This window comes from Arvicola amphibius, chromosome 3, assembly GCF_903992535.2.
Source record: "Arvicola amphibius chromosome 3, mArvAmp1.2, whole genome shotgun sequence".
Taxonomy (NCBI): domain Eukaryota; kingdom Metazoa; phylum Chordata; class Mammalia; order Rodentia; family Cricetidae; genus Arvicola; species Arvicola amphibius.
In genome coordinates this window covers 107,860,069-108,004,247 of record NC_052049.1, presented here as the reverse complement: position 1 = coordinate 108,004,247, position 144,179 = coordinate 107,860,069, and the positions used below count along the sequence as shown (strand labels likewise).

At 38.0% G+C, this 144,179-nt stretch overlaps 9 protein-coding genes and 3 pseudogenes across 9 annotated transcripts; 6 read left to right on the top strand and 6 right to left on the bottom strand.

The window, feature by feature from the left end:
- Positions 1 to 1,720: 1,720 nt before the first annotated feature.
- On the bottom strand, positions 1,721 to 10,363 carry LOC119809359 (olfactory receptor 10S1). Its single transcript, XM_038322194.1, has 2 exons — positions 9,441 to 10,363; positions 1,721 to 1,766 (listed from the first exon to the last, which is right to left on the bottom strand). Exons 1-2 carry the CDS (start codon positions 10,361 to 10,363, stop codon positions 1,721 to 1,723), a joined length of 969 nt encoding a protein of 322 aa, XP_038178122.1.
- A 6,738-nt stretch (positions 10,364 to 17,101) lies between these two features.
- On the bottom strand, positions 17,102 to 18,058 carry LOC119810444 (olfactory receptor 10G6). The gene has a single exon (XM_038323911.1). It carries the CDS (start codon positions 18,035 to 18,037, stop codon positions 17,102 to 17,104), a length of 936 nt encoding a protein of 311 aa, XP_038179839.1. The 5' UTR covers positions 18,038 to 18,058.
- A 10,547-nt stretch (positions 18,059 to 28,605) lies between these two features.
- LOC119810488 lies at positions 28,606 to 29,541 on the top strand (annotated as a pseudogene).
- A 5,914-nt stretch (positions 29,542 to 35,455) lies between these two features.
- LOC119810351 (olfactory receptor 10G9) lies at positions 35,456 to 36,391 on the top strand. The gene has a single exon (XM_038323792.1). The coding sequence runs from the start codon at positions 35,456 to 35,458 to the stop codon at positions 36,389 to 36,391; it is 936 nt and encodes a 311-aa protein (XP_038179720.1).
- An 11,635-nt stretch (positions 36,392 to 48,026) lies between these two features.
- LOC119810485 (olfactory receptor 10G7) lies at positions 48,027 to 48,962 on the bottom strand. Its single transcript, XM_038323990.1, has one exon. It carries the CDS (start codon positions 48,960 to 48,962, stop codon positions 48,027 to 48,029), a length of 936 nt encoding a protein of 311 aa, XP_038179918.1.
- A 17,676-nt stretch (positions 48,963 to 66,638) lies between these two features.
- On the top strand, positions 66,639 to 67,607 carry LOC119810420 (putative olfactory receptor 10D4). The gene has a single exon (XM_038323877.1). The coding sequence runs from the start codon at positions 66,663 to 66,665 to the stop codon at positions 67,605 to 67,607; it is 945 nt and encodes a 314-aa protein (XP_038179805.1). The 5' UTR covers positions 66,639 to 66,662.
- An 8,177-nt stretch (positions 67,608 to 75,784) lies between these two features.
- LOC119810628 lies at positions 75,785 to 76,865 on the top strand (annotated as a pseudogene).
- A 9,380-nt stretch (positions 76,866 to 86,245) lies between these two features.
- LOC119810355 (putative olfactory receptor 10D4) lies at positions 86,246 to 87,214 on the top strand. Its single transcript, XM_038323796.1, has one exon. The coding sequence runs from the start codon at positions 86,270 to 86,272 to the stop codon at positions 87,212 to 87,214; it is 945 nt and encodes a 314-aa protein (XP_038179724.1). The 5' UTR covers positions 86,246 to 86,269.
- Positions 87,215 to 100,120: 12,906 nt separating this feature from the next.
- On the bottom strand, positions 100,121 to 101,056 carry LOC119809358 (olfactory receptor 8D2-like). Its single transcript, XM_038322193.1, has one exon. The coding sequence runs from the start codon at positions 101,054 to 101,056 to the stop codon at positions 100,121 to 100,123; it is 936 nt and encodes a 311-aa protein (XP_038178121.1).
- A 20,680-nt stretch (positions 101,057 to 121,736) lies between these two features.
- On the bottom strand, positions 121,737 to 122,672 carry LOC119809794. The gene has a single exon (XM_038322929.1). The coding sequence runs from the start codon at positions 122,667 to 122,669 to the stop codon at positions 121,737 to 121,739; it is 933 nt and encodes a 310-aa protein (XP_038178857.1). The 5' UTR covers positions 122,670 to 122,672.
- Positions 122,673 to 134,139: 11,467 nt separating this feature from the next.
- LOC119808715 lies at positions 134,140 to 135,049 on the top strand (annotated as a pseudogene).
- Positions 135,050 to 138,057: 3,008 nt separating this feature from the next.
- Positions 138,058 to 138,993, bottom strand: LOC119809357 (olfactory receptor 8D2-like). Its single transcript, XM_038322192.1, has one exon. The coding sequence runs from the start codon at positions 138,991 to 138,993 to the stop codon at positions 138,058 to 138,060; it is 936 nt and encodes a 311-aa protein (XP_038178120.1).
- Positions 138,994 to 144,179: the final 5,186 nt, after the last annotated feature.

Below are 144,179 nucleotides of genomic sequence, written 5' to 3'. Positions count from 1 at the left end.
GTTCAGTGTAACTGGATTTATGTTAAGGTCTTTGGTCTACTTGGACTTGAATTTTGTGCATGGTGATAGATATAGATCTATTTGCAATCTTCTACATGCTGCTACACTGTGATGCCAGCACCACTTGTTGATATCCTTTCTTTTTTCATTGTAAAATTTTGACTTCTTTGTCAAAAATCAGGTGTTCATAGATGTGTGTATTTTTGTCAGTGTCTTCAGTTCAGTTTTATTGGTCCACATGTCTATTCCTATGCCAATACCAAATTGTTTTTATTACTATAACTCTATAGTGGAGTTTGAAGTAGAGATGGTGATGCCTCCAGAAGTTCCTTTATTGTATAGAATTGTTTTAGTTTAGTTATACTGAATTTCTTGTTTTTCTACATGAAGTTGAGTATTAGTCTTTTGAGGTCTGAAGAATTGTCTTGGAATATTGATGAGGATTGCATTGAATCTGTGGATTGCTTTTGGTAAGACTGTGATTTTTATTATGTTAAGTCTACCTATCCAAGAGTGTGAGGGATCTTTCTATTTTCTGATATAATCTTCAATATCTCTCTTCAAAGACTAAAAATTCTTTTCATACAGCTCTTTCACTTGATTGGTTAGAGTACACCAAAATATTTTATATTTGTGGCTATTGTAAAGGATGATCTTTCTCTGATCTCTAATCAGCTGGTTTATCATCTGTATATAGGAGGGCTACTGATTTTTTGAGTCAATCTTGAGTCCTACTACATTACTGAAGGTATTTATCAGCTGTAGAATTCTGTGGTAGAATTTTTGGGGTCAGTTATGTATACTACCATGTCATCTGCAAATAAAAGTTGGACTTCTTTCTTTCCAATTTGTATCTCCTTGATATCCTTGTTGTCTTATTAATCTAACTATAACTTCAAGTACTATAGTGAACAGATATGGAGAGAGTGGACAGCCTTGTATTATTCCTGATTTTAGTGGAATTGTTTGAGTTTCTCTTCACTTAATTCGATGCTGGATGTTGGCTCTCTGTATATTGCCTTTATTATGTTTAGGCATGTTCCTTATATCCTTGAGTTCTCCAAGACTTTTTATCATGAATGGATTCTTTTCAAATACTTTTTCAGCATCTAGTGAGATGATTATGTGGTGTTTTTTAGTTTGTTTATGTGGTGGATTACACTGACATGTTTTTGTTTAGCCAGCTCTGCATCTCTGGGATGAAGGGTACTTGATCACGGTGAATGATGTTTTTTGATGTGTTCTTGGATTCGATTTGACAGTATTTTATTGAGTTTTTTGCATCAATGTTCATGAGGGAGATTGGCCTCTAGTTCTCTTTTTCTGTTGTTGTATCTTTGTGTGGTTTGGGTATCAGGGCAACTGTAGCCTCATAACAGGTGTTTGGCAATGTTCCTTATGTTTCTATTATGTGAAACAATTTGAGAAGTATTAGTATTAGTTTTTCTTTGAAATTTTCATAGTATTCTGTGTGGGAACAATCTGGTCCTGGACTTTTTTCTTTTTCTTTTTCTTTTCTTTCTTTCTTTTTTGGGTTGGAAGACTTTTAACGACTGTTTCTATTTCCTTAGGAATTATATGTCTGTTTAAATTGTTTATCTGGTCTTGATTTACTTTTGGTATGTGTACCTATTTTTTTTTTTTTTGAGGTTTCCAATTTTGTAGAGTACAGGCTTTCGATGATATGACCCGATGATTCACTGGATTTCCACAGGTTCTGTCATTTTGTCCCCATTTTTATTTCTGATTTTGTTAATTTGGATATTCTTTCTTTGCTTTTTGGATAGTTTGGATCAGGATTTGTCTAGCTTGTTGATTTTCTCAAAAAACCACTCTTTGTTTCAGTGATTCTTTGCATAGTTCTATTTGTTTTATTTTATCGATTTCAGGCTTCAATTTGATTATTTTCTTGCATCTATTCCTCCTAGGTGAGTTTGCTTCTTTTTGTTCTATAGCTTTCAAGTATGCTATTAAGTCATTAGCGTGAGATTTCCCAAACCTCTTTATGTAGACATTTAGTACTATGAACTTTCCTCTTAACACTGCTTTCATAGTGTCTTGTAAGTTGGGATATTTGTACATTCATTTCATTGAATTCTAGGAAGTCTTTAATTTCTTCATTTCTTCCTTGACCCAGTAGTGATTCATTTTCCATGAGTTTGTAGGTTTTCTGTAATTTGTGTTGTTAAATTCTAACTTTAAGCTATGGAGATCTGATAAGATACAGAGATTTATTCCATTTTTTTATGTCTGTTGAGATTTGCTTTGTGACTGAGTATGTGGTCAATTTTAGAGAAGGTTCCATGAGATGCTGAGAAGAAGGTATTTTCTTTTGTGTTTGACATATAGAAATAGATGCCTGTTAAGTTCATTTGAGTCATGACATCTGCTAGTTCCCTTATTTTCTGTTAAGTTTCTGTCTGGCAGACCTGCTCATTGGTAAGAGTGGGGTGTTGAAGTCTTCCACTATTAGTGTGTGGAGTTTGATGTACAATTTAAACTTTAGTAATGTTACTTTTACACACCACATACTTAAAGAATTGGGACTTCATCTTGATAGACTTTGTGTGATGAATACAAAATATCTTTCTCCATCTCTTTTGATTACTTTTAGTTTACAGTCTTATTTTGTTAGATATTAAGATAGATGGTAACACAAGCTTGCTTCTTAGGGCAGTTTGATTGAAAAGTCTTTTTACTTTTACTCTGAGGTAATGTCTGTCATTGAATTTGAGGTATGTTTCTTGTAAAGAAAAGGACATGGTCAGCAAGACAAAAATGACAGCCTGCAGAATAGGAAGAGATCTTCACTAACCCCACATCAGACAGAGGTTCCTCTACAAAATATATAAAGAACTCAAGAAATTTGTCATCAAAAGAATAATCTAATAAAAATGGAGTACAGACCTAAACAGAGAACTCACAACAGAGCAATCTAAAATGGCTGAAAGATGCTTAAGGAAATGTTCAACATCCTTAGTCATCAGAGAAATGCAAATCAAAACAACTCTGAAATTCCATCTTACACCTGTAAGAATGGCCAAGATCAAAAACACTGATGACAACTTATGCTGGAGAGGTTGTGGGGAAAAGGGAACACTCCTGTATTGCTGGTGAAAACGCAAGGTGGTACAGCCCCTTTGGATGTCAGTGTGGTGATTTCTCAGAAAATTAGGAAACAACCTTCCTCAAGACCCAGTAATACCACTTTTGGGTATATATACAAAGAATGCTCAATCGTGCCACAAGGACAGGTGCTCCACTATGTCCATAGTAGTATTGTTTGTCATAGCCAGAAACTGGAAACAACCTAAATACCCTTTGACCAAAGAATGGATAAGGAAAATGTGGTACATTTACACAATGGAGTACTACACAGCAGAAAAAAATAATGACGTCTTGAATTTTGCTGGAAAATGGATGGAACTTGAAAACATTATTTTGAGTGAGGAAACCCAGACACAGAAAGACAATTATCACTTGTACTCACTCATAGATGATTTTAAAACATAAAGCAAAGAAAACCAGCCTACAAATCACAATCCCAGAGAACTTAGACAACAATGAGGATACTAAGAGAGACTTACATAGATCTAATCTACATGGGAAGTAGAAAAAGACAAGATATCCTGAGTAAATTGGGAACATGGGGACCTTGGTGGAGGATTGAAGTAGGAGAGGAGAGTCAGGGAGGGAAGCAGAGAAAAATGTAGAGCTCAATAATATATACTTAGAAACTACCATTTGTTGTCAGTTTTATGTATCAAGTATATGGTAGTAAATATGACATATTGTAAAAGCCAAAACAGAGAACCAAACCGAACCAAACAATAATACATATTGATGAATGTGGACACAGGACTTGTAGGGTAGAAGGGTGTGTTATAGATGGGTAAAGAGATTAGAGAAAGAGGTTGTAATAAGTACAGGACAGGAACAACATCAATTTAATAAATAAACATACATGATGACTGAAATGGTGGAGAAGTCTCAGGGACATTGCCTGTTGGATAGAGGTGTTTACCATTCCAGGTGGTCACCACTAAGAATATAGAATTTGAGGAGCCTGGGACTTTGATCCTGCCTCTATTATTTATGTTTTTATTAACTGCCCTGTGAACCTGAGACTTCTCATGTGTAAAATATCAATTGATGATGTTATTTGTGTGTATGATGGCCATAAAACTTGTTCAAAATAGTGAAAATATTTAGTTGATATGGTTTAAATATAAATTAAATAATGTTTCTTTCATTGGTTTTCTTTTTAAAATAATACTTTAAAACTGTATTTTTTTATGAATTGCATATTTAATCTCCTCTTTTGAACTAATGCTTAATGACATTAGATAACTAAGTATCTGTTAAATTAAATGAATTTATTTATGTAAGTTAAGCTTAATAGCAACTGTGTTTTCTTGGTTGAGGTATGCTAACGTCAAATGAAATGAATGAGGTTAAAGTTTCAACATTAATAAATTGTGACTTATAGTCTTGCAAAACTGCAACTGTATTAAAGATGATCAGTGTAGCAACTGACCTTAACCTATGTCTAACATTTGTTTTTAAATTCTACTTTATTCTATTTCTAGAAAAAATAGCAAAAATTTATACACTTACAATTAAAAAAAATTAAAAAGTATTGAATAGTCTTAGAAGACACTGGCTGTAACACAATAAATAGATGGAGAATTCGAAGGCAAATCAAGGACAATATGGTAGGAAAATGAAAAACAAGAAAACAAACAAACACATCTATTAACCAAATGTAAATGGCGACTTGAGACGAGGAGCTCTGCTGAACATCCCTGTGTTTGGTATTGCCAAAAGCAAAGATATGATTGCAAGAACGAAAGCAAATTTTAAAGCTTTCATGTATTAAAAGTTTTCAAATTTGAGTCTTCATTCAGCAATGTATGGAAACATATGCAGAGACCCACAGCCAAGGTAAACTTTGGGAGCTCCTGCAGAAGATGGGGAGAAAGGATTCTAAGAGTCAGAAGGATAAAGGACAACACAAAAAAATCCACAGAATCAGCTAACCTGGGCTCATAGGAGCTCAGAGAGACTGAACCAGCAATTAGGAATCTTGCATGGGACTGACCTAAACCCTCTGAATATATATGGCAGTTGTGTAGCTTGGTCTTCTTATGCGACTCCTAACAGTGGGAGCAGGTGCTCTCTCTGACTCCTTTGCCTGCTTTTGGGACCTTTATTATCATATTGGGTGCCTTTGTCCAGCCTTCATCTTGATATGCCATGTTTGGTTGATATCCGTAGAAGGCCTGACCTCCTCTAAATAGAAACTGAAAGGAGTGGTGGTTGGTTGGTTGTAGGGCAAAATGGAGATTGGGGACACTGAGAGGAAAGGAAAGAGAGGCAATAGCAGCCGGGTTGTAAAAATAAATAAATAAAAATATATTTAAAAATAAATAAATAAAAACATATTTAAAAATAAAGAATTCTTAAAGTTGAGAGATATAAGCTCAATAGCTAACAAAATTAATTACATATCAGCAGATGAATGGATTATGAAAATCTGGAACATAAATAAAATGGAATATTATTCAATTTTAAAGAATAATGGAATAACAACACTGATTTATTTCTTCCAAACACAGTCTTCTTTCATTAAAGACTGATACAAAAATCTTGCTTTTAACTCTACCATTATACACCTCAGTAATATTCTGTTAAAAGTCTACCTCATCATAGCTTCTTTACAGCCTCTATTTCTTTTTATAATCTTTTGGGTTTACTTTATTTACATGGAAAATATTAGAAATGAATATCTGAGTTAGAACTGATATGAATGCAGACTAAATGCAAAGTTATAACAGAATTTTATTTAACAGAATATTTTTCAAAGAAATGGTATTTTATTTAGTCACAATGCTGCCAGTTATGAAAAGGAACACAGTTTTTTTTCTTTTTTCTTTTTAGATCTTCATGTTACTTAAAGAATAAACTGGAAACCATGACCACTGGCATGTTAATTCCTGGGAGAAATTGCTGCCACTCAGTTGCTAGCTTCTGAATTTCCTGCACATGCTCTGTCTTCCAGAGTATTGTGAAATTCTGAATATGAGCTGTTTGCTATAAGGCAGGATATAAATTAATCCTACTTTCCAGCAATTTTGTTTAACTTCTTTCTTGTCTTGGGACTACTCATGTCAAGATTCTTCAGTCACGTTTACAGGAAAACCTTCCTTGCAAATTGTCCTAGACAATAGTTTATTTTTGTTCTAGTTCCAGTTCATTTGATAGATGTTCATCATATAGAAGCATAGTCGCTTACTATGTTGTAGGGAGACAGAGGAAATAATTGTCTTAAACAGTTATCTTCATTTTGTCTAGTGTTTTTTCATTTTTATTAATATAAATTAATTCTCAAGTCATCCTTTACATTCAAAATTTAATTGTAGTTACAATAGTAAATTAGTTATATCACACTTGCCAAATCTTATAATAAAATACAAAAATTTGAGAAGAAAAGCCTGGATTAATGTTTTTCATTTCCCGAAGCAATTAGAAAATCAGTATTGATATTTGGCATCTTTGCTATGAAGAATGTATTTGTGCCTTGTTTTTTCTTGTACAAGGCAAACACATGAAGGAACACATATTTTACTAACTTAAATATTTTGTTTAGTAGTTTTGTTTGGAGCACTTAATGGTATAAAGCCTCTGACATGTCTTACAATTGTGATATGTACACAAAATATTTAATAAATAAAAATAAGGTATCTATCAGCACAGTTATATAGACTTATAATTAGCTGAGGTCATGAATTGCCAAGAGGAAGAGAAGAACTCAAGAGATTCAAAGATTTTTACTGGGCAGACAGATATATAAATGTTAAGGCAAAAGGCTCAAGGAAAAAATCAAAACAATTTTAAGATACCATCTTACACCTGTCAGAATGGCTAAAATCAAAAACACCAATGATACCCTATGCTGGAGAGGATGTGGAGTAAGGGGAACACTTATCCATTACTGGTGGGAATGCAAACTTGTGTAACTGCTTTGAAAATAAGTGTGGAGGTTTCTCAGAAAATTGGGAGTCGACTTACCTTAGGATCCAGCAATAGCACTCTTAAGAATATACCCAAAAGTTGCCCAATCATACTACAAAAGCATTTGTTCTACTATGTTCATAGCAGCACTATTTGTAATAGCCAGAGCCTGGATTGCAGAACCACGCCTTGATTTTCCAGGAGGCAGTTGTTTAACAAGACGGAGAAAAGTGCAGGATGGAACCAGGGTCTTGTCTTGCCACTGTCCTCACTCTGTGTTGGGGTTTGCTCTGATGGGCATGACGAGCTTCCTAAGTTACTTTCTTCCTTCCTACAGCTGTATCAGTAACTGTCAGATGCTGGAACAAGGGAGAATAAGCCTGAGTTCTGCGTGGATGCTGAGCTTAACTGCATATCTTAGTCTGTTGTCATGTTCCCTATATGCTATCCATTTCCCAGAGTTTTTTAATTAAGATCCTACATTTGTAAAATACTAGGCACGATTAAAAGACTAGGGAATCTTGATCACAAAATCCAAAGTGGTTCCTGAATGTTGAGCAGGTGAATTTTGATTACCTTTAAGGTACTGTCACATTGCAAAAATTGAGATCTTTGAATTCATATATATTAGAGCTGACATTGTAGCTTTAGCTCTTAAATTTAGCTCTTAAATTTGTGGTCTTGAGAAAGTTTGTTTTTGCAGGTCATGGGTACCCCATCTGCAGGTAGAGAGAAAAATAAAAATGTTCCTTGAAATAAACTCCTGATGAGCAGTAATCTAGATAACACACCCAGAAAACTACCTCTAGAAAATGGAATTGAGAGCAGATTATAGTTATGGTATGAGTCAGGGTTCTCTAGAAGATGAAAGCAGATAGAATGAATTAATTTTAAAATAGGTCTTATTAGGTTGGCTTACATGGTACATTTTCTGTAGTTCAACAATGCCAGATTCACAATAGAAGGGTGAAGAATTCTATAGATGCTCAGTCCATGAAGCTGGAGGTTCCAGCTGTTCCAGTCTGGCTCTGTAGGCCTGGACAGTTATTAACAAGCTGCTGGTCTTCAGTCTGCACCGGAAGCCTGAAGAATCTAGTTCTAGCATCAGTGAGGATATTTAGCTTTTGGAGCAAGAGAGTAAACAAGCTTGCTAGCAAGAGTGAAGGCAAGCAGGCAAAAATCAATAATTCTATTCTTGTCTTGGTGTCTTTTCATATGGACTGCCATCAGAAGTTATTGTACACATTAACTGTGGATCTTTCTATCTCAAATAGTGTGATCAAAAAAATCCTTCAAAGGTGTACTTGTCAGTTGTCCCTTTAGTGGACACTAGATCCAGTCAAGTTGGAGACCAATAGTATCCATCAAGACTACTATTCTCATATTATGCATTCAATTATTCTTCTTCATAAATAAACATATGATGGCATCTTTGAATTTACAAGACCTTATCCATGTTAACAAATTTAACCCATTTGATATTTATTGTATTGTAATAGTATATTAACTGGCCATTCTACAACTTATTTTCTTTTGCTATAAAACATAGCAAAGAGAGTGGCTTGTTTAGCTGAGACTATTTCTACAGAACAGTACAACTAAAGAGATAAAGTGCCGTGTGCATAAAGTGTTTAGCTTAACAGTCAAGGTACATTTATCTAAAGATTATATCAGTCACTCATCTTGGAAGCCATCACAATTCCTCTCACCGTATGGCAAATTATAGTAAGCAGAATCTTGATGTATTTGTCACCTTATTATCTAAAAAAATTCTGTTCTTGTGGTTGTTCTAAAAGTAAAGTACTTAACCAATGGATATAGCAAAACCTTGCCAATTATCTCATTCAGACTTCATAAAATCCCATAAGGAAATTATTTTTAATTTTCTTCTTAAACTAAAGATACAGGTATAGAAGATTTGTACAAAATGTTCTATCTATTGAGTAGTGAATTCTGGGATCTGGATGGGTTCAAAGGCCTCCAAATCCTGTGTTTGTTTTTTCACCTTATGAGTCTGGTCCTAGGTATCACTACCTGGAATGGGAACAGATAAGATAATGACTTTCTGAGGGATGTTGGGCAAGCCACAATTCTCCTTGGAGTTTAATTTAATCATGATAAAATATACAGTCAATGCAATTACTTTACAGGAACACTAAAACAAGCAAGACTTTGAACAACATTTGCATACCCCTGAGCTTAGGTGTCAGAAATACTTGAAAATGTCACCTCTCTAATTTGATTTTATTAATGAAGAGTTTGTTAAGGTGATGCTGAGGCAGATCAGAGAGAGGACATGTGGCCCAGTTGATACTCAGCAGTTTCCTCTTTTGCCATTGTTGTTTTCCTGACAGGCAAGGGCCACAGCCATGGGTTCAGGTTGGGGACCTGGGCTGCCAGCTGGCGACTCTCAGGAGCCTCTACACACCAACCTTTTCAAAGCCTGCTTGACCTCCTTGTTCCTCAGTGTGTAAATGAAAGGATTGAGCATTGGCGTGATTATTGTGTAGAAGACAGCAGGGGCTCCTGCCCCTGCGCCGGTGGAGCTTGGCTGCAGGTAGATGCAGACAGGGGGCATGTAGTATAGGAGCACCACTGTGAGATGCGCCGTGCAAGTGGAGAAGGCTCGCTGCCTTCCCTCTGCTGTGCGGATGCGCAGCACCGCAGCCACGATGAAGACATAGGAGATGATGATGAGGATGAGGCAGCCCGCAGCTACCACGCCAATGTTTGCCAGCATGACAAGCTCATTAATGGTGGTGTCTGTGCAGGCCAGCTTCAATACTGGAGGGATGTCACAGAAGAAGTAGGCGATATGGTGCGGTCCACAATACAGCAGGTGGAAGGTGAGGGAAGTGTGAATTGCAGAGTGCACAGCACCTGTGGCCCACGTGCTCCCAGCCAGCCCTGCACACACCCGCCTGTTCATGGCCACTGGATAGTGCAGGGGTTGACAGATAGCCAGGTAACGGTCATAGGCCATGACAGTGTATAGAAAGCACTCAGTGCTGGCCAGGAAGTGGAAACAATAAAGTTGTATAGCACAGCCGTGGAAGGAGATCACTTTCCCATCCAAAGTCACCAGGCCTGCCATGACCTTGGGAACTGTCACTGTAGACAGACATGCATCCAGGAAGGAGAGGTGGCCCAGGAAGTGGTACATGGGGGAGCGGAGATGAGGGTCAGAGCCCACAGTAAGGAGAATGAGGAGATTACCAGTCAGAGTGATGCTGTAGATGAGGAGGAAGAGGAGGAAGAAGAGGCCAGGGTGCTCAGCTGTGTACGTCAGACCCTGTAGGAAGAAGTGACTTACCATAGTCTGGTTGAGGTACCCTGTCTTCACAGCCATCTTCTCATTCCCCGTTCAATAAAACCGGCTGTAAAGGAGTAAATATCTTCTCTTTTTCCTCAAATGTCAGTATTGTTTAGTGCATCCCAGTTTTCCTTGTCTCACAAGGTAAAAATATTAACAGGCTAAATTCAGCTTTGTCTGTACTTAACTTTTTACATCACATGTTCTTGCAAAAATGAAGTTTGGAAGGCATGACCTATATTCTTGTGGGGTACATAATGTATTATAAGGATTGTTTGTAGAAATACAGTCCGTAAATTAATTATGCAAACACAGAGTACAAATCCTGCTGCCATTGAGTTAGTGATTTTGGCATGTTCTCCAGAACGGTGATGCTCCTGCCTCTTAATTTCCTCTGCTGTGGTTTACACGCATCCAGCCTCATAATTAATTGCTGTTTGTCATCTGGGAATAGCATCCATCTCTGGACTTGTCTAGATTCAAAGGACTGTTACATCAGCCAGGACCCGATCCTCCCACCCATTTTCTCACTCAGAGGGAGCTCTTTGGAATGTTAGCTACCCACAACCCTCAAGAGTATGACAATGAGGCCCGTGAGAACAAACTATATAATTATGCAAACCAATTGTTTAGTATAGTTCATGCTTTCCTTATAACACTTTTTTCTTTCCATTGTGATTAACAACATTATTGTGGGTGTCTGAGTGTCTTCTTTTCATGGGAACTAGTGAAGAAAATAGGGTGTGAGAAGCTCATGAAGTAAAAAGTTGCCTGCATACTTTGTGCCTTTCTTTCCTTTCTCCTTTTCCAAGAGGTTTTATATTTCTAAATTAAAAGAATTTTAAAATACACATTTTCTCACAACAAAAAAAAGAGGGAGTTATATTCTGAAATTCTGTCATCCAGGTGTGTTAGTTGATATATATTCATCTCTGTTATAATTTCTCTCCAATATAGAATAAATAAAACTTTTGTCTCTGCAAATATTTGCAAGAAAAAGTTCATGGTAGTTAATTGAAACAATCAAACCCTAGAAACAATTTTACTGCACATCAAATAAATAGTAATGAATAAACTCAGTGAGTATAATAACTATATATCAACAGTACATAAAATTATTGGAGTACATAAAATGCCACCAGAAATAAATACTACATGCCATGATTACATGTTTATAAAATATGCTAAAACAATCAATTTGTTACATGAGAAAACAGAGTAGTAGATTCCTGAAAGGGAGAGGCAAGGGTAAGAAGTTAGTAAAAGTGGCCACAAATGTCTTTCTTAAGTGGTAGAAATATTCTAAGATTAAATGTGGCAATAGCTAGACAATGGGTTAATTTACTAGCAATCATTGAATTGTATCTTATAAGTGAGAATTTTATTAGATATTCACAATGATCTAGAAACTCTTTAGAAGGTGATAGTGAAATCTAGAAAAGTCTGCTTAGTGGCATAACACAGATCTCAGACAAATGAGGAAAATTAATTGCTCAAGATGATAATAATAAAACACTTAATACTTTCTACTTTAAAACATTTTAAATTTAAAATATCAAGCTAATTAAACCAAAAACTAGAAAAGAATTAACATTTATATTGACTCAACTTCCTTAAATGTTGATGAGCTCCAAGTAGATTTTGTGATGAGCACCTAAAGTCTATGCAGTCTTGCTCAATATTGCTCCAGAAGCGACACACCCTTTTTAAGAGCCCATGTCATATATGATGACAGTATATCTAGTTTCTAGTCATGCTCCATGTCTTGAAAAGACATGTTTTGACATTAATCTTCTCAAAGATTCTATACCACTGTTTAGTTTCTGTAAAGAACTATCTACTAATTGCTGCTTATTTGTTCAATTTTTCATTTATATCAGTAGTTCTAGTAATGGCATGAAATGCTGTAATGTGTATCAAATACATTACTTAATGAGTGGGGATTATTTTATTACTCAAGTTTTCCAAGCCTTTGTCAGTTTGTCACATGCAACTATTGACATTTCCAAGTTTCTCCATTCTTGGTTGTGTCCTGGTACAATGTTACTTGGTTATGTCGTAGGCACCTTTTATATTATCACTGCCACCACACCAGTCTTAATTACATTTCAAAAGTTCTTTTAATGGGAAACATCACACAAACAAAAGGTCAAAATGGACACAGTGGATAGACTATGAAGAACACCCTTTTCCCACAATAGTTCCTAACAACAACATGAGCTCAGGAAAGACGACTGAAATATTTTTGTTTGTGTACTGTTTGAGGAAACACCTAAGCAAATGTAAGAAAAGAGAAATAATGAGAAGAAAAGACTGGTAAAATAACACTTTTGTATACTTAAGGGTATTTTAAAATTCTATTTAAGGAAGCCTGATGCTAGAAAACCTATAGTAATAAAACCTGGATATAAATGCATATCCATATTTTGATACATGTGTTGGAATAATGAAACTGAAGGGTTGAAAGAGGCCAGAACAAACTAATGAAATTCTAATAGCACTTAAGTACGTCACTCGATTTGTAGTGCTAGAATAGCTGCACAGGCTAACACTACTTTTACCCTTCTGCTTATTTTTTTCTCATTTTTAAGGGTAGATAAGTTCAAACTAGACTTTAAATCAGGATCCTCTCAAAAGGTGGAAGTTTGATGTCAATTTATGCTGGAAAGGTTGTGGAGTAAAGGGAACACTTCTGCATTGCTGGTGGGAATACAAGCTGGTACAGCCCTTTTGGATGTCAGTGTGTCACTTTCTTAGAAAATCAGGAAATAACCTTCTTCAAGACCCAGTAATACCACTTTTGGGTACATATCCAAAGGATACTCAATTGTGCCACAAGGACATGTGCTCAACTATGTTCATAGCAGCATTTTTTGTCATAGCCAGAACCTGGAAACAACCTAAATGCCCCTCAACAGAAGAATGGATAAGGAAAATGTGGTACATTTATACATTTACACAATGGAGTACTACACAGCAGAAAAAAATAATGACATCTTGAATTTTCAGGAGAATGGATGGAGCTAGAAAACATTATTTTGAGTGAGGTAACCCAGACACAGAAAGACAATTATCACATGTACTCACTCATAAGTATTCTTTTAAACATAAAGCAAAGAAAGCCAGCCTACAAATCACAACCCCAGAGAACCTACACAACAATGAGGACCCTGAGAGAGACATACTGAAAGATCTCTGGATCCAGGAGACTCTCACTCAAGTCTCGGGATAACATGACCCCCCAGGACCTCATGAGAGACCATCCTTGCTGCAATCACATGAGGTTTATTGACAGGGCAGGATCCAGTGCACTGTGGCTGAAACTCATTTCCCATGCAGGGGTGAAGAGTTTGAGCCCAAGTAGCTGGGAGAAGGGGTATTTAAGGGAAGAAACCATCCAAAGTGGGTAGGGAGGGCGTCATTGGAAAATTCCGAAAATACCAATGATCATTGAAAAATTCCAAAAATACCAGTGATAATCACAAGGGGGTAACTCCCTGTTTCTCAAGATTATAATCTAACTTTATCTTCAGCTAGTTCCTGAAACAGAGTCACTGGTTAATCTAGAATTTTGATTCTTGTCTCCCTGCTTAGATTTTTGGCTCTATTTTTGTCTGCTAGAGGGGTCTGGATTTATCTAAGTCTTTCAATACATAGATCTAATCTACATGGGAAGTGGAAAAAGACAAGATATCCTGAGTAAATTGGGAGCATGGGGACCTTGGGAGAGGGTTGAAGGGGAGGGGAGAGGCAGGGAGATTAGCAGAGAAAAACATAGAGCTCAATAAAAATCATCATCATCATCATCATCATCATCATCAACAACAACAACAACAAAACCTCATTGCTGGAGATCTATAGCCAAATGCCAGGCTGAGCTCCCGGTGTCCATTCAGAGAGGGTGGAGGGATTATATGAGTAACGATGGGGGAGCTCAAGATTATGATGGGGAAACCCACAGAGACATCTGGCCTGAGCTGGTGGGAGCTCACTGAATCTAGACCGATAGCTGGGGAGCCTGAAGGGCACTGAACTAGACTCTCTGAATGTGGGCAACAGTTGTATAGCTCGGTCTGTTTGTGGAACCCCTGGCAATGGGACTGGAATCTATCCCTGGTGCATGAGTTGGCTTTTTGGAGCCCATTTCCTATGGTGGATGCCTTGCTCAGCCTTGATACAGGGGGGAGGGGCTTGGTCATTTCTCAATTTGATGTGCCAGGCTTTGCTAACTCCCCACGGGAGGCCTTACCCTTTCTGAGGAGTGGATGGGGAGTGGGTTAGTTAGGGGTGAGGTTGGGAAATGGGAGGAGAGGAGATAGGGGTAACTATGGTTGCTATGTAAAATGACTGAAAAAAATTTAAAAAATCACATTGTTAGGTAGTTCGTCCTGGTGAATAGTGTAGATAAGATGTTTCTTGAAATTTTGTGTGATACTTTTCTTTACAAAATGATGAGTTTGCATAGAATATTTCTTTATTAGATGTAAAATGACTATAGTTTGTTCAGAATGTTGTGGGGTGTGTTTATAGTCGGCTTTGATGGAAGGCGGTGATTTTGTGTTTCTAGTAGGGTTGATTTAGTCCATGGGCATTATTGCCTATGCTCTGCCTCCATTTACACTTCAGAGAGTGATGGTTGCCTCTGGAGTTGTGGTTGTGTTTATTAGTCTAAAAGAGTATGTTACTATCTTGGGCTGTTGTGAGGGCTCACAAATGTGAGCCTGTTCCGCATTGACTGGAGGTCTGAGAGAAATTGAGCTTATTTTTGCTCTTTTAAAGTTGTTGAGAACAGGTGTGGCTACAAACAAGAGATCCTGACCTAGGGTGTGGTTACTTGGTGTTTTGGACACTAACCTGGCCCACAGAGGTGGATCTGTTTCACCTTGACCAAAGGTCAGATAATTCAAGCCAATTCCTGATCCTTCATTTTAAAGCAGGAGGTTTGACAAAGAGAGTGGTTACCTACAGGCTAGGGTGTATTCACTGCATATCTTGCCTAAAGCATCAAATACTTTACTTAGGAAATAACGGCTTGATGTCTCCATTACTGAAGCAAATAACTGTTCTGGTTGTCCTTTGTGTCATGGTAAAGCAATCTTTTGCCTTTCCCAATTTTGTTTTGGGGTATAAAAGCATGAGAAAATTAAATGTGGGCAAATTCAGTATCTAGTATTTACTGAGTTATCCTCCTGGTACTATCCCATTTCTCTGTGTTTCTATCATATCTATTTCTTCTACCTAACATTTCTAATCCACATACTCCTATCCTGGACATAGGAACCTGCCGTGGCTGGACTGTGACAGATCACCCCAAAGTGTGGCTTGCGACAGGCTATTCTTCCTCAGAGAGTTGATGAATTTTTCTAGAGCATTTTTACTCTTATTACCTATAGGGCATTCTTCTCATTATATGCAAAACTTCTGTACTTCTTCAGTTAACTAGGTCTTACATTACTTTCAAACTACAGTACCATATTTTTTCAGGAAATCATTTTTACATGATCTTTCTTTTCTTTCCCATCAGTTCTTAAGCAATATCTAGTATATGATGAATTGCACCAACCATTTCTTAATCATTTTGGTCATACATTTTATTGTTTTGTCTTATAAATAAATGCATTTCTAGTCTGAAGAATAGAAAGTCATTTAGAATTACAATAATGCCATTGATTTAGAGATATATTGAACAAATTAGTGCTGCATTGAATCACATTGCTCATTCATGCAGATTTTGGAGTTTAACTTTGGAAGGGAACTCCAGAAGAATATACATTTCTTATTAGAATAATAATCTTCCCTCATACATCATCCCAAGCTTTAAAAAAGATCACAGTTGAACTGAGTCTGGGAAATACAGAGATCTTCTTGGAGTCTGTGACTGTGTTCTTTCTGAAAACCAGTGAAGGTATATCTAGTACTCAGGGAGGTCTATCAACGAAGGACCTCCCCTTAGATACTGGTCACATTTGTATATGAAAAGACACTAAAAAGAGCTTTGGGTCATTGAATATTATCTGACAATAAGTTATATGCCCCCAATAATTCTATCCTATGAGGCTATTCTACATCTCTGTAATGAGTGTACCAGCACATACAACCTGCTTCTTTCATATCTGTGGAAGATGAGAATGATCCATTTTATGCTAATGGCAAGGAAACTTCTTTTCGAAACACCTACCTAAATGTTACTCCTGTGAAATTTCAGAAGCTGTATCTACTCAGGTCATCCGGCAGACAACATGTGATAGGCCCTTCATCCTGAGGTGAAGTTGCCCCTTTATGTTCATGTACACCTGCAGTTTCTTTATCAAAGTAAAATACAGAGAGAAGAGAGTTGGGAAAGTCAGCTGGCTCCTTTGAATTTCAGTACCTCCATAGTTGGATGATATTGACAATAACACTGAACTTACACAAGATTTGTCTGTCAAGGTTAAATCTGGTAGATTACAAGTGGGTTATTTGTGTCAACACAGGACTTAGAAATTAAAATGTACACATAGATGATGCCACAGAGAAGCAGCCTTTATGGGGCCATTGCATTCAACTTTCCTGCTAGAAACTACCCTTGTCCAGTGGATTTTGATTGATTGTCCATAGAGCTGAAGGCTGACAGGGAAGAGCATGAGTATCAAGGGGTTACAGTATGGAACTTTCCAGGCTCCTGCTTTTCCTAACAAGGAATCCTTTCCTTCACACACTAATTTTCTTTTCTTTTTCTGCTTTAACGCTCCCTGTTAGGCACGAGTGTGGACAGTGGGCCTGAGCTAGGTGAAGTCAGTGAGCCTGTACCTCCTTGTGACCTCCCAGCCTCCACAGCGCTGCTTTCATCTCTTTGTTTCGGAGCGTGTAGATGATGGGGTTAAGCAGGGGAGTAATGACTGTGTAGAAGACAGCCACCACCCCATCCAGAGGTTCCTGTGAGCCAGGCCGTAGGTAAATGAAGGTGCAGGGCACATAGTAAACGATGACCACTGTGAGGTGGGCAGCACAGGTAGAGAAGGCATTGCGACGCCCATCTGCAGAGCGGATTCTCAGGATAGCAGCCACGATGTAGCCATAGGAAGTGAGAATGAGCATAAAGCACGTGAGGGCCAAGAAGCCAATGTCTACAAAGGTGACCAACTCATTGATGGTGGTGTCTGCACAGACTAGGCGGAGAATGGCTGGGATGTCACAGAAGAAGTAGTCAACTCTGTTTGGGCCACAGAAAGGAAGCCTGAATAAAAAACTTGTTTGAAAAAGTGAGTGGATGGTCCCTCCAACCCAGGTGCCCAAAGCTAGGCAGTTACAGACGCCGCGAGTCATGATGGTAGCATAGTGTAAAGGCTTACAGATGGCCAAGAATCGGTCATAAGCCATAAGAGTATAAAGAAAACATTCCGTGCAACCCAAGAAATGGAAGCTAAACAGTTGAATCACACAGCCCCCGAAGGAGATCATTCTACTATCCAGGAGAAAGCCAGCTAGCATCTTTGGGACAATAGCAGAAGAAATGGTCATGTCTAAGAAGGAGAGGTGACATAGGAACCAGTACATGGGCCGGTGGAGCCGGATGTCCACCAAGACAGTGAGGATGATGAGCCCATTGCCCGAGACAGTGAGGAGGTATATGAGAAGGAATGCTAGGAAGAGTGGGACCCCTAGATCAGGTGGGTGGTGCAGGCCCACCAAAATGAAGTGAGACACAGAAGTCTGGTTGCTGCTTTGCATGTCCTTGGTAGTCACATCTGATAATAGACCACAAAAAGGGAAAAGCTTAATGCTCTTGTGAAGTCTCAAGATGTAGCACATATATTCTGCATTATTGTCAGACAGGCATAGAAGAGATTTTCTCCCTTCCCTCTTCCCCTGGCTCCATGCCTCCCTCCTCCCCTCCATCATCCTCTCCCTCTCTCTCTTCCTGTCTCTATTTTCCTCCTCTCTCTTCTGTATTGCCTGTTGTTTCACATTTTTCTCTCTCTCCCCCTCTGACCGAGATCTTGTTTGCTTACAAAGACCATATCAGTGCTAAAGCTAATGAACCAGTCTACTTATCCATATTTTTACTTTCCAAAGTTTCAGTTATAGTCACCAATGGACTAAAAATATTGCATATCTTACTTTTTCAAAAGAATAAGAACACAGAACATTCACCGCAGTATAGTACTAGTTTTTATTTAATGGTTGTTGCAACCCTTACCCTTTCAACTTTCTGGACTGCCACAGACCTTGCTGCTCTTAGTGACAAATTTGCACAGTGCATTATCAGTATCCAGCATTCTAGTCTCTGCAGTGTTCAGGAAAGCTTGTGATCGAGGACTCCAGGGCCCATGCTTCAACATCATGCTGGGAACCCTACATATCTTGATCTAGCTTAAGGTAAACACTGAAGATCATTTGGATCAGAAAACTCCAAGACAAGACTGACCATTGCTAAATGATACTCAAAGACTCTCCTGTCATGCACAATGCGTTAGGTCTCAGCTGTCGTCTCAGTTCCAACACCTGCCGCATTTAATATGGTCATATCTTAGAAGGGTCCTTGTTACCATACCTCCCCCTCACCTGCTCTCCCTAGAGCCTGTTGATGAGCTCTGCCTAGTTGAGAAACTGCAGTAAGGCCACTGCCAGCTTTCCCTCAGCTTCTTTTGGCATATTGCTGCTCCATAAGGAGGCCCATTTCTGCAGTTTTATGGGCCGTGACCCCTCTTCCTTGTGAGGTTGTGCTCTCTCTGCTTCCTTCCTTATAGCCTCCGTGATGCTATTGACAGTGGGGTTGCTTAGGTTTGACCTCTGGGGTCTGGTTTTCTGCTGTGTAAGTTCTTCCTGCTGATCAGGTCCTTCCTACAGTCTCAACAGGGGAGGTCTCAATGGAGTAGGAGTTAAGGGGGTGTTGAAATTACTTCTGTCTTTTCCACTGGGGGCAATTAATCTAGTAGGTGTAAATAAATTTCACTGGGCTTTGTTAACAGTAGACCCTTTGGAAGTTTGCTGAGTAAATAGTAGTGTTTCTGTAGCATCCTGATGAGAGCAGGTGCTTGGAAACCCATGTAACCTCCCCTTCCTCTTGTCTGTGTTTTAGTTTTCTCTCCCTGAAACTTTAGATAACTTTGAACTTATTCCATGAAGATCTGGGTGGAATAGGAAAGAACTTTAAAGCTTAGGGTATTAAACAAATGCTATTTATTAATTACTTTAAGTGGGCCATTCAAATTTACTTGGAGTAAATTACTAGGGTGTTGTATTAGAGTATGCCACACTTGATCTGGGGCAGAGTGGTGTTGGATCATCAGGATGAAAACAAATGGATTCTGAGGGCCTTTGGATAAGTGAATCAGAGCGCACACCATGTTGTACTTGAAGAAATAGAGTTATGGGAAGTAAGGTTGTCTCCAAAAGTTAATGTCCTACAACTGGGTGTATCTTATTCAAGTCTATGCAGACAAATGACATGAATTCATTCTGCTCTAGGCATAGAGAAACTTGTAGTTTTGAACCAGAGTTGGCAAGCTACAGATAGCAAATATTTGCTAAAATATATTTTGTCTAGTGTTTAACACAGTTTTATTATTATTATTATTTTTTTCAAGACAAAGTTTCTCTGCAGCTTTGGAACTTGTTTGGAACTAGTTCTTGAAGACCAGGTTGGCCTCAAACTCACAGAGATCTGCCTGCCTCTGCTTCCTGAGTGCTGGGATTAAAGGCGTGCGCCACCACCATCTAGCTCAGTTTAATTATTATTATTGTTTTTCTTCGAAGCTGAGGACTGAACCCAGGGCCTTGTACTTGCTAGTCAAGCACTCTACCACTGAGCTAAATTCCCCAACCCCTAGTTTAATTATTAAAGAAATTGTTACTCCACATTTTAAGGAACATATTTGTGAAATAACACATTGCACTGGGTTTACTCTTGAATAAATTACTATGTAACTAAGGAATCACACCAAGCATATCGATTTGTGATATCAATTTATTTTCCTATGGCGTGGGTATTATTTTCTTTACTTTTTTTTGGTTTTTTTTTTTGAGTTTCTCTGTGGCTTTGGAGCCTGTCCTGTAACTAGCTCTTGTAGACCAGGCTGTTTCTTTACTTCTTGATGGTGGGAATCAGTTTTATCTTTGCTAATAGATAATTCTACATAGAGAAAGTAAGACAGAAGGGACTTAGGACTCTAGCTATATCATCTTTCCATTACAGGAAGAAATCCTAGACTAATATTCCAGGCGAGAGTATACATTTAAGAAGAATAATGTGAGGAAAGGGAACACTTGGTTGTACAGGAGGCTTTGACTTCAAATTCTGGTGTGGATCTTTAGTCTTTGGAAGTTAAGACAGATGTTTATCTATTGGAAAACTAAATGACTGCTGTTAGTTTGTTAACTCTAGACCTCTGGTAACATGATTTTCTGCACAGGTGGGTATTTGGAAGGAAGAAAGGGAAATTTCTTCCAAAGAGGCATTACCTTATTGTCCTCCACTTTCAAATAGAAGAAGAAAAAAACCAGGGCAGAAGAAAATTTATTTTAAGAAGATAAGAAAGGAAGGAGAGAATGAATGAGGGGAAAGGACATCTGGGACTTTGAAGGTGGATAAGAGCTTTCGAACTGGAAGTAGAGTGATTGAGATACCAGTGAGTAGGACCGTAGGTTGCTTAGATTGCTCATTGTTTAAAGGTATTTGATATCCAAGTCTGACAATCTGAGTTTGATTTCCAAGAACCCATTTGAAGGTGACTGGAAAGAACCAAATTCACCTCATTGTATCAAGGCAGGCAAATGCCACATTCTGCCACTTATCTACAAACACGCTGATAATTGCTATAATATTAAAAATTAAAGAAAGAATAAGTGGGATTTTCTGAAAGAAACAAGAAAATTTATGGTGACTAACCACAGATTTAAAGGAGGTTATATATTCATGTTAGGCTTTATGTATTTTTTATTTTATTTTTTTGGTTTTTCAAGACAAGATTTCTCTGTGGCTTTGGATATATGAGGTTGGCCTCGAACTCACAGAGATCCACCTGCCTCTGCTTCCCTAGTGCTGGGATAAAAGGCGTGTACCATCACTGCCTGGCAGGCCTTATGTATTTTATTTTATTTTTTATTTATTTATTTTTTTTGGTTTTTCGAGACAGGGTTTCTCTGCAGCTTTTTTTTTAGAGCCTGTCCTGGAACTAGCTCTTGTAGACCAGGCTGGCCTCGAACTACAGAGATCCGCCTGCCTCTGCCTCCCGAGTGCTGGGATTAAAGGCGTGCGCCACCACTGCCCGGCTGGCTTTATGTATTTTAAATGGTCTGTAAGTAAGACTGCTTCCTGCTATGAATTTAGAAATGCAGACACAGAGATCTAGTAGCTCCATTCCAGGAATATATTGTTGGTAGAAGCATCAGTACATAAGTTTACTCACTCAAGTATTTGTGCTGATACATGGTTTATAATGGCAAAACAGTAAACAAAAATCAAGTAAATGTTTGAATAAGTGAAAGTATTACACCACCATGAAATATTAAATAGCATCAGAGAAAACTGAGCTATAACCACATTAGTCAATATTGAATGTCTTTCTGAGATAGCTTTAGTTGGTGGAGAAAGCAAGAGCAGAGGTATGGTTAACCTTGTATTTTTCTAAAGCAAAAAAGACAATTCATTATTTTGTGAATATAGAGGAAGGAGCAAAAGAGCATAAAGCAGATTATTAGTATAAAGTTAGGTGGGTGATGGTGGTGGTTTAGAAAAAATAACAGTCACACCTCACCTAAAAATAAAAGTAACACTGTAGCAAGTGTGATATAATCTAATACTGTAGAAAAGTGACTTTGTCTTTCTTCCTTATGGATATACATGTGGTATATGTTTGCTTGTGTATGTTTTATTGTTTATATGTGTATGTGATTGATCATGCATATACAAAGTAAATGTGTACTGAAAAAGAAAAGTGTAATCTGTAATTATTCGACAAATGAAATTTCGTAATAGTATCTATATCTACATCAGTATCTAAAAACATGTATTCTTGAAGTTTGTTGCAACATGATTTGAGTAGTGAAAAAGTGGACACAAAAACTGCTGGATTTGTTGGAAAATCAATTGATATACAAATGCGGAAATCTTCTGCTATCTATTGTCGTGTGTGCATTTGTGTTCTGCAAGTGTAGTGATGAGCTGCGGGCTGCATTCCCGCTGCCCGGCTTTCGGCCTCCTGGCTAGCTTATGCCCCAAAATAACAACACACAAACTGTATTCTTTTAAACACTGCCTCCATTATTTCTAGCCTCTTATTGTCTAATTCTCACATCTCTTGCTTTAACCCATATCTAATAATCTGTGTAACACCACGAATGGTGTCTTACCGGGGAAGATTCAGCATGTCTGACCTGGTGGCTGGCTTCATCGCATCTCTCTCCCTGAGGAGAGGCATGGCAGTGTGTCCCAAAGAGGAGAGGCGGGGCAATTGCCTGAGCCATCTACCTCACTTCCTTCTTCCTGTTCTGTCTACTCCACCTATCTAAATCCTGCCCTATCAAAAAGCCAAGGCAGTTTGTTTTTTGGCCAATGAGAATCCTCCATCATGCAAGCATAGTTCTCATGTGTTACATTCATCTATATTTGTCAAGGCTCCATATAAAATATAATGTATCTATTAAGCACATGGATCAATGACTCTGGGCTCAGCTTTGCATCACTCAGATCATTTGGTAACATGGAGATGTTAAATTACATGAGCATTATCAGCATTTTGAGCAAGTTTGATGATGACCAGGACATTAGTATAAGGAAAGATGGCTAACACTATGAAAATGGAATTAGCAAAATACTTTTGAGATTAATATAAAAGTTTCTGATGAAAGAGTGTTATGGTGTATTCATAGATGGGGAGATTTAACATTTTAAAGATCCCAGTTTTACCAAAGTTGTTGTATAGATTTGAAATATAACAAAACTTCTGTTCTTCTGTACACAAGGGGATGTGGACCTTAAAGTTCATACCATATAGAAATGAAACAGATAACATGAATGATCAAGAAAGTCCTAGAGAAATTAAAAGCAAAAAGGAGAAGAGTCCTAAACCTACATGAAAAAATCCACGTAGGAGCTAGCATTTGAACGAGGGTGGACAAACAGTGGAACATGCAGAGGAGCAATTATACAGAATGATATATACAGCAAGTTGGTGCCTGGCATGGCATAGGGAAAGGCAGTCTTCTTCAAATCATAATTTTGGGCTATCTGGAACTTCAAGTGAGAAAAGTCTCAACCCTGGTTCTCAAAATATACATCAGAAAGTCATTACATGTCAAAGTTAGCATTAGTCATCCCAGACTTTATGATACTTTGGTAAATACATTTTAGGGGAACCAGGCAGAAAAGGATAAACATACAAAATTATATACTGTACTTTCACCTTTTCACTGCAAAAGAAAGCTTTTGCAGTCTACTTTTTAACAGAACAAATGAAACACATCCAGTGTTACAGAAAGCACACCACAACTGGAAACCTAAATTTCTAAAAGAGCACATCAGCTAATGAGCTAATGCCAAGCACAGTCCCAAATAATGCAGGAAATAAACCCCCTTTACATGAAATTTAAAGTAAAATGAAACCCAAAGAAGTAAATGAGAAGAGTCATTTAAAGTTCCATTAAATATTAAAATACTAAGAAATTATTCTGTAATAGAAAACTGTTAAACATTTTGCACAAATAAACTTTGGCAAAACAAAATACCCACTTTGTACCTGTATTGGAATCCTTGGACAAAATTTCCTAGAATAGTTAAAAAAAAGAAGCAAAAATACTTAAATGATGACAATATAAATATTTTTCTTTTGTAGAAAGTGCTCATATAAACCAATAAAAAATACAAGTATTCTAAAGAAAGGAATAAAGGAAGTCCCTTATGAGATAATTTACAAAGAAGCTAGCATAAGTAGTTTTTAGATTTGTAAGAACAATGATACAGTATAAGTAACATATGATTATGACATACAGTTGGGAAGTCATTATGATCTGAAGGCATTCTTTTGGGAATAGTGATTCTAAAATCCTAAGTAACAACAACAAAATTTGGAAATTTTAAATGTTTTATCTGGGTATAAAGATGGCAAAAGAAACAATGATACTGAACTGGTGTGTGCAGAAATCTATGACCATCCAGGTTCTGAACAGTGTTCAGTGGAAAACAAGTAAGTTTTCTCACAGGAGAGAGAAAAGGATAACAGTTCAGCTTCTTTTTTTCTTAGGCAGAAGGAGGGAGATAGCAGCTGTCCCAGGAGGAGTCAAGAAAGAACTGCTCAGGGAAATGGGGCTATACCCATTCCTTGGTGACTTCCTGTTTATGTGTGTGAATATGGAAAGCCAATTTCTTCCTCTGGGACAGTGAATGATGTCTACCAAGTTAAATGCCTGCTCATTTAGTCATGCTGGTTTCCAGCCTCCACATTTCACCTACTTAGTTTTAGATTTAAAAAATGGACCAGTTTTTTTATTAGTCTGTTGTATCGATTCTCTGAGTGACAGTTTACAGACTAGTACCTGTCTACAACATGTAGAAGGTAAATCATTTGGGGAAAAAAATTCAGATAAATTTTCTCTTGCAAGAAACCATATCCTGTAAGGTGAGTTTTAGGCAAGTTGAATAAATTTTCTCCTGCTTTCATTTCTCTCCACTTTAATTTTATATATAGCAATGTTAATTGACTGACCGCCATCTAATTTTAGTTAGCTAGTATCCCTATTAGATGATTTACAGGTAGGTAGATAGAGAAGATGGACAGGTAAGAAAGGAGATGACAGAGAGACAGACAGCTAAGTTGGTTACAAATAGTGGCCATGTTGTTAAAGCATTACAGCAAGTATCATATCAACCTCTCTGATGGGGATTCCAACCATTGACAAAAACTGATGAAATGTTTAACCTATACAACATTTTTTCAACAAACCTAAAGCTGAATTTCTCTTTGTGTTTTCTTTCTGTTAATATGATATAAATTTTAGGCTTATATTTTCTCCATTTAATGAGTCTTGAATTAAAATGAATGATTATAACTATCCTGTCTCTACTAGTTCATATTTGAAAAAAAACCGAAGCTTTAATTTTCCTAAAAATATGTAATGTGGAGCTAAAATCATTATTTTTGTGTAAAGTCTCTTAGTTTCAGATCCTAATTTCTCTTAAGTAGTAGGCATCTTTCACCATGTCTGTCCACAGAATAATGAACTATCATTATTTGAATATCAATGAATAGATATGAATTATCATGGATATATTTCTTTTCTCATTTTTTTTATTAAAGATTTCCATCTCCTCCCCTCCTCCTCCCCCTTCCCTCCCCTCCCTTCCACCCATACCCCCACTCCCTCCCTCTCCAGGTCAAAGAGCCATCAGGGTTCCCTTCACTATGTTAAGTCCAAGGTCCTCCCAACTCCCCCTAAGTACAGGAAGGTGAGCAACCAAGCTGACATGGCTCACAGTGAGCCCATCCATGCTGAAGTGTCCAAGCCCAAGGATGTTGTCCTTGGTTTCTCAGTCTTCCTCCACTGTCAGCCACATTCAGAGAGTCTGGTTTGGTCACCTGTTCCATCAGTCCCATTCCAACTGGACTTGGTGGTCTCCTGTTAGTTCTGTCCCACTGTCTCAATGGGTGAACACACCCCTCATGGTCCTGACTTCCTTGCTCATGATCTCCCTCCTTTTGCTCCTCATCAGGTCCTTGAGAGCTCAGTCCGGTGCTCCAATGTGGGGCTCTGTCATTTTCTCCATCCAACGCCAGGTGAAGGTTCTATGGTGATATGCAAGATATTCATGAGTATGGCAATAGGATCTGGACATTTATGGCTCCCTCTCCTCAGCTGCCCAAGGAACTAGCTGGGGGCATCTTCCTGGATACCTGGGAACCCCTCTAGAGTCAAGTCTCTGCCAACCCTAGAATGGCTCCCTTAATTAAGATATATAATTCCTTGTTCCCATATCCACCCTTCCTATATCCCAACCAACCTATTCCCCCAAGCTCTTCCCATCCTCCACTTCACACTTTTCTCTCCCCATCCCCCATCCCACCCCACCCCCAAGTTCCCATTTTTTGTCCAGCAATCTTGTCTACTTCCAATATCCAGGAGGATAACTATATGTTTTTCTTTGGATTAACCTTCTTATTTAGCTTCTCTAGGATCACTAATTATAGACTCGATGTCCTTTATTTATGGCTAGAAACCAATTATGAGTGAGTACATCCCATGTTCATCTTTTTGGGCCTGGGTTACCTCACTCAAGATGGTGTTTTCTATTTCTATCATGGATATATTTTTATTAAGTAAAAAGAATTATACTCATTTCAACTGTTTGAGATCTCAATATTTCTTGACATCAATTTCTTTTAATTGCCTTGGTTTCATTTTCCTGTATCTTTTAATTGCCTTGGTGTCTTTTTCCTGTGTCATGTTGTAAGTGTTGAAGAAGCAGCATAGACTTGGCAAAAATGTTTCTCATAAGAGCCTTTATGAAACACAGGAGGTGAATTATGATACCATGTAATCTTAAGGAAGTTGAAGTTACAAAATATTCAGAAAACTATGTTAGAATGGTGAATTACAGGAAATGTTTGCTTTCTAATAGAGCCTATCTGGCATAACATATCAGAAATTGATGTTTTTATATCCTCATAAAAGGTCATCAAGTGGATGAAGAACAGAGTATAAGTCATGTATGAGGTTTCACATTTCCTAGGACACGAGAAATGGTGTAGGGAGTATCCTAAGGAGGCTGAGCGATATTATTCCCAACCCTGAAAGATTGTATAAAAAACCCTGTGAGAATCAGGGAATGATGTGGGCACCAACAGCATGAGCAAGGATGAAGGCCTCTAAAAGCTACTTTTGAAATTGATAATTGTCTATAAACATAAAGATAGTATACTTCTTTCTGTAAGCTCAACAAATGCAATTCTGTAATGCTTCTACAGGGAATAATGCAGGGTGGACTATTTGTTATTAAGCAGTTATCACATGTCAAACTGCTTCACTAAGTTCTACACATCTACCATCTTATTTACTGGTCATAGATTCTTAAGGATGTCATATTAGTAATGCCAGATGACAGGTGAGGGTAACAGAGCATGATTTAAGGCTGTTGTGGACTTGAAAAATGATCATTACAATGACTCAATTCTTGTCTCTGTAAGTTTTTACACCAACTTTGGAGAGAAAATAAAGAATGACAGGTAGATTTCCAGAAAGCTTCCAAGCGACATATAATTCTCACCCAATCACCTCTCCCTTCAGTATGCTTGAATGTCATGAATATGATTGGGTACCACCACATTGAATATACTGTATCATTTACCACTTCATCACAGTATAGGGGAAGTGGCTGTCCTTATTCCTTTGAAAATGTAACTACCATATTGTAAGCATCCATGTGGCTATGGCTTCATATCACCCAGGTTTTCCTGAAGAATCCTAGAGTAAAGCCATCTGCCACTAACAACCAAGAACATTGAACCTCACTCTGAAAAGCGCAAGAAATGAAGTTATAATAGCAATTTCAAGAGGGGTGGAAGAAGCTCCAGGGAGATGAGATTGATTCCCCAAATGATTTCTTGATTGAACTCTGATGTTACCTTGAGAAGATACCCAACTGAACCGACTATGTAGAAAGGGTGTGGATCCCACAGTTGTATTTCATTCACCAAATTTTTGTAACTTACATCAATAGCTGTGACTTGATATCCACACATACCAAGGTAATGGGAACTACAAGGGGTATCTTCTAGCTAAGAGGGCTTCTCATCACAGAGAAAGTACTCTTAAAAAAGGATTTTTGGATCTCTGCCCTCTTCCTCATTTTCTTTCTTTTATGTACTGGTCATGAGATGAATAGTTTTGCAATGTTACTGCTATAATATGGTCCCATGATGAGATGCAATAGAAATGGGGCCAGTCAATCAAATACAATAACCTTTCTTTCTAATTTGTTTCAGGTATCTGTTACAATAACAGAAAGCCAAAATATAAAGGTAATAAAACATCATTCTTTTCTCTCTCTCTCTCTCTCTCTCTCTCTCTCTCTCTCTCTGTCTGTCTTTTTAGTGTGTTATATTTCTGTGCCTCCTTCTACTTTCCTGTGCTTGAGAGAAAAGAGATACTTAAATCATTTCAGTATTTTTACAAAAGAAGTTTTGAAGTACACAAATTGAATAAACTCTAGAATTATTTATCATGTTTGATGCAGTGATCATATAGAGAAGTAATTCTCAGTTCTCATTTACATGCAAATTGAAATAAATAAAAGATGAGAAGAAATGTTAAATGTGAGTCTAGTGACCACATTCTTCCTCTGAGGCCTTCCCCACACACCAGTCTTGGACACCATGCTCTTTGTAATCTTCCTGGTGATTTACATTCTCACTGTGTTAGGAAACCTTCTCATTCTGATGGTGATCAGGGTGGATTCCCACCTCCACATACCCATGTACTACTTTCTCACCAACCTTTCCTTTATTGACATGTGGTTCTCCACAGTCACAGTGCCCAAAATGCTGATGACCTTGGTATCCCCAGGGGGTGGGGCTATCTCCTTCTACAGTTGTGTGGCACAACTCTACTCCTTCCACTTCCTGGGCAGCACTGAGTGTTTCCTCTACACAGTCATGTCCTATGATCGCTACCTGGCCATCAGTTACCCACTCAGGTACAGCAGCTTGATGAGCGGGAGAGTGTGTGCCCTCCTGGCTGCTGGCACCTGGCTCACTGGTTCCCTACACTCTGCTGTCCAGACTTCGCTGATATTCCATTTGCCCTACTGTGGACCCAACCAGATCCAGCATTATTTCTGTGATGCTCCACCCATCCTCAAGCTGGCCTGTGCAGACACCGCAGCCATTGAGATGGTCATCTTTGTGAACATTGGTGTGGTGGCCTCAGGCTGCTTTATGCTGATTGTGTTGTCCTATGTGTCCATTGTCTGCTCGATCCTGAGGATCCATACTTCAGAGGGCAGACACAGGGCTTTCCAGACCTGTGCCTCGCACTGCATCGTGGTCCTCTGCTTCTTTGTGCCTTGTGTTTTCATCTATTTGAGGCCAGGATCCAGGGATGCTGTGGATGGGGTGGTGACAGTTTTCTACACTGTGCTGACACCTTTACTCAACCCTGTTGTGTACACTCTGAGGAACAAGGAGGTGAAGAAAGCACTGGTAAAACTCAAAGACAAAATAACATTTTCTCAAAGACAGTAATACTGTAAAGGAGCCATTTAATTAAAGAAATCAATAATATAACTTAGTTATAAATCATTGCTACAAATTACCTTCTCAGGATTACAAGGTTTATATGTATTTAATGGTCCTAGAAGTTATATTTATATCCATCACATATGGCTAACGTGATCATATTCTTATCTATAATTTCTCTCCCCAAGATTTATTATTATTTTTTTAAATATTAAAAAAATAGCATTGTGGTAGGGGGAGGTTATGCACACCTTTAATTACAGCATTCCAGAGGCAGATGGATGTCTGAGTTTGAGGCCAGCCTGGTCTGCAGAGCAAGTTCTAGGACAACCAGGGCTAGAGAGAAACCCTGTCAAGAAACAAGCAAACAAGAAGTGACATTATGATGTGGTCAAGAAACAATGTGAAGGCTGAATTGTTTTCCTTTAGGTTGAGCTCATATGTTGTGTTTTCAAGGTTTATTTGCCATGTAAATGAGTTTAAGAATATGCAGTCCTTGTGCTGCTGTTCAGAAGTAGCAATGATGAGAGTTCAAGTTATCCTGAGATTGTGGTTTTTCAAGTATATATATATATATTCTTTCTCTTTGTATTTACAGTAAAGCAAAGGTAGTTAAAAAGCTCATAATATATAATATACTGTGCATATGTGAGATTATTATATATTTATACAAATGTATATCTCTATATAGGTAAGCAAAACAAGAAGCTGTTCAAACATAGCCACTGAATGAAATAGTTCTGTGCAAACAAATAAAAAAATCAATGGATTAATGATGATATAGAAATATTTATAAAATGTATTAAGAAACATATTTTGACTATGTTTGTTAAGAATCAATATAATAAAATCCCAAGCATTTAGGTGGGAGAAGTGGTCCTTAGTTAAGATCACTTTCTGTTTTTGCAAAGAACCTGGGTAGGTTTCCAGTATACGGTGTTTTACAAAAGTCTGTAGCTTCAGTTTCAGCAGCCCTGACTCCCTAGTCTCGCCTCCACAAACATCACACATTCATACGGACACATATGTATATAAACAGTTATACACATCAAAATAAAAATTAAATTTAAAATATTTTAAAAATCAAGTATCTATTAAATATGTAGATTAACAACTTACAGCTAGGGGTAGTTTTGCCTTACTAGGATGATTTGGCATTGTGTGAAGATCTTCTTTATTGTTATGTGTACTGGCACCCAGTGGTTGTATGCCAAGAATTCAGGTAAACACCCTATAAATCATGGAATATCCCCAGAATAAGATTTACATTGCCCAGATATTACAAACACACACACACACACACACACACACACACACACACACACACACACACATTTTCTGAAGAAACAGAGGACTGATTAATTGTGCTTATGGGCTGGGGGATTCAATATTAAATTCTCATATATTCTTCACTGATTAAGATAAGTGGCCTCCATCGGTGTATTTAAAAGATCCTAAGTTGTCATGGTAACCTTAAAGAAAAAAAGAAATGAGATGATTCACTACATCTAACAAATTCAAAGGGAACTCATTAAAGAGTGCTAACAATTCAGAGAAGGACTTCTATGAGGTCTGAAAAAAATATAGGAAAAAGAGAATAAAGACCCAGGTTCATGTTCACACAGCACAGACAACCTGTTTTGCAGCAGAGAGAGATGGGCACCTACAAATAAGTTATTTTGAGGTATTTGTGTAAAAAAGAATGTAGCATTTTGACTACATCTCAAAATGTAGACATAAAATACACCCAGTTTAGTTTGATTGGATATATTGGTAATCTCTGTGACATTTGTTTATATAGTTCTATTTTGAAGCAAACAATCAAAAGAGGCTAATCAGATAAATTATGCAACAGACTAAATCTGTTATGCCATATAATGCAAATTTTTGAATTCATTTTCATCAGTCAGAATGCAATAAATCTAAAATAAACAAGAATATATATGATTATATCTGATCAAAAATCATTTGATGTAATTGCAACTGCAATTTTAATTACATAGAAAAATACTCATTCTTGGTATGATAAAAATCTAAAAGGGAGAATAACTTGCAACATCAAACTTCATTAAATTTTATTTAATTTAAATTTTATTAAAATTTTATACAAACAATATATTTTAATTATATTCTTTCTTCTCTTCCAAATCTTTCCTACCTAACTTACCCATCAACCCTAAGTTCTTGCTCTTAAAGCAAAAATAAAAATAAAGCCAAAAGGAAACAGAGACCTAAATAAAAAAGCCTCAATAAGACAAAAAAAGAATATATCAAAAGGAAAAATGCACATGAAAAACCTATGCAGTACATTTTGTGTTAATGAACTACTCTGGATATGGGACCTGCCCTGCCATGTTGCTGATATATACAGTGACACTTCACTAGAGAAAACTGATATTCTTTATCACCAAAGCTATCAATTGTAAATAGCTTCTTGGTTAAGGGTGGGATTTTGTGTCCACTTCTTCTCAGGAGGTCTTTATTGTGCATGCTGTACGGGCTCTGAGAATTCCTAAGTGTATAAGCTCTGTTATGCCTGCAAGAAGCTAAAACGTTAAACTGTTAACTACCTGGAAGTTAGTAAGTCTCAAGTGTCAGGATGAGTATCCATATTGGAATCAACTGGTAAAATTTGAAAGAACCTTAAAAACTCCACAAATGTAGGAATGTGGGATGTTTGAGTTGATGACAATAGATAGTGTAAGAAACAATGGCATGCAGCTACAGACAGCAGTCAAGTTACTTGGACTTTGGGAAATTTTAAGCGGAGGACAGGTACTGGAAAGATCCAGTAAGACAAGGGATATTCTGAGGAGGGACATGAAAGCTTTTCTTTCATGTCTTGCTGATGTATCTTTGCTCATCAAGGGAGCCTGGAAACCCAAGAGGAATACCATCCCATGAGACATGAAACCAAGTTAAGCTCCTGCACATTTAGTCATGCTGGTGTCTAGTCTCTGAACTAATTAGCTTGAATTTTAATTAGAAAAGATGAGATATCTAAAAAAAGATGAGACATCTTTTTCTCATCTCAGAGTGACTCTTTATATGAGAACCTGAAAATTAGTGCTTGTTCATAGCATGTAGGAGGTGAAACATTTTTGGAAAAGCTCAGGTATGTTTTGTTACTAAAACGAATCACACAGCATAGATGTTCTTGAGTGAATATAAAATATTTTATAATCAGTTCCTTTTTTTCTTTTAGTGTAAATATTCACATTCATCAATGATATTTGTAAATTCTTAGACTTTATCCTAACTTTGTCTGGTTTCTCTCACTAAATAGACAGGTATGTAGGAACATGAATAGATGGTCAATAGATAAATACAATGACTGTATTATTTCTAGTAATATTGATGTTATAGTAGCCATATTCCCTAAACACTGAGCTTCTTGATTGAGTTTCCTGCTGGAGTCTAAGGCTTTGGGACTTCTCCTCATGGGTGTTTTTGTTTTCATCAACTCTAAATATAGTTTCTCTGTGTTTGAGTTCCGTTGCTGCAGTCGGCATGCCATAGCTCTAGTTCCCTGATCGGAGGGGGTCCTCATGATCTTTCTGGTAACTTCAAATATCTAGATTCTACCATTTCTTTCAAACTTGTAAAAAGACAACTTTCCTGTTGCTGAAGCCACACTTCTTGCCAAGAAGAAGTATTTTATCTGGAATCTTATAAGAACAGATCCTTTATTTTCTCTTAGTGAGAAATGGTTTAACAAGTCAATGCACAGCACAATAAAGTTTAAACAATTAAAACAAAAACAATTGTTAGTGATAGATATTATTTTGTATTAAGTAAAAATAATCATTTCAGTCTTCGCCATACACAATATTACCACAGCTGAGTGAGAGAGGGCCTCTCTGTTGACATTGGTTTCAATCTTAAGTCATAGGCATTGAATAAGCAACACAGATTTGACAGATTTATTTATTTATTTTGTGAGAGCACTGTTTTTTTTAGGGTTATGAGGAAAGAGGGTATGGTAACATATGATCTATCAAAGCCAGAATCAGAAATAACCAGCATCCTAATATAAAGTGTGCATGAGAGAAAGCTCTTCCTTCCTCAGCATTTTGAGGTTGAGAGAGCACATATGATTTTGATCTTCTCAATGATACATAAATAGAGAGGAATTAGGGATTTGATACATAGGAAGCTTTTTCTTTTCTGGACAGAGGGGATGCTATGTGTATCTTATTGTATAGTGGGGCATCTGGTATTCTTATGTGACTTGGAGACTCTAGGGAAACTCTGTGAGAAGCAGGCAGTAATGGGCACCACTAAATGGTCAGGAACAACGTTGTTGATAGGTTTCTCTCAAACTGGTGGGTCTCTGGAATCCCAAAAGAACTGATACATCCCCTTTCTAAGATTCAGAAGAGGCAATTCTGCAGTACTTCAGCAAGGCTCAGTACTGTACGGTCCACTGTCAGTCGCTGAGCAGAGACCGCATGCCAGTCTTTGCTTCTCTCTTTTCAGTCAAGGAGACAGTATTAGTGTTGTTAAGTAGCACATTTTATATCAAATGATTGAACTATACCATGAACTTCAATGATACTTATCAATGTCAGCAATTTTTTGATTCTTAAAGTTTCTGTGGGAATCCAAAGGAGAAAACTGATTCTGTTAGGTAGAACTCTAAATAGACTCCAAGATGACTACAAATTTCTACATTCTCCCTGAATAATCACGTTTCCCCAAATATGAACCCAGCTATGATCACTGCTGGAGATTACTTACTTCACTGAGATTGTATCTTGCATCACACTTTGTCTCTCCAGGGGTCGGAAAAAGTACATGCCATTTTGTGACATGGCCAGGTACATAGGACTGTATAGGACCTAGGTGACTTCCAGAAACCTTGAGTGATGGAATCATCCAGACCCGTTAAACACATGAATACATCAAATTTAAAACTTTACTTAAGTTCTATCAATAGCTGTATTAGGTTAGAATAAAATTCTGACCCCCAGGTGAGATTATAACTGGTTTCACTTTGAGGATTTTTTAATATCACAATATGTCATTTTAAAAGTTGTTTTGTACTTTTTAATTTTACTTTATTATTTTTTAAAAGAAAACAGTTTTTTTCAATTTTACATGCCAGTCTGAGTTCCTTTTCCTTCCCATCTTCCCATTCCCTTCACCTATTCTTCCCACTCCAGACCCCATTCATTTCTCAAAGAGGATAAGGCACATTGCTTTGGGGAAGGTTCAAGGCCCTTCCTACTCTATCTAGGCTGAGCAAGACATCCATCCTAACAGAATAGATTCCTTAAAAGTCAGCACAAGCATCAGGGATAAGTCCTGGTGCCACTGTCAGTGGCCCCGCAGTCTGCCCTAGCCATACAACTGTCACCCACATTCAGAGGGACTAGTTTGGACCTATGCTGGTTCCTTTGTTCTACTGGCATTGATGAGGTTCCATTAGCTCAGGTAAACTGTTTCAGTGGGTATCCCCATTATGGTCTTGAACTCGTTGCTCATAATCCACTCCTCCCATTCTTTAACTGGGCACTCTGCTATGGGTTTATGCCTCTGTTTCCATCAGTTACTGGAAGAAGGTTCTAGCACCTCGAGTTTTTAGATCTGTGAGTTATACCACAGCAGGCCTGATTCAGAAAATGTTGAGAATAACACATTTGTATGTTTTATGTAGTTGTGGGAATTTATGATGGCCCCAAATATAACTAAAACAGAGACACCTTCTTATAAGTTTTTTCTTATACATTTTGTGTGTGCTGCTGTGTGAATTCCTAGGCCCATGTGTGGCCCAGGTGTTTAATAGGTTCACCACTCTCACTATATCAGACCCAAGTGAAGTGACACAAAGTCTAGTATTATGAAACACAGCTAAGTATTTGTTAATGTCTGAGTTATCCTTATATCTCTATAGGGAGAATGATCCAGGGTGTAAGAAATGTCAAATGGGACCCTAGTGACCACGTTCTTCCTCTCAGGTATTCCCCATGCACCAACCCTGGATACCATGCTCTTTGTAATCTTCCTGGTGATTTACATTCTCACTGTGCTGGGCAACTTCCTCATCCTGATGGTGATCAGGGTGGATTCCCACCTCCACACACCCATGTACTACTTTCTCACCAACCTTTCCTTTATTGACATGTGGTTCTCCACAGTCACAGTGCCCAAAATGCTGATGACCTTGGTATCCCCAGAGGGTGGGGCTATCTCCTTCTACAGTTGTGTGGCACAACTCTACTCCTTCCACTTCCTGGGCAGCACTGAGTGTTTCCTCTACACAGTCATGTCCTATGATCGCTACCTGGCCATCAGTTACCCACTCCGGTACAGCAGCTTGATGAGCGGGAGAGTGTGTGCCCTCCTGGCTGCTGGCACCTGGCTCACTGGTTCCCTACACTCTGCTGTGCAGACTACACTGACCTTCCGTTTACCCTACTGTGGACCCAACCAGATCCAGCATTATTTCTGTGATGCTCCACCCATCCTCAAGCTGGCCTGTGCAGACACCTCGGCCAATGAGATGGTCATCTTTGTGAACATTGGTGTGGTGGCCTCAGGCTGCTTTATGCTGATTGTGTTGTCCTATGTATCCATTGTCTGCTCGATCCTGAGGATCCGTACTTCAGAGGGCCGACACAGGGCTTTCCAGACCTGTGCCTCGCACTGCATCGTGGTCCTCTGCTTCTTTGTGCCTTGTGTTTTCATCTACCTGAGGCCAGACTCCAGGGATGCTGTGGATGGAGTTGTGGCCGTTTTCTACACCGTGCTGACACCTCTGCTCAACCCTGTTGTGTACACTCTGAGGAACAAGGAGGTGAAGAAAGCACTGCTGAAACTCAAAGACAAAGCAACATTTTCTCAGAGCCAGTAACTATTGGGGCAATGATACTTCATTTTTCCAACATCAGCAATATAATCTAATTATAATTTATCTTTGAACCACACTTCTCAGGAATATTCAATTCTTTTATTTGCTAAGGATTTGCAAGTTGCAATTACATCTCTGACATGTGATAAATGTGCTCATAGTTTGATATTTCATCCCTTTGCAAATGCTTTGCTTTATCTTTAAAAAATAATACTAATCTGGGAAGTGGTGCTGCATGCCTTTAATCCTGGCATTCAGGATGGCAGAGGCAGGCAGACCTCTGTGAGTTCAAGGCTAGCCTGGTCTACAAAGTGAGTTCCAGAACAGTCAGAGATGAACAGAGAAACCCTGTCTTGAAAAACCCAAAACAAAAAACCAAACCAAAACAAAAATAATACTGATAAAGAACTATGATGTTATCTCAGTTGCTTTATGAAGTTGAAATTGCCCTTTGGCTGATATAGAATGCTCCTTTTGTCTTCATTTCTCTCGTGCATGTACCCAGAAGTCATAATCATGACATTATTGCAGTTAGTAGAAGTCAAGTTATTCTGTTCTTTAGTTCTTCAAATGCATTTTTTTATTCTTTCAGTGGTTCTGTGCTTTGCTGTGTGCATAGCTATGAAAACATATTCAAAACAATTTTCATCATATAAAGTATGTAGTTTTCTAAGGAAAATTCCATGTCTAATTTATGCTTTGAATATATATGTATGTAATATTTTTATAAAAATAATTTCTAGAAATGCTCCACTTATAGTGGGCAAAATTTAGCTAATTAAATGAGATGATATTCTTCTATATTTATAGTGGAGTGTTACAAAGCAATGGTCATGATGATCTACAACTATTTATAACATGCATTATAGAGCTATCAATTTTGACTCTATTTGTTATGATTCAACACCTACAAATCAAAATATATTAAACACACACATATGTTGAAGCATGACATAGAAAGAAAATTCTAGTTACCTTGTCTCCTTTAACATGGCAGGTACTTTTTCCATCTCCAGGAGAGGCCCTTTCTCATTTATAAGACAAAGTGTGATACAATACAAGACAATCAGTGTAGTAAATGATCTCCAGTTATGTCCATAGTTCAGTACGAATTGGGGAAACGTGATTATCCAGGAAGAATTATAAAGGACTGGGAGATTCAGCATTTTAAGATTGCTAATTCTCAGACAAGATTGCATACACCTAGGATGGAGTAGGAGCTTATGGATGTTCGGGATGATCAGTCCTTTTGGAGATGACAGGAGGAAGCACTCATGAACTCACAACAGCAGTGGTTATCCATACAAGATCCACCTACTCAACTCCTGGGGCATGGAAAGAGGCAGGGAATATAAACCCAGAAGCTGAGGTGCTAATGATAATTGATGGCTGCTAGAGGAAGGGGTGTCATTTTTCTCTAGGGCTGTTGTTTCTCATAACTTGACCATGCTCCAGTAGATGGGTACTGGATAATGCTAATTAGATTCAGTGGGTCATTAATAAGGATGTGAATAAAAAGTTATGAAGTTGGGAAGGGATGTATGTATTGGGTACCCAGGAGGTTTTAGAGATTTTAAAGTAAATGAGTAAGCATGATCCAAATACCTTGTATTCATATATCAAAGTCTCAAAGGATGGAGAAAATATTAAATTTAAGAAGTTTAATTCAGAATATTCACATTAATTGATCACTTCACAGTGCTACCAAGGTTTTTGTGAACTTCCCCATTTCATCCATGTAAAAAGTGTAGATAATAATGCTTATACAATTCTTTTACTATGAAGATTGGTCTGTTTCCTAATTATCAAAACCTTTGAATGTTTTACTTTACAGGCAAAAGCGGTTTTGTTAATGTGAACAAGTTTCTTAAATGAAGAGATTGCACTGGATTTAATCATAAAGGTTCTCATGTAGTAACCATAACGGCCCAATGTCATCAGAAGGCATAAGAGAAAAATTTAAAGTCACAAGCAAGAGATATAAAAATAAGACAGAAGTTGGAGAGAGAAACTCAGAAAAATCAAAGGATTTAAAATTAAGGACTCTATATCAATGTTAGAATATAGGAAAAGCAAGTCAAGAAATGGTCTTCTGAAGTCTCCAAAAGACTTTAATTCTGTATACCAACTGATGGATGCCCGGTTTACTTATGTTTCTGTTCCCCAGAATTATCAAACTAGTGAACTTGTATTGCCTTAAGGAAAGAAGTCTAGATGTCTATGTCTATATAGAACATCTTGAGGATGGGAAGAACATCACAGAGGTAACCCTGGATCTTGCTGGGTTCATAGTTGGACCAGTGGAGAATCAGTGTGGTCCAGACAACAGAGTTCAGGGACCCACTGAGCCAAGTGCCAGCAGTCAGGAAGCACATGCTCTTAGTCTCATCACACCTGAGCAGGCAATGATGAGCAAGGAATGATCATAGGGCATGATCGTGTAGCAGAAATTCACTTAATTCCCTCTTACAAACAACTAGAACTTTGTCTTTTACATTCTGCTTCAGCTTTCCTCCTACAGAGTTGAAACTGGCATGCTTGCTGGATTCCTTCTTCTGCATACTCAAAGTTTTACTTTATTAACTATATTGGAAATACAGAAAACTACAGCGCCCCTGGTGTAGAGTCACCCCTAAGTCAAATGTGCGCCAATGGTGCTTTATTTAGAAAGTAGAAAAGTAAAAATATAATTATAAGATTTCAACATGCTTTTTCTAAAAATTAGGAAAATAGATCCCCATTTCCCAGGCCTTGCTCAGATCACACAGATTATACACAGACACAGACTGGTGAGTTCCTCAAAACTTCCATATACTGGAACACAAAACAAATCTCAACAAATACAGGTAAATTAATTAACTCCATATATTCTCTCAGCTCACAATATAATAAGGGTTAGGATCAATAGTTATTAATAGTAGAGAATCAAAGGACTCTCTAACAGTTACATAAATACATATACTTAATAAGGAAAGACTTAATGCCATATTACTGACTGATTAATAGGTAAAATAAGATATCAAAAATCATGGAAATGAATGAAAATCAAAACACAACACAATACCTTTGAGACCCTTTAAAAGCTTTCCTATGGGGGAAGTTTATAACTCTAAGCACCTACATAAAAAAAAACTAAAAATACTTGGGAGGAGTTGAAGGAAGAGAAAAAATATGTAGAGTCAGAGAAAAGTCAGAGAAAGAAAAAAACATAAATAATTTTAAAAAGAAAAACATCAGAGAGGATGAATAAATGGTATAATGATATAACTTAAGAATTTGGAAAAGCAAGAAGAAACCAAACCTAAACAGAGCAGATAGAAAGACATAACAGAAATAAAAGATTAATGAAAACTAACAAAGACAGCAACACAAAGAATCAGCAAATAAGAGGTGATTCAACTAAAAGATAAACAATATTGACAGACCCTTGGCTCAGCTAATGAAAAATACAATCCAAATTAGCAGAATCAGAATAAACAAAGAAATATTATGACAGACACCAAAGAAATTTAAAATACTGTGAGTACTTAACAAACCTATACTTAAATAAGTTAAAAAAAATCTAAAAGAAATGGATGAATTTCTAGAAACATTCAAAACACCAAAGTTATACCAAGAAGAGACCAACAATTTAAACAGAACCCATAACAAAGAAGGAGCTCTAAACGGCAATAAAATTTATTGGGTTAAGAAATCCTTAGGCTTGGCTTGACTTTTAGCAATATTCTGCCAGACTTCAAAGAGCTCTATGACAAATACTTCTTAAATCATTAAAAAGACATGAATCAGAAGAATTCTTTCTGAAAATCTAGTGCCACAGTTATAGCCAAAGCAGGTAAAATACATTAAAAAGGTAAAGAAAAAAGCTATAGTACAATATTCCATTGAACAGAAATTCAAAGAGAATTTAGGCATATATATAAAAAGATCATCCAACATAATAAAAGTTTCTTTATTCTAGATATGCAGGGATAGTTTAATATAGATAAATCATATTATAAATCCTATAAATGAATTTAAAGTAAAAGCTTGCATATCTTTTCAATAGATGCATAAATAGCCTTTGACAAAATTCAACATGCCTTTAAGATGATAAAATTTCTAAAGAGAGAGGGACTATGTCTCAACACAATAAAGGACATGCATGGTGAACTGACATCCAACATTAACTAAGATGACAGCAATAAACTTATTAATGTGGAAGAGGGGAAGTACATACGGCCTCAGCTCCACATAAAGAACTACAGGCAAATAAGGAAAGCTGAGAGTAGAACTAGTCCTCCCCAGGAAAGAACACACCAGTTGGTTTTCCAATACCAAATGGTTACACAGACATTATTATATGGACTGAGACAAATATATACATATCATGTAAATATATATATATATATATATGATACAGGAAGCAACAATTAAAGGAAAGGAGGTCATAGATTTGAGAGAGAGAGAGAGAGAGAGAGAGAGAGAGAGAGAGAGAGAGAGAGAGAGAGAGAGAGAGAAGCAGTTATACATGGGAGGAGTTGGAGGAAAGAAAGGGTAGTGTTAATTATTGTAATTATATTATAATCTCAAAAATTTTACATATACACATGTCCACATGCAGTACCATAAAAGACATAGGTGTAGGAAAGGACTTTCTGTTTAGAGTTCTATTTACTCAGGAATTAAGACCAGCAATTGACAAGCTAGTGTTTATTGAATATAGCAGGCAAAATGCTACCATGGATCTCAGCAATATACTTGCTTAAACAAAATCATTACAATGATAATAGCAGTTGGCATGCCAATGTGGAGGAGAACTTTCCTGAAGATGCCCCCTCAGGGGAATTAGTGTTTACTGAGATGGAGAGATTTTGTTTTTTCTAGGGATGAGCTCCATAAAAACTTATCCAATCTCAAATGGTTAGTCTTAAACATATACATATGAGGAGCCCTGAAAGGCATATACATGTATGTGTGCATATATATGCAAAAATTAAAAGAGATATCATACAACTTTCTTATATTATATGTAATCATAATGAAAAAGGCATGGGAAGATTTGGAGGGGAAAAAAGGGTATAAGTGAAGTTATACAGTATTGTATAATACAGTATTGTATGATCAAAAACGCCTAACGTTAAATTTTAAAAATAGGAAAGTAATGCTATACACAGAATAAAATGTGATAAAAATGCATTAAAAGCAGAGTGGACAAAACTTGTCCTTGTAGCCACCTCCATGTAAGGGACTAGATTTTTGACTTTTGGCAATATCCACTGTTTTACATTTATGGCTTGATTTGCATTTCTCTGATGATTAGTGCTATTGAAGGCATGCATCCTGGCAATTCATGTGAATTGTTTGGAAAATATTCAAGTATTTTGACCCATCTTTGGAGACTCCTCACACGTGCATGCAGAATTTATGTACTCATACATATATGGCAGTATTTTGAGTGATCTGTTTTGGATATTAACTCTGTATCAAAAAAATAATCTGCAAATACTTATTTCAGCCCATGGCTGTCATTTCATTTTGGGCAGTGTTTACTTTGGTGTGTAAAACTTTTTGTTGTTGGAGTCACAGTTGTCTGTTTACACTTCCTGACAGTCGAACAGTATTTTTTCAAAAAATTACTGATAAACTTCCTTAATAAATAACATATTTACATTTCAACGATCCTTTCTTTCCTTTCCTTTCTTTTTCTTTTCTTGCTGTCTTGAAACTTGATTTGTAGACCAGGATGACCTCAAACTCACAGAAATCCACTGGCCTCTGCCTCCCAAGTGCTGGGATTAAAGACATGCATCACCACACCTGGCTAAATTTAGTAATTTTATGGCCAGTTGCCTATATTTATTTTATATGCCCATAATTATTAACTGCACAAAAAATTTAACTATGAAATTTATGTAACATTAAAATATATCAAATTAACATTTAAAAAAAGAAAACCATAGACAGTATTGAAATTGTGATATATTATCTACTTTACCTGGATTATCTCAATTTAATGTTTAGGAGGAATTCTTATAGGTACTGTCATCCAAATGGGTATGATGGGTAGAGACTATGGCCAAACTTTGATCCCACACTATCTGCTACCAAATTCAGCAATATTATCTTTTTTGCTATGCTGCTTTTAGACAACTTCCAAGTTACTCTTTTCTTGCATGTCAGGGTAATATCAGTGAACAACAGTAATCAAGGACCTAAAGAACCTATTTTTGTATAGTTATTCTTATATATATATATATGTGATTATTATTTCCGCATGTATTTGTACACATAGTAATTTAATGTTCTCTTGTCAGCACTGCCTCAAGAAAATATAATCTGAAATGTATAATTTTTGTCTACAGCCCTGTTTAGATGTGACATCGTCATGTGATTGAAAATAGAGTAAGGGATTAAAAAAATAACAAGGAGATGAGGGAGATTGGAGGGCATAAACCATTGGTAAAGCTCTGGAAAACAAAACTACTGATTTATTAAACTTAATTTTGCAAATATCTTTGCCCTTATTAGTGCTCTAAAGAGCTTTCAGTGTTGTTTTCAAAGGAAAGTTTTAGAAGAAAATTTAACAAAGAACAGAGCAGCTGATGTTTGCTTGTACTGTACATACGCAATGCTGAAACTTCAGATAACCCTTGACCACATCATACCATATCCTGTTCTAGTTCTTTGGACTTTTTTCTCAATTTAACATCCCTTGAAGCACCATACTTTGAAAGTAGCCGCAGATGCCCATGACCAGGGATATTATTTCCAGGTAAATTTGTCTTTCTAAAATACAATATGGGTGTGTTTAAAATATATCTGTATGTTCTGAGCTAATAAATAATAGAAAAGGATGTAAAGTTGTAATTTGTAACTGGATAACATACAAGGCTTCAAATTTTTAAAGGATAGGGTAACTTTTATATTAATCCCAATGTTGATACTTGAGTTGATCAGTTCAGCCCTATTTTCTCAGTAATTAATCAATGCAGCAATTTCTTCAATTATTTTAATTAAGTGAAACCTAAATCTCAGGAATAGAAGATGCATTGGTTTAAGGCATGTTCTGAAGCTCCTGAGTGCAATGAAAAAAAAGGTAGATTTTAGAATGTTAGAAAGCACATATGAGATGGCATGATAAACCCATGGCATCCTGCAAAGAAGAGGCAAGTCATCCACAGCCAGGAAAGGTGATTATTTGCACTTACAAGTAACAAAGGCATATGTTAACCATATGGTTTCAATGAAAATTTCACACACCATGCCTAAAGTTTATGTAGTATGTCCTAAACTCACAGAGCTTTTGATTTGTATGCCAAATTATATTGTGCACGAATCCTTTAACTCTAAGGAGAGAAAAATAGATTACTAGAGACCCAGAATAAAGCATTCAACATTTCTTTTCTTTTTTTGATTCAGTAATCACATTTATTAGAAGTTATAGCCATCATGGGTATTACCTGCACAAATAAATACAATGTTCCAGCATATTTGTCTAAGAAAATGAAAGTTTGCTTATAATATAAAGCATATTATAGGTATACTGATCAATCATACTGGCCAGGCAGTTATAGAAAGATCATTTCAAACAATAAAGGATATGTTAAACAGAAAGGGATGGAAAATACTCCCAGAAATAGATTACACAATGCTTTATTAACCTTGAATTTTCTTTTTTTATTATTAATTTTTTTATTAAAAATTTCCGCCTCCTCCTGGCCTCCCATTTACCCCCTCCCCCTCTCCTGTCCAAAGAGCAGTAAGGGTTCCCTGCCCTGTGGGAAGTTCAAGTTCCTCCCCACTCCATCCAGGTCCAGGAAGGTGAGCATCCAAACAGGCTAGGCCCCCCCAAAGCCAGTATGCATAATAGGATCCAAATCTAGTGTCATTGTCCTTGGCTTCTCAGCAGCCCTCATTGTCCGCCATGTTCAGGGAGTCCGGTTTTATCCCATGCTTTTTCAGTCCCAGTCCAGCTGGCCTTGGTGAGGTCCGATAGATCAGCTCCACCATCTCGGTGGATGAGCCATCATTTCTCTTAAGAGATTTCTTTTTCAAACTGAATCTTAATTTTGATGGTATCCATAACTTTTCTTCCGTGGGAACAAGACTGAAAACCCCTTCCCCAATTTCCTGGTTTCCATTGTGAGGTCAACATATCCTTGAAGTACACTGACTGATTTAATTCAGAAGACTTTTCTATTATCCAATGTCTCTCTGCTGCTGTTATTTCTTTCTTATTAGCCTTAAGAAAATTCAAGGTTATATGCTTCCCTGCTCCCATATCCACCCTTCCTATATTCCAAGCATCCATCTTAGGGTTGTTAAGAGACTTGACTCTGGAATGGCACTGGAATTGGATCCTACTATGCATACTGGCCTTGGGGGGGGGCTAGCTTGTTTGGATGCTCACCTTCCTAGACCTGGATGGAGGGGGGAGGAACTTGGATTTTCCACAGGGCAGGGAACCCTTACTGCTCTTTGGACAGGAGAGGGAGGGGGAGTGGAGGGGGCAGCGGGAGGTAAATGGGAGATGGGGAGGAGGCAGAAATTATTTTAAATATTTATTTATTTATTTATTATGTATACAATATTCTGTCTGCAGAATATTATATGTCTGCAGGCCAGAAGAGGGCACCATACCTCATTACAGATGGTTGTGAGCCTCTATGTGGTTGCTGGGAATTGAACTCAGGACCTTTGGAAGGGTAGGCAATGCTCTTAACCACTGAGCCATCTCTCCAGCTCTGAGGCAGAAATTTTTAATAAAAAAACTTAATTATCAACATTCACAAAAAATAAAAAAAGTAAAACTTTTTCTAAATTCTTTCTGTCCCATACCAGACAGCTCTTGACCTGAGACAGAAACTCTGAATTTTTTTTCAACATTTCTTTTTATTCCTTGATAATGTCAATGTCCAGGCTAGCCATATTAGTTGACAGGACCTGCATCTAACTGGGCAGAAGATCAAGGTTGCTTGTCCCTGTGGTTGGACTAGAGGGTGGCTCCAGCTGGGCTGCTTCAAGAGGTCTCGTACATCAGACAGGTGCTTTAGTGAACATCAGACATTTGCAGACAAATGGATGGAACTAGAAAAAAAAATCATCCTGAGTGATATAATCCAGACCAAGAAAGACAAACACAGTATTTACTCACTCTTAAGTGGATACTAGATGTAAAGCAAAGGATAACCAGCTTACAGTCCACAGCTCCAGAGAAGTTAGGTAACAGGGAAGACCCTAAGAGAGTCACATGGATTGCCTTGGGAGGGGGAAATAGGGGAGAGCTCCTGGGTAAACTGGAGGCAGGGTCTTGCAGGGTGGAGGTGGGGATGGGGGTGAGAACATGGGGGAGCAGGATGACCTAGTTGCGATGACCTAGTGAGAGAGGCAGAAATATCTTAATAGAGGGAGTAATTATGGGTTTGGGAGAAACATGAATCTACAACGATAACCCCAGCTAAGACTCCTATCAATAGTGGAGAGGGTGCCTGAACTGGCGATGCCTTCATTTAGTAACTGATGGAAGCAGATGTAGAGATCTACAGCTAGGCACTGGGCTGAGCTCCAGCAGTCAAGTCAAAGAGAGAGAGGAGGTATTATTTGTGCAATGGGGGGAGGGTGGTTAAGATCATGATTGAGAAACACACAGAGATAACTAACCTGAGCTTGTGGGAGCTCGTGGACTCCAGAGCAACAGCTGGAGAGCCTGCATGGGACTGAACTAGGCCTCTGCATGTGGGCAACAGTTGTGTAGCCTGGTCTGTTTGTGGGACCCCTGGCAGTGGGCTCAGTATCTTTCCCTGGTGCATGAGCTGGCTTTGTGGAGCCCATTTCCTGTGGTGGGAAGCCTTGCTCAGCCTTGATCCAGTGGGGAGGGCATTGGTCCTGCTTCAAATTAATGTTCCAGGCTTTGTTGACTCCCCATAGGAGGCCTTACCTTTTCAGAGGAGTGGATGAAGGAGTGGGTTGTGGGGAGGTTGGGGGGGATTCAGGAGGAAGAGAGGGAAAGGGAATTGTGGTTGGTATGTAACATGAATAAAAAATTTAAAATTAAAAAAGAGGTTTAGCGTAGAATTTACAAAGCTATGTAATACTATTTACACAATGGCAGAAGTTATATATAAAACAAAAGCATTCCTAATTCTCTTCCTGGTAAAGTAGGGAGAAATTTCAGAGTGTGCTTTATACTAATTAATAGTTCTCACTGGGCACACTGTGATGCTACACAGCTGTAACTTACAGACAGAGGCAGGAGAACTGAAAGTTCAAAGCCAACCTGAGTCACATAGTGAGATACTATCTCACAAGCAAACAGATAAATAAATGAAGAACAAAACAAAACAAACTGATGTTAGAAATTTTGGATTAGAATCAAAGTCGGCCCAGTAGTGGAGTACTTCTGCACACTGACTTTTGACTTTGCAAAATGAGATGAGTTATATGGTGGGCCCATTGCACAACCTTCCGCATAGGTCATGACTTAATGAATACTGTGTGCTGGGCTCCCACAGTCAGGAGGATTTTCTTCTCAACATAGTGTCACAGCTTCCTCAAGGAAGGCGTGGCAGGCTAGCACAAAGGATGTTCTTTCTCCAACACCTCTGAAATGCAATTAGAACAAATATCAGGAGTCTTGTTACTTCATATTTGTTTCCTAGCTCCAGCTTCTTCATCCGCTAGAAAGGGTGGCATGCGATGCATTACGAGGATGTGTGACATGTAAGTGAAGTGTCTTTTTAGGAAATATAATTCATACTTTCTGTCTTAGTATATGTGTGGACTGATTGTGAGGTTTATGGTACAAATCTTACCTGTTAGGAAGTATCTAAAATACATTTTATAACAAGTCAAATAAGCATGGATTGCAGAACAAGCATAAATTTGAGAATAAGCTCAAACTTATGATTCTTTTTCTCTAAGGACATTAGTTTTATTTTTTACACTTAACGTCTGTCCTTGTTTTACAGAATTAAATTTAATAATTCTGAAATGGACACTTTGAATTTGGATAAAATGTCAGGAATTTTTCATTGGGCAGCTAATAGCTGCTATGAGAATCCAATAGGAAACATGTGATGTACACCTGCATTCATGATTGCAACTCTCAAGGCCTTGCCAGAGTATTAAAAAAGTAAAGACCTACAATAGTTTTAGCTTGCGAGAGGGAATAAAGATAGTTTGAGGAATAAAACTGTTTTATTGTTTTCTAAAATGTTCATTTCTTCATAAGCATACCATGTTTTCTAGTGGACTGTATTACATGTAATTTTACTATGCAATGTATAAAGTATACAAAGAAGGAGATTCCTAAAAGTCTGGCTTCCGTTGAATAAAGCATACTATAAGAATATGATGCTGAATTGCAATTCTGGAACATATTCATATAGGTAGTAAAATTAAATTGTTTTTCTGATGATTTCCTCAAAACACAAAAACAAAGCAGCAGTATGACCCTTCTGCTGAGATTATTACATTCACAGGGAGTTTTCTTTGGGATTCATATATGTGTTTACCAAGGAATGAACAAATTATTAAGTCCCTTCATTAGAAATTAGGGCTTGATGTTTGAAGTGCTCTTTGAAAGTCTCATGGTGACATTGGATGCATAATCTAATCAGAGATTTTGAAGATGTTAAACATTTTCTTCTTTACTTGATTATTTACCCCGAGTAAACACTGACCCATATTTTAATTTCAGCAGGGCTTTTTTCACCTCCTTGTTCCTCAGAGTGTACACAACAGGGTTGAGCAGAGGTGTCAGCACAGTGTAGAAAACGGCCACAACTCCATCCACAGCATCCCTGGAGCCTGGCCTCAGGTAGATGAAGAGACCAGGACCAAAGAAACAGAAGACCACAATGCAGTGCGAGGCACAGGTCTGGAAAGCCCTGTGTCGGCCCTCTGAAGTACGGATCCTCAGGATCGAGCAGACAATGGATACATAGGACAACACAATCAGCATAAAGCAGCCTGAGGCCACCACACCAATGTTCACAAAGATGACCATCTCATTGGCCGAGGTGTCTGCACAGGCCAGCTTGAGGATGGGAGGAGCATCACAGAAATAATGCTGGATCTGGTTGGGTCCACAGTAGGGCAAATGGAAGGTCAGTGTAGTCTGCACAGCAGAGTGTAGGGAACCAGTGAGCCAGGTGCCCGCAGCCAGGAGGGCACACACTCTCCCGCTCATCAAGCTGCTGTACCGGAGTGGGTAACTGATGGCCAGGTAGCGATCATAGGACATGACTGTGTAGAGGAAACACTCAGTGCTGCCCAGGAAGTGGAAGGAGTAGAGTTGTGCCACACAACTGTAGAAGGAGATAGCCCCACCCTCTGGGGATACCAAGGTCATCAGCATTTTGGGCACTGTGACTGTGGAGAACCACATGTCAATAAAGGAAAGGTTGGTGAGAAAGTAGTACATGGGTGTGTGGAGGTGGGAATCCACCCTGATCACCATCAGGATGAGGAAGTTGCCCAGCACAGTGAGAATGTAAATCACCAGGAAGATTACAAAGAGCATGGTATCCAGGGTTGGTGGGTGGGGAATACCTGAGAGGAAGAATGTGGTCACTAGGGTCCCATTTGACATTTCTTCATATGAAACATGCTCACTGAATTTCCACTGATGGAGAACACAAAATGCAATTTTTAGAATATTTTTATATAGTCACCCATACAAAGAAATGGTTGCTTTCTTATTCCAGCCATACCATGAAAGAGTGTGAAATTTATACGAAATAGTTGACTTTTAACAAAAGGGTCAAAGTTAGTTCTTTGTTTTCTAAAATCATAAAAATATGCTCAAGTAATAACTCATGCTGATAACTTCTCCCACAACCAGCCTTCATTCTAATGCCTTTTCTTGTTTCTTTTAACATGTGCATGTGCACACACACACACACACACACACACATGAGAGAGAGAGAGAGAGGGGGGGGGACGTGGGGAGGAAGAGGGAGAGGGAAAGGGAGAGAGAGAGAGAGAGGGAGAGAGATCTTCAGTAATTCATTTCCCCTTTGATCATTAAATAATTTCATTTAAATAAATATTATACAACGACCTTCCTCCTGGATGCTCTCTGGTCAGATACTGGGACTGAGTGTGGCTGCAACATTTTTGTGTTACAGAGAGCCTGTTTTTTTTTCCTGTGTTCTGTATTTCTGGTCAGATGAAGAGCTGGAAACTACTACAGTAATGGTCAGAGCTCATTTACTCCATCCGGTCTTATTTCGCCAGGACTTTAAGCTCATGTTTATTCTACTGAAGTGTAGTCATATGATCTTTGTACATTTTGAGATGCTCATGGAAAATTGTGTTTAAATTGTAAAGAGAATAAACACTTTCATCTTTGAATACCAGGTCTGAATTAAATATAGTCATATATTTTGTTGTGAAATCTAAACATACAATCTGTATACACAGTCTGAAATCACTTTTATTTGCTTGAAAGATGTCTATTATTTCAGAGATAAGAAATTTGTTTTTCTTCAGAAAGAAGACTGCATGTCTTTTAAACAATATAGTTAAATTTAAAAAGTAGTGAAAAGTCTTGCAACCTCAATGGAAATCAGGTCAGAAATCTAGAGCTAGTCAATTAAAAAGGAGCATCACTTACCCAATTATTATGGCACTTCTGCCCGTTTCATCTTTGCCTCTCTTTCAGAAATAGCCTTTTCCTGTGTGGAAGTCAGCAGGGGCTCAGTTGGATGTTCAGAGGTGTAATGCTGTGGATACAGAGAAAGTAATTAATTGACTGATGTATTACATAAAAGACCTTTATTAAACCACACAGTGTTAATTAACTAAGGCACAATTAAGGCAATATGAAATGATTTTAAAGAAGACTGAAGAACCCAAGTGTTTACATCTTAAATACTTTGTAGACTTTCCAATGTGCTCAGCCAGGAATGGAGTGTTGAGTTTAGACAGTTTCAACTGCTTACCGATTGTGGGTCTGTTTTGGATCACAAGGCAGATATTAAGGTTTAAAGAAGCTCCGTGTTCTTGATGAGTTGTAGCAGTATTACCCTGCATGTTTAAAAACACAGAAGAAAAACTCTAGAAACAATATCCTCTGGAAGTAGAATTTAAAATTGGGTTGATATCTCAGGAGACAATATGTTGGCCCTAGATTCTTCATAGGCAAACCTGTTTCAACTCTATTATAAACATTGAGAATTCTAGCAAAATGCTTATGTGTAAGCTGGTTCTGCTTTGATGGGCCATCATTCTTTTAACCTTTCAACTTTGCCAAAATGTTTGAATAACCATCAAATTCATCTTCAAGACTTCTGCAGGGAATGATTAATACTAGTCTTGATTTCTTCTGTGATCTCACAAGTGGAAAATAAGGGATTTCATGCCCTGGGGGCAATTCTCTGTTGTGGCTCCAAGTCTTTTTGATGAATCTTTAACTTTTCTGTGCTCCAGGGATCCTCAGATGGTTATTCCTGAAGACACATCTTACTAATTAAGCCCCTCCTCCCCAGGGCTTTAGTCCTGGAATGATGCTATCTCACATTGGCAAGCTCACAGATTTCTCTGAAACTGCTGCCTTTATTTCTTCTTTACATTTAAAATATGTTTGTATTTTATGTGAAAGTGTTTTTTTCTTGTTTTCACATGAATTAATGAAACTAAAGAAAAAGAAAGTATTTCCTTCTGGAATTAATGCATGTCTTAACTACTAGGACAAGAGTTCTCATAAACTAAAAGGCAATCTTTTAAGCCCACACAGTTCTAAAAGCAATACTAGCAACTATAGATGGACAAGATTCTTTCTGTGGAAGAGATTTGAATACTCGAAGCCCCTTAAATTAACACTCCCAAAATTAACCTATCACAACACTCAATTTTCTAACACTGGGTGTCTACTTAAATAAAGACAAATTTGATCTACTTAAGGACATCACATTTTTTAGAATGTTTATTTTAATAATTGATGTGGGAGAATCTTCTGTTTGTGTTGATTTCATTCGTTAATAAAGAAACTGCCTTGGCCCATTTAATAGGCCAGCCCTTAGAGTAGACAGAACAGGAAGAAGGAAGTGAGGTAGATGGCTCAGACAGTCGCCATGCCTCTCCTCTCTGAGATGGACGCAGGCTAAGATCTTCCCTGTTAAGCGACCACCTCGTGGTGCTACACGGATTATTAAATATGGGTTAATTAGCCAGTAAGAGGCTGAAACTAATGGGCCAGGCAGTTTCCGTGTAATTATTTCGGGTGTAAAGCTAGCCAGGTGGCGGGACGCAGCCCTGCCGCTCCATCTACAAATAATCATTGACATTTTAGTTCTACTTAGCATATCTCAATATTACTTTAGGAAATGCACACAGTTTTGGTATTTGATTCTCATGAGAGAGTTATATCTTGTTCAGTGTAGGTTTTCTAGCCAGAGGATCTCAATGATGGGCATTGGATGAGTTTGATCATTTTAGTAAAAAGAAAGGAATTTTTCAACTATTTTAGACTTGCCTTTATAATATAGAAAGAATCTATGTGATATATAAACTAAAATGTCCAGCATCATTAAGAGTTCTGCACTCAGGCAGGTGAGATGACTCAGTAGGTAATGTGCTTATTGAACAACCTTGGTAAACAGAGTGAAGAAAACTGGCCTCCAAAATTATCCTCTGATGTCCACAAGTCCACCATAATATGTCCACAGCATCGCATACATCATATACACACAAAAATGATGACAATAATAAACAAAATTAAAATTATGTATAATTCTTCACTTAAAGACTTTATATAAGGTAATGTTCCATACCCGCAGACCATTCCCATGTGATGGTGTCCTCCTCTTATGCTCTGCAAATGACTAGATAAGGTCAGGGTTCTATTTGCATGTATTTAGCAACCATATTCATCATTGGGCTTGTTCTGCCAGTGTTTCTCCTTGAATATTTATTTTTTTTTAAACAACAGCTTTTGCTGTTCAAAGTTCATAGCACTTCTTTGTTAGTTTTGAATCAACTTTCTAATTTCTACAGAAAGCTCTGTTTAGGTTTTAGTTGGCATTGCATTGAACATATAGAATGATTGTGGGGGAATTGACATTTTGGAAGCACTATATCTGATTCATGGATATCACATATGTCTTTCATATCTCTCAACAATGCTTGTGATTTCAGTGCTCATACCCAGCTCAGCTTCCCAGATTTATCATTAAGTATTTCCTGACTTGATATTTTAAGTGATAATTTTTGTATATAAAAGGATGATAGATGTTTTATCTCAGTGCTTTATCAGTTCAGCTAAAACTCACTGATTTCACACAATGCATCAGATTCCCTTCTTAACTGATCATGATGTCTGCTTGTTCTCTGTCTGAGACCTCTGACACCACAATCCAGAAATTTCCCTGAAACAAAACTGTTCAGATCCTAAATTTTCCTTCCTTAGAAATTTCAGCTATCTGCACTCATCTCATATCTGAAAGCACTTGTTTGTATGTATTTGGTCCAGTTTGTTGCTGTGGTATAGTGGTCTGTACCCTGTCGCTTATATTTTAAATAAATGCTGATTGGCCAGTAGCAGGCTGGAAGTAGAGGTGGGACAATGAAAATGCTGGGAAGAGGGAAGTGCAGTCTGCAGTCGTGACCCAGCCACAGAGGAAGAAAGATGGCAAGATGTGACTGCCTCACCGAAAAAGGTACCAAGCCACGTGGCTAACACAGACAAGAATTATGGTCTAATATAAGTTATAAGTGTTAATAAGAAACCTGAGGTACTAGGCCAATCAGTTTATAATTAATGTAGACCTCTGTGTGATTTTTTTGGGGGGGACTTAATGACTATGTAAACTGGGCAGGACACAAAACTCAGTCAACAATTTATTATTTATGTGGGTTGGTTGAATAAATATAAACCCTGTTAATGTGTGGATCAGGATATAAAAGCTATAGCATATCTATTTTTGTCATTTGCTTTATATAATCATGTAAAAGCATATGAATAAAATTTTATAAGATTACTTATATGGAACTATGAACCACATGGTTCATATTTATTATGAACTAAACACTCCTGCAATTATCGTTGACATTAGAATGTTATACATGCCCTTCAGTGGAAGAATGGATGAAGAAAGTGTGGAATATATACATATTAGAGTACTACTCGGCCGTAAAAAACAATGACATCTTGAATTTTGCTTGCAAATGGATGGAAATAGAAAACACCATTCTGAGTGAGGTAACCCAGGCCCAAAAAGATGAACATGGGATGTACTCACTCATAATTGGTTTCTAGCCATAAATAAAGGACACCGAGCCTATAATTCGTAAAAAAATCCTAGAGAAGCTATATAAGAAGGTGAACCCAAAGAAAAACATATAGTTATCCTCCTGGATATTGGAAGTAGACAAGATTGCCAGCCAACTCTCATTGGACATCTCATTTCCACTGTGTTTTCATTTCCATTTGATCTCACTTGTCTTTGTTCATCCATTCTTATGATTTCTTTATTGTGATACCCAAATACTTTTCAAGGCTTTGCTATTTCATATAGTTAAAATGTGCATTTTTGAAATTTAATTAAGTGGTATCATAAGGCAACATTAAAACACATAGTTTCTGTTACTTGACATTGTATTTTGAAGACATTTATACACTGATAAATTGAATTAATGTTCTGCTGCTGAGACAAAATAGCTAAGATGATAAACTGCAAAAGAGGGAAGATTTACTTTTGTTTATTATTTCAGACATTTTATTTTATGGTCATATGATTTCATTGCTTTGTGATAGTGGAATGACTGATCTCTGTGGTCAGACATAGCAATTGTGACTGCTAGCCTCAAATGGCAAGAAGACAAAAGAATGATTCAATATTAACATACCCTTCCTGGGCACACCCTTAGTGACCTTCTCCTTAAAACTAGGCCCTGCCTTCTAAAAGGTCTACATCTGCATAGTTTCATTGGCTGAGAATGAAATCTTCTACACATGGAACTTGGGAAACTAAATAATGAGAAAATAGAAATACATATGCATGTATATGCCTTTTGAAAAAAACTCTCCTGTGGTAGAAAATGGGTTACAGAGGAAGATAATTTCTAATTTTTATAACTGAAAGACTGGATTTCCAAACAAAGAATCATTTTGATTCCATGTCTTCATCCTTCTCTCTAGAAACCTGTTTTGTGAACACACATGTGCGTGAACACACACACACACACTTACACACACACAAACACTCACACTCACACACCTCTCTTAATAACACATATATAGTTTTATCCCTAGCATGTGTACACTCCACTCTATTGTGTCTTCAGTGAGGACATAGCCATCAGGAACCATAGGGTGTGTACCTGCTTCACAGTGGGCACTTGGCTGGGGGACTCTGCACAAGAGAGCATCCTCACATTTCCTATCTTTAAACTACCCTATTATGTCCCTATTATGTTCCAAAGAGATGGACAGTTTCTTCTGTGACATTCATGGTATGGTTCATGGCATTGCAGACACCTTTCTAGCACAAATTGTGTGTTTTACCATCATCTCCAGATACATGAAGCTGGGTATTGTCTTAAAATGTAATTTATTTAGCAGTTAAAGATACCTCATTTTTATGCTTTATCAAGTTGAATTGTAGCAATGCTATGACACTCTCAGAGCCTCTGTTCAACTGGTGCTATACTATTTGGCTTATATGGATGTCTGTGTTGACTTAGGCAGGCTACTGCTTTTTGAGGAAGATAGTGGGAATAAGAACTGACTGCTGGCAGGTGTCAGGAAGCCTGGTGGTGTTGTAATTGCTCTGGGGCGGGGCAATGTTGCAGGAAACTATAAATGTTTTAAACATGATTCAACTTTCTGTTTAAAGTAGGTAAATTTTATTACTTATAAATTATTCTTTAAAATATGCTAATAATAAAAAATAAGTTGGTACTGGACAGAGAGTACATAACTATTGTTCTAGGGAGAGATGCATGATAAATTTCTTTCCCCCCAATTTTTATTGAAAATAGATTATTTTCTCATATAATATATCCTGAATAAGATTTTTCCTCCTTCAAATCCTACTTGTTCCTATTCACCTCCCTTGTCATTTGGGCCCCACTCCCTTTTTGTCTCTCCTTAGGAAAGAACAGCCTTCTAACAGATAATACTAAAACAAAAAAAATACTAAGATTAAAAAAAAAACATCATGTCAAAATTAGACAAAGGCAACCAATAGAAGGAAAATAGACTAGAAGAAGGCATAAGAATCAGAGACCCACTCTTTCACACGCCCAGAAGTCTCATAAAAACGCTAAACTGAAAACTGTAATGTGTATGCAGGGGACCTGGAGCAGACCCATGCAGGCCCTGTGCATGCTGTCTCATGGAAAGCACACTAAGATGGTGAAGGAAGACTAAGCTGAAAGCGGATTAGGAAGGTAATATTTGAATATAATAATCCATTTCATTTAGCCTTAATTATATCCTCAAAGAAGTCTCCCAGGAATCAATTCTACATTTCATGTTTGCACAAAATAAATTATAGGGCCTCACTAACATGTGTATGCTTGGGAGCACAGTATCATATTCATCCTTGTAAATTCATTATTTATTTCAATCTATATAATTCACAAATGACATAGTCATTAATTCTTAGCATGAACTACATAGAAGTCTGGTAAGCAATGGTCTTGGGCTATAACCCTGCTTCATCTTGTCTGACTGACAAATAAAACATTTGCAGAGGAAACTTGCTTAATGTGTGAAGGATTTGAGACTAAGAAGCAAAATTGTAACAAGCGATACCGTTTCCAGCTGTTGGGCCACGTTATTTAATGGCTTGGTGTTTTGCCAACAACTGGTTCTGGGAAATAGTAAAGACAAAACAGATAAACATAGTTGCTTGTGTCCTCTCTCTCTCTCTCTCTGAAATTACATAAACATGTTTGAGGCAGTAATTATTATATCTGAATCAATTTCTTAGAATTGCTTAGAGGAAAATTTTGAAACATAATTAAATTATAATAAAAGCAACTGAAAAAGAGATGTTTATAAATTATAAATTATATTAGTGTTGGGCTGATTTTTCTTAACTCAGTGCTGTTTTTTTATTCCAGAGGGAAGAAATTGAGATGATTAGTGGAACTGGATAATCAATGACACACATGCTTTTTTCTGCAATCACTCATATAATGTTTAATATCTAATATAACAATCCAAAATAATTTTTTCTGACTAGATGTTGATAATGATTTTGAAATTAGCAAATGGTTCTAAGTTTGTACCAAGAATCTTCTAGGGACCTACAAATGGAATTACAGAGTTAGCATATAGTCTAGGAAACAGAAATGGAAATTATTCATCATCAAGAGCAAAACAGCATATTGGTTCTACATAGGCAAAACAAGCTTAAAGAAGTCAGCTCAAAGAAGAACATGTAAGCTCAAAGAAAATGTAAGTATGTAGAGGTTGAGAACAAATTGTTGTGTTGTGGGGTATTTGATCACACTGTGTAAAGACGTGTCTCTGTACTTCCGTGCCTATCTAAGGCATCTTCTGATTGGGTTAATAAAGAACTGAATGACCAATAGCAAGGCAGGAGAGGATAGGCGGGTCTTCCAGGCAGAGATGGGAACTATGGGAAGAATCTGTCATGGGGGATTTATGAGCCAGACATGGAGAAAGTCTGACATTGGTCCTGAGGAGAGGTAATGAGCCATATGGCAAAATGTAGGTTAATATAAACAGGTTAATTTAAGTTTTAAGAGCTAGTTGAGAACAAGCCTAAGATAAGGCCAAGATTTCATATTTGATAAAAGATTCCTGTGTCATTCTTTAGGACTTGGCAGTCCAAAGAAAGTCAGATTATGTTGATGATTACCTAAAGCTTGAGGTGGGAAGGATTGTTAGTGGGAATGAGCTTTGTCAGTATTAAGGAAATGTTTTTCCAGTGAGGTTGTATATATATTTAAGTATACACTGATTATAAATTTAGTGTTGTGAATTCTGCAAGTTTCTTCTTTCCATTTGTATGTGTGTGTGGTGTACACAAGTGTGTGTTTTCATGTGGAGGCTGCATGTTGATGTTGAGAATCTTTCTTGATGGATCTTCAACTTTATTCACTGAGGCAAGGTATCCCAATCAAATTTGTAGTTCACTGATAATGCTAAGGTATCTGCCAATCCCATTTCTATGTTTAAAATGGATTACTTTTATGGTATTATAAACTATATGTTAGCAAAGATTTTTTTGTAATACTTGTCATGTTTTTCTACATAAAAACGAGGTTCTTAAAGAGTTCTACTATTGGAGGAGATTCTACATATATGGAACATTGATACACAGAAAAGGAGAAAATGGAGTCCCCATAGAAGAGAGCAATTACACTCATACTTGACCCCACAGACTAACAAATTAAAAATCCAGTCTCAGGAATAAGTTATGTTTATTGGAATTATTGACCAGTGAGGTCCCATAGACCCCCAAACAATTCAGGCCACTGCAAATGCTTTTGGTTGTTTTCAAAAGTTGTCAGTAAAACTTCCTTGCTGAAAACAATATGTAGTTGAGTCATAGAGCACAGAGATATCAAGCTGATACTGTCCTGGAAGTTTCATCCCTACTGGTTAGCTTTCATAGTGTTGGATATATGGAAGCAAACATAATAGTAATTTTACCCAGCTATGAACACTGTGAACTACAAAAATTGCTTCCCTGGAAAGACATGACCACTAGTGCAATAGTGGAATGAACATGATGGGAAGAATCAATCACTGATTGGATTAAAATTATATTCCACAAGATGAAATTCATATTTGGAAACATTTTCAGGCCAAGAACCCATGGATAGACAGGTTATAAGATAGTAAGAAAAACTTACTATTATTATTTTGCTAAATAGACATAGTATTAAAAATAATCACCCTTTTAGAAAAGAAAGTTAAATAATATAATGGATAAGAATTAATGACTAAGCATGTTACTACTTTCAAAGTTAAGACTCAAAATATTTTCTATTTCCTTAGAGTTGAGCATAAATTTAAACTCATATAGGCTAATATTCAAACCTAATTACTAAGACTGACTTTTGATACAAGCACTTGAAACTAATTATATTTTTGGAATCTGTTTTCTGTTTAAAATAAAAGCAATATGTAATAAAGGAACAAGTAAGAAATGAAAGTGTCTTTAACAATGTAATTAGAGGAAGGATTATTGAAATATGGTAATTAACTCAAAATTGGGACAGGAAGTCCATTCTGCATCTTTTCTTCCCCTACCCAAGACAATGATTATAAAAATATTGTTTAGATTTAAACTTTGAAGCTGTTGTCACATTTTATAGATTCATTATTCCAAAGGCAAGCCAGCCAATAGTTTTAATAAGCATATGAGCTTGTTATGTGGAAATCAGCAAAAAAAAGTAGATATACAGACCTACTACTTTTATTAATTATGAGGAAATTCCATTTTTAAGTTTAAAAATGTTTGTAACTGATACACAAAACACAAGGTTGCATATTAATGAGAGTACTATACAATGTTTTGCTGCATATACATGTTATATAATATTTAATCATGGTGGGCATATCTATTTTCTTCATGGTGGAAACTTCCAGATTATTTTCTACTAGCTCTTTGAAATGTTAAGTGATTATTTTTTATTCAGTCATCTTGCTTTAGTGCACTAATACACCAGACTGTCTTGCTCTTTAGATGTAATTTAGACTTCAATGATGACTCTTTCCTTATACCTTCTCCTGTCTCTTGGCTTATTGCAATTAACATTGTTCTTGAGACTAACCTCTGAAGGCCTCACATATGAGTGAACCCAGGAAATACTTGTCTCTTAGTGACTGGCTTATTTCACCTAGCATAATGATTTTCACTTCCATCCATGGTGTCAATACATTATTTTTTTATCAACATGAACTAGTCCATTATATGTATGTATGTATGTATGTATGTATGTATGTATGTATGCATGTATATACTATATTTCTTTTAATTGATTTTATATAGTGATTCCTTTGTTTCTAGTTGTACATTGGACATGGGAGTGTGGATATATTTTTGACATAGACTTTTCTTCCTTTGTGCATGCACCTATGAATGAGATTTGCCAGATCATATGGTAATCCTATTATTAATTTCTTATAACCCCCAAACCACTTTTTTATAACAGTTGTACTAATTTTTATTTCCAGCAATGTACAATGTTTCTCTTTTTTTTAGTATCCTCACTAGCACCTGTTTTCCTTAATCTATTTAATAATAAATAGTCATTCTTCATGGTAAAATGTTGATAAATGATATTGAATGCTGTGGGACAATAGCCTTTAATCCTATCACTTATATTATTTTTAATAAAATGCTGATTGGCCAGTAGCCAGGCAGGAAGTATAGGCGGGGCAGGGCAATGAGCATTCTGGGAAGAGGGAAGTTTCAGTCTGCAGTTGTGACCCAGATATAGAGGATGCAAGATGTGACTGCCTCACTGAAAAAGGTACCAAGCCTTGTAGCTAACACAGACAAGAATTGTGGGCTAATGTAAGTTATAAAATTTAGTTAATAAGAAGCCTGAGCTAATGGGCCAATCAGTTTATAACTAATGTAGACCTCTGTGTGATTCTTTGGGACTTAACAGCTGCAGGACTGGGTGGGACAAATAACCTCTGTCAACAAATAGTGTCCAACATGTAGACAACTGCATCCACATAGAGCCTGAGAAAGATTGGGAAGTTATTCTAGATAGGAAAGAATAGAGTTAAGCACAGCTTCTTGATAGCACCACTTTCTCAGATGGGCCCTTCTTGCTAGAAGCACTCTCATTTAGGATAGACTTCCTGACTCAGCTTTAGCTGCAAAGTCTTGCAGCTCTTTTAGGAGGTTCTGCCATGAAACACTTAAATGGTATTGATGAAAACCTGACCACATGCTTTTCCGTGGTGGCAGGGACCTTGAAATGTCATTGAGTAGTGGCAATAAACATAACTTTGGCTGGTACCTCTACCACAAAGCTGGAATCTCAGAAAGCTAAGGAATGGACTGGATCCAGCAGTCAAAGCCAAGGTTTTGATCCTAGCCATATTTCTTAGCAAATTGAAGACTGTGTAGTCAGAAAAAGAGAGATATACAGTAAAGATAGATTCAAAAGCAAAGAAAAGCTCTAAATGGTTTAGAGTATGTTTAAAAAATATATGTAGGCTTGGAAGACAAAGGAAAAGGATAAAGTCCTTAAAATAAGAAAGGGAGTAGTTGGGTGTGGTGGCACACACCTCTAATCTTAACACTTGGGAGGCAGAAATAGGCAGATATCTGTGAGTTCAAGGACAACCTGGTCTACAGAGTGAATTCCAGGACAGCCAAAGATACACAGAGAAACCTAGTCTCAAAAACCCAAAAATTAAAAATAAAAGAAGTAGAGTTTAAAATAAAGCCACATAAAGATGTAAAATACACAGAGTGTCTGGATACTATATATTATTGAGTTGTCTTTGAATTGTTTGATGGCTGAGGAAGGAGCAACAGCTGCTAAAAGATTTTTGTTTATAAATCCTCTGAATTAATCCAAGATAGGTATTTTGGAAATACCTTGACTTCAAAATTTAAGTCAAAAGATATGTTACTTTGGAGATGAGCTTTTATTTTTGTTTCCACAGGAACTGAGAGGCTGTGGATTCATTTTGGATTAAGAAAAATAAGGTTTGATCAAGGAAGACCCCTGAGAAATCTCCGGTAGGAGCAGATGGCCCAGATGTCTGAGTTCTACATCCAGAACAGTTTAAAGACTGCTTGCTGCCTGAGATGATCAAGCCTCACAGGATACTGCAGTCAGGATTTGATCACATTCTAAATTTTCCTTAGGTCCCCATAAGATTATCAGTGCCCCAATCAACAGGAAGTAGCCTAGAAAACTTTGCCCACATTCCTAAAAAATGGCTTATAAATGTTTGCTTTTGTTTAGAATATTTGTTACAAGTTGTTATGGATAATGGTCAGGAGAAAAGCTAAACAAAAGATATTAGATTCAGAGGTCTTGTTTTCTTATTTAAAAAAAGGTGGAAGTGCTATGGGTCAATGATCTTTTATCCCTTCCCTTGTATTATTTTTGATAAAATGCTGATTGGTTAGTAGCCAGGCAGAAAATATAGGCGTGGCGGGGTGATGAGAATTCTGGGAAGAGGGAAGTTTCAGTTTGTGATTGTGACCCAGATGCAGAGGACACAAGATGTTACTTCCTTGCCAAAAAAGGTACCAAGCCATGTGGCTAACATAGACAAGAATTATGGACTAATATAAGTTATAAGAGTTAAGAAGAAGCCTGAGATAATAGGCCAATCAATTTATAATTAATGTAGACCTCTGTGTGATTATTTGGGACTAAATGGATGTGCGACCTGGTGGGACAGAAACCTCTGTCAACAACTAAAGTATAATTAGATGAGTTATGCTATGCTATTGGTGGTAGGATGACTATATACTAACTCACTATATATTTCTGTAAAAGAAAAAAACACATACATTTTCATAGTACTTCCATGATTAATGTATTAGATTATAAAATTATGAAAAGGTGAATAGAAACAGTATAAGGCAAAAGATGAAAACCTCTAATTATGCCTTTTGTTTTTTCAAGCTTCTTTCATCTAGGGATAGAGCCATTGGGGACATTGTCTCAAAAGAAATCATATACAATAATACTCTGTTGCTTGAAGGCATTATAAAGTCAGACATTTGAGACCATATTAATAGCAGGCTAGTGTATAATCAATGTCTTGAGTTCAAGAGGAGAAGATATAACCTCTTGACTCTGTGCTATTTTATCTTATACAAAATAAAGCTTCTGATTAGAAACCTATTTTTCTACCTTAACGACTATAGGAAGAACATCTCTATTTGTTTGCAGTAAGTTGGTACGTGGTTAGAGTTTTTCCTGTTTCTGCTTGTTACTCTTGCTTTGTTTACATAGCTTTTTCGTTATTCTCCTCTGTAATACGGAACACAGCATGTGTCTGGTCATTTGACCTGTGTAAACAATGGAAGGACAAGAAGCAGAGGGCCACAGAGAACTCTTACATGTGGACAGATTGTATAATGGTTATCAAGACCTCACAGGCAAAGCATGGAAGGCAGACATGTTGGGAATAAAGTGGTGTGTGTGTGTGTGTGTGTGTGTGTGTGTGTGTGTGTGTGTGTGTGTGTGTAGAATGGCTAGTAGGGAAAAGTGGGAGACAAAGAAGGAGATAAGGTAGATTCTTTGTTTGAGAATCTGAGTTTTCAATTATAACATTAGAAATCATTTCTCCCGTTAACTTCCATTCATCTTACATAAATAGGTATCCTTATGCATGTGCTCATCTTACAGAATATACTCATCTTACATGAGTCTGTTCATAGCCAACAAACACCAAGGGTACAAGTCCAATTCGGTGACTATGGTGAGAGTGAAACTCACAACCTTTCAAAGTCAGACTTGCTTACCCTCTTTGTAGAAAATGCCAAACTCTTCTGTTTCCCCGAGATAGTCTAGCAAGTGACTTATCAGAACCAAGGGACATGGTAAAGGCTAAACCAAAAGGCAAGACTTTTTGGTGTTATTGCTTTGTGAGTAAAGTGACTGTCTTTTGCTATCATTTTTTTTTTTTTTTTTTTTTTTGCTGTAGCTGACTCACTTTCTGTTACATATTTGGAGATTAATTCCCACAATTCAGAACTCTTTAGTGAAAACAGTTTCCCACTGCCAGGCCTTCATTCATCTCTCCTAGTTAAGCACAGAGATCTGCCTTTCTGCAATTATCTTTATCAGCAGGCATTTGGTCAGTTTAGGGTCAAGGCAAAAATCATCACAGTTAAGACATTAACAGATCTCCTAGGACATAGAATTACTACCTGCCTAAGCTGCTGTTCTGGTTTCACCCCTGATGAGAATGGCTGATAACAGCATAGCTTGGGGACTGATAATTTGGAAGCCTGGTCTCTTCTTCACTTAGAGCATTAAGTCTAACTCCAGACCTAGGCCCGTAGGAATTGCAGCATCTGGTGTATGTGCTTTCTTACCCAGAGCCATGGCTTCTACCTTACTGTTACGTAGGTTGCTTGGTTATCTGATTCTATGCATGCTGCAAGAGGAAAAAAGTGGTGTGCTAAGAATAAACATTTTAGCCCTTTACTAACCACCTAAAAATGTAGTATAGCACACTATCCTTCCCCTCTAGAATTCCACGGTGATTTAATTTCTTTCTTAACTAACTTTCTACATTAAGAAGTACACCGGACATGTCCTAGCAACTTTCATGAATCTCTCTCTCTGTCTCTCTCTCTCTGTCTCTCTGTCTCTCTCTGTCTTTCTGTCTCTTTCTCTGCGTGCGTGCGTGCGTGTGTGTGTGTGTGTGTGTGTGTGTGTGTGTGTGTGTGAAAACCCTTATCTGATTTTCTTTTTTTTTTTTCTCTGCAGCTTTTTTAGAGCCTGGCCTGGAACTAGCTCTTGTAGACCAGGCTGGCCTCGAACTCACAGAGATCCGCCTGCCTCTGCCTCCCGAGTGCTGGGATTAAAGGCGTGCGCCACCGCCCGGCCCTTATCTGATTTTCAATGGGGCAAAAGGACTCCAGCCCTGGAACCTGCTAGGGCTGGGAAATTGCTGGTTTTAAGGATATATATGACTGGGAACATTTGTAATGGGTAGAACTAAGGACAAGAAAGAACAATGTAGAACTCAGAACAACACAGAACTAGAGAAAGCAAGGAAGAATAAGGATTGAGAGAAGAATAAAGAAACACAGACAGATGATTCCTGCTGTGAGTAGACTTCTCCTCCCTCAGATTTCTACCCCCCCATAGCTATTTGTGGCATCTTTAGTTGAATACTGTATGGGAGTCCTAAAGGCTAAATTCCTTAAGGCTCTCTAAAGACTGAGTTCCTAGGCAGCATGTGTCTGTTGCCCTAGCTACTGGGAAGGCTAATACAGAAATATGAATTCACTGAAAGACCTGAAGACATAACAATATCTATTTTGAAAAACCAGATTGATGAAATAACACTCTTACATAAATAAACACTTTTAAATGCTACAAATACTTAAACATCAATTTCTAATTATATTTTTATAACATATGCAGCTTTTCTGTTTTTACCATATTACTCGGTGTTGCATGTACAAGATTTAGTTGTTAAAAGTAACTTTCTTGTATATACACTCATTAGTGAGAAGGATTAATGCAAGTCTTCACAAAGAAGCTTAATAGTTTAAAAAGATCCATTTTCTACTATCCGAAGGAAGGAGCTTATAAGTTCTAGAGGTAACAAATAGCTCCCAGGTCAAGGTTGGACAGCAAACTGGACAGTAAATAAAGGATTTGTTGTTTATTCATTCAAAATAGGTGTTACTATGTAGCTCAGGCCGACTCCGAACAAGCAATCTTATTACTTCAGGACCCTATGGGCTGGGATTATAGGTAGGGTTTATGATCTCAAACCAAATATTTATTTTATGTAGATCCACAGTGAATTCTTCAAAAGAAGATATGTAATTAATTTTTTTTCTAATAGGAAGACATGATAGGTGTGAAATTGAGTTGATTACTGTACTCCAGAGTCAAATATGTTATATTGTATAATTAACTTTGTTATATGATGTTTTCACACCTCCACCCCCACAATGATACACTGATCATCTTTGTCCCCTCCCACTTCCCACTGTTCATTCCCCAATCAGTTTCCTGTTTGTCTTTATGTTATATGGTAGATTATTTTGAGTCTTTCGAGTCCCCATAGTGGTCAAGTCAATTTACATTTCCTGCAGCAGGGTATAAGGGTGCCCTTCCTGCACACCCTCACTAGCATTCATTGTCAATTGTATTCTTATTCATAGTCATGGTGAGTGGGAATCTCAATGCAGTTTTGATTGGCATATCCTTGATAAATAAAGAGGTTAGTTACTTATTCATTCATTGGTCATTCTTGTTATTCTGAGAGCTGCCTATTCAATTCATTTATTTGAATATTGTATGGTTTGATTGTATGGATGCTTTATATATTCTAGATTTTAAGCTCCTCTAAGGTGGAGAGTTGCAAAAGATTTGTTCCCCTTCTGTAGACTAATGCTCGCCAGAGTTCATATGAATAGCATCTTGTTTGGGTAATAATTCTATATGCTAACTGTCTGTGTTTTTGGTAGAATGCCAGTTTATTCCTACAGGTTGATAAGCACTAGCTTCAGTCAGGACTGGCTACTCATTGTGATCATCAGTGGTTCAAATATCTGCCCCCATCATTACTGACAGTAATTATAATAATTATAGATTTCCAAACACTGCAAAACACAAACTTTTGCCAGTGTTAAACTTGTAATAATATAGATTAGAACAAAACAATCAAGCAATAAAGATGGTTTATTAGATTACTTCCCCTCAATAATACTCATGGTAGCAGGTACAAGAAGTTGGTTTTTGTCCAACATATTGAAGGGTAAGATCTAATCAGAAACATGAAAGAAAGTGAGATTTCAGAAAATGTGATGATATTTGTTGTTTAGGCTTATGGACTACATATTTCTATCAATAAAACAACAATATAGAAATTTCTGGTGTTCTATAGAAAGAAACCTTGAGGGGAGAGAATATTAGGACATAGGGATTTCTTGCACCTTGTAATACTTTTGACTCAGTACACTTCCTATCTGTGTACTAGTGGGTTGGAATGTGAATTGTAGGCTCTTCTTTCAGATGTAAATGAAAAATAGAACAACTAAAAGCAAAACTGCAAGATAGTGGACAGACACAGAAAGAGTCAGAGGGGGAGATAAGGACTGGGAATGATGTATGCACAAGGCTAAGGGATGAAATCCTCAAATAAAAATTTAGACTATCTTAAGAAGGGAAGTGTGGATTAATGTTTTAACTCAAAGTTTTATTCTCACATAGTTGAGTAACTAGTCTAATTACAGACTGAGTTGGCTGATGTTAATATGGGATTATCTCTGGGAACAAAGTTTTCCTTGATAAGATAGTAAGATCTGAATTGTGCCAGTTTATTTGAGGTTAGGCCAGATTTGAAGACAGTAAACAGAACTGGTGACAAGTGTTGATGACTTTAAGACAGTTTAAAATACAAAGATGAGCTATTCCCTTATATAACCCAACACATGAGGATACTGAAGCCAAAGGTGGCACAACACTTAACTGAATGTCAAGGGCAAATTCATCTCTGGTCTTCTTTTCCCTCATTGACTTTATTTAGATTTCAGCCACTGCCTTAGATAGGAATCCCTTGGTGGAAGCTGTTCTCAGTTACTCATGGACAACATTGCTTTACTTCTCCAGGGCTGCCTGTGTCATGAACATGAGGAACTACACCTTTGTGACAGAGTTCATCCTGCTGGGAATTTCCAACAGCGAAGGGCTAGAGAACTTGCTCTTTGTCCTGTTCCTGGTCTTCTATGTCTTTGCCTTGCAGGGGAACCTGCTCATCTTCCTCACCATCCTGGCTTCCCCCAACCTCCACACCCCCATGTATTTCTTCCTGGGGAACCTGGCAGTGTTTGACATATTCTTCCCTTCTGTGAATTCTCCTAAGATGATGGACTGCCTAACGTTGCAGAGTTGCACTATCTCATACCAGGGCTGTGTCTCCCAGGTCTTCTTTTATCACACTCTGGGTGGCACTGAATGCTTCCTATATACAGTGATGGCCTATGATCGCTTTGTGGCTATTTGCTACCCTATGAGATACACAGTCATCATGAACCATAGGGTGTGTGCCTGCCTCACAGTGGGCACATGGCTGGGGGGCTTTGTACATGGGGGCATCCTCACATTTCTTATCTTTAAGTTACCCTACTGTGGACCCAATGAGGTGGACAGTTTCTTCTGTGACATTCCTGTGGTGCTGTCCCTGGCATGTTCAGACACCTCTCTAGCACAGACTGTGAGTTTTACCAATGTTGGCATTGTTGCCCTCATGTGTTTCCTTCTCATTCTCACTTCCTACACTCGTATCGTCATCTCCATCTTGAAAATCCGTTCCTCAGAAGGCAGGCACAGAGCCTTCTCCACCTGCAGTGCCCACCTGACATCCATCATCTTGGTCTATGGTCCTGTGATTCTTGTTTATCTCAGACCTGCTTCTAGCCCCTGGTTGGATTCTGTTGTCCAGGTGTTTAACAATGTTATCACTCCCTCCTTGAATCCTTTGATTTATACTTTGAGAAACAAGGATGTGAAATTAGCTCCGAAGAAGGTGCGAAATCAAGCAGCACAGCCATTAGGGGATAAGGAGTAGGAGAAATTCCTTTCTGAATTTGTTTGGGGCTGCTTCAGGCCCACTGCTTATATTTCTCGTCCTTCAGAAGAGTCTTAACAGTTAAGTCAATAAATTTGTGTGGATGTACTGAATTTCAGATTTGCATTTTCAGCAATGTTCTTCAAATTATGCCTGTACTTTCTTCATTTTTGGTTTGCTAAACCTTTATGTCTTTTCTGCTCCATGTACTCTGTGCCTGTTTGAACCATTTCAATTGGCTCTCATGAAATGGCCTGGTTCTACTTCATGTATTTAATGGAACCTAACATTGTTTTTTCTTTCTTTTTAGTTTCATTCCCTCCTTTCTTTTGCATTCAGAGAAACTGTGTTTTGTTTATGGGCCTTTATCTCTCAAGAGAAAAAGTGGCCATTGAACTATGTTTCAAAATGTCAGAAGAGAGACCGTAAATTTGTAAAATGTTTTTGAGGCAGATTTTGTACACATTCTAGACATTCTTTGTTCTGGAAAAGCACTATATGTATAACTAGTTAAAATGAAAATAATAACAACATTTATTCTTTATTTTGGGGTTGATTCATCATTTAGAGTTTCACATTACATTAATTTCAAAATCGTAGTTTTTATTTTAGATCCATCTGCTCAAACACTTAGAGTAACAATTGACATTGAAATCCCTCTCTAATTTGTACATGACAGTGTTTGAAGTATTTTTCATTTATTGACTAAATGAATCACAGTGTCATAAATGATAGATTCTATGAACACGCATCTTACAATGGGAGGGACTGTGAACAAGAAGCTATTCACTGCTGGTGTTTGTGCACCTGTAACTAAACCTTCACCATTTCTTATGATAGCCTGTCTCATTAGGAGAAGTGCAGGATCACCAGTTTCATACAACGAGGGAGGTTTTAAGTTAACATTCTCTATATATCATTCATTGTCCTCATTACTTTTGTGTAGTATCTAGTATAATCTTCATAGTATCTGTATTTACAAGAGAGCCGAGCACAGGCAGCTGGCATAGTAACGGCACCATGGAAAGTAGGACAGGGAAAGACTTTAGGAAATATCTAAAAGAGAGGTATTCTCGTGACAGTCACTTCAGGTCATTGCCACTATGAAGTAATATTCACTCATTCACTCTGAAGCAAATTCATTGATTTTGCTTCCACCCCAACTGCTCCAATGAGGAGCTAGGCTGCATACTTACTAAATGACTCATAAGGATGAAATGGGAAGTTATGCAGGAGAACAATATCTTACTGTCCGTGACATAAATCAAGCAAATATAAGTCACCTGGATTACTAACACCCTTGCTTATGTCACTACATATTCTGCCACGGGTAGCTTAATTTCCATCATTTGGAAATCTTGTGTTCCTTGTTCTATCCATAGATATGTATATATTCATCGATATGTATTACAAATAGTATGATATTTGATGCTTATTCTGCTACAACCGTTTACTATAGAACCTGGCAGTTTAGAATAGAATTGAATATTTTAGGTGGTCAAAGATGGTCAGGGACACTGGAGGTGGCTTAGATGGGGTTTTTAGCCGGGATCTACATTGTGAACTGAACAGCAGTCTTCTGATGAGGCTTGAATGAGCATAGTGGCTCAGTGCTGGCCTCTTGTATGTGGGCGTTTCCATTTACCCACCTTCGGCTACTCACACTCTCATCTTGGAAACTGCTTTCCCCAGAGTGCGCTCCAGGAAGGTTTGAGCAGAAGCTTTTATAGCCTTTTCTTCAGGGTCATATATAGTCACTCTTGTTGTTGTGGAGAGCAGACACATGAGGTATAATAAATTCTCAGGTGGGGAGGAACTACGCCCCATATTGTGAAGGGACATCCAAAACTGCAGTCACATTTCGAATCACCACAGGTCTACTTTACATGAATGCTTCCCTACTGGATACATTTCTATTTTGGGATATTTGCTATGTTAACATATGTTTTAAATGAATTTCTTGATTGAAAATTATACTTTTCTTTACCTGGCATGGTATCATATGCTTGTGATTCCAACACTTAGGTAGTATAGGCAAGAAGATGGAGACATCCAAGGTTGTCTCTGTCTACACAGTGAGTATGAAGCCAGCCTGAGTTGCATTGGATTTTATCCTAAAAAGTAAACAAATAAATGCAGCATTCTGACTTTGTGAAAAATCATGTATTTTAGATTTTATCAGCTTTTCTCATTCACAGACAACTTTTGCTACCTACCATTCCATATTTTTTTTTGCTATTTATTAATCACTTTGTCACCAGCCATTAGAGTAGCCAGATGTTTACTGGAAGCTTGCTGTGTATAAGGCATAGTGCTTGTGAGAGAGGACATAGGAAAGAAAGCCATGACAGACACATAATGAAAATGTAGGACAAATGCTGTACAACCTAGAGTGTCAACTGCAGTGCTCAGGAAGAAAGGATCCTAGAAAATGAGCAAAAGAGGAAGTCCATGTGTTGGAGCTTTATAACCTCCCTTTCAGCCTCTATAATGCCAGTTTACTTAGATTCTCTAACTGTTCTGAGTTGGCCAAATGGAAAATGAGTTTAACTCACTTGGAAAATGAGTTAAATCACACTTTTGAAATGAATGAAATGACACCTTAAACACTTATGCCACTAAGATTGTTTCGAAAAGCCACAGGGAAAATATACTTATCTAAAATTACATACAATATATAAATACCACACACACACACACACACACACACACACACACACACAAATGAGGTTACCTGACTTAGATTGAGAGCTGTGTAAATCCCTGATCTATGAATGAGAAATTTTCTTTCGAGTTATTGCAGTCCAAGAAACTTCTCAATCATTATATGTCATTGCCTTTGGATACCTCCCAGAGGTTGAAGGTCAGAGCCTCTTGCTGAAGAGACCACACGTGTTTGACATCTATCTCAAAAGAAACAAGTTGATCTGACCGCACAAAAATTCTCCCTGAAGACTAGCTTTGACAGTATCAGAAGGTGTTGTGCAAGCTTTCAAGGGAAAAGAGCAATAAACACCTATGAACCACATTAATGACCAACCAGTATGGCAAGTTATCCCTAAAGGTTCAGTACTGTGGCATTTACATCTTGACAGTAACGAACGACTGTCTAATTGGACTTCACGCCTGCTTGATAGGCATCATGCCAGGTATGGTAAATTTAACACAAAAGAACTGTTCCCTGATGTAAATGGTTGTAAACACTTCAAAATACTTAGTATATCACAGTGCCTTGTATTGAGCATTCTTTTAGTGTGTCCCAGTGACTTCTTGAGTATTCTTGCAGTATGTCACTGTGGCTTCTTGAGTATTCTTGCAGTATATTGCAATGGCTTCTTTTTGAGGATTCTTGCTGTCTGGAGAAAAAGAGCTCTCTACCAGAGCAACTTTACTGCAATGATAAATTGGCCAAAATACCCTAAATACATACAAACAAATTCCAATTGTGAAACAAAAAGAGCTCTAAATGAATATTGTTGATTATAGAAAGGATTAGACACAATTACTCTTTTATAGCTTATTACTTTGAGTTGATATGTAAATGACTCCACATGGCTATGGGTCAGGGCAGTATGAATATAGATGCTGTGTTGTTTTTCTGTTGCTGTGATAAAACAACCTGACAAATGCAGTTAGAAGGAGAAAGAGTTTATTTGTGTTATGGTTCCAGAGGGATGAGGGTGTCATGGTGGTGAGGGATGGGAGCGGGAGCAGAGGCTGAGATTTCTTATTTGGAACCACAAGTACAAAGTAGAAAGAGCAGACTAGAAATGGGATGAGCCCTAAAACTCTCATCCCTGCTTTAGTGGCACAGCCCACCTCCCAAACATCCACAGACAGCAACACAAATTATGGACCAAGTGTTCAAATGAGCGAGCCTTTGGAGAAGAGTCTCATTGGAAACACCACATCTGCATTGTGTTAATGGTCAAACCAGGGCCATTAGCACATCTATCTCTTCCAGTGTGTCTCCTTTCTTTGTCATAAGAACAGTACAATTTTATTTACTAGTTGTTTGAGTTTTTCTCATTTCTTTCTCCTGTTCAATTGTTAAAACAATGCCCAGATCCTATTGCTGTACTCATGAATATCTTGCATATCACCATAGAACCTTCACCTGGCATTGGATGGAGAAAATGACAGAGCCCCACATTGGAGCACCGGACTGAGCTCCCAAGGACCTGATGAGGAGCAAAAGGAGGGGGATCATGAGCAAGGAAGTCAGGACCGTGAGGGGTGTGTTCACCCATTGAGACGGTGGGACAGAACTAACAGGAGACCACCAAGTTGAGTTGGAATGGGACTGATGGAACAGGCCACCAAACCAGACTCTCTGAATGTGGCTGACAGTGGAGGAGGACTGAGAAACCAAGGACAACGGCGATGGGCTTGAACTCTTCAGCATGGACGGGCTCACTGTGAGCCTTGTCAGCTTGGTTGCTCACCTTCCTGGACTTAGGGGGGTTGGGAGGACCTTGGACTTAACATAGTGAAGGGAACCCTGATGGCTCTTTGGCCTGGAGAGGGAGGGAGTGGGGGTATAGGTGGAAAGGAGGGGAGGGAACGGGGAGGAGGAGGGGAGGAGATGGAAATCTTTAATAAATAAATGAGAAAAAAAAAAAACCTTTGCTTAAATTTTGGGTTGGTTTTATTATAAGAATGGAAAAAGTTCAAACAGGACAACAATCAGTTTTAATAGTTTTTTTTTCTAGATTTTCTTTTTTTGCTATCTTATAAACTTTTTTCTATTATTATTAAAAATTTCTGCCTCCTCCCCACCTCCCATTTCTCTCCCTCTCCCTTTCCAGTCCAAGGAGCAGTCAGGGTTCCCTGCCCTGTGGGAAGTCCAAGGTCCAACCAACTCCATCTGGGTCCAGGAAGGTGCGCATCTAAACAGACTAGGCTCCCTAAAAGCCAGTACATGTGGTAGGATCAAAACCCAGTGCCATTGTTTTTGGCTTCTCAGTCAGCCTTCATTGTCCGCCACGTTCAGAGAATCTGGTTTGATCCCATGCTTTTTCAGTCCCTGTCGAGCTGGCTTTGGTGAGCTCCCATTAAACCAGCCCTGCAGTCTCAGTGGGTGGGCGCACTCCTTGTGGTCCTGACTTCCTTGCTCATGTTCTCCCTCCTTCAGCTCCTCATTTGGGCCTTGGGAGCTTAAACCAGGATAGCCAAAACAATCTTATACAATAAAGGAACTTCTGGAGGCATTACCATCCCTGACTTCAAACTCTATTACGGAGCTACGGTATTGAAAACAGCTTGGTATTGGCATAAAAACAGAGAAGTCGACCAATGGAATTGAATAGAAGTTCCGGATATTAACCCACAAACCTATGAACACCTGATTTTTGACAAAGGAGCTAAAAGTATACAATGGAAAAAAGAAAGCTTCTTCAACAAATGGTGCTGGCATAACTGGATGTCAACTTGTAGAAGAATGAAAGTAGATCCATATCTATCACCATGCACAAAACTCAAGTCCAAATGGGTTAAAGACCTCAATATTAATCTGAACACACTGAACCTGATAGAAGAGAAAGTGGGACGTACTCTACAACACATGGGCACAGGAGACCACTTCCTATGTACAACCCCAGCAGCACAGGCATTAAGGGCAACATTGAATAAATGGGACCTCCTGAAACTGAGAAGCTTTTGTATAGCAAAGGACACTGTCATTAAGACAAAAGGGCTACCTACTGACTGGGAGAAGATCTTCACCAACCCCGCAACAGACAAAGGTCTGATCTCCAAAATATACAAAGAACTCAAGAAACTAGACTTTTCTAGCTTTTCTTTTTTTCCCCTTTATTCTCTTATCTTTTTTTTTTTCTCATGGTTTATTTTTTTTATATTTAAAAATTTCCATCTCCTTCCCTCCTCCTCCCCCTCCCTCCCCTCCTCCTCCCCCTTCCCTCCCCTCCTTCTCCCCCTTCCCTCCCCTCCCCTCCACCCATACCTCCCCTCCCTCCCTCTCAAGGCCAAGGAGCCATCAGGGTTCTCCACTCTATGCTAAGACCAAGGTCCTCCCAACTCCCCCCAGGTCCAGGAAGGTGATCGACCAAGCTGAGAAGGCTCCCACAGAGCCCGTCCATGCAGAAGAATCAGAGCCCAGAGCCATTGTCCTTTGCTTCTCAGTCAGCCCCCGCTGTTGGCCACATTCAGAGAGACGGGTTTGGTCGCATGATCCATCAGTCCCATTCCAACTGGAGTTGGTGATCTCCCATTAGTTCTGTCCCACCGTCTCCATGAGTGAACGCACCCCTCTCGTTCCTGACTTTCTCCCTCATGTTCTCGCTCCTTCTGCTCCTCATCAGGACCTTGGGAGCTCAGTCGAGTGCTCCAATGTGGGGCTCAGTCACCTTCCCCATCTGTCGCCAGCTGGAGGTTCCCTCACGGTCCTGACTTTCTCATGTTCTCTCTCCTTCTGCTCCTCATCAGGACCCAGAGGATAGCTTAGTACAAGCAGAGCTCCCCCTAGTGACTAGTGTAAGTAGTGTGTCTATGTCCTTTTGTTTTGGTTTATTCATACTTTGATGGCAATAAAAACTCTCCATGTGAAAGAAATGCTGAACCCCCTGAAAACACACCAAACTCCCCTTATACATATGGAATGTTTCTCCTGACGCTCAAATTCTATACAGAGGGAAACTCATATTAGTGTCTTTACTGTACCTTAGATGAGGGGCAGAAAAGAATGAAAATGTCATTAGCCCATTCAATACAATGTAAGAAATCCTGGTTTAAAAATCAGGAAGACCCCAGTGCTTCAGGGGTGGCACTCCTTACAAGACTTTGTCTTCATTATGAGGAAATTCACCTACTTGGCTTTGGTTCCACATGGTGAACATGAAGAGGCTAAACTTCCTATCCTAAAGGATTCATTCACTATAATCATTACAAATACTTTAAAATTATTTTATAAAATTCTTTTTGTTTATATCTTTACTTAATGTACTTATTTATTTTACATCCTGACTGCAGCTTCCTCTCCCTCATCTCTTCTCATTCCCTCCCTCCACTTCACCTATACCTCTCTACCCTGTAAATTTAGTCCTTTCTCTCTATTCATAAAAGGGCTGGTCTTTCATGGGTATAAACAAAAATGGCATATCAAATTGAAGTAAGACTAAACACCTCCCCTTGTATAAAGGCTGGGCAAGGCAATCCAGGATGAGGGATGTGTTTCCAAGAGCCAGCCAAAGCATCAGGGACAGCCTTTACTCTCATTGTTAGGTAGATCAAGCTACACTTATTTGTAGAGGAACTAGGTTGGTCCCATGCAGACTTCTTGGTTGTTGTTCAGACTCTGTGAGTTCCTATGAGCCAGATTAGTTGTTTCTCTGGGTTTTCTTATGATGTCCTTGACCCCTCTGGCTCTTATAATCCTTCCTCCCTCTCTTCAACAGGATTCCCCAAGCTCGGCCCAATGTTAGGTTGTTGTTCTCTGCATTTGTTTTCATTAGTTTTCATACTAGATGAAGGCTCTATCATGACAGTTGGGTAGTCATCAATGTGGTCACAGGAGATGGCCAGTTCAGACTACATATCCAGTATTTCTAGGACTCTTAGCTGGGGTCATCTTTGTAGATTAGTGGAAGTTTCCTTTGCATCAGGTTTCTGAATTGACCCCTTTCCAGTCGTCTCTTTTAGTTACCTTTCCCTCCATCCAGCCACAACCTGATATCTCAAGTTTCCATTCCCACCTGCCCCCAGAACACTCAGGAGATCTCTTTCTTTTTCCCTTTTCAGGGAGATTCTTGCTATTCCCCCCTTGTGTCCTCCTTGCTACTCAGTTTCTTCTGGTCTGTGGGTTGTAGCATGATTACCCTTTACTTTACAACTAACATCCATTTGTGAATTAGTATTTGGATATAGTCTTAAATGCATTGGCACAGGAGGCAACTTCCTAAATAAAGCCTCGGTAGAAAAAGACATAAGACTGACAATTAATAAGTGGGATCCATGAAAGTGAAAAGCTTCAGTAAGGCAAAGGACGCTGTCAATAGGACAAAACAGCAGCCTACAGAAAGGGGAAAGAGCTTCACCAACTTCATTTCCAACAGATGGTGATCTCCATAATATATAAAGAAGTACAGAAGCCCCTTCCACTCAGTCACGTTGAGCCGCGCCCGGGGCCTCCACAGCCGCCCCTCGCCTCCTGCCTCCCGCCCATGGATCCCCGCAAAAGGAGCGAGCTTTGGGCCTTCCTGACGATGTGTAAGCAGGATCCTAGTGTCCTGCGCACTGAGGAAATGCGTTTCCTGAGGGAGTGGGTGGAGAGCATGGGAGGTAAAGTACCATCTGCTACTCACAAAGCTAAATCAGAAGAAAATGTCAAGGAAGAAAAAAAGAGATAATAAAACAGAGGAAAGCATAAAGACGGGTGACCCATCAAAGGAGGAGAATGATCTAGAAACTGAAAATGAAGGTGTAATTGAGCCAGACACTGATGCCCCTCAAGAGATGGGAGAGGAAAATGCAGAGATAACTGAGGAGATGATGGATCAAGCAAATGAAAAGAAAGGGGCTGTCATTGAAGCCCTAAATGATGGTGAGCTGCAGAAAGCAATTGACTTGTTCACGGATGCCATCAAGCTAAATCCTCGCTTGGCTCATCAAATTACAGAAGCCAAATGCTGTTATCCGAGACTGTGACAGAGCCATTGAAATAAACCCTGATTCAGCTCAGCCATACACGTGGCAAGGGAAAGCACACAGACTCTTGGGTCACTGGGAAGAAGCAGCTCAGGATCTAGCCCTTGCCTGTAAACTGGACTATACGAGGATGCCAGTGCAATGCTGAAAGAGGTTCAACCTCCGGCTCAAAAAAAATTGCTGAACATCGGAGAAAATATGAGGGAAAACGTGAAGAGCGAGAGATAAAAAGAAAGAATAGAAAGGGCGAAGAAGGCTCGAGAAGAGCGTGAAAGAGCCCAAAGGGAAGAAGAAGCCAGAAGACTGTCTGTCTGGGCCTCAGTATGGCTCTTTTCCAGGTGGTTTTCCTGGGGGAATGCCTGGATGGGAGGGTGCATGCCTGGAATGGGAGGGCGCATGCCTGGAATGGGAGGAATGCCTGGACTCAATGAAATCCTCAGTGACCCCAAGGTTCTTGCAGCAATGCAGGATCCAGAAATCACGGTGGCTTTCCAGGATGTGGCCCAGAACCCAGCAAACATGCCAAAACATCAGAGCAACCCAAAGGTTATGAATCTCATCAGTAAATTGTCAGCCAATTTTGGAGGTCAAGCGTAATGTGAAACAGAGCCCTTGCTGAATGAAGAGCAGTTTAGCTCACTTACTGGATGTTGCAATAATACAAACCAGTGTACCTCTGACCTCATCAGGAGAGCTGGGGTGCTTTGAAGACTATCCCTACCCTTCTGCATCAAATGCGGCTGAAGCATTTTACAGTGGTTTGCCATTAGGGTCTTTATTCAGATAATGTTTTCCTACTAGGAATTATAAACATTTTTCAACCTTAAACATATTTTTAAAAAATTTACGGGGTTTTAATTCCTTCACTTTTCTTTACTAGTTTTTTTGGGTTTTTCCTTTGAATTACTGGGCAAGGAAGCTGAATATGGTCGACTTACTGCTCTCATGAATGGAAATAAAGATTTGTTAGTGGGACGTAAATAAAACTCATTTAAGTTGAAAAAAAGTAAAGAAATTGACATCAAAAAATGAACAATCCAATTAAAAATGGGATACAGACCTTATCAGAGAATTCTAGACAGTAAAATTTTAAATGGCTGACAATCACTTACAGAAATTTTCAACATCTTTAGCCATAATGGAAATGCAAATCAAAATGACTCTGAGATTCCATCATACACCTGTCAGAATGGCTAAGACAAAAAAAAAAAAAAAAAAAAAACCACAAGTGACTGCTCCCTCCCTCCCTTTCTCCCTCCCTTCCTCCCTCCCTTCCTTCCTTCCTTTTCTGAATTAGGAACACATCCCAATAATCTCTTGAAAGGCTAACTTGATCACTATTGACAATGTAGCTCACACTTAATAGTTTTCAAACTCTGTTCTTATTAAATTTTATTTTATTTCAAATTTTAAACTTCCATCCTTCCTTACATATAATTATGGATGCTACTCATTCCTTTTAATTTTTTTTAGGTCATGCAGGTGTGAAATTATGTATGTATATATATATATATATACATATACATATATATAAAATGGTGTTGTTGTTTTTCAAAGGCAAATCCCATCATGAGTGTTCTTTCTGGTCATGCTACATTTCTTGCTACCTATCTGTTTGCTGTTCAAGGGTTAGTAAGGTCACTCATGTGAATGGAGAAGCAGTTGGAAACTTTCCTCAAGAAGAAAAGATCAACAGCAACATTTGTTGGAATTTAGTTTGTTAAGAATAAGAAAAGAAGCCAGGCAGGGGTGGTGCATGCCTTTATTTCCAGCACTTGAGAGGCAGATTTCTGTGAGTTCAAGGCCAGCCTGATTTACAAGAGCTACTTACAGGACAGCTGGGGCTGTTACACAGAGAAACTCTGTCTCAAAAAACAAACAAACAAACAAATAAATAAATATATAAATAAATAAAGAAAATAAAGTGTAGTGATTAGTGGTGGGCTGCATCCCACCACCTGGCTCCTGCACGGCTAGCTTTACACGCGAAATAACAACACACAAATTGTATTCTTTTAAACACTGCCTGGCCCATTATTTCTAGCCTCTTATTGTCTAATTCTCACATCTCTTGCTTTAACCCACATCTAATAATCTGTGTAACACCATGAATGGTGTCTTACCAGGAAAGATTCAGCATGTCTGACCTGATGGCTGGCATCATCGCATCTGTCTCCCTGAGGAGAGGCATGGCTGTCTGCCCCAGAGAGGAGAGGCGGGGCAACTGTCTGAGCCATCTACATCACATCCTTTTTCCTGTTCTGTCTACTCTACCCACCTAAGGGCTGGCTAAGGAAGTTTCTTTATTAAAACAGAAGACCCTCCCACATCATTTCCCCTTTTTCTGTTTAAACAAAAAAGAAGGGTTTAACTTTAACAGCAGAATTACATATAACAAAACAGTTATCAAGTAAGAATTACAGTTACAATATTTATATCTACTTTATCTTTTATTATAACAAAGGAAAATAACTATAACTATCTATCTATTCTTCTTCAGCTCCATCAAAGACTCCAAAAGGACACAATATTACCTAAGTAAACAAGATATATGCAATTTCCAAACTCTAGAAATGATAGAGACATCTTGCTGCCTGGACAGTCACCCAAAGTTCTTTTGTATTGTTGGGGCATCTATCTTCGACCTATAGGCCCATAGTATCCAGCAGACTTTCCCATGAAGCAGGAAATTTCAAAGACAGTTCAGTCACTATCTGCTGTGTCATTCAGAATGTCTCGCAGACTCTTTCATGAATCAGGAACCCAGAGAGATCATCTCACCTATAGGCAAGTTCAGCAGTCCTCTCTCTGAGGGTTCTCTGTGTCCAGTTGATGCAATAGTCCAGGCAAGAGCAGTTTCTTGCCCAAATGGCTATCAAACTCCATAAGTAGCCTCTTCGATGCCCATCTTCCTCTTGAAGTAGCTGGTGCTGCCAGGAGCAGATGTGTCTCATTGTCATGAAAAGCCCTAAGTTATTAAAACATTTAAAATGCCATATTCTATAGTCTTTAAAAGATATGAAGAATGCCTATTTAACTTAAATATATCTCTATATATCTAGAAAATCTAACTTACATGACTATAAGCTTTACTATTATCGATGATTATCCATTAACAACCTACATTTCTTAATTATACATTACACTTTTAAATGAACTACACAATCACGATACCTTAATCAAGATCCAACATACATATACATATAACAAAATTGACCTTAAATTTAAATCACTAAAGCAAAATCCATATCAGTGCAAATTACTCATCTCCATATTATATCCCCCTTTAAATGTAAAAGAACACTTATAAACAATATTTGGGAACATGGGCGCAGTTATTTCTCTCCAAACTGCTTCCTGCTGAATGGGGACACTGTTAATTAGATCTTTCATGGTGTAACCTGTGTGCCAGGTTCATCTCAGTCATCAGTTGGGTGAAGTAATTTTTTTGAATATTTATTTATTTATTATGTATACAATATTCTGTCTGTGTGTATTCCTGCAGGCCAGAAGAGGGCAGCAGACCTCATTTACAGATAGTTGTGAGCCACCATGTGGTTGCCTGGAATTGAACTCAGGACATTTGGAAGAGCAGGCAGTGCTCTTAACCACTGAGCCATCTCTCCAGCCCCCTGGGTGAAGTAATTTTCTGAAGGTGTTCATAGCAACCTTTCAGGAGGGCGTGGTCTATCATACCATATTGGGATAGAAGCAATCCACAGAGTCTCATTTTCTGTAAAAACAAAAGAAGAATCTCTTTTCCAAAGTATCATATCCTTAGATCCAAATTCTGAAGTCAAGGTATTTTCAAAATATCTATCTTGGATTAGTTCAGCAGCATTTGTAAACAAATATCTTTTAGCAGCTGTTGCTTCTTCCTCAGCATTCAAACAATTCAAAGAGAGCAAAATAGTATACAGTACCAAGATACTCTGTGTATTTTCCATCTTTGTGCGGCTTTATTTTTACCTCTACTATTTCGTTTATTTTTACTTTTATTTTTTTAGACGGGTTCTCTGTATATCTTTGTCCTGGAATAACTCTGTAAGCCAGGCTGTCCTTGAACTCACAGAGATCCACTGTCTCTGCTTCCCAAGTGCTGGGATTAAAGGTGTATGCTACAACACCCTGAACTCACAGAGATCTGTATGTCTCTGCCTCCCAGGCATTGGGATTAAAGGCGTGTTCTGCCACACCTTGAAGTCACAGAGGTCAATCTACCTCTACCTCCCAAGTGTTGGGATTAAAGGTGTGTACCACCACAACAAACTACTTCCTTTTTCTTTCTTTCTTTCTTTCTTTCTTTCTTTCTTTCTTTCTTTCTTTCTTTCTCTTTTTTTAACTGTAAGAACTTTAACTTTTAGCCTGCATGTATTTTTAACTCACTGTAAACCATTTAGAGGTTTTCTTTGTCTTTGAATCTCTCTTTACTGTATATCTCTCTTTTTCTGACCACACGAGTCTTTAATTTACCAACAATATAGGTAGGATTTTGGTGACCATGATTTTGGTGGCTGGATCCAGCCCATTCCTTAGCTTTCCAGCCTCTGGAATACTAATCATTGAAATATTTTCATCTAAACCCCAGATCTGTATGAATAATTACATTGTCTGAAAACTCAATTTACTTTTATTTAAAATTTCTTTTATTTTTTTTATACAGAATTGTCTTATGCAGAAATTGTTTAACATTGAGTAGAAAATGTGAGAGTATTAACTTGATTCCTAATTCTAGAGATGAAATAACCACTTTGTTACCATTAAATATGACATTAGCTTGTGGGAATTTTGAGTCTTGTTTTGTTTGTACTTTGAAACTTGGGAGATTATTCCATTTATCCTTAGTTAGTGAAAATATTTCACCATAGATTAAATTTGCAATTTGTCAAATTAGTTTTTGGTATTTTGGTGTGTTGAAAGAAAATGCCTTCTAAAGGAAATGGCATTGCTAGGAACTATAGATTTATTGGAATAGGTGTGGCCTTGTGGAAGAAAGTGTGTCAATGTGTGGATGGATTTGAGTCCTCCTTTGCTCAAACTTTACTCAGTGTAAAACTATGACCCTTTCCTACTGTCTGCAAGCCAAGATGTAGGACTCTAGTCTACTTCTCCAGCTCTATGTCTGCCTGCACACTTTCCTGTCCTACCATGATGATAATGAACTAAACCTCTGAAAATGTTTGCCACCCCAATTAAATATTTACCTTTATAAGGGCTGTCATGGTTATGGTGTTTCTTCACAGCAATTAAAACACTAACTAAGACAGATATTGGACTGGGGTATTGTTGTGATAGGTCTGGCCATGTTTTTTTATTTGATAGAATTTGGAATTTAATGCTTTGGGTTAGGGAAACAGTGAAATGTTTTAAGTACTGCTTAATGGGCCATACCAGAAGGAGCATGGAAGACAGTTGTTGAAAAGGTGATTTTTAACTGTGAGCGGCTGGCTCAAGAGGTTTCAGAGGAGAATTCTTTTATGTTGCCTAAAAATCATTTGTGTGATATTTTGGTGAAGAATGTGGATGCTTTTTCAACTTACTATAAAATCTTTTAACATTTTTAGATAAATTTATATATAGTATTTGTCAAATTTGCTCTCATAGGCACTGGTGCTAATAAAGTAATTTGATAGTGTTCTTCCATATTGTAGTATTCATATTTAATATATTTCTACTTTGGCAAACTCATCTTAATACAGTCTTAAATGTGGACAACTCAGAAATTAAAAGATATTTCATATAACAATACATGCCTATCTATCCATCTATCTTTTTGTTTTCTATTTGTTTACTTTAGTGCATATTATAAACATGTTTAAGAAACATAAATAACTATCCAGAAGATGAAGATAGTTAAGTGGAGCATGCACATGCAAATACACAAACACATATTATATAGATTAAATGCGACTACTAAAAGTAAGTCATAGCACTGGAATAATTTTGAAAGTACTTTGAAAAAAAGTGAATTAAAATTAGGTTAAATAAACGACAAAAACTAGGGCTGGAGAGATGGCTCAGTGGTTAAGAGCAGTGCCTGCTCTTCCAAAGGTCCTGAGTTCAAAGTCACAAAACTGATAAGAAAAAAGAAAATTCAGTTTTTCCTTGCATTTTATGTATTTACTAAACAAGTTATAAATTGTCATATTACTTCTATAGTGAGTATATTAATGAGGGAGGGACTAGGAAAGGGCAAAGGTATAACAAAAGAAATTTAAGGTTTTAATTATTCCCTTTGTTTATTCATACATCTTAGGTCACTGGGGATATTGTCCCCAAAGAGACAAGTTCCATTAATCTTTCTAGTTAGAAAACATTATAAGTGCATTATTTGAAGGTCAAATTAATAGCAGAACTGAGTCATAGATTCAAGAGGAGAGGGTAAAGCTTCTTGTTTCTATATCAGGACACTTTCTGCACAATAGAGTCTTTTGTTAGAAACTTTTTGACTAGAAACTCTCAAGATATCTGTTTGCTTACATTAGCTGTGATTCCTGGCTGCTGGTATGTGGGTAAAAGCTCTGGCTTCTTTTCACTCTTGGGCATGCCTTTCTCTCTTTCATTCTTCTGTGTTCATTATTTTCTAAAATATAGAATCATAGAACTAAAGATAAAGGTTTTTTATTTAATTTTTTAAAAAATGATAAGCCTATGGTTTCTGAGGTTGGTCACCATCATCAAAAGCCAAGCAATATTTATGCTTCAACCCCCAGAGTGCTAAAGCTGGTACCCATTACAAAGGTTTGAGTTCATTAATCCATTATTAAATCAACAGAGAGAAAGCAATGAAAGGAAAACATATAGGTTGTTTGCATATGTGTGTGTGTGTGTGTGTGTGTGTTTGTTGGAAGGACTTAGGGAGGAAATGAGTAACATCAGGGAGATAGGGTCCTATTTTTCACTTAGCACAGATACGAGAAATTATCCCTGTGTCATAAAGTATCCCTTTCCACACCTTATCCATGAGTAGTTCCTTTAAATGGCATATGTTTATTCTGTCACATGACATTTTATCTCCATACCTAAATATAAGTGAATGTAGTGAAAGTGAAATTAGGATATTCACAAGAATTAGTGTGAAATTTTAGAATTTGCTTCTTCTTGAAACAAAGATAAATTTTCACACTCCTCTCAAAGTGTGATTCCCTCTTCTGTCTCCCTGGGAGGTGGTCATATAGGTTCTAACCAGAAATCTTCTATGGTAGGAATTTGGAATCTTCATGGTTAAGTAAGACACAATTCCAGAGAGTTTTCCTGGTATCATGTCCTTTCTTAGGACATTCAGATATGAAGTATGGCATTGAGTTCTGACTGCAAAGAGCCAAGGAGAAAGATTCCATATGTGCAAAAGAGCTGTGAACTTTATACTTTCCTTAGGGCAGATGAGAGTCAGTCAGCTGTGCAGCTCTGCAGTGTGAATCTGGTTACTGTGTCACACACAGGAAGTCTATGAGTAAGAGAGCATCTGAGCACTTTTAACCTACTAAATGTTCCTTCACGAAGCACATTGCTTAAGTGAGAGGAAAATAATGCCTCCCCAGATCAATGTGTCTTCTTTTTTTCTTTAATCACAAGGCTCCATAAATATCTATGGTTAAATAAATATATAAACAAATGGAATAATATTAAATGTGCTACAGTTCTTTATAAGCTGTTTTAAATTAGGTTTTCATCTTACCTGCAAGGCTTTTGTTGTTATTGTATGATCACGCTTACTTCAGGGTTACTTGCTCGGGGGGTAACTTGTTAAACTAACTTCATCATGTGTTTGCCACTAATGGACCAACACAAACCACAGCATTATACTTTTATCTCACTCAGGTCACAATCATTGGAGGCTGAAAAGAATCCATTTTCCTTAGTGGAGGTGAGGTTCCGAGCCATGAAGTTACCCAGGGTCCAGAGGCACACATTGGTTGAGGGAGGCAATGGTCAGAAACTACATTTACATCTCTCTGTGTATTTAAAGCACGGGACTTCTATTTATAATTCTGGCAGGCTGATAGAAAATGAATGTGTGAAATTACATTTATTGCTAAGGTTCAAAGTCAATGTCTAATAGCTAAAACAGAATTTTTGCGTCCTGTTTATAACTTTGTTGGGATTTTAATCTAATCATATGGTTGGAATAAGACTAAATTCAGACAGGACCTGGCTCCTACACTAAGGACAATGATGGTCTGAATCCTTCTTTTCCTTCCTCTTCATTCTTGCCATCAATTATGCTTTTTGTATAGCAAGGATTTTATTTGGTCAAAACCCAAATAACACACATCTGCAATCTATTAGGCAGTGTGGACGGATAAGACTGCTTTCAAGAACAAATGTTGGATCCAGTAGAACAAAACTAGCTGCTGGCCATAAATAGGTTAAGATAAGTGAAACACAAAACAGAAGAAGAATTTTTGGTGATTATTAATTACTGATTAGTATCCTAATTAATAATGTTAATAAGCACGAATGATATTGAAATTTCCACTTGTGAGATTTTTAGTATAGAAATAAAATTTGACTGAGATGAGAGATCATGGGAATGTAGAAAGTGTTTCTATCATTGTGTAGCTTCTACTTCTTAACTCAGTCCACATTCTTCCTCTCTCTGTGTGTATGTGTGTAGATTCTAAATAAAAGCATGATGCAATTATAACTATGATTGATGAAGAGTGGAAAGCATATTTTGGGAGGCAAACATTAAAAAGAAGAGTCTTTCTTTTCATTTTCCCATTTTGCATGCTCATATTAGAGCAATCATGTTATGTATGAAAGACTCTAATTTCTAGGATTCAGGGAAGGATCTCCCAAACTCAATAAGCTACGCCAATGGATGCAAACAGCAAGAGGATTCTTTAATGTTGAAGGCACCAACGAGGGACTCACTACTCCAGTGAGAATGAGCCCCCTTGGTATTCTTCCAGCAAGCATTTATAGGGTCACAGGGTTACTATAGCAACAGCAATATCATTGGTTAACTCAAATTAACATATGGGGGGTTAACATTAAGGTGAAAACAAGTCCAACAGGATAAAAACGAGTCTAACAGGATGAAAACAAGTCTATTTCCTTTTGGTAGAAATGGTCCACAGCACTCACTGATAAGGCTATTGTACAGTAAATTGTCAGTATTCTCTGGTTCAGCATATCTTTTAACTGTATAGATTGTGCAGTTACCAAGTCGTCAGAACCTTAAGAACAAAAACAAGTCTAAATTAAGCCAGTTTTCAGCCAGGTTCTGCCTCCTGACCTTTGATACACAAAGGACTGGGTGTTTTTCTCAAGACTGCTCCTGCCACCTACAGATATCCTGTTTTGCCCCCTTGGCAGGTGCAGCTGGTCTCAAGGCTGCTTCTGCTACTCGCAGGTATCCTGTTTTCCCCTAGGTGATCACAAAAAAAAAATCTTAAGATGGAGACTAGGGTTGGGGTCTTTCAATGTACAATTCAAGCATAGCTTGGCCATCCAAAGTGAAGTCGTCATCTGATAACACAGGTTCCATAAGAAAAATGGGTGCTCTGAAATGTACCAGCTTTTTTTTTGTTTATTATTATAAGGCAAATGTGAAGAAACAGACTGGTGGTAAGAAGCGATCACCGAGTTATATTCTTTCCCCTCACCTAACATGTAAAAAAATGGAGACCAAATGTGACATACAACTTAACTGAATACCAAGAGTCGATTCATCACTGGTCCTCCTTTTCCTCTTTATGCAGTCACTGCCTTAGATAGGAATCCCTTGGTCAGGCCGGGCAGTGGTGGCGCACGCCTTTAATCCCAGCACTCGGGAGGCAGAGGCAGGCGGATCTCTGTGAGTTCGAGACCAGCCTGGTCTACAAGAGCTAGTTCTAGGACAGGCTCCAAAAGCCACAGAGAAACCCTGTCTCGAAAAACCAAAAAAAAAAAAAAAAAAAAAAAAAAAAAAAAAAAAAAGGGAATCCCTTGGTCAGGAAGCTGTTCTCAGTTACTCATGGACAACACTGCTTGACTTCTCCAGGGCTGCCTGTGTCATGAGCATGAGGAACTACACCTTTGTGACAGAGTTCATCCTGCTGGGAATTTCCAACAGCGAAGGGCTAGAGAACTTGCTCTTTGTCCTGTTCCTGGTCTTCTATGTCTTTGCCTTGCTGGGGAACCTGCTCATCTTCCTCACCATCCTGGCTTCCCCCAACCTCCACACTCCCATGTATTTCTTCCTGGGAAACCTGGCAGTGTTTGACATATTCTTCCCTTCTGTGAATTCTCCTAAGATGATGGACTGCCTAACGTTGCAGAGTTGCACTATCTCATACGAGGGCTGTGCCTCACAGATTTTCTTCTATCACACCCTGGGGTGTACTGAGTGTTTCCTGTACACAGTGATGGCCTATGATCGCTTTGTGGCTATTTGCTACCCTATGAGATACACGATCATCATGAATTACAAGGTGTGTACCCTCTTCACAGTGGGCACTTGGCTGGGGGGCTTTGTACATGGGAGCATCCTCACATTTCTTATCTTTAAGTTACCCTACTGTGGACCCAATGAGGTGGACAGTTTCTTCTGTGACATTCCTGTGGTGCTGTCCCTGGCATGTGCAGACACCTCTCTAGCACAGACTGTGAGTTTTACCAATGTTGGCATTGTTGCCCTTACATGTTTTCTCCTTGTTCTCACTTCCTACACTCGTATCGTTATCTCCATCTTGAAAATCCGTTCCTCAGAAGGCAGGCGCAGAGCCTTCTCCACCTGCAGTGCCCACTTCACATCCATTCTATTGTTTTATGGTCCTGTGATTCTTGTTTATCTCAGACCTGCTTCTAGCCCCTGGTTGGATTCTGTTGTCCAGGTGTTTAATAATGTTGTCAACCCTTCTTTGAATCCTCTGATTTATTCTTTGAGAAACAAGGAAGTGAAATTAGCCCTGAGAAAGGTGTTAAATCAAGCAATGCAACCTTTGGGGTATAAGGAATAGAAGCAATCATTCTTTTAAGTTGCTCTTCTTTAGGTTTTCTTTCTTTAGAACTGTTGCCAAATTAGTGAGATGACCAAAGCTACTCTGCTTGGTTGGTGGGTGTCCTCACAGGCAGGGCTTATTTGGGCTAATATGTGGGTTTAGCCATGTAAAAAAGACTTTTCAGATTAACCCAGTGTTTTTAATTGTAATTTGCCAAAACAATGAGTCTTTCTGCCTTGCAACATCCACTGTGAAATTCACTTTTGATTGAATTCTTTTTATTTTTACATGCACCTATTGGGGCAATCAACTTATGTACAATTTTATGAAGCTGTATCTTTCTAGAGACTATGGAGTATCTTATGTTCTCTTCAATTCCTCTCATCACTCCTTTCAACTATTATATTTTTCTATATTCTCCTAAGTGTCCCTTTGGTCACTCAGTTAAGCTGATCACCATTAATATGGTATGGAATTTGAAAAATGGGTTGAAATAAGTAAATGCATCTCTATCCTGTCAATCTTGATAAAAAAATATCACCAAATTGAGAACAAAAAAAGAATCCATGTATGGCACCTTCAAATAACCTGAAGAATGTTGACTCTTGTCTGATAAGATGCTTAAAGTCCAAGATGTTTATTTGCTTGTTATGAACTGTGACTGGTAATATAAAAATTAAAATATGCATAATAAAGTACTCAGGCACTCCCAGGAAGCATGGGGAATTGACAGAGGATCCTGGAATGGCTAGTCCCCACTCAAAAGCTACTATCATGACACAAATGTTGCTGGTAAAGAAGTCAATTTAATTCAGAAGCCAGAGCGTGAGAAGGTGGATAGGGCTCATTTTCAAACACCACCTTGGGGACCTCAGACAGCCCAATGCATTCCTGCAACAGGGGCCCATGTGCAAGGGCTACATAATAGTGCAGTTTTGCCATCAGACACAAGTGTTTCTTGTTTTTGTTACTGGAAATTTCATGGGTAACAATCCGTTTCCTATCCTAGGCAATTCCCTCTAATTCTTTAAATGGACACATTGTTTTCCAGCCAGTTAAATACTATTTCACTTTTAACTCAAGAAATTAGCCAATCCTGTGGTTGTCTAAAGACCATAAATATTCTTAGGATTCGTAAAACTAAAAGACGATTATTGTGATTAAACAGTCCTGGCATCCGTCTGCTCCCTTTTCTTAAAACATTTGAGTCCACACCACAGTATTTCAACCATTCAAAGTTGATTTTAAAAACTGCAGCATTTGTGAAAACAAAAACCAGAAATAACAACTAAGAAACAATTCACAGGCCAGTGTGTCAGACACATGATCGTGTAAGATGTTGCTCAAGTCCTCTTGCTGGATGGCTTTACACATGAGTGCAACAGCTAATTAATTTCAGGCCAAAATTCAAAGACCTATCCAACCTCCAAGGCCAGTATGTGTCTGGAAAAATCTGTACAGAAGGTTCATTTGAGAACCCCAAGTGCCTATTACCCTGTTTTAAAAGGCCCCTGAAATCCAGTCTCAGTACTCTGAGCCAATGCTATTCCACTCCTCTGGATTTTTTTTTCTGACAGTACTCAGTTGGTAAATTCCTTTACTCTGTCTTTCTCGTCCTCATAAAATATTTGTGTTGACGATATGTCCTTTGGCTATCAATGACAGCATCTGCTGTGATTCTTTCCTTATGTGTCATCAAATGGGATAATCTTCAATCTATGTCTATAAATTGGGAGAATAAATTTTTAAAAATTGCAGTGTAAAAAATATATAGCCAGAGTTCCTATTATGTATAACCACTCATAATTCCTTAAATGCAACAGAATTATAATGAATAGACATTAAAGAATGAACAAAACTTACTTTTTAGTTTTTAATATTTCAGAATTTATTCTTTTAACATTTAATCAGCTACTTTTGTGATTATAACTATCTGTTTGGTTACCTTGATTTACCACAGAAACCCTTAGGGGCTTACATAGAGTAAGCCATCATCTATGTGTTCTTCTAGATACCATTTGTTCTTCTAACAACTTTGCAAATACTGAAAATGAGATTTGAGCCACATATCTCCTTCTGTAGCAGCTCTCAATTGCCCTCACCAGCTTCGTAGCTAATTATGGGATCTTGGGAGCCCTTTCCCCATTCATGCTTGAGTTTTAAGTGGTTTTATTTTGCGCAGGTCTTACGTAGGTAATCACACTATTGTGAGTTCATGTATCTAAAATCCATGTCATGTCCAGAAGACAGGATTTCAGTATGCTTTGACATCCACTGGCTGTTCCATCCATTCTGCTTCTTCTTCCATGATGTTCTCTGAATCTGAGGAGTTGGGGGGAGATTGATAACAATGTTCCTTCTATGTCTGAACATTCACAATCATATTTTCTCAGTGCTTTTATAATTTATTCATTAACCACTGTCTACTGCAAAAAGACGCCTGAACAAGGTTGTAAATAGTTGGAATCTGTGGACAGCAATGCAGATTTAGCAGGTATCTTTACATATTAGCAAAGAACAGCAGTAGGTTCCCACTTGGGGCTTATGTTCTTCTCAGCCATGGGTTTTTGACTAGGTTTAAGGAAGCTGGCATTATACCTTCTTGTGAAGTAGGACTCATATCCAGTCAAAAGGCAGCTAGTTATCCACATAACAATTATACATCTATTTCATAGTTTGATCAGAGTATCCATAAAGTCCATTAAATGATTAAAATATACCTAAATAAACATTAATAGTTGTCTTAAGGAAAAATAAAAAGTTTCCAGGTAAGAAATAAGATATAAATTTAAGCATTTAAAGAAATATTAATAATGAGATATTATAGAAAACATTTTTGCAAAATAAAGTGCACTAGTAGCTTTTCTGATGTAGTGATAATACTCTAGTAAAAAGTAAATTAGGGAAGAAAAGGCTGTGTTTTGGCTTACAGCTCCCAAAAGATCAAGTCCATAATGGCTGGGGATTTCATTTCCACACATTTCGTTCCCACACAGAACAGCAGAGAGAGAACAGAAAGTAGATTGAGGCTATAACAATTCAAAGTCTTCTCCCAGTGAGTACTTTTTCCAGATAGCCTACATCTCCCAAAGATTTCATGATCTCCACACAAAACATCACAAACTGGGGACCCACTATGCAGATGCATGAGTTCATGGGAATATTTCTTACTGAAACCACAACAAAATGTTACACGATAGGTTATTTTTTTTTTATTATTCTTGAAACCAGTACAAATTTAGATGTTTTCCACTTTTTTTTTTTTAATCTGGAACTCTAAAGAACTGAGTAATTGCAAGCATTTGAACCCACTCCTCCAGGGAAAACTCAGTATTTGCAATAAAGGAGTTTTACCCAAGTGGCTGTCTTGAAAACCACTAGGTGAGTACATCCTACTCTAGGGAGCATAGGAAGCAATGCAGAGATGAGAAGGAGTGAAAAAACAAAAGCAGAGATCTTCATAGCTAACTGATCTCCCCATTCTACTCTTTCTGGTAGGGTCATTGTGGAAAAGAGTCCCATAAGAGACCCAAAGGAAACATCTATTCATCCTCAGTGGCTGGGTAGCTGATGCTCTTACACTAAGGGCATGAGTCCTCCTGCATCACAGATTCAAGGCATCATCAGCTGGGTCTTAGGCTAAGAAGATGCAGCTCCTTCCTCCCCTCAGCTTCATAGCAAGGCTGTTCTGTTTCATCCCTTCCAACCACAGAGGGCAGATGTGGCCTTGGGTTTTAGCCCCATTTTTTCCATAATCTGCTTTGGTGTGTAAGTGCTGGTTTACTGGAACGCATTCTTCTCTTAGAATCCTCTCTTCTGTGTTGTGTGTCCCCTTGAAAGGGTAAGAGCCTGTGCTTACCTAGATCAACTTGAGTTTGGATATTCATGTCACTTTATGTACTACTTATGATATGAATTATGACAATCTGTCTTACAAACACTCATGTGGATAGCACACAGCAATAGCTCGAATCATTTCTTTTGGGAACACAAACTCTATATTCAATCAGTTCATAATAGTGGCAACTGTAAATGGCTTTTCCCTATATTGTGTATTATGTTTTGTCTTTTGTTCTTTCATGTGCCAACCAGATGGATTTCAGTTTTCATTTGTACTGAATCTGAAGATAAGAAAGAGGTTTTATAAATCAATAGCTCCTAGTCACTGTGATTATGGCTTAGCTTAAGTCTCATTATTCAGAGTATTAGAACTTTGAATTATTAAGAAAATACCATGTTCCTGGACAAAATTGCTTAGATATTTTATGCACATTAGAGCTTTGTGCCTTCAATAAATTTAAATTAATAGTGTCCTTGCAGAGAATAAAATTAAAATCAGAGCTATTTGACGAAACTGTCTGGATTCAGAATAAGGAGTCGACGTGACATTTGAACTCTGATGTATGTAATTGTGAGTGTTACTCTATACCAGTAATACTCAACCTAAGAAAAGCCAAGCAACCCTTTCTAGTGGTTACATTTCAGATATCCTGCATACCAAATACTTATGATTCATAACAGTATCAAAATTACAGGTATGAAGTAGCAATGGATATAATTTAATGTTTGGGGTCACCACATATGAGAAACAGTGTTAAAGGGACAGCATTAGGAAGTTGAGAACTGCTATTCTATATTGTCAATTTGATGCTATATTCTTTTTTTCTCATTTTTTTTATTAAAAATTTCCATCTCTTCCCCTCTTCCTCCCCCTTCCCTCCCCTCCCTTCCACTTATACCCCCACTCCGCCCCTCTCCACGCCAAAGAGCCATCAGGGTTCCCTTCACTATGTTAAGTCCAAGGTCCTCCCAGCTCCCCCTAAGTCCAGGAAGGTGAGCAACCAAACTGACAAGGCTCACAGTGAGCCCGTCCATGTTGTAGAGTTCATGCTCATCGCCGTTGTCCTTGGTTTCTCAGTCCTCCTCCACCGTCAGCCACATTCAGAGAGTCTGGTTTGGTCCCCTGTTCCATCAGTCCCATTCCAACTGGACTTGGTGGTCTCCCGTTAGATCTGTCCCACCGTCTCAATGGGTAAACGCACTCCTCACTGTCCTGACTTCCTTGCTCATGATCTCCCTCCTTTTGCTCCTCATCAGGACCTTGGGATCTCAGTCTGGTGCTCCTATGTGGGGCTCTGTCATTTTCTCCATCCAATGCCAGGTGAAGGTTCTATGGTGATATGCAAGATATTCATGAGTATGGCAATAGGATCTGGACATTTCTGGCACCCTCTCCTCAGCTGCCCAAGGAACTAGCTGGGGGCGTCTTCCTGGACACTGGGAACCCCTCTAGAGTCAAGTCTCTGCCAACCCTAGAATGGCTCCCTTAACTAAGATATACAATTCCTTGTTCCCATATCCACCCTTCCTATATCCCAACCATCCTATTCCCCCAAGCTCTTCCCATCCTCCACTTCACACTTTTCTCTCCCCATCCTCCTATCCCCCCATCCCACCCCACCCCGAAGTTCCCATTTTTTGTCCAGCAATCTTGTCTACTTCCAATATCCAGGAGGATAACTATATATTTTTCTTTGGAATCACCTTCTTATATAGCTTCTCTAGGATTTTTTTTTTTACGAATTATAGGCTCAATGTCCTTTATTTATGGTTAGAAACCAATTATGAGTGAGTACATCCCATGTTCATCTTTTTGGGCCTGGGTTAACTCACTCAGGATGGTGTTTTCTATTTCCATCCATTTGCATGCAAAATTCAAGATGTCATTGTTTTTTACTGCCGAGTAGTACTCTAATATGTATATATTCCACACTTTCTTCATCCATTCTTCCACTGAAGGGCATCTAGGTTGTTTCCAGGATCTGGCTATTACAAATAATGCTGCTATAAACAAAGTTGAACAAATCCTTTTGTAATATGATTGGGCATCTCTTGGGTAAATTCTACACTCATTTACTTTATGGTCCTGATATGATTCTAATACTTTGTATGTTGTTCAGATTTCTGCTCATAATTTCTGAGAAGAGAAGTTTATATTGAGCTTATGTTGTTATAGCAGAATTGCAGTACACTGAGGCTATTTAATGCTAAGAATTATTTTTTAAAAGACAAAAGTAGTTACTAAATACTTGAAAGTAAAAAAACAGGATAAATAAGAATTAATTGATATTAAAATGCAAGCATTCCAAAATTTTAGAAAAGGCATCAAATATAGATATGAAGTAGAATATGACATCCAAAATTACAATCACATTATATAGAATTGAAATATATAAACATAATCTAAATTATCTGAGAAAACAAAGTGTCTTTTAATGCAGGAGACTACCATACAGATTACTGTTTGATAAAGAAGAAAAAAAATGGAGTTTATAACCACACCACACACAAAAATATGCTTGCACACTAAATCTAAAAAGGGCACCCAACAAATTAGCAAACGATAAATGACAAAAAGCAAGGGAATTATCTATAAATGACTGTAGATAGAGTTCTGATAAAGCTGTACTATATTCCAGACCAGTGAAAAAACCTTATCTATTTAATTAGTTATTAAGATGAAAACAGTACCAGCTGTAACATAAGAACTCGGTGTAACTGACTCTGGTCCCCCTCGTGCAATTCTTCCCTTTCTGCTTGCTTATGTTATCTGTGAAGAGTCTTCAAATGTTGTGCCATATATTCTGTCCAGAGTTTATATTTTAATTAAGTAAAGAAAAAGGATCCCAGGTATTTCATTGTATACTAAAAAAATAAAACATACACAATAAAATATACACAATTAGTTCAGAATACAAGTTGTTACAAGTGACATAGAGGAATTCAGCAGTATTTAACAGTATTGTCTGTGGTTACTTTTAAACTTCTTTACATTTATTATTATTGTTATTAGTGAATGCGTGTGTGTGTGTGTGTGTGTGTGTGTGTGTGTGTGCATGAAAACATGTGGAGGCTATCTTGAGTGAGTTAGTCCTCTCCTTCCACTATATGGATTCAGGGTTGGGGTTCTAGGGATTGATTTCATGTTGTTAGTTATACAAACAAGTGCCCTTATCTACAGCTCGGTCTCTGCAGTCCTGTTAGGTACTTTTTGATGTAGAAGTTTATTATTATATTAGTCTTATCCAGAGTTGTTGCTCAAACAATATGAAAATTTCACATCTGGGTTATTTGTGTAGTAAGACCTTGGAAAATGTATAAATATTTAGATATAAGACAATACTATTTATCTAGCTTTACAGACTCCCAGTAGTATTTAAATAAGGTATAACAACCCACAAAATATATTTTAATGTAGAAATATTAATATTTTGCACAAGTCAATTAAAAGAAATAAAACTATAAGGTTGAAAACAAAATTGTATAAGAAAATTAACAAAATTATAACTATTTAATCTTTATGCATTTATTTTTGTTTTGTTTGATACAGGTTCTTGTCCCACAGCCAGGCTGGCCCTGAACGTATGCAATTATCCTGCTTCAACCTCTTTAGTGATCATTTAGTCATCATGCATAATGGGCTCAATTTAAATTAGTATCATATGCACAGCAAAAGTAGAGCTAATTTTGCATTGTAACTGTATCTTGTCCTCTTGGCTTTTTATCTTCAACAATGAAGTTACTACACTGCAGAAAAAAATAACAACATCATGAATTTTGTACAAAACAGATGGAGCTAGAAAACATTATTTTGAGTGAGATAATCACATGTACTCACTCATAGGTGTTTTTTAAACATAAAACAAAAAAGTCTAAAATCACAATCCCAAAGAACTTAGACAACAATGAAGACACTAAGAGAGCCATTCATAGATCTAATCTACATGGGAAGTAGAAAAAGACAAGCTCTCTTGAGTAAATTGGAAGCATGGGGACTTTGGGGAGGGTTGAAAGGGGGAGGGAAGAGACAGGGAGAGGAGCAGAAAAAATGTAGAGCTCAACGAAAATCAATAAAAAGGAAAAAATCTTAAAAAATAAGAAAAAAGGAAAAAATAGAAAAAAATTAGATCAAAAGGAAATTAACCAAGACAGAAGGTACATTAAAAAACCCAACTAAAACAAAGCCATAAACCATTTTTACTTCTGTAAGATAGATAAAATGATTAACTAGATCCATTATTGGAAAAGAGATCTAAATCTCCAGTTACAGAGACCTATACAATTTGGGCAAACTCTTTTGGGAAATATTTCGGCACTGTCAGCTCACAGGATGTTGTCCAGGATAAGGCTAAGGCTGTATCTGCAGCTGGTGCCTGAAAAGAATAATGTGGAGAAATCTCCCACTTAACACTGGTATTGAAGACATGAAGGATTCATGGAGAGCAGAAGGGGCTTGGCACTGTGTGGCAGTGTTGGATTTCCTGAAGAGAGGACTCCCTGTTCCGGAAGGCACAGCCTCAGTTCCAGTGGAAACTCAGGGTATGGGGGATGCCAGCCAGGCAAGTAGAGTGAACACCAAGGTCATTGGCAGGTGTGGAGCACTGTGTGCACCCATGCCTTTTGGAACACAGAAGACCATGCGTGAGACCAGGATACTAGTCTTTGGGCTACAAGATTTGATTTACATTGCTGGATGTTTTTTTGTCTTGGAATTTTTTTTTTGTAACTTGGCTCTGATTCTTCTCACTTGGAATAAAAAGCTATCTTTGTAGTTTTTGATTTTTTATTAAGTTCAGGATTACATACTTTGTATATCTTAAAGGACTCTGAACCTTTGTTTCTAATTTTTTAAAAGACTGTGTGTCTAGGACCAGTGAGAAGTGAAAAAAAGGGAGTTGGGAGGAATGGCTGAGGTTACTGATGGAGGAAGAACTATGGTCCGTGTCATTCACTCTCATTGTTAATCTACTCATGATATCCAGAAATTGGAAACAACCTAGATATCCATCAACAGATGAATGGATAATGGATATATGGTGCATTTACACAATGAAATATTATTCAGATAGGTAGAAGGTGAAGATATTTTTAATTAAAGATCTTTTATAGAGTGACATAAGTTATATTATGTCTTTTAAACATATAGTTATCCTCCTGGATATTGGAAGTAGACAAGATTGCTGGACAAAAAATGGGAACTTGGGGGTGGGGTGGGATGGGGGATGGGAGGATGGGGAGAGAAAAGTGTGAAGTGGAGGATGGGAAGAGCTTGGGGGAATAGGATGGTTGGGATATAGGAAGGGTGGATATAGGAACAAGGAATTATATATCTTAATTAAGGGAGCCATTCTAGGGTTGGCAGAGACTTGACTCTAGAGGGGTTCCCAGTGTCCAGGAAGACGCCCCCAGCTAGTTCCTTGGGCAGCTGAGGAGAGGGTGCCAGAAATGTCCAGATCCTATTGCCATACTCATGAATATCTTGCATATCACCATAGAACCTTCACCTGGCATTGGATGGAGAAAATGACAGAGCCCCACATAGGAGCACCAGACTGAGATCCCAAGGTCCTGATGAGGAGCAAAAGGAGGGAGATCATGAGCAAGGAAGTCAGGACAGTGAGGAGTGCGTTTACCCATTGAGACGGTGGGACAGATCTAACGGGAGACCACCAAGTCCAGTTGGAATGGGACTGATGGAACAGGGGACCAAACCAGACTCTCTGAATGTGGCTGACAGTGGAGGAGGACTGAGAAACCAAGGACAACGGCGATGAGCATGAACTCTACAACATGGACGGGCTCACTGTGAGCCTTGTCAGTTTGGTTGCTCACCTTCCTGGACTTAGGGGGAGCTGGGAGGACCTTGGACTTAACATAGTGAAGGGAACCCTGATGGCTCTTTGGCGTGGAGAGGGAGGGAGTGGGTGTATGTGTGGAAGGGAGGGAAGGGAAGGGGGAGGAGGAGGGGAGGAGATGGAAATTTTTTATAAAAAAATAAAGAATTTAAAAAAAGAAAAAAGAAGTTATTAATCTTCATAAAACCTAGTAGCTGAGTTACACAGTCTCCTTTTTATTTTTGTGCCCTTCTTGTTTTGTAGCCTTAGAATAATCTTCAAGAAGCTAGAGAAAACCATTTGAATAATAGTAATAAAAACATAAGAACCAGATGGTGTACAAACAGATTTATTCCCAAAGGAGTGCAATCTATGTATCCAAGAAATTTGCTGCAAATCACTTATTTTATTTTATTTTTGTTTATATTTTTATGCACGTAAATTCATTTATTCATTCACCTGGCAGTGTTTGAGCAGCTTGGCATTTTTGTTGTTCTAGAAATTGGGGGCAGAATATAAAATTCACACAAGCCCATGACTATTAGAGACCTTACTTTCTAGTTCTTATCAGAGTGTTAAATTAGATTTGAAATGAGTGTCATGAAGGAGGTACATAGTTTCTCTCCAATAAGGAGGTATACGCTGGCTGGCCTCATTTATTTAGCTTCTAAAATCCTATAAACAAGAAAACTTTTTGTATGTCCTAAGGAAATGGCCACAAAGAGACTAAATAGAAACCTGCTAAATTTGATGGGGCTGTTTTGGAAGATATTCCTGTGAACTTTTCTAAATCCCAGTATGATGTGGGATTCCCCTCAGTATGCTGTGAATATGCTTTATTGCTATTGGTTAATAAAGAAACCGCTTTCAATCAATGGCTTAACAGAGTAAATCCAGGTGGGAAATTCGACCAGAGGTGGAGAGAGAGAGAGAGAGAGAGAGAGAGAGAGAGAGAGAGAGAGAGGGAGGGAGGGGAAGGGAAGGAGGGAGGGAGGGAGGGAGGGAGAGAGAGAGAGAGAGAGAGAGAGAGAGAGAGAGAGAGAGAGATAGGCAGAGTCAGAGAGAAACCATGTTACTGCTGAAGGAGGAAGACAACCACCAGCAGTCAAGCAGAAATTTGTTGGTAGGCCACAACCTTGTGTTGATGCATAGATTAATAGAAATGGGTTGATTTGTGAGCTAGCTAGAAATAAGCATAAGCTAATAGACCAAGCATTTTTTTAATTAATATAGTTTTTGTGTGATTATTTCAGGTCTGGCCAGCCGGGAAGTAGCAAGCAGCCTCTTTTAACACCAGTAGAATTACTGTCTTCTGATACTTTCAGATATGGCATAAAAACAGGGGACAACACATTATTTCTACTTCACATCTTCCTGCTCTTTCCAACTCTGGCTCATTGCTTTGGCTTTATCTGATTGTTGGTTCCAATCTCATTGCTGGGGATTAGGTCTATGTGAAACATGAAAGTTACTTAGGTAATATGTACCCCTCAGTATTGTGTTAGTGTGAGTTTAGTTATGCCTGTGCCTGCCCTGATCACACCCACAGTCAGTAGTTTCCTTAAGCCTAACTAGTTTCAGGTGAAATCTATGAAGTGTCTGTGAGTTTCTTGGAAAAATATTTTCTTCAAGAATAAATGTTGCTGTACAAATAAAGAATGAAATGCATGCTATTTCTTAAAGTATAAGTTTGGTTGTAGAAGGAGCAGCAGGGCTGCGTCCCGCCACCCGGCTAGCTTTACACCCGAAATAATTACACGGAAACTGTATTCTTTTAAACACTGCCTGGCCCATTAGTTTCAGCCTCTTATTGGTTAATTAACCCATATTTAGTAATCCGTGTAGCACCACGAGGTGGTCGCTTTCTAGGAGAGATCTTAACCTGCATCCAACTCGAAGAGGAGAGGCATGGCGACTGCCTGTGCCATCTACCTCACTTCCTTCTTCTTCTTCTGTCTATTCCACCCACCTAAGGGCTGGCCTATTAAATGGGCCAAGGCAGTTTCTTTTTTAACGAATGAAATCAACACAAACAGAAGACTCTTCCTCATCATTTGGTAAAGATATGACCATAATTGTTAATTGAATGTGTCCTAGTCTTAGTTAGGGTTTTTATTGCTGTGAAGAGACACAATGATCATGAAAACTCTTGCAAAGAAAACATTTAATTGGGGTGACTTACAGTTTCAGAGGTTCAGTCCATTCTTATCGTGAAGGGGAATATTACAGCCTATAGGCAGACACAGTGCTGGCTAAGTAGCTGAGAGTCCTACATCTTGCAGGCAACAGGAAATCAACTGAGACACTGAGCAGTACTGTGCGCATAGGAAATATCAAAGCCTGCCTTCACAGGGACACACTTCCTCTAACAAGGACATGCCCACTCTAACAAAGCCACACTTCCTAACAGTGCCACTCCCTATAAGATTATGCAGCAAATTACATTCAAACTACCACAGTTCTCATAAGAAAAAGCTCATTCACAAGTTTCTGTGTCATTGAAATTTACTATCCCAACATTCCAGCTGCAAACACAAAAATATTTAAATGGTTTAAATGGTTTCCTATTATGATCCACCTCTTGCAATCCTCATCAAAGTCATGAGTACATATTAGGTTCTCTTCAGTATATATTCACAACCCTGACTCCCCTCACTGTTGTTGAATTCTATCTCTTCTCCATTTCATTTTCATAATTGTATTCCTCATTCTTCATATGTTTGTATATTTGTATTTAAAATACAGCTGTAGGCCATTGAGGAGGCTTAGTAGGTTAGGATGCTTGTCGCCAAGCCTGAAGACTTAATCTCCAGGAAAAGGAGAGAGCCAACTCTCTCATCTTGTCTTCTGATGTTCCTTTCATGGCACACCTCCTTCCACAAATCAATAAATATAATTTTTAGAATTTACAAAATAGACCTAGCTCTTTCACATGAGACTGTTAAGTATTTATGTGTCTTATTTTTTCTTAGTGGTATTTGTTAAGAATAAAAATATGCACACATGTATACATATACATTTATATGTATACTTATCTGTCTACCAGTAAGAAAGTAGGCTATAGAGACTAAGGAGAGTGAAAACCACTGTGCTGGGAGTAGGGATATTAAAATGGTGAAGTGAGGTTCACCAAAAATAAAACACACAGACAATCTAATTCAAGATGAATTGTCTGGTTGAAATAACATTCTTACACAGGACAATTTAAAAGATAAAATGAATGTTTAAATTGCTAGTTTTAAGATGTTTTCTATAGAGACTGAGGGTGTAACCCACCATTCACAAGTTTTCTAATGGCTTCTTTAACATCTTTATTCCTAAGACTGTAGATAAGTGGATTAAGCATGGGAATCACGGTAGTGTAGAAGACAGAAGCCACTTTCTCCTGGGTTGTGTCACCTGACGCTGGTTTCAAATACATGAAGATGATGGAACCATAGAAGACTCCAACAGCTGCAAGATGGGAACTGCAGGTACTGAAGGCTTTGGATCTGCCATCTGCTGAATGTATTCTCAGGATGCTGGCAAGGATTAAGGCATAAGAGATGAAGATAGCAAATACACTTGCAAATACATTAAATCCAACCAACAGCATCACCCAAAACTCCTTGGTATAGTCTCTTGAGCATGCTATGTTTAGAAGAGGGAGGATGTCACAGAAGTACTGGTCAATGACATTAGCTCCACAGAAGGAACGGCTGGATATGTAGCTGGTATGGATGGTGGCCCCAAAGGCCCCCATAGCATATACAGCAGTGGATAGTAGCACACAGACTCTGTGAGACATGATGACATTGTAGAGCAAGGGCTTGCAAATAGCAACATAACGATCATATGCCATGACTGTTAGCATGTAGGAGTCATCAATACCGAAGAAAGAGAACAGAAACAGCTGGGTCATGCACTCAGGAAAGGCTGTGGAATTCTTCTCTGATACAAAGTTCACCAGCATCTTTGGGATTATAACAGAGGAGTAGCAGAGATCTATGAAGGACAAGTTACTGAGAAAATAATACATGGGTGTGTGAAGCTGAGAGCTAATCCTGATTAAAAAGACTAACCCCAAGTTTCCTGACATGGAGACCACATAGATCAATAGAAAGAGGGTAAAGAGTGGAATCTGGAGCCTTGGCTTATCTGTTAACCCCTCAAGGACAAATACGGCCGAGTGATTTCCTGGGCTCATTCTCCTCCCAGCTTTCATGAGTTGAATGAGTCAATGGAGAGAGGCAAACATTACCAGTTGGCAGTGTTTATCAGCTTGCAATTTGACAAATGACATGTTTTTTTTTTAACAGAACCAATTTTTAGAAATCTAAACTCAACAATCTAGCAGTACTTCTTTGAGTATCGCCTACCATCAAGATTACAATTCACTCCGCTTCATTTGTATTCCATGCATTTGAGAAGTAAAATCCACTAGGTTTCTCTTTTATTGTCCTCATGTGATATTTAAGTGTGAAAATCATGTTGTTACCAACGAAGCTCTAGCTGTCCCTGCAAAAGAAGAATAACTCTGTTATTCACACACCTTCCAGGAGCACCTACTGAGAGATGGTTTTCCATTTGGTGGGTTGGATCTCCAACGGCTGTTGTGTCTGATGTCTTGGACCTGAACTTTTTTTTACTGATTGTGCTTGAGTTTCCCTTCTACCTAGCTTATTCAGTCGCTGGTTCTAATCACAAAGACTTTGCTTCCTTCTAATTTGTCTGTATACACTCTGAATTTCTGGTCTTGAATTACATTTTTCTTGCTGCTACTCATGGGTCATAGAGATGTGAGAAGAATGGGGGATGAAAAGTGCTCTGAGCAGAGAGTTGTCTTTTGCTGAAGGAAAGTGAGAAAGGGAAAGAAAAACACCAACACAATTGGTGCTTGTGTGCCAGGCAGTGTGCTGAGGACACACACATGAACATTTTTGATGTGAAAAAAGACGGAAGAACAACACATGCAAGAGAGAAGGAGGGAGAGAGAGAGGGGGGAGAAAGGAGAGGAGAGAGGTCAGTTTCACAGGTAAGAAACTAGAGAACTAGAGAATGTTAATGTTGTTTGAAGGTAACCTTATTTTTCCCACTTTACATGTATTTATATAAAATTTCTCAAACCTATAAAATCTTAAGTTCAGTTCCTATATCTTTGCATGTTTTATTGAAAAAACAATGTACCTCTGCTACAACAATTTCCTTTTGAGTCTGAGCCAAGAATGGATGGAAACTTCTGCGTTATGCTCATTATTATAATTCTCAACAATTCCCTCTGATATTGTTTTTTTGGGATCTCTGACAACATTATTTTCGCTTAAGGACACTTTGCTAAACACTAAAAACATATTGAGCTCGTGTTTGTTTAAATAAGATTGCATTGACCCTTACATCACCTTGAGGTAGGAAAAAAAAAAGTAGTGGAGAAGACACGTGGACACATTTACATACCGAAGTTAACCTGTGGCAAGAAATTCCTGGGTCCTACCATAGGAACTTGTTATATGGCAATGGTGACCTGAGAATGCAAAAATCTTCAGTTCCAGAACATTATATAAAATAAAGCATTAATCCTTTGAAATGAATAAGTAAAAACAGACCTCTGGTTACAAAGCTTAGATAAAATATAACGGAATTACTAAGATTAAGTCTGGGTCACTAGAATACTGTAGTGATAATGGGCTCTGAGAAATATCTCTAAGCAATTAGGTGAAAAGCCTTATTCTTTATCATTATTTATCAATTCTAATACACTGATCTCTGACAAGGAAAGTTTGCTGATATTTTATAGGGTTCCTCTTTTCTAATTGTGGAAGTATTCCTATTCTCATATCTATCCAATTACCAGGCAAAAGTTTAGTTTTCTTCAAGCAACTTAAAACGTCTCAGCTGCAGGTAATTTGTGATTTCATGAAATTTCTTTTGTTTTGACTTTTACATACCCCAAGTCTACCTTTAACTCTTTAATAACATCCATTTTATATTTTCTTATGCTATTATATTTTAGTAACGATGTTAGTAATAGGCTCAAGGTTTAAGTCAAATGGAACTGCATCTACTTTCAGGCTTTGTCAGCTCCCTTTCTGTCATCACTTCCCCCTTTATGATGCTGAAGTTGTCACTTCTCTTATGTAAACTTCAGGTTTTTTTTTTAATATACAAGGAATAGTAATTCTCCAGTTTGTGACTTTTGCAATTGTACATTCATTTGTCCTCTCTTTCTCTTGAGAGGATTCTACACCTATAGTTGCAATATCAAGTGAGGCAAAATCAGGCTGTCAAAAATCCTACCCTGTAGTAGAGGAAATCAGTGCAATCAGAAACAGATAATTTAGAATGGAGAAGTGAAAGCCACTGCAAAAAGTGAAAACAATGTTGGGCCACAGATAAGAAGGTTAGTGGAGGAAGACTCTGGAAGAATTGAGATTTGAGTATAGTTCTTTTTTTTTTCAGTAAATTAGAATATGTATTTTTAATCTTGAGAAAATAAAGTCCAAAATCTGACAAGTTATTTGAAAACAATGGTGTATTAAATTACATGAATAAAAGACTTTAGAATTAGCAAACTATGTGAACAGGATTATAGCAAATCCTACCACAAGTCCTTCATTAATTTTCTTGATTAAAATATTTAGTGATATGAAACCTACTGTTGATGACAAGTAATTCATCACTTCTTTCCTTTAAAGTTATAATTCCTTCATCCTAAAAAGCTTAGAACTTTAGTGAATCTATTCCCCTATATGTTCTTCTCTAAGCTTTATAGTTTCATAGTTACATTTGTGTTTCTCATTTTTTCTCAAATTAATTTTCACAGAATTAGAGCTGGTATTCATTTACATTAAACACACATTATTTATTATGCCCCTATTTTCTGAAAATGTTCTCTTCTTTTCTGGACTGCTTTGGCAAGTATGCAAAGACTCAAATGCTCATATAAAGTAGTTTTGTATGTGGTTACACATTCTGTTCCATTGATTACTTGTCAACTCTCAGACACTATCAATGATTGTAGCTTTAGAGTGTGCCTTCAAGTTGAATAGAGTTCTAAATGAAGTGAAGGAGGTGACCATGAGAATATCTTGATACAGTTTGCTTTGGAGAGCACATCCAATTCAAAGGTTTCCAGAGGCCATTTCTGGCATGTTTGAGAGAGAGCAAATAGGAGAATGGCAGCAGTGAAACTGTATACCAGAACCTGCCTTTGGCAAAGCAAAAGCAAAGACACAAACGTGCTAAAAAAAAAAAAAAAATCTTGCTCCAGCATGTGATAGCCACTGTGTGGAAGTTTACCGTGCTATTTCACTTCTTGTGACATTTCACAAGGATCTCTTAGGTTCTGCTTATCCCATCAAGAATATTCATTAAGGGATTACAGAGTATTTCCAGGGACTCACATAGAGGTTTTGTCATGCAGACAGGTGTGACTTCAGTATATTGGCGATGCAGACATGGTTAAATAGAAAAGAGGTGAGATTCCTTTGATGTGGATGATATATGTGACTTGTATGAGCTCAAGAAGTCATCACTTGCTCAATACAGGATATACACACATTAAAGATGTTTGGAGGGCGGGGTTAGGGAGCAATTTTTCTGCTTTGAACATACTCAGTTTGATGTTTATCATAGACTGAATGGATATTTGAGTAGGAAACTATATGAGTTTAGAATTCAAAGGAGATGTCTGAGGGGATGTGATTATCTGAATCATCAGAACAAACTTGGTTCTTAGGGACTGGATAGAGACATTCCTACAGTGCCAGGTAGACACTAAATTATCAATATCATTTTGGCAGTGCTTTTAAAAGCTATTAGCATAAATTCTGATGGACAGTAAGGATGCTTCAAACCTCTTCTCTTTTTTTTCTATTCATTTCATGTATTTACCATCTTGACTTACTCCCTGTGGCTGTTTTTCTAGAGTAGTAGTTTGGCATTTTCTTTTTACTCTCAATATAGTTATTGATAGTTTGGCATTTTTTGTAAAGAACTGGAAGCCTCCAGAAAAAGTATGCAGCACAGTGGAGGAGGATGTCCTGCACTGGCTTGTTCTCTTTCCCTCATCCTTCAGAGTCTCTCTGTGTATGGCTTCCACTCACATCCAGTTTAAACAGTAAGCTTGAATGAACACCACATTCCCAATTTGACGTCTGTAAGTATTAAAAACATACTTTCATGTGGCCTGTGCCACTGACAAACATGATTTACACTTTCTCTTCCTGACAAGGTATTAGGTAAAAATATCATTTGAATTTTTCAATATATTTGCAACACTGATCATGGTAATCCCATGAAAAGGAAATATGAGGATCAGGATAGTGTCCAAGGCTCAAAATGCTTTAATAGTTTTTCTTAAAACATCTGTGATTTGATATGAGAATTAAAATCAAGGGAACAAGGTACAGATAGAAAAACTATGTGGAATAATGGATTCTTACACAATGTCAGAAATGATTTGCTATTTTTTTTTAAAGATTATTTTTAGAAACACCAAATTCCAGGCTGGAGAGATGGCTCAGTGGTTGAGATCATCTATTGCTCTTCCAGAGGACCTGTAATTAGATTCCAGAACCACATGGCAGCTCACAGCTGTCTGCAACCCCAGCTCCAGTGGACCCAATGTTCATGGCGAAAACAATCAATGTACATAAAATAAAAATGAATAAATTACTATAACTCCAAATTCTCCATTGTCAGTAGAGAAGGGTGTCCTTTCTGATACTGAGTATCACAGCTTACTAAGTGTGCTGTGAATATATGTGTTAGTTTACAGATGGACTCTGTTCTTATCTGGAAAGCTAGGAGAAGTACATTAATGTCAGTGTCTTTTAGTTAAAGGGGTTTCTGACCTCTCCAAGCACTGCACTATATGTTCATTTTACTATTGATAATAATTATTAACACAATTGGGCTTGAATAGGGGAGAAGGCAAAGACTTTGGGATTAGGGCAGATACGGAATACATGGGAGTAGTGCTCTCCATGCACTATACTTTGTGCTCTCTGTCATGCAACATATGGTGCCTTCTTCCCCAACGGATGTAAACAATAGCTCCACCAGTTTAGACAATAAGACTGTTTAACCATCTTCCAAAGTTATATTTCAGCTACACTACTTTATCAAACCAAGTAGAAATTTGTGACTCACCTGAATATTATCAACAGGGTAAGTGTAGCTGGTTATATATGATTTTAATTTTAGTTTTTTAAAGTGTACGCATGCAAACACATCACACACACACACACACACACACACACACACACACACACACACACACACACAATTACCAGATAACTTGGCCATCACATATAGATTCCAATGGTGATCCTTAAAAATAGTAGAGTTGACCTTGTGTAAGATTTTGTGGATTTGGCTGAATAAAAAGAGGATTCAACTAAGAAGAGCAAGAGGAGTGATCCAGTGGCCTCTCTGTCTTTGATTATTAAGTGCTAATTCCATTTGGATCTATTTGTACCCAAGGAGATGACTGTGAACCACTGTTCTCCTTAGGGGCTTCTCATGCCAGTAGTTGAAGCCTAAAGGGAAAATAATTATCAAGTTCATTCCTGATAGCAATATAGAACAGCCATCCTCTTAATCTCTGAGGTGTATAAAACAGAAAGTCTTTTCCCCTTGAGTGTTGGGGATATTAATAATAATTCAATAAGAATTGTCAAGTTTTTAATAAAAGGTTCATAAGATATATTCATTGTAGATATATGTAGAGATAAATGTAGACAATTTCTTTCAAGTATAGCATGTACTTTGAGAATATTCATTGTCTATAATATAAATAAAAATCATTTGGATGATCAAGTTGTCCCTTTAATCAAATCAAAATTAAGCATTTATCTTTAGTATTTTTTTAAATATAAGCCCTGCTTCATTCTTTACAAATTTGAGGAGTACCCTATTTTATTCTCAAAATATTTGGTACTTAGAATTTTATTTGTGGCAAGAAAGAACAAGTTACGTACTTCCTTCCTATGATGAAAAGGAATGCTCTGGGGTTCAATGCATTTTCTTGAATGTATGCTTGTGTTAGAAATATGAAATGCGGTTTTCAATTCACACCCAAACTCAAACTTCTCCATTGTCTTTTAAATCTTTTAAAACATTGTAACTTATTTGTTAATTTCTCCATCAAAATTGTAACAGATTTGTCAGTGTGTCATTGTTACACAACATATAGCACATTTTGAGTACCTATTAGATAATTTGTCCATGAAGTCATTTTCTAAAGAAAGAAACAAATCTGTCTCCCTGTCAATGATGCTTATCAACCATCTTGTAATCCTGTTTTCCATTACATCCCTAGGCAATATGAAACCCACACTTGTCTTAATAAATTACTTTTCTCATTCAAGAATTTTGTGGTAATTTTTGTAGTCAGAGGCCGCTCATTAGTTCTGAGCCACTCAGACCTGAAATAATCACCCAAAAGCTATATTAATTAAATCACTGCTTGGCTAATATGTTAAATTAACCCATTTCCATTATTTTATATTTTAACATGAGGTTCATGGCCTACCAGAAACATTCCTGGGTGTCTGTCTCCAGTGGTGGCTACATGACTTCTCCTGAATCTGCCTTCTTTTTACCATCATTCAGTTTAGGTTTCATGCCTGGGTCTACTCTGCCCTGCCATAGGCCAAAGCAGCTTGTTTATTCATTATCCATTAAAATCAACACATATACAAAAGGATGTCCTATATTATCTCTCTTTTTCTATTCAAATGAAAAGGAAGGTTTTAACTATAACATAATAAAATTACATATAACAAAACAGGTATCAAGCAAGAATTATAGTTGCAATATTTATATCTACTTTATCTTTAATCATAACTAAGGAAAACTATAATTAAAATAATCTATTCTTCACTCCATCGAAGACCCCAGAAGAATATAATATTACCAAGTAAACAGGAAGTGCATTGTAAGCAACTTCCAAAATTCTAGAATTGACAGAGACATCTCATTGCCTGAACAGTGACCCAAGGTTCTTCTGTGTAATTGCGGCACACATCTTCAGACCGTAGTATCTGGCAGACTTTTCTATGAAGCAGCAAATTTCAAAAACAGTTCCACCTATATTGGCAGTTTGTAAGTCGCATTCTTCTGTGTACTGCAGAATGTCTGGCAGACTTTTATGAAGCAAGAATCCTGAAGAACTGTCTCACCTTTAGGCAAGTTTAGCAGTCATTTTTCTGTGCGTCCTGAATGTCCAATTCATACAGTATAACATCAAGCAATCGTGGCAAGAGCAGTTTTTTTGCCCAAATGGCTAACTAATGCCAAAAGGAGACTCCTTGATGCCCTTCATCCTGTTGAAATATATTGGAGCTGTCAGGAGCAGATGAGTTTCAATGTCATGAAAAGTCTTAAATTCTTGAAACATTTTAAATGCCATATTCTGTAGTCTTTGAAAGGTTTGAAGATTATATAACTGAAATATATCTTTCTATATATAGAAAGCCTAACTAACATGACTACAAACTTAACTATTATAAATGACTATCTATTAACCTATATTTCTTAATTATACATTACATTTTAAATGAGCTTCACAAACACAACACCTTAAGATAACAATTTTGTATCAATAATCCAAGATACATACCAATGCAAAGTATCTATCTCTCTATTATGTCCCCCTTTAAATGTAAATAAACATTTAGGAAATTTGGGTGTAGTTCTCTCCAAACTGCTTCCTGCTTTTTGTTGGGTGAAGTAATTTTGGGGTTGTTTATGGTGACCTATTGGGGGTGTCTTGGTTCATCAAGCGACATTAGTCTGGAAGGAATCCACAGGATCTTATCTTCTGTGGTAACAAAAGCAGAACCTCTTTTCCAAAGCAACAAATGTTTAGACCCAAATTTTGATGTCAAGATACCTTTAAAAGATATATTTTGGTTTAGCTTAGCAGCCCATACAATGAAATATCTCTCTGCACTTAGCTTATTCACAATCAAGACATTCAAAGAAAACACAATAATATACATAATCCAAATTTTCTGTTTATATTCCATCTTTACATGGTTTGTTTTTCTTTTTATTCCTTTAATCTATGACTAGTTGTACTCTCTCTTTAAAGATTTTGTTTTACTTTTCAAAACTATTTACTTCTTTTTATAACTGTCTATATTCTTTTTTTTCTTTCTCTCTAGCCTACATACACTTATACAGCACTGTGACCCATTTAGAAGTCCTTTTTAAAAATCTGAATCTGTCTTTATTGTGTATCTATAATTATTTTCTGACAAGGACTGCTTCTTAAAATTCAAAGCTTCATGGCAGGAATAAGACTGCTTTGCATTTTCCTATGCCCAGTCTAACCTGGTGCAGTTCGGTTCATGCCTCTGAGACTGCAGGGTGGTAAACATTCTCACCACCTCAACTCTGGGAAGCACCATGCAGCACATTAATTTTTTTTCTGAGTAATAGCTAAATCTGCCATGCAGTACACTGCACAGCCTGAAAGTATCTCTGTGTATGGTGGTAGGAATCTGCCATTCTCTCCTGGCTGTGAACTCCTAGCAGATCTGATTCCACCACCTGCTCAGGCAGGAGCCACTGAGCCATGGTATGGTCTCAGCTACTTTGCTTCCAACCCCGAGTGGGCACATGAGCATCAGGGCCCTAAGTGGGTGGCAGGCATCAGTCCCAAATATTTCAAATTATGCTGACACACGATTTTGATATGTAGTCTTTCCTTGGCTTTGTTCCACATAATTACTTTGAGATTCACTCCTGGTCCTGTGTGTGAATTTGTCTTTAGATGGTCTTGACTAGAGCATTTGTTAATGCAAGTTGACCCAACTATGTGGACCTACTTTTGTTTATCTTGTTTCTAATATGGCATTGTTGTGTTAACTGTAAATTTACATATTTGGAATCACTTAATGCCTTTTATTCAGCTTATCTGCATGTATAATATTCATGTGTGTATGTGGCTGAGAAGATGTGTGCATGTTTGTGTGCCTACTAGTACGCATAAACGTGTGTGCCATGTGATGGAGTTCTATGGTTGAAGTTCAGTGTCTTCTTCCAGTTCTATCTACCTGCTATGCTGAGTCAGAATCTCTGGCTGAATTTGGAACTTGGTAGAGTAGCTAGCCAGCTTACTCTGGGGATTCTTATCTCTATTTCTAGCAAGCTGCTCTCACAAGCCAGCCATCAGGTCCACTTGAATTTCTTAAGTCGATTTTGAGCATTTCAAACTCTGGTTCCGTGAGGGGTGCATTCACCCATTGAGACGGTGGGACAGAACAAACAGGAGACCACCAAGTCCAGTTGGAATGGGACTGATGGAACAGGCGACCAAACCGGACTCTCTGAATATGGCTGACGGTGGAGGAGGACTGAGAAACCAAGGACAACAGCGATGGGCTTGGACTCTACAGCATGGACGGGCCCACTGTGAGCCTTACCCTTCATCTGGCAATGGATGAAGATAAGAGACAGAGGCCCACATTGGAGCACAGGACTGAGCTCCCAAGGCCCAGATGAAGAGCAGAAAGAGGGAGAACATGAGCAAGAAAGTCAGGACCACGAGGGTTGCATCCACCCATGGAGACAGTGTGACTGATCTAATGGGAGCTCACCAAGGCCAGCTGGACTGGGACTGAATGAGCATGTGATCAAACCGGACTCTCTGAACATGGCTGACAATGGGAGATGACTGAGAAGCTAATAATAATGACACCGGATTTTGATTCTACTGCATGTACTGGCTTATTGGGAGCCTAGTCTGTTTGGATGCACACCTTCCTAGACCTGGATGGAGGGGGGAGGGTCTTGGACTTCCCACAGGGCATGACACCCTGACTTCTCTTAGGACTGGAGAGGGAGGGGGAGGGGCAGTGGAGGGAGTGGGAGGGAAATGGGAGGATGGGAGGAGGTGGAAATTTTTAATAAATAAATAAACAAATAAAAAAATCAAACTCTGGTCCTCATGCTTGTGTGGCAAACCCTTCTCCTGAGGAGCAATTTGCCCAACTCCTCAGCACTTTTTCCTCTTCTGGGCCATTTACATTTTCAAAAATGCAATTTGGCTTTTCATATTGAATTCTCTAAAATGCCTGTTAAAAGTTTGATTGATAATACAATGGGTTTTTGGATTAATTTGGCAAGTATATGACCCTTTTAAATAATGTTAATGCAGGAACACAAAGTGTACTTTTGCTTCTGAATGTCTTACAATGCTTTATCAGATTTTTTACTACAAAACTCACATATTTGAATACAGTGCTTTCTTCCTCCCCACATACAAACTTCTGTGGTGCTCCACACACATACACTTTATGTTTTTATTGTTTTTTATTTTATTTACTTATTAAAAATTTCTGCCTCCTCCCATCCCCCATTTCCCTCCACTCCCCTCAATCCCCTTCCCCTCCCTCTACAGGCCTAAGAGAAGTCAGGGTGCTCTGCCCTGTGGGAAGTCCAAGGTCTAGGAAGATGTGCATCCAAACAGACTAGGCTCCCAAAAAGCCAGTACATGCAGTAGCATCAAAACCCGGTGTCATTATCATTGGCTTCTTAGTCCGTCCTCATTGTAGCCACATTCAGAGTATCCAGTTTGATCACATGCTCGTTCAGTCCCAGTTCAGCTGGCCTTGGTGAGCTCCCATTAGATCAGTCCCACCGTCTCCATGGGTGGACCCACCCCTTGCAGTCCTGACTTCCTTGCTCATGTTCTCCCTCCTTCTGCTCTTCATCTGGGCCTTAGGAGCTCAGTTCAGTGCTTCAAAACACATACACTTTAAATGAGACATATGTGACATCTTGTAGCAGAGCAGCAGAGACTGGAGAATATGTCTACCATATACACCAGACTATGGCACTCTGTCCTGTATAACCCAGCAAAAGTGAGGAGAAATTTCAAAGATTCCAGCAAGTGTTAATCTTTCAGTAACTAAGTTGTGAATGTAAGGAAGATGGGCTTTCCTCTGGTTTGCCTAACTCTTTCAACTTCGGTGCTTCTTGGGACTGACCACTGTGGTTTCCCATGATGACAGTAGTTGCGAAACAAATATAGTGATGAATGGTGAATTGATAGCCTCAGTCTCTTAAATAATCTTAGAAATGCAAATAACACTTGAATAATATTCTACTTTAAATGGCTTTACATATTCTTTTAATCATTATAAGAAGCAACAATGCCAAATATCAAGCTAACTGTTTAAAGAAAGAAAATCAAGGGTCAGTTAAATTTATGTGAATAACACAGCCAGCCTTAGAAACAGACAAGAATAGTGCCAAAACAACCATTGTAGGTTGACAGCTTTTATGCACTTAAAAGCAAACACCTTTAACAAAATATCATCAACTGAATCGAACAATACTCAGAAGAAATTGTACATCATTATGATTTAAGATGTATCAAGGTACTGAAAGCTCAATTTAATATTTGAAAATAATCAAAGGCATGGATATCAACAGAGTAAAAAGGCAGAAACCAGTAAGAGTGTTAATAGACATAGTCCACGTAGTTACCAAACCATTTCCCTTATTCATGACCCCACAATAACTAAATAAAGGGTGGATTTCTTCAACTAAAGGAAGAATATGAAATACCAGCTAATACCTATATGCTTAATGTTATGGGAACATTGAAAAGTTTTTATGAGTATTAGGGAAAAAGCAAGCATACACACTTTTCTAATAATAGTCAATATTATATCAGGAATTTCTTGCTGATAAAGAGTAAATGAGCCTAGTGGTGGTGGTGACACACACCTTTAATTTCAGCACTTGGCAGGCAGAGGCAGGTGGATTTCTGAGTTCGAGGCCAGCCTGGTCTACAGAGTGATTTCCAGGACAGTCAGCTACACAGAGAATTTCTGCCTCAAAAAACAAAACAAAACAAACAACAAACAAAAAAAACCAGAAAAGCAAAGGGAAAGCAAACATAAATATTACCCTGTTTTACTGTTACTACTGTTATACATGTGGTACATTAAAAGTCATTTCTCCCTAATCCACTTAAGTTAATTAATGAATTTACCAAGAGTAAAGTTTAAAACTCAATATGTGAAAAAATTGTATGACAAATGAAATCAAGTGCAATATAAAGGTACCTGTGAAGGCTAGTGTCACTTGTCAACTTGACAGACTCTAGCAACATCTGAGAAATAAGTTTTTGGAATGCCTGTGGGGGATTACACCAACTGATATGGGAAGACTCACCTTATCTGTGACCTGTTCTTCTGGGTGGCTGTCCTGACTGTATACAGTGGAGAACAGAGCTGGGGAAGAGTATGTACTCTCTTGCTGTTCTCTGACTCTTGTGATGGATGCAGTGTGGTCATGTTATCAGCTCCCTTGGGCTCCTGCTGACTTGACTCTCACAATAATGGATTGTCCCTTGAATTGCACGATGGAAAAAATCCTTTCCTTATTAAATTATTTTGATTAAATATGTCATCACCACAATGTGAAAAGAAAACAGACAGTATAAAATTACAGACTACTTAAAATATTTTTTCCAAATATGTAACCCCGCTTGGCAGTGTCAGCTATTCAGGGTCCTCTGAAGGGGTGCTACCTGAAAGACATGGGCTGAAGAAGAGGAAGGAGACCAAGCAAGATTCTATTGTCAAGGTCTCATTTATTGCGGTGAAGGTTACAGCTTATATAGCCCTTGAATGGGGTGGAGGTAGGGGCAGGCAGGAACTTTGCTGGGGTAACGAAAGGTCATCAGTCAGCACCTGATGTAAGCCAAAACATGTGATCCATTAACATTGGAATAAGGGGTGGGTTCTGTTAACAGATAGTTCTCAAGATAGTTGGGATGTGGGGTGGGTTCTCCGTAAACATCCTTAGGGCAATGACCTCTGCTATCCTTTAGGACAATGGTCCCTGACACAAATATATAAATAAAACCTCTTCACTGAAAATTTTAGAACGTCCTTGAGAAAAATGAAAGGAAATATATAAATAAAAGGTGTGCACCATGTTCATAGTGTGAAGTGACATTCCCATACTTGGAAGTGACTGGATGAATTTCTCACTTCAAAAGCTGAACCTGGTCCCACTCACTAACAAAGTGTGTGTGCATGCATATACGCACACATGCATGCCCATCACCACTACCACCACAACCTCTACCACCACCATCACCACAGAAAACTAGAAGTCAACTAAAGAAAATTAGAAGAGCATATTACTGTGTCTGGGAGGAAGGAAACTTTTATTAAGCAGAATACATGAAAATGATAAGTATGATCTATTAAGATTTAGCACATCAAATCATTGAAAGACATCATCTTCAAAGGATAAAATGTGATATGGGCTGAAAATATGTATACACATAAATGCCAAACCAAACTGCCTGATAAAGTACTTCTGCCATTTATTGCAAGCAATTAATACAATAAAGTATAAAAACAATGGAAATAAATAAAATACTGCTTTAGATAAAGAATATACAAGGATTAACAAAGTATTAAGCTATTCTGTGTATCAGTATTCACAAGGAAAGGTTATTTTTCATCACAAGGAGATATCATTGTGCATTCACCAGAAAGACGAAAACACAAATAGTAGTGAGATTTTACAGCAGTGATACCTCTCAAGTATTATGCATGAGAGTATAAAATCATTGCGGTGCTGTATGAATAAAAATACAAACTTGTCTGTTGTGTTTGCATTCATAATAAAAAACAGAAAAAATGACAGATGATAAAAGCCATTGACCTTCATGTCTGTCAAATGAACCTTACACATGAGATAGGTCCTCTGATGATTTGATTTTTATATGCTTCAAAGGCAATGTTCATTTAGTAGAGATTTTATTTCAAACATAAAATTTTTGTATCATCCTGGGTTAATAACGTCATAATGTTCTTTGTGTTGCTAGGCAGCAACAGCTAGCTGCAGTTCCTAGTCACACGATCACAAGTGCAAACAGTTGACTCTTTACCCGTGCTTTATGCTCTACTTCATGTGGACATGGAATGCAATAACTTCTATGAAAGAGTTAATGGTTTAATACAAAATAATCTTAGTGCTAGATGATGCTTTCCACGGTATAAGATAATGAAAAGTTTGGAACATGATTAAGATATGTCAGTCTATTTTTTGATATTCTGTAATACAGGGATATTAAGTACATTTTCAACACAAGGCATTTTCCAATTTGAAAGTGTTATTAGGTTTTAGCCTTATCAGAAGAACCATTTGTATGTTCTGCTTAATACAAATGAATTTATGAAAACAGCATTCATAATTATTGTCTTTAACTACATATGGTTAGAGAAAACACGGAGAGGGTATATGCCAGTAATTAGCTCACAATGTTCCATAAAGAGCCTGTTAGAGAATCCTTTAGAGTGTAGAGATCACAAAGTCTCTGTTGCAATCAGTTGGATGTCAACCTTTAAAGGCAATGGCTTCAAATGATATCGCAGTGAAGGTGTGTGACTGTTGACTGTGTTGAGTAAAATTCTATTTCTAAATACTGAAATTTGAATTTAATGTTTGTTTTTTTCTTAAAGCATTTGAAACATATAAAAAATATTTGCTCATGAATAATACCAAATTTGATTTGAATTAGATTTGACCCATGAGTCAAGCTTTCTTCTCTGCTCTGGGATGGTTAAGCTTGCTAGATTTTTTGGTAAATATAGTTATCCAAACTCATTGAATTGTGTGATTAGCCCTGTTACCTTTTCTATCGATAATAATTATAAATGATTGCAATATAAAAATTAAATGCTGAGGACTATAATGACCTTACATAAAATAACCATTGAAGAAGTTGACTAAAAATATAACAATATAAAAATCTGTATAACAAAACATTTCATGAATAAAGGACAAGCTTTTTCTATGAAATGATAAATATAGAATCAGTGTTCAGAATTATAAAAGCACCCACAAATGAATAAAGAAAGAAAATAGCATAGCAGAAAAAAAGGTAGAAACATACACCCAAAAAGCAACCAGAGTAGTTTACCTTCCTCAGGCTAGTGTGATTCTACAGCAAGAACACAGGGCTGTTTCTGGAGGAAGGCTTGGTTTCCCATGCCATTTTTAGCTCAAAGAGCATTTGCAAATTGGGAGAAAAGGAAACTTACAGACTTTCCAGTGAATGTTAGTCCTGCCTGTACCTAGATTGCCTATTTGGGCACAGGAGACCGCTTCCTACGTATAGCCCCAGAAGCACAGACATTAAGGGCAACATTGAATAAATGGGACCTCCTGAAGCTGAGCAGCTTCTGTAAAGCAAAGGACACTGTCACTAAGACAAAAAGGCAGCCTACTGACTGGGAAAAGATCTTCACCAACCCCGCAACAGACAAAGGTCTGATCTCCAAAATATATAAGGAACTCAAGAGACTAGACTTTAAAATGCTAATTAACCCAATTAAAAAATGGGGCACTGAACTGAACAGAGAATTCTCAACAGAAGAAGTTCGAATGGCCAAAAGACACTTAAGGGCATGCTCAACCTCTTTAGCAATCAGGGAAATGCAAATCAAAACAACGTTGAGATACCATCTTACTCCTGTCAGAATGGCTAAAATCAAAAACACCAATGATAGCCTTTGCTGGAGAGGATGTGGAGTAAGGGGTACACTCATCCATTGCTGGTGGGAATGCAAACTTGTGCAACCACTTTGGAAAGCAGTGTGGAGGTTTCTCAGGAAATTTGGGATCAATCTACCCCAGGACCCAGCAATCCCACTCTTGGGAATTTACCCAAGAGACGCCCAATCATATTACAAAAGCATTTGTTCAACTATGTTTATAGCAGCATTATTTGTAATAGCCAGATCCTGGAAACAACCTAGATGCCCTTCAGTGGAAGAATGGATGAAGAAAGTCTGGAATATATACATTTTAGAGTACTACTCGGCAGTAAAAAACAATGACATCTTGAATTTTGCATGCAAATGGATGGAAATAGAAAACACCATCCTGAGTGAGGTAACCCAGGCCCAAAAAGATGAACATGGGATGTACTCACTCATAATTGGTTTCTAGCCATAAATAAAGGACATCGAGCCTATAATTCATAAAAAATTCTAGAGAAGCTATATAAGAAGGTGAACCCAAAGAAAAACATATAGTTATCATCATGGATACTGGAAGTAGACAAGATTGCCGGACAAAAAATGGGAACATGGGGGTGGGGTGGGATGGGGGATGGGGGGATGAGGAGAGAAAAGTGTGAAGTGGAGGATGGGAAGAGCTTGGGGGAATAGGATGGTTGGGATATAGGAAGGGTGGATATGGGAACAAGGAATTATATATCTTAGTTAAGGGAGCCATTCTAGGGTTGGCAGAGACTTGACTCTAGAGGGGTTCCCAGGTGTCCAGGAAGACGCCCCCAGCTAGTTCCTTGGGCAGCTGCGGAGAGGGTGCCAGAAATGTCCAGATCCTATTGCCATACTCATGAATATCTTGCATATCACCATAGAACCTTCACCTGGCATTGGATGGAGAAAATGACAGAGCCCCACATAGGAGCACCGGACTGAGCTCCCAAGGTCCTGATGAGGAGCAAAAGGAGGGAGATCATGAGCAAGGAAGTCAGGACCGTGAGGAGTGCGTTTACCCATTGAGAGGGTGGGACAGATCTAAGGGGAGACTACCAAGTCCAGTTGGAATGGGACTGATGGAACAGGGGACCAAACTGGACTCTCTGAATGTGGCTGACGATGGAGGACTGAGAAACCAAGGACAACAGCAATGAGCATGAACTCTACAGCATGGACGGGCTCACTGTGAGCCTTGGCAGTTTGGTTGCTCACCTTCCTGGACTTAGGGGGAGCTGGGAGGACCTTGGACTTAACATAGGGAAGGGAACCCTGATGGCTCTTTGTCTTGGAGATGGGTGGAGTGGGGTTATGGGTGGAAGGGAGGGGAGGGAAGGGGGAGGAGGAGGGGAGAAGATGGAAATTTTTAATAAAAAAATGAGAAAAAAATGTTTGGAAAGGGAAATGAATGATAAATTCTCAAATGGTAGCATAGCACAGCTGAGATGGGCTTGGGTAAGCCTTCTGGAAGTTTCTTTGAGGAGCTGGGAAAGGAGGAAACACATGATAGAAATGTATTGAATAAAAAATTAAAAAAAGGACCACACACAAGAAAACAGATTTGTACTTGTCTAAGTCACATGCAGAGGCAAACTAGACATGGATTCCCATCCCTTATCCAGAATCTGTCTCTGTTTGACAAATGCTTTTAAGGGGAAAACGAATTCTCTCCAATGGAGTTTTACTGGGTACACAAACCACACTTAAGGGAGGTTCAATGCCCAGCAGTAGATAGCCAACACAAAATGAGATAAACAGATAAAAAAAACAATAACCCAGAGCAACAAGGTCATGGAAAAGTACTTAAAATCCAAGAAATGAACACATAAAAATATTGAAACATTAATAAGATGTCATTCATTTTGAATCTCAGAATCTACAACAGGAATAAAATGTATCTAAAGAGAACAAAGCTAGGAGTATATATATATATATATATATATATATATATATATATATATATATATGTAACTTAATGTTATATTTTGTCTCACTTCTCAAATGGTTCTAAGAAAATATTATCTTAGAGGTTAAGAATTCTCATTCATCATGAGAGAATCTTTCTCCAGAAACTGATGAAAGTAGATACAGAGATTCACAGACAAACATTAGGTAAGTGGAGATTGGGAACCGTGAGGAAGGGGGGGGTAAGATTGTATGTGTCAGAGGGGTCAAGGACACCAGGACACACGGCCCACAGAATCAATTAAGCAGGGATCATGGGAACTCAGAAACTGAAGCAGCAATCATGGAGCCTACATGCATCTGCACCATGCCCTCTACATACATACTATTGTTCTTTAACTTGTAATTTTTGTCAGACTCCTAACAATGAGAGTGGGTGTGGCCCTGACTATTTTGCCTGTAGTGGACCTATTTTCTCTTACTGGGGTGCCTCGTTCACTCCTAATATGAAGGTATTTGCTAGTATTATTTCATTTTGTTATGCTGTTTAGTTGCTATTTCTGTGATCTATTCTTTTCTGAAGGAACATGGAGGAGCAGTGGATTTGGGGTATAGGAAAGGTATGTATATATGTGTGTGGGGTGTTGTTGGAGGAGGGGAGGGAGGGGAAGCTGTGGTTGGGATGTATTGTATGGGAGAAGAATAAAAAAGAATTTTAATTTAACGACTGTGTTAAATAGCTGTTCAAGGACTGGAGAAATGACTCAGTGATTAAGTACATGCTCTACTCTTTCTGTGGATGAGTTCAGTTCTCAGGATCCACATAGCAGCTCATCACATTCAGTGACTTCAGTAACAGGGAATGCAACACTCTCTTCTGATCTGCACCTGTACCAGACATGCTCATAGTGGCACACATATGGCCATACTCCAGACAAATAGATGCTATGCTATGCTATGATAAAACATATAATAAAAATTAGTTATGTTAAAGAAAATCCATCTTGAGGGTGCACTAATGACAGTGAAAGCTGATGGGTTTTAAATTAATAGTTGAGAAGTGACAATAGAATTAGAAGAGTTCAAGATGCCTTTAAATAAGATTTAGGGTCAGAGTGAAAATGACGGTGATCGTTATAATATGAAAAGAAGTATAATGTTAAGTAACACATACACTGAACTGCTCATATTTATAGAGTGAGGATTTTTATGTATATGTATGTGTGTACATATGCGTGTACAAAAAGAGGCTGTGAATTTGAGAGATTTCTGGGGACAGTTTTGTTGAGCTATGGGCCATTCACGCGTCTTCCATTCAACTAAGCTCATGCTCAAACTCCAGTTTATATGGCGAGGAGACTGTGAGTAAAACACAGATAAAGTGGACTGCACTATCTGACTAACAACTTGACTGGACTAAGAGAGGACCAGGAATATTTAGGCATGCCTCTGGGAGTGTACATGGTACATTTCCAGAGATGATTTATATGGGGGACATTAGCAGAAGGTAGAGAAAAGTCCCCTCTGAAATGGGAGGCACAAACCAAAGATGCTGCTCCAGGTGGAAAACAATTGGAAGAGAGGAGGGCAACATTTTAGTTGCTTTTTCTGCTGATTATGTCTTGCTGACTATCTTCTCTATATTTCAGAACCAGCTCCTTAGAACTTTGGCATCGTGCTAGTGACTCTCCAGGGAGCATCCAGGCCCTCTGCTGAATTGCAACTACTGAGACATTCTGATTCTTAGAATGATTACTGATTTTTGCTTATGATTTTACTTCTCCATCATAGAAATGACATTTGTTGGATTATATAGATACCATAATACATCCTCTTATCATATTTATTAAATCCAACCCTCAATAAATTATATCTATTATATTTCTGTATTCCCATGACACATGAATTAAAATATTAAAAAATAAATATTGAATCATGTTCTTATTACTTATTAATAGAATATAAAAATCATGTTACCCCTTTACTGGGAATTGTCACAGATTATGGATTAAGTCTTTTATATTTTTGTACATAATCCATAATCAATGTGAATGTCTCTATTATCTTGAGGATCCTTGAGGAATTTTTGAAAGTTAAACTTTATAGAGTTTAACCATACATTAATTGTTACAAAGTTTTTAGATACACATCTTAAAAGATAGTATCCAATTTTCCAGAAGTGGAAATAACAATTATAGACTTAAATTGGCAAGAAGTATTCTAGGACTTAGAGGCATCGACAGAGACATATTGCATCAATTAATTTCAGTGCTCCTAGGTAATAAAGCGATAAATACAACATAGAAAAGCAGAGTATATGTTTACTCTTGCAATCACAGCATGCAACTATACTTGTAGTTCATTTTTAAAGTTCTGAATAAGTTGTCAAAGTAAAACACAGATTTGACATAGATTTCAAATTAGAAATTGAAGTTATTATCCAACTCTGATTCATACTGAATCAAATAGTATAGTATCATACCATTCCCACTTGGATGATGAGATTATCATCTTGGTGGAGAATTTGCTTGAGTTTCTATAAAATTGGTTGAAAAAGCCAGGTAAGATGAATGGTTTTGGGACTAATTGTCCCATGGGATCTTAGTATATATATATTAATATATCCCTCAGTGATACAGATAAGCCAATAGTCCACATAACAAATGATATGAAAGTTCATAGGAAGACAAAGTATTGAAAATAGAACCCCAAAATAAGAGACAATGTTGACATATGCACCAATATGCAACAGATTATTTAAATAATATAGTCACTGGCAGATTTACAGAATCATCTTTTTTTTCACTAATAATTTTGTTAACAATATTATTTCTATTATTTTAGGCAACACTGAGCAGGTTTTAAATACTATATATCAGGGAATTCATCTGAACACAATATTTACTCATAATTACCCAAATCAAAAATCATTTTGAGTAGTATTGTGGTCTAGCATCTAAACTCTATATGCTCAATCACTTCTTATGTTCAAGACTCTGAGCATACATTTTTTTTAATTTGTAAATATGTGACTACCACTGAGACTTGATCTGTGAGTTACTGGTATAATTATGTAAGATATCCATTTGAGGTTTGGGGTGCATGTTATAGTTTTAAAAATCTCAAGCATGACTATTACAATTATCACTATTATCCTCATCATTATAATAGGTTTCATAATTATCACTGTCATCATCGTCATTATTATTTAAAAATATAAGTAGAGGACTCTTAAGGCTCAAAATTTTTTATTCTATATACCTTTTGAACATTGCAATGCAGGTTCAAAAATGATATAAATGGGAATTGAGGAAGTGTTACATAGAAAAACATCACTGGTATTCTAAAAATACACAAAGTAGGGGAAACAAATATTATGCACGGGCAAAATAAACTTCCTTTTCTAATATGGCAACAATTGAATTCATGAGTCTACAATGTTTTCCTGTTAAGAATTTTCTTAATGGCTGATTTGACATCCTTATTTCTCAGGCTGTAGATCAATGGGTTCAGCATGGGAACAACAGTAGTATAAAACACAGAGGACACTTTCCCTTGGTCCATGGAGCTGACTGAAGAAGGCTGTAAGTACATGAATGAAGCAGAACCATAGAAGACAATGACAGCAGAGATGTGGGAGCTGCAGGTGCTGAAGGCTTTGAACCTGCCTTCAGTGGAACGGATACGCAGGATGCTGGTAATGATGAAGATGTAGGACATAAGGATGGTCAAGGCAGGTGTCAGGATATTTAATGCACTCAAGAAAAGAACCAATAGTTCATTGATGTATATACTGGAGCATGATAGCTCCAAGAGTGGGAAAAGATCACAAAAATAATGGTTTATCACATTGGTCTTGCAAAAAATCAACTTTAACATAAAGCCCGTATGAACTGATGACCCAATAATACCCAAAGTATAAACTCCCACTGTGATCCAGAAGCAGAGATGATGAGACATGACGACATTGTAAAGTAAAGGATTGCAGATGGCAACATAGCGGTCATATGCCATTGCAGCCAACATGTGACACTCTGCAATAGCAAAAACAAGGAAACAGTAGAGCTGAGTCATGCATTCAGGGTAGGAGATGATGTTCTTCACTGTTACAAAGTTCACCAGCATTTTGGGGGTAATCACAGTAGAATGACAGAGGTCAATGAAAGACAGACTGCTGAGGAAGAAGTACATGGGGGTGTGCAGATGGGAGCTGAGCAGGATCAGGATGATCATTCCCAGGTTCCCCAGCACTGTGAACAGGTAGATTCCAAGGAAGAGGAGGAACAGGGGAAGCTGCAGCTTTGGTTTGCTTGAGAGTCCAGCCAAGATGAACTCAGTTACCACTGAATAGTTTCCAGGCCCCATTTTTTCAAGCTCTCATTATATTGTCTGTTGTTCTAAATTCAAAACAGAGACATGAGTATGCTTTCCTGTATCATCTGTGTTTTCTCTCTTCCTCATCCCTGTGTCTCTTGTGTGCATTTTGGAGAGATGGAAAGATGGAGAGAAAGAGACTTAAAGAATTCTGTGGAAAATATCATTCCTTATAGCAGACATTCCATATTTTCTTAATATGGAATGTTTCTTAAGTTTCTCCAGTTTCCTTGGGACAATCAATGATTACAAGATGCAAGGAAAAGTAACAGACATCTAGGAACTTGAAATTACTACTAATTATTACATTTTAAGGTGAGTGTAAGGTCTATACTTTTAACTTCAATTTAAAGTAAAGACTTATTATATTTATTTTTGAAGTATTTTCTTCCCCTCTCAAATTCTCAGTAATGTATGATATCATGCATATTATTATTTATAATACATAGCAATTAAATTTTATCAGACTCAGAACTGGCAAGAATAATAAGCATTTTCCTTTATTTCTATTTGTAACTGGAATCATAGAACTAGTTTTCATGCTTTAATTCAAACTCTAACTAGCTGACCAACTGGTTGACTTGTCAATACAGTAGCTATCCCATTGAAACTGCTGCACTGTGTATCCCATAAACTTCATGTACTCCTGCTGCCCTTCAAGGCATTGCACTTTTATCTCAACAGCAGAGGGACTGTGTTTTCTTCTAACCTGTATTGTTCCTGGGGAGAAATACATTAGCATACATATAGTCATATTTTTTACCACTGTGGAAAAGAAACGATGGACCAGGACTGAACCCTACTAATAAGATTTTATTATTGGATTGGCAGAGACCAAATACTACTTGTATTATGAGAACATTTTAAAAGACCAACACAGGATACATTATTCACTGGTAGATTCTGTGTTCATGAAGTTTATATGTATCCTCTAAAATGTTTATTGATGGTGGCTTTTGATTACTTAGAAAATGCAATTTGAAGTTTTTCTCAACCCACTGTAGCTAATACTTGATGTAGCTTTTCAAAATGAGTGATACATATTTAGTTTCTATTTTAAAGGTAAAAATGTAGATATTAACACCAAAAAATTCAAGCAACATTTGTACTATTTACTATCTTTAGATTAGAGTGGGGGTACTTTAAAGGGACATGGAAATCAGATAATTTCAGAAAAAATCAACAACTCTTGTTAATTGAGGAATTTTTAAAATAACAGAGAGTAATTTGACAATATAGTAAAAATGCACATACCACATGAAATGTGTATCAAAATATTCAACTTATTGGTTTCTTTAAATCAGTATTGCCCTCACTGTATTTGTCTCCCAAAGTTTAAGGTAAAATTAATGTCGTGGGCAGAAGTATGTTGCTTCTGAACCAAATAGGACATCTCAATAATAAAACATGCTTTGATTTTCTCAAAGCCAGGAATGTTAAAATATTTGTTGTATAGTCATTTTTCAGGTATTGCTCAAGGACATAGGCATATTAAGTCACCTTTGAGATTTTTTCCAACTCTAGTATTTTGTGACTTGATAATGCTAATGTCATTAGATTTGGCAATCTAAGTTCAAAGCTTTTCTCAAAATACTATTTGCTGTGTGGCCCCTGGAAAATTAATTCCATTCTTAAATTTACCTAGAAAGCAGAAATTCATATATCTGACATGTAAAAATTAAATTAACTGGCTCACAGTTTCTAGACTGTGGTATGAACTTAACTGATGCCCATGTGATTTACTTTGCAGAGTGTTGAATTTCTCTCTGGGATGTCCTACATGATTTCGTCAGCAGTTTTTCTATTGTTTCACATTGTAGGTCTGAATAGGAAGTGTCAAAAATGTGTTCAACAAAACTGTCCACAGAAGCTTAACATTCAGTGAAAACGAATCCATAAGAAGGGAACACCATCTTCACACTGATTGAGTTAGAAATGAGTAAACAATGACGTGTCTGACAGGAGTCTGTCCTGACAAAGACACTGGGGAAACGGACGTATCATCAGAGTGTGGTCTCTAGAACGAGAATGGGTATAGACGGATAAACTGCCATGAACATCTGTGTGGACCAGCAGAGATGGTTCAGCAGAAAATTAGAAGGTTTTAAAAGATAAGCTTGGGAGTTTGTACTTACCCCTTATTTGCAGGAAATTTAGCGCTGCAGTTTTTTATTCTTCATTTCTCTGGATAGACAGTGGTCTTTGATGATGTCAGAAGATATTGGAGGCTCTGATCTTGAACTGTGATTAAGCTGATGTTTCAGTCATTTGATCACTGCAAAGGTGGATTGATAGGCCACTTCTATGTGTCAGAGTTAATCACAGTCTCATTAGAAACACAAAATAAAAAACTCTCAGAAGAACCCTATCCCATATGTATTAACTGTGAGGAAAAGAGTCAGCAATTAGAAGTTCCCTTTCCCCAACCAATGTCAAGGGATTAATATCATCTAAGGATTTTGTTTTTCTTGTTAGATTCTGAATTAAAACAAGAACATGAGTGCTCTCATTGTTAGAATTTTGGATATCTTAAACCAAGGCACTTAAGACGTCAAAATTTCAGGACAACTGTAAAACATATGTTTAAAGAATTACCTCATATGATTTCTCCAAAAGAAAAAACAGGAAACCAGAGAAGCTATATGCTTTTAAATACCTTTGTTTACTTCACTGCTCTTACTCTATCTAAATATTATAATACATACAGAAACAGTGATTTTAAAAATATTTTCAATTGTGGAGTGAACACAAGCATGCTTCATTTTGCTGCCACGTTACAATGTTCAGACATTATCAAAGACCCTCAAGGAGTTCCTACCAAAACCAATAGGCACAGACAAGGAGTTTTTTCTTAATGAATGGACAAGATGAATATATTTTTGTAGATTTTATTTTTGTACTAACTTATTTGTTGAAGAAAAATCACACTTAATGTTCTATTCACTATTCACTAATGTAGAGTTTTGAGAAAATAGTTGCAATAAATTTTTGCTTACATTGGAATTCTTTAAATTTTTGAATGTAGAATAGAGTTTTAGTATTCTTTTTTTTTCTTTTTTTATATGGTTTATTTTTTATATTTAAAAATTTCCATCTCCTCCCCTCCTCCTTATCCTTCCCTCCCCTCCCCTCCACCCATACCCCCCCCCCCCCCTTTTTCCCTCTCCAGGCCAAGGAGCCATCGGGGTTCCCTAGAGTTTTAGTATTCTTTTAATGGGTATTTCTCCAAACTGTTAAATTCTACCATTTAAGTTTTAAGTAAGATTAGTAAAATTAAAGCTATCAGCAGTTGATGGGTGCTGGCAAGGGGAAAATGAAGTATCACTAGGTGTATCAACCACACTCCAGGACAGGACCTATTCCCTGGGGACTTGGGTGACACAAAATGGACTCAATTTTTTTTTCTCATGTTTTATTTTTTTTATATTTAAAAATTTCCATCTCCTTCCCTCCTCCTCCCCCCTCCCTCCCCTCCTCCTCCCCCTTCCCTCCCCTCCTTCTCCCCCTTCCCTCCCCTCCCCTCCACCCATACCTCCCCTCCCTCCTTCTCAAGGCCAAGGAGCCATCAGGGTTCCCCACTCTATGCTAAGACCAAGGTCCTCCCAACTCCCCCCAGGTCCAGGAAGGTGATCGACCAAGCTGAGAAGGCTCCCACAGAGCCCGTCCATGCAGAAGAATCAGAGCCCAGAGCCATTGTCCTTTGCTTCTCAGTCAGCCCCCGCTGTTGGCCACATTCAGAGAGACGGGTTTGGTCGCATGATCCATCAGACCCATTCCAACTGAAGTTGGTGATCTCCCATTAGTTCTGTCCCACCGTCTCCAGGAGTGAACGCACCCCTCTCTTTCCTGACTTTCTCCCTCATGTTCTCGCTCCTTCTGCTCCTCATCAGGACCTTGGGAGCTCAGTCCAGTGCTCCAATGTGGGGCTCAGTCACCTTCCCCATCTGTCGCCAGATGGAGGTTCCCTCACAGTCCTGACTTTCTTTCTCATGTTCTCTCTCCTTCTGCTCCTCATCAGGACCTTGGGAGCTCAGTCCGGTGCTCCAATGTGGGGCTCTGTCATTTTCTTCATCTATCGTCAGGTGGAGGTTCTATGGTGATATGCAAGAAATTCATCAGTATGGCTATAGGAACTGGCCTTTTCAGGCTCCCTCTCCTCAGCTGCCCAAGGAACTAACTGGGGGCATCTCCCTGGAAACCTGGGAACCCCTCTAGGGTCAAGTCTCTTGACAACCCTCAGGTAGCTCCTTAAATTAAGATATATGCTTCCCTGCTCCCATATCCACCCTTCCTATATCCCATGCACCCCATTCCTCCGAGCTCCCCCCGTTCTCCCCTTCACACTTTTCTCTCCCCATCTTCCCTTGGCCCAGTCTTGCCCAACCCTCAAGTTCCCAATTTTGCCTGGCGATCGTGTCTATTTCCAATATCTCAAGGATCCCAAATTTATAGGCTCGATGTTCTTTAATTATGGCTAGAAACCGATTATGAGTGAGTACATCCCATGTTCATCTTTTTGGGTCTGGGTTACCTCACTCAGAATAGTGTTTTCTATTTCCATCCATTTGCCTGCAAAATTCAAGATGTCATTGTTTTTACCACTGAGTAGTATTCTAGCATGTATATATTCCACAGTTTCTTCATACATTCTTCCACTGAAGGGCATCTAGGTTGTTTCCAGGATCTGGCTATTACAAATAATGCTGCTATGATCATAGATGAGCATATGCTTTTGTTGTATGATTGGGCATCTCTTGGGTAGATTCCCAATAGTGGAATTGCTGGGTCCTGGGGTAGGTTGATCCCGAATTTCCTGAGAAACCACCACACTGCTTTCCAAAGTGGTTGCACAAGTTTGCATTCCCACCAGCAATGGATGAGTGTACCCCTTACCCCACAACCTCTCCAGCAAAGGTTATTATTGGTGTTTTGGATTTTAGCCAATCTGACAGGTGTAAGATGATATCTCAAAGTTGTTTTGATTTGCATTTCCCTGATAGCTAGGGAGGTTGAGCATGACCTTAAGTGTCTTTTGGCCATTCGAACTTCTTCTGTTGAGAATTCTCTGTTCAGTTCAGTGCCCCATTTTTTAATTGGGTTAGTTGGCATTTTACCGTCTAGTCTCTTGAGTTCCTTATATATTTTAGAGATCAGACCTTTGTCAGTTGCAGGGTTGGTGAAGATCTTTTCCCAGTCAGTAGGCTGCCTTTGTGTCTTAGTGACAATGTCCTTTGCTTTACAGAAGCTGCTCAACTTCAGGAGGTCCCATTTATTCAATGTTGCCCTTAAAGTCTGTGCAGCTGGGGTTATGCGTAGGAAATGGTTCCCTGTGCCCATTTGTTGTAGAGTACTTCCCACTTTCTCCTCTATCAAGCTCAATGTGTTCAAATTAATATTGAGGTCTTTAATCCATTTGTTTGTTCTGTTGCTTGTTTGTTGGTTTTTCATGGACTTTAGGCTTCATTTTGTTGTTTTGGCCTATTTTGTTTTACTGGTCTTTGATAATGAGCCTTGTTTTTTTCTTTTTTTCTTAGACAGAAAGACAGAGCAAGAGAACATAAAGTTCTATTAGTAGGAGCTGGGGAAGATGATCTCAAGGAGTTCAAGGAGAGGGAATTCATGATTAAAATACATTTCATGAAAAAATTTTACATTAAAATAAACTAGTTAAAAATAGCAAGCAATCAAAAAACAGACATTAAGACAACTAATTGATGCCAACATGGTCTTAAATATTTGGGGCTGATGCCTGCCACCCACTTTGGGTCCAGATGCTTTAGTACCCACTTGGTGGCAGGAGGAACATAGCTGAGTCCATGACCATGGCTCAGTGCTTCCAAACTTTGGCAGGTGGTCAAATCAGGTCTGCTAGGAGTTCACAGGTAGAAGAGCATGGAAGATTCCTGCTGCCATACTCAGAGATATTTCCAGGCTGTGCCCTGCACTGCATGGCAGATTTAACTTTTATTCATATAAAAAGGGTTTATGTGATGCACACTCCTTCTCAGAGTTAAAGTGGTGAACACGGCTCCTACCCAACAGTCCCAGAGATGATGGTAATGGTACCTCCACCATATTGAAAGGTGGGGAGAGACAGAGTAAGCATCCAGGGCTGCTGCAACCACACTGTTTACTTTACCACTTTAAGTACTCCTGGTCAAAAAAGTATTACAAATATACAATAAAGACAAATTTAGATGAAAAAGACCTCTAAATGGGTCACAGCATATTTGAAAAATGTATGTAATTTTTGGAGAGAGAAGAAAAAGAATATAGACAGTTATAAAAAAGAAGTAAATGGGTTTAAAAAGTAAAACATAATCTTTAAAGAGCCAGAATACAAACAGTCATAAATTTAATGGAATAAAAAGAAAAACAAGCCACATAAAGATGGAATATATACAGAGACTCTGGACTATGTATATTATTGTGTTTTCTTTGAATTTTTGACTGTAAAAGAGCTAAGTACAGAGAGAAATTTCATTGTATGGGATACTAGGCTAAACTAACATATATATTTTAAAGGGATCTTGACTTCAAAATTTGGGTCTAAGGACATGCTGGTTTAGAAAAGAGGTTCTTTTTTTTGCTTCCACAGAGAATGAGAACCTTTGGATCCCTTCCAGACTAATGTAGTTTGATGGACCAAGACACCCCCAAAAGGTCACTGCAAAAACCTCTGAGAAGAAAATACTCCCCCCCCCCAAAAAAAAGCAGGAAGCAGTTTGGAGAGAACAACATCCAAATTCCCCAAATGATTGTTTATAAATGTTTGTTTACATTTAAAGGTGGATATGCTGTAGATATCAATACTTTGCATTGGTATGGATCTTGGTTATTGCAAATTTAAGGTCAGTTTTGTTATATGTATATTTTTGCTCTTGATTAAGGTATTGTGTTTATGCAGGTCATTTAAAAATGTAATGTATAATTAAAAATACAGGTTAATAGAGAGTAATCTCTAATAGTCAAGCTTGTAGTCATGTTAGGTAAGTTTTCTAGATGTGCAGAGATGTATTTCAGATGGATATTTATTCTTCAAGCCTTTCAAAGACCAACAGAATATGCCATTTAAAATGTTTTAAGAACTTATGACTTTTCATGACAATGAGACACATCTGCTCCTGGGAGCACCAATCTACTTCAAGAGGGTAATGGGCATCAAAGAGGCTCCTTATGAAGTTTGTTTGCCTGGACTATTTGATGTTAAGCTTTATGAACTGGTTATGCAGGATACAGAGAAAAATGACTACTGAACTTGTCTAAACATGAGATGGTCCTTTGCGGTTTCTTCTTCATGAAAGAGTCTGCCAGACATTTGGCAGGACACAGAAGAAAGTGACTGAAAAACTGCATATAGGTGGAACTGTAGTTGAAATTTCCTGCTTCATGGAGAAGTCTGCCAGATACTATGGGCCTGTAGGCTGAAGATGTGTGCCCCAATGGTGAAGAAGAACTTTAGGTGACTGTTAGGGCAGTGAGGTGTTTCTGTCATTTCTAGAGTTTTGGAAGTTGCTTACAAGTACTTCCTGTTTACTTAGGTAATGTTATATCCTTCTGGAGGCTTTGATGGATAGATAGTTAGAATAGATAGAATACATAGTTATAATTATAATTTTCCTTAGTTATGATTAAAGATAAAGTAGATATAATTATTATAACTATAACTTTTGCTTTTTGTTTTTATATATAATTTTACTATGCTAAAATTAAAACTTTCCTTTTCATTTAGACAGAAATGGGGAGATAATGTGGAATTACCATTGATTAATAGAGAAGCTGCTTTAGGCCTAGAACAGGTCAGAACAGAGTTAGGAGGGGGAAACTACACCAAAATCTGGGAGAAAGAAGGTGGAGTCCGGAAGAAGCCATGTAGCTGCCTACAGAAGACAGATGTGCTAGGACCTTGCTGATAAGCCACAGCCAAGTGGTGATTCACAGATTAATAGAAATGGGTTAATTTAAGATATAAGATCTAGCCATTATGAAGCAAGAGATAGGACTGCTGAGACTAATTGAAGTCAACCATGTGGAGTAGCTTATTGCTTGAAGCCCATGTTTTCACCATTTCCATAACAAATGATGGTTAGGCCATAAGATACTATTGCTTCCTTAACTTCCTTCAGATAGCTCATATCTATTGGTTGCCATTTGTATTCATTTACTACCTTAGTGTATTTGATGCCAGATGGTTTCTCAGAGGATATTAACAGTTAGGCAGCTAAATTTCTGGGTATGTCATCCCAGACTATGGCACATACTAGCAAGGCTAAATCCTGTCCCTGTACCTTCTCTCTCTGATCATCAGTTTCAATAATCTCCTCAATCTTTTCAAATCTTTTTATCACTGCCTTTTGTAAAGTCTGAATCTCCTGTCCAGTGTTATATTCTAATACCCTCATTGATTCATTTACCTTCTGGTAATTCTGCACATATGATTCCCAGGTATAAAATTTGTCCAAAAAGATGACATCTCCTCTTTGAACATAAATTTGATACTGTATATTTTGCCTTCCTGGAGAGACACCCTATCCATTAACTTATCATAACTTTTCAATAGATTCCGATTGTTAAATTCAACAATATAAATTCTTTCAGACAATTTTCAGCACCATTGAACATGGTTAGATTTTGTCTGTCAAATTAATGTTATTCTTTTCAATAGTATTAATTTATTTGTCTGTAAAGATTGTAGCGTTCCTTAAAGTGCCTCATTCTTGGCTCTGTTATCAAATTATTTCTTAAAGATATAAAACAAAACTACTTCCCAAAATCAAGTAAATGTGTTTATAAGGAAAATCAGATAAGCCTTGCAGAATATCATCTATAGCATAAGACAAATGGTTATTAAATTCCTTAATGGTAATATTGTTAGGAATCTTTTTTTTTATTTTAGCAGATAATTTTATTAGTAAATGATGCATGGAAGATATCATTGTAATATGAGGATATGCCATTGACCAAACATTCCTTTCAATAGTGTTAGATTATAAATTTTCACAGCTAGTTTATTTTTTTTCATGGTTTATTTTTTTTATATTTAAAAATTTCCATCTCCTTCCCTCCTCCTCCCCCCTCCCTTCCCTCCTCCTCCCCCTTCCCTCCCCTCCTTCTCCCCCTTCCCTCCCCTCCCCTCCACCCATACCTCCCCTCCCTCCTTCTCAAGGCCAAGGAGCCATCAGGGTTCCCCACTCTATGCTAAGACCAATGTCCTCCCAACTCCCCCCAGGTCCAGGAAGGTGATCGACCAAGCTGAGAAGGCTCCCACAGAGCCCGTCCATGCAGAAGAATCAGAGCCCAGAGCCATTGTCCTTTGCTTCTCAGTCAGCCCCCGCTGTTGGCCACATTCAGAGAGACGGGTTTGGTCACATGATCCATCAGTCCCATTCCAACTGGAGTTGGTGATCTCCCATTAGTTCTGTCCCACCGTCTCCATGAGTGAACGCACCCCTCTCTTTCCTGACTTTCTCCCTCATGTTCTCGCTCCTTCTGCTCCTCATCAGGACCTTGGGAGCTCAGTCCAGTGCTCCAATGTGGGGCTCAGTCACCTTCCCCATCTGTCGCCAGATGGAGGTTCCCTCACGGTTCTGACTTTCTTTCTCATGTTCTCTCTCCTTCTGCTCCTCATCAGGACCTTGGGAGCTCAGTCCGGTGCTCCAATGTGGGGCTCTGTCATTTTCTTCATCTATCGTCAGGTGGAGGTTCTATGGTGATATGCAAGAAATTCATCAGTATGGCTATAGGAACTGGCCTTTTCAGGCTCCCTCACCTCAGCTGCCCAAGGAACTAACTGGGGGCATCTCCCTGGAAACCTGGGAACCCCTCTAGGGTCAAGTCTCTTGACAACCCTCAGGTAGCTCCTTAAATTAAGATATATGCTTCCCTGCTCCCATATCCACCCTTCCTATATCCCAAGCACCCCATTCCTCCGAGCTCCCCCGTTCTCCCCTTCACACTTTTCTCTCCCCATCTTCCCTTGGCCCAGTCTTGCCCAACCCTCAAGTTCCCAATTTTGCCTGGCGATCGTGTCTACTTCCAATATCCAGGAGGATTACTATATCTTTTTTTGGGAGTTCACCTTCTTATTATCTTCTCAAGGATCCCAAATTTATAGGCTCGATGTCCTTTAAATATGGCTAGAAACCGATTATGAGTGAGTACATCCCATGTTCATCTTTATGGGTCTGGGTTACCTCACTCAGAATAGTGTTTTCTATTTCCATCCATTTGCCTGCAAAATTCAAGATGTCATTGTTTTTTACCGCTGAGTAGTATTCTAGCATGTATATATTCCACAGTTTCTTCATCCATTCTTCCACTGAAGGGCATCTAGGTTGTTTCCAGGATCTGGCTATTACAAATAATGCTGCTATGAACATAGATGAGCATATGCTTTTGTTGTATGATTGGGCATCTCTTGGGTAGTTACGCCTATTCACTAAACTTTTCTATGGGAGGTAAGTGATAAATTTGAAAGTTATAAGATTCCTAACAGAGTCCAGAGTGCTAACCATTACACGATGGAACCCCACAAGTGTAATGGTTAGCACTCTGGACTCTGTTAGGAATCTTATAACTTTCAAATTTATCACTTACCTCCCATAGAAAAGTTTAGTGAATAGGCGTAATAATCTTTATTGCCCAGCAGGTGTCATGGTTGCAGCCATGTGATGGAGGAACACAGAGGGGAGACGTGAGCATCATCCCTGATCTGGTCCTGCTTGGTTTCAGTGTATTGTTGCCTACTTAAATACTCACAAATATGCTTTGTTTAACAAATAAAGAGAGGTTATTAAGGACATTCAAAGTGATTCTGAGAGTTGGTGGTCAGAATAAGAAGGAAGCCCAAAGTTTTCAGTCAGTAGAGAGTCACAGACTGTGTGCCTCTGGCAGAAGAATCATTAGTGGAAGAAATGCTTCAGGAATTGCCAGGTTGAGAATCAGCCCCCTATGGGTCACAAGATGTGGGCAGGAAAAGTCAGGTTCCTAAGCAGCAACAGATGGACTGTAAGCCGTCGAGAAACATGCCTGGGCTGGCAAACTGGGAGTGTGATCCTGTTAATTGTGGACTCCTTCCCATGTTGGGGGTGCCAGATAAAGCAGAACATGTCAGATGGGGAAACATGAATCAAATAATTCCACATGAACTCCAAATAGTGTATACTAAGTTTTTCATTGTTCTTTTATATTAAAAAGGAAACTCACAACAAGGAAATAGGAATGCATCCTGACATGTGGCCCACAGGAAGAAGGAAGGTGAGCGGTTGGGATGGTGGCTTTTTGGTACCCAAAGTCACACCCTGACTTGGCCCAGCCTCTCTAAGGCCATTGCCTGAAGCACGTTCCCTATCAAAACTTTTGAAAATTCTTAAAATACAAGGTTCCCAGTGTGTTCTCCAAAAGCTTTCATTTCTTTGGGAAGTTCAGCTAAGTGGGTCCATCCCTTAATTCAAACTTGATAATGAGGAACTGGACTTTGGTAACTGCATTCCTCCTGATGGGAATCCCATATACAACTAGGTTGGAAAAGTTGCTCTTTGTTCTCTTTCTGGCCTTCTACCTGCTCATACTTCCAGGAAACCTACTCATTCTCCTGGCCATTGTCACCTCTTCCAACTTTCACACACATTTGTATTTCTTCTTGGAAAGCCTGTCAATGCTTGATATATTTTGCTCTTTGTTGAGTTCCCAAAGAAAGATGCTCTATCTCACAGGACATAGCCACACCATCTCTTATCAGGGCTGTGCTCCAGGTTCTTCTTCTTTCATTTCCTGGGCTGTTCTGATAGCCTACAACCCCCTTGCAATCATATGTCACCCTTTGACGTACACAGTCATCATGAGTTCACGGGATTATGTCTCCATGACAGTGGCTACTTGGATATGGGGAGCTGTCTGAATGCATCTGTTCTCATGTTTCTAATCTTCAAGTTACCCTACTCTAGACCCAGTGAATTAGGCAACTTTTTCTGTGACATTCCTGTGGTGTTGCCCCTGGCTTGTGGCGACATATATCTGGCACAAGCTCTGAGTTTCATCAACTCATTGTTGCACTCATGTGCTTCCTGTTTATTCTTACTTCATACTGTCTCATAGTTATCTCCATATTGAAAAATCAATTCTTCTGAAGGCAGGCGCAGAGCCTTCTATACCTGCAGTGCCCACCTGACATCATCCTGCTCCTTTATGGCCCTGTGGTCCTCATTTACCTCAGATCTGCCTTAGGTCCTTGGATGGATTCAGTGGTGCAAGTGTTGAATAATATCGTTACTCCTTCCTTTAATCCTTTGATATATTCATTTAGAAACAGGGAGGTAAAGGTGGCTTTGAGAAAGGTCTTGACCCAAGGGATGCACACTCCTGGGAAATAAGCTTTGTATCATAATCTCACTTTACAGTTTGTCTCTATTATCTGTTAGAAGTTGCCTTTATTTTAGTATGATCTTAAAAGTTGTTCGTGGCATACTTTATAATGAGTAGATATTATTTTGATTAAAGTTTGTATTTCGATTGTTTTAATATTTGAAATTATAATATAATGGCAACCTTTATCCCTTCCCTTTCTTCCTCTAATCCCTCCTGCTCTCCTTTAGCTTCATGGTTTGTGGTTTCTATAATTGTATTTATATACATATATATTTTATATATTTGTATATACAGATAGTCCTACATATGTTTGTATATACATCTATTTTCTTAAATATCACATTTTAAATTCATATAATGTCAGTTGTACGTATGTATATTTTCAGAACTAAGCTTTTGTCAATGGACAACTACTTCATACACCCTTCCATTTTTTAACACCCATGTTTACCCTCTCTTGTGTTCATTTCTTGCATTCTAAGTTCATATCAATATTTGCCTCCGTTTATATATAGATGCATGCATACATTGCAGGTTTGTTTTTAATTTTTTTTTTAAAGACTGCGAGTCTAGGGTCAGTGAGAAGTGAAATAGAGAAGAAAGCTAGGAGGCATGGCTGAGGACACTGGTGGAGGAAGAACTAAGGTCATCACTCTCATTGCTAATCTACTCATGATACTTAGAAACTGGAAAAGTCTGACGTCCATCAACAAATGAATGGATAATAAAAATTTGGTATGTTTACACAATGAAATATTATTCAGATAGCTAGAAGGTGAATATATTTTTTAATTAAAGGACTTTTATAAGGTTATGTAAGTCATTTTATGTTATTTATTAAGATGTTATTAGTCTTAATTAAACCTATTAGCTGAGATATACAGTCTCCTTTTTGTTCTAGTGCCCTTCTTGTCTTGTAGCGTTGGAATAATCTTCAAGAAGCTAGAGAAAACAATTTGGATACTTATAAAAACGTAAGAACCAGAGTACAAGCAGATTCATTCCCAAAGGAGTGCAACCTATGTATCTAAAACTTGGCTGCAAACACTTTTATTCATTTTATATTTGTCTATACTTTTATGCACATAAATTCATTTATTCATTTACATGGAAAGTTTGAGCAGCTTTGCATAATTTGTTCTAGAAATTAGGGGCAGAATATAAAAGACACTTATGCCTATGATTATCAGAGATCTTATTTTTTAGACAGATATGTCTAACTCTTATCAGAATAAGTGTTAAATTGCACTTGAAATGAGTGTCATGAAGTAGGTACATAATCTCTCTCCAATAAGGAGGTATATGCTGGATAACCTCATTTACTTTGTTTCTAAGATACTATAAACAAGAAAGCATTTTGTACATACTAAAGAAATGCCCACAAAAAAAACTGCATAGAAACCTGCCAAAGTTGATTGGTTTATTTTGGAAAATATTGCTGTAAATTTTTCTAAATCCGAGCATAATTACTGTCTTCTGATACTTTCATTATATGGCATGAAAACAGGAGACAGACCATTATTTCGACCTCACACCTTCCTGCTCTTTCCAACTCTGTCTCATTACTTTGGTTTTGTTTGAGTGTTGGCTCCAATCTCATAGCTGGGGAATGGGTCTATGTGAAACATGGAAGTTTCTTAGGAAAGATGCACCCCTCAGAAATGTGTGGGTGTGAGTTCAATTATGCCTGTCTTTGCCCTGCTCACACCCATTGTCTACTGTTTTCTTAATGCTAACTAGTTTGAGGGGAAATCTATGAAGAATCTCTGGAAAAATATTTGATTCTATAATAAGTGCTGCTATACAAATAAAAAGTGAAATAGACGTGGAACTTTCGATGAAGATATGAACCTAATTGTTGTTAACTAAATGTGTCCTTGTGTTAGTTATGGTTTTTACTGCTGTGAAGAGACCCCATGACCATGACAATGCTTGTAAAGAAAACATTTAATTTTGATGGCTTGCTTACAGTTTCAGAGGTTCAGTCCATTCTTATCATGAAGGGGAGTATGGCAGCCTATAAGCAGACATGGTGCTGGCTAAGTAGTTGAGAGTCCTACATCTTGTAGGCATCAAAAAAAAACTACTGACACACTAAGCAGTATTCTGAGCCTAGGAAACATCAAAGTCTGCCCACATAGTGACACACTTCTTCTAAAAGACCATGCCCACTCTAACAAAGCCACACTTCTTAATAGAGCCACTCCCTATGAGATTATAGGCACCAGTTACTTTCAAACTGTCACAGTCCTCACATGAAAAAACATACACAATTTTCTTTGTCATTGAAAATTGCCATCCAATCATTCTAGTTGCAGGGTAAAAACCATTGAATTGGTTTCCTGTAATGATCCCCCTCTTGCAATCCACATCTAAGTCATGAGTGCATATTAGGTTCTCTTCAGGGTATATCAACAATCCTGCCTCCTTCCATTGCCACTGAATTGTATCTATTCTCCATTTCACTTTCATATTCTTATTCCTCAGTCTTCATGTGTTTGTAGATTTGTCACTTAAAATACTACTGTAGGCCATTGAGGAGGCTTAGTGGGTTAGGATGCTTATCACCAAGCCTGAAGACCTAATCGGAAAAAGGAGAGAGCCAAATCTCTCACCTTGCCCTCTGACACTCCTTTCATGGCACCTCTCCTTACACAAATAAATATCATTTGTAGAATTTATGAAATAGACCTAGCTCTTTCACATGAGACCACTAAGATTTTGTCTTATTTTATTCTTAGTGGTATTTGCTAAGAACACACACACACACACACACACACACACACACACACATTTATATGTATACTTATATGTATACCAGTAAGTAAGAAAGTAGGTTAGTGAGCCTAGGCGAAAATCCCTGTGTTGGGAGTAGTGATACTAAAATGGTAAAGTGAGGTTCACCAAAAACAAAACACACATTTTGTTTTAAGATGGCTCTTCAACTTGAAATAGCATTCTTACACACAAGACAATTTAAAAGATAAAATGAATGTTTAAATTGCTAGCTAGTCTATGCAGACTGTGAGTGTAACCCACCATTCACAATTTTTCTTATGGCTTCTTTGACATCTTTGTTCCTAAGACTGTAGATAAGGGGATTAAGCATGGGAATCACGGTAGTGTAAAAGACAGAAGCCACTTTCTCCTGGGTTGTGTCACCTGACGCTGGTTTCAAATACATGAAGATGATGGAACCATAGAAGACTCCAACAGCTACAAGATGGGAACTGCATGTACTGAAGGCTTTGGATCTGCCATCTGTTGAGCGAATTCTCATAATGCTGGCAAGGATGAAAGCATAAGAGATGAAGACAGCAAACACACTTACAAATACATTAAGTCCAACCAGCAGTATCACCAAAAACTCCTTGGTATAGTCTCTTGAGCAAGTTATGTTCAGAAGAGGAAGGATGTCACAGAAGTAATGGTGAATGACATTAGCTCCACAGAAGGAACGGCTGGATATGTAGCTAGCATTAACAGTGGCCCCAAAGGCCCCCATAGCATATACAGCAGTGGATAGTAGCACACAGACTCTGTGAGACATGATGACGTTGTAGAGCAAGGGCTTGCAAATAGCAACGTAACGATCATATGCCATGACTGTTAGCATGTAGGAGTCATCAATACCAAAGAAAGAGAACAGAAATAGCTGGGTCATGCACTCAGGAAAAGTTGTGGAATTCTTCTCTGATACGAAGTTCACCAGCATCTTTGGAATTATAACAGAGGAGTAGCAGAGATCTATGAAGGACAAGTTACTGAGAAAATAATACATGGGTGTGTGAAGCTGAGAGCTAATCCTGATTAAAAAGACCAACCCCAAGTTTCCTGACATGGAGACCACATAGATCAATAGAAACATGGTAAAGAGTGGCATCTGGAGCCCTGGCTTGTCTGTTAACCCCTCAAGGACAAATACAGTCGAGTGATTTCCTGGACTCATTCTCCTCTCAGCTTTCATGAGTTGAATGAGTCAATGGAGAGAGGCAAACATTACCAGCTGGCAGTGTTTATCAGCTTGCAATTTGACAAATGACATGTTTTTTTTTTTAACAGAAACATTTTGAAATCTAAACTCAACAGTCTAGCAGTACTTCTTTGAGTATCACCTCCCATCATGATTATAGTTCACTTGCCTTCATTTGTATTCCATGCATTTTAAAGTGAAACCCACTGGGTTTCTCTTTTATTGTCCTCATGTGACATTTAAGTGTAAAATTCGTGAAGCTACCAATGAAGCTCTAGCTTTTTCTGCAAAAGAAGAATAACTCTGTTATTCACCCATCGTCCAGGAGCACCTACTGAGAGATGGTTTTCCATTTGGAGCCTAGGGTCTGCACTGGCTGTTGTGTCTGATGTCTTGGGCCTGAACTTCCATTACTGATGCTGCTTAAGTTTCCTTTCTACTTAACTTCTTCAGTCCCTGATTCTAATCTGTCTATATACACTCTGAGTTTCTGGTCTTTAATTAAATATTTTCTTGCTGCTACTCATGGGTCATAGAGATGTGAAATGAATGGGTAATATAAGGGTCTGTGAGCAGGGAGTTGTTGTCTTTTGCTGAAGGAAAATTGAAATAAGAAAAGAAAAACACCAAGACAATTGGTGCTTGTGTTCCAGGCATGTGCTGAGGGCACACTCATGACCCTTTTGATGTAAAAAAGACTGTAGAAGAATGAGAGAGGGGGAGCTGGAGAGAGAGAGAGAGAGAGAGAGAGAGAGAGAGAGAGAGAGAGAGAGAGAGAGAGAGAGAGAGAGAGAGAGAGAGAGAGAGAGAAAGAGGGGGGTGTTAGTTTCACAGGTGAGAAACTAGAGAATGTTAGTTTTGCTCAAAAGTAACATTATTTTTCCCACTTTACACGTATTTATATAAAATTTCCCAAATTTGTGACTTTTGCAATTGTCCATTCATTTGTCCTCTCATTCTCTTGAATGAGAGGCGTCTACACCCATAGTTGCAATATCAAGCGAGGCAAAATCAGGCTGTCAAAAATCCTAACCTTTAGTAGAGCAAATCAGTACACTTGGAAGCAGGTAAGTTAGAATAGAGAAATGAAAGCCACTGCAAAAAATTAAAACAATGTTGAGCCACAGTTAGGTTCTGCTTATTCTGTCAAGAATATTCATTAGGGGGTCATAGAGTGTATCTAGGGACTCACATAGAGGTGTTGTCATGCAGAAAGATGTGGCATCAGAATATTGGTAATGCAGTCATGGTAAACTAGAAAAGCAGTTGAGATTCATTTGATATGGATGATATCTACGTCTTGTAAGATCTTAAGAAGTTCATCACTTGCTCAACACAGGACATAAACACATTAAAGATGCTTTTGGAGGGCAGGGTTAGGGGTTATTTTTTCTGCTTTGAACATGCTCCGCTTGGTGTTATATAGGATTGAATGGATATTTCTATAGGATACTTTATATGAGTTTAGATTCAAGGGAGATGTCTGTGTGGGATGTGGTTTCTGAATCATCAGAACAATCATGATACTAAGGAGTGGATGGAGACATCCCTGCAGTGGCAGGTAGATACTAAATTATTGAAAACATTCTGGCAGTGCTTTTCACTGTTATTACCAGTAATTCTGTTGCTCAGTAAGGATGCTTCAAACCTCTTCTCTCTTTTCTTCTATCCATTTTTTTGTATTTACCATCTTGACTTACTCCCGGTGGTTGTCTGTCTAGAGTAGTAGTCTGGGCATTTGTTGTAAAGAACTGGAAGCTTCTAGAAAAAGTATGCAGCACAGTTGAGGAGGATATCCTGCACTGGCTTGTTCTCTTTCCCTCTTCCTTCAGAGTCTCTCTATGTATGGCTTCCACTCACATCCAGTTTAAACAGTAAGTTTGAATGAACACCACATTCCCAGTTTAACACTTCTGTAAGTATTAAAAACATACTTTCATGTGGACTGTACCACTGACAAACATGATTTAGACTTTCTATTCCTGACAAGGTAAGAGATACAAAGTACATTTCTATTTTTCAATATGTTTGGAATGCTGATCAAGGTAATCCTGTGGAATGCAGGTGGTTGAAGATGGCAATATGAGGATCAGGATAATGTTCAAATCACCAATTGTTTTGGTTAAAATATCTCTGATTTGATATGAGAATTATAATCAAGGGAGAAAGGTACAGAAAGAATTATATGGAGTAAAGAAGTCTTACAAAATATCAGAAATGACTTGGGTTTTTTAAAGATTATATTTAAGAAATCAACATCTGGGCTGGAGAGATGGATCAGTGGTTGAGATCACTGACTGCTCTTCCAGAGGACCCATGATCAGCTTTAAGAATCCACATGGATGCTCAAAGCTTTCTGTAAGTCCAGGTACAGGGGACCCAACAATCATGGCAAAAACATCAATGTATATAAAATGAAAATAAATAAATTAAGCCAGGCGGTGGTGGCGCACGCCTTTAATCCCAGCACTTGGGAGGCAGAGGCAGGAGGATCTCTGTGAATTTGAGGCCAGCCTGGTCTACAAGAGCTAGTTCCAGGACAGTCTCTAATACTACAGCAAAACCCTGTCTCGAAAAACCAAAAAAGAAAAGAAATAAATTTTAAAAAGGAACTCCAAATTCTCCTTTGTAAGTAGAGAAGGGTGCCCTTTCAGACCTTGCGTATCAGAGCCTATTTAGTGTGCTAAAAGTTAGGAATATTTGTGTTAGTTTACAGATGGACTATGTTGTTATCTGGAAAGATAGGATAAGTACATTAATGCCAGTGTCTGTTTAGATGAAGGGGGTTTCTGACCTCACCAAGCACTGTACTATGTGTTCACTTTACTACCGATAATAAATATTAGAACAAATGGACTTATAATGGGGAAGAAAACAAAGACTTTGGGATTAGGGTAGATATGGAGTACATGGGAGTAGTGTTCTCTATGCACTATACTTCGTGCTCTCTGTCATGCAGCATATGATGCCTCCTTTCCCAACGGATGTAAACAATAGTTCTACCAGTTTAGATAATAAGAGTATTTAGCCATCTTACAAAGTTATATTTCAATTACAAAACTTTATCAAAACTATGTAGAACTTTGTGACTTACCTGAATATGACCAACAAGGTAAATATAGCTGGTTATATAAGATATTAATGTTAGTTTTATAAAGTATATTCATGCAAACACAAACATACACAATTACCAGGCAATTTGGTCATCAAATACTGAGTCCAATAAAGATTCTGAAAAATATAGTAGAGTTGATTTGGTTTAAGATTTCATGGATTTGGCTGAATAAAAAGAGGAGTCAACTATGGAGATCAAGAAATGTTAACCCATGTTCTCTCAATTTTCTATTATTAAGTGGAAATTCCATTCTGATCTATTTGCACACAAGGAGATGACTGTGAACCAATGTTTTCCTTAGGGGCTCGTTATGTCAGTAGTTGAACCCTAAAGGGAAATTAATTATCAAATTCATACCTGCTAGCAATATAGAAGCAGCCATGCTCTTAATCTCTGAGGTGTACAAAATAGAGACTTTCTCCCTTGAGTGATAGAGATATTAAAAATGATTCAATAATAAATATCAACCTTTTACCAATGCTTTATGAAGTATATTCATTGTACATAGTATTGAGTTAAATATAGACATTTTTTCAAGTATAGCATGTATTAGAACATATTCAATGCCTCCAACATAAATAAAAAATTTTGAATGATCAAATTTTTTTTATCAAAATCAAATATAAGCATTTTTCTTAGTTTTTTAAATATAAACCTCACTTTACTCTTTAAAAATTTAGGGAGTACCTTATTTTATTTTAAATCTATTTGGTACTTGGAGTATTATATATGGCAAGAAAGAACAAGTTACCTACTTCTTTTCTATAACTAAAATTCTAGGGTTCAAAGCATTTTTTCAAATTTATGCCCAAGATAAGAATATGCACATATAGTTTCCAATTCACACCTAAATGCAAACTTGTGAGTTATTTCTTGCCAATCTTATAAAACATTGGGTTTTGTTTGCTCATTTCCCCATCAAACTTCTAACAGTTTTATCAGTATATCACTGTTACACAACAAATTGCACACTTTGTGTACCTATTAATTTGTCCATGAAGTCATTTTCCAAATAAAGAAACATACATATATGTTGGAGGAGGCTGTTTGTCCTGGCCTCCCAGAACTGAAATAATGACACAGAAACGGAATCATTTAAAACACTGTTTGACCTATTAGTTCTAACTTCTTATTGAATAGCTTTTACATCTTAATTTAATCCATCCCCATTAATCTGTGCATCACCACGAGGTCATGGCCTACAAGCAAAGTTTCAGCATGTCTGTCTCTGGTGGCAGCTCCATGGCTTCTCTCTAACCCTGCCTTCTTCCACAGAGCATTCTGTTTAATTTTCTCCACCTAGCACTATTTCCTAAAGCTCTGCTATAAGCCCATCGCAGTTCCTTTATTAACCAATGATATTCATAGCATATGGAGGGGAATCTCAAATCACCTCTCCTTTTCTGTTTAAGTGAAAATAAATGTTTAACAGTAAAATTACACATAATGAAAGTTATCAAACAATTACAGTTACAAAATTTATATCTACTTTATCTTTTATCATAACTAAGGAAAACTATAATAATAACTATCTATTCTTCAACCCCATCAAAGACTCCAGCAAGTGCATTGTTAACAACTTCCAAAACTCTAGAATTGACAGACAAATCTCACTGTCTGGACAGTCACCCAAAATTCTGTACTTTTGGGGCACCTATCTTCAGCCTACAGGCCCATAGTATCCAGCAGACTTTTCCACAAAGCAGGAAATTTCAAAGACAGTACTGCCTATATTAGCAGTTTGTCAGTCACTTTCTTCTGTGTGCTGCAGAATGTCTGTCAGACTCTTTCATGTAACAGGAACCCCAAAGGATCATCTCACCATTAGGCAAGTTCAACAGTCAGTTCTCTGTGGGTCCTGGATGTCCAGTTCATCAAAGAGTCCAGGCAAGAGCAGTTTCTTGCCCAAATGGTTAACAAACTCTGTAAGAAGCCTCTTCATGGCTCATCTTCCTCTTGAAGTAGATTGGTGATGCCAAAAGCAACTTGCAGTGTCTCATGCTGTGAAAAGTCCTTAAACATTTTAAATGCCATATTCTGTAGTCTT

Coding starts and splice junctions, on each gene's coding strand:
- LOC119809359 (XM_038322194.1), bottom strand. CDS start 10,363: ATGGCTGTGAAGACAGGGTACCTCAACCAGACTATGGTAAGTCACTTC. Junction 1,767..9,440: donor CAGGCTTTGAAAAGGTTGGT/GTGTAGAGGCTC, acceptor AAGCAAAGAAAG/AATATCCAAATTAACAAAAT.
- LOC119810444 (XM_038323911.1), bottom strand. CDS start 18,037: ATGCAAAGCAGCAACCAGACTTCTGTGTCTCACTTCATTTTGGTGGGC.
- LOC119810351 (XM_038323792.1), top strand. CDS start 35,456: ATGTCAAATGGGACCCTAGTGACCACGTTCTTCCTCTCAGGTATTCCC.
- LOC119810485 (XM_038323990.1), bottom strand. CDS start 48,962: ATGTCAAATGGGACCCTAGTGACCACATTCTTCCTCTCAGGTATTCCC.
- LOC119810420 (XM_038323877.1), top strand. CDS start 66,663: ATGAACATGAGGAACTACACCTTTGTGACAGAGTTCATCCTGCTGGGA.
- LOC119810355 (XM_038323796.1), top strand. CDS start 86,270: ATGAGCATGAGGAACTACACCTTTGTGACAGAGTTCATCCTGCTGGGA.
- LOC119809358 (XM_038322193.1), bottom strand. CDS start 101,056: ATGAGCCCAGGAAATCACTCGGCCGTATTTGTCCTTGAGGGGTTAACA.
- LOC119809794 (XM_038322929.1), bottom strand. CDS start 122,669: ATGGGGCCTGGAAACTATTCAGTGGTAACTGAGTTCATCTTGGCTGGA.
- LOC119809357 (XM_038322192.1), bottom strand. CDS start 138,993: ATGAGTCCAGGAAATCACTCGACTGTATTTGTCCTTGAGGGGTTAACA.